The sequence below is a fragment of the Perissodus microlepis genome, chromosome 15 (assembly GCF_051167445.1).
Source record: "Perissodus microlepis isolate ML-2025 ecotype Zambia chromosome 15, ASM5116744v1, whole genome shotgun sequence".
In the NCBI taxonomy this organism is placed as follows: Eukaryota; Metazoa; Chordata; class Actinopteri; order Cichliformes; family Cichlidae; genus Perissodus; species Perissodus microlepis.
In genome coordinates, this window is record NC_140475.1 from 24,346,987 (window position 1) to 24,491,165 (window position 144,179).

At 41.0% G+C, this 144,179-nt stretch overlaps 4 protein-coding genes across 6 annotated transcripts; 3 read left to right on the top strand and 1 right to left on the bottom strand.

Moving 5' to 3' along the window:
• The first annotated feature begins 2,428 nt into the window (after positions 1-2,428).
• Positions 2,429-10,087, top strand: LOC146372227 (uncharacterized). The gene is made up of 4 exons (XM_084952693.1): positions 2,429-2,789; positions 5,242-5,408; positions 6,694-6,969; positions 7,127-10,087. The coding sequence occupies exons 1-4, from the start codon at positions 2,671-2,673 to the stop codon at positions 7,798-7,800; spliced, it is 1,236 nt and encodes a 411-aa protein (XP_084808819.1). The 5' UTR covers positions 2,429-2,670; the 3' UTR covers positions 7,801-10,087.
• Positions 10,088-10,204: 117 nt separating this feature from the next.
• On the top strand, positions 10,205-55,102 carry pex7 (peroxisomal biogenesis factor 7). Of its 2 annotated transcripts, none has more exons than XM_084952695.1 (11): positions 10,205-10,283; positions 10,934-11,067; positions 11,398-11,455; positions 12,227-12,377; positions 12,445-12,522; positions 12,599-12,707; positions 24,912-25,018; positions 25,258-25,371; positions 28,706-28,761; positions 40,655-40,754; positions 53,743-55,102. In XM_084952695.1, the coding sequence occupies exons 2-11, from the start codon at positions 10,953-10,955 to the stop codon at positions 53,824-53,826; spliced, it is 972 nt and encodes a 323-aa protein (XP_084808821.1). In that variant the 5' UTR covers positions 10,205-10,283; positions 10,934-10,952; the 3' UTR covers positions 53,827-55,102. The 2 variants fall into 2 exon arrangements, with proteins under 2 accessions (XP_084808821.1, XP_084808820.1); XM_084952694.1 differs by having other exon boundaries at positions 10,248-10,370.
• A 3,497-nt stretch (positions 55,103-58,599) lies between these two features.
• Positions 58,600-73,524, top strand: slc35d3 (solute carrier family 35 member D3). Its single transcript, XM_084953919.1, has 4 exons — positions 58,600-59,263; positions 61,949-62,159; positions 67,225-67,382; positions 67,463-73,524. Exons 1-4 carry the CDS (start codon positions 59,039-59,041, stop codon positions 68,192-68,194), a joined length of 1,326 nt encoding a protein of 441 aa, XP_084810045.1. The 5' UTR covers positions 58,600-59,038; the 3' UTR covers positions 68,195-73,524.
• Positions 73,525-86,843: 13,319 nt separating this feature from the next.
• On the bottom strand, positions 86,844-97,913 carry txlnba (taxilin beta a). Of its 2 annotated transcripts, none has more exons than XM_084953981.1 (11): positions 97,831-97,913; positions 95,198-95,426; positions 95,002-95,083; positions 94,233-94,318; positions 93,955-94,125; positions 93,491-93,685; positions 93,106-93,225; positions 92,286-92,360; positions 91,612-91,704; positions 91,237-91,332; positions 86,844-88,459 (listed from the first exon to the last, which is right to left on the bottom strand). In XM_084953981.1, exons 2-11 carry the CDS (start codon positions 95,408-95,410, stop codon positions 87,206-87,208), a joined length of 2,385 nt encoding a protein of 794 aa, XP_084810107.1. In that variant the 5' UTR covers positions 95,411-95,426; positions 97,831-97,913; the 3' UTR covers positions 86,844-87,205. The 2 variants fall into 2 exon arrangements, with proteins under 2 accessions (XP_084810107.1, XP_084810106.1); XM_084953980.1 differs by lacking the exon at positions 92,286-92,360 and adding an exon at positions 92,410-92,484.
• Positions 97,914-144,179: the final 46,266 nt, after the last annotated feature.

A 144,179-nucleotide genomic window follows, 5' to 3' on the forward strand; every position in this document is an offset into this window, starting at 1 on the left:
CCTTCTCTCACCCCAACCGGTCGCAGCAGATGGCCGCCCCTCCCTGAGCCTGGTTCTGCCGGAGGTTTCTTCCTGTTAAAAGGGAGTTTTTCCTTCCCACTGTCGCCAAAGTGCTTGCTCATAGGGGGTCATATGATTGTTGGGTTTTTCTCTGTATCTATGAAGCGCCTTGAGGCGACTTTTGTTGTGATTTGGCGCTATATAAATAAAATTGAATTGAATTGAATTGAATCTCCTGCTTGGGGTCGAGCTGCAGAAGGACTCAGAGCTCGCCTTTGCGTCCTGCTGCTTCTCGCAGCTCTGCGGCCGACTGTGCGAGCGGGAGACTCGTTTAAACGTACGCCACGACTCACGCAAACAACAAAAGAACAAAAGCCGTCAGGTTGTCAGTCAAAGCCTGACATGTAACTACAGAGATATAGACACACCCTGCCTCTCTGTATCTGCTGCGTCTTCAAAGGACTCGTTCATGTTTTATTCCCTGAGCAGCAGCACTCACATGCAAGTGCAGTCACACAGCTTTATTGTACAAATGACATTTACTTTCCAGTTCACATGATGCTTCAGGGTTATCTTTGAAAGTAGTAAAATTCAAGTTTAACATGACTTATCTTCAGCAGCTCACCGAAGAAACCAAAGGAGGACACATCAAGCTAGAAAGACTCTGGAAGGCGAAGCCGTGATGTTGACTCCGTGTACTGTAGCTCGAGGACTGAAGGCTTTGTTTCTCATTATTAACACCGACTTGACGTCACAGTGGAACTGTTCCTGATCAGCAGCCAAACATGTGACTCTCTCTTCCTTTAAGTCCAGAAAAATCACGACTGTAAGTTAAAATTATGAAGATACATAGACAGAAGACAGACTGTCACGTCATGTATATGATTATGTATGCGCAGATGAAATATATGTTTTCTTTCTCACACAGAGAACTGCTCTATGGTGTGTAGACCTGACTAAAGATGGCACTTTTGTGGCGACTGCCTGAAAATCACCTGTTAACTAATCATCTCAGGTTATATACCTGATTATCTGTTGCTGTCTACATACACAGATATTCACATTAACCACTTTCATTCAGAGTCCAGCCAGAAACTCATAGGCCTGAAACTGAAATTCCTCCACTGAAATTCCAATCGGTCCCCAAATGAGAAAAAACTCACTGTGCCGTCACTGGGCAACAATGTAACAATGTTTATATGTTTCCAATAGACTAATCAATAATATAAATCGAATTAATTTCAATTACATTTGGAGAAACAAGCAACATTATGTTAGGAAGAATGATATAGTGAAGTCATTTGAAGGAGGAGGTTCGAATGCGATTGATTTTGAAGCAATGGATGGTTCCATCAAACTCAAATGGTTGCAATCTTTCATAAATAATTCAAACGGTATTTGGTTTTATTTCCCCAAAGTAATTTTCGAGAAGCTGGGTGGCATTGAATTTTTTATAAAGTGCGACTTTGAAATTTCCAAATTAAATTATCCAATTTTCACAAACAGGTTCTCCAGTACTGGAAAATGATATACAAGCATATTTTTTCTCCACATACAAATTCGATTTGGAACAACAGATGTATACGATAAAAGAAAATCCATCTTTTATGAGGATTGGGTGGATCATGGAATTTGGACGGTTTTACACCTTTTAGACAATGACGGAAATGTGTTAACAAATAAACAATTCATATAATTATGGCATATCATTTACTCAAAGTAAATTCATTAAAGTTGTGAAAGACATTCCCCCTGCAATGATTCAGATGTCTTTCCCCGATTGAACAACAACCCGTCAACAACATGCTGAGCTGTGACTCTTCTTCCCTCTAAAGTCCTGGTGTTAACACTCACCCTGCATCAGCTTCACCTTTTTTTTAAATTGTTTTTACTTTTCAAACCGACAGATCATTTGAAGCCAACCATCCGAAAACTGATTCAGCTGTGTTTGATGTTTATGTCTACAGCCTGTTTACCAATATAATCAATATCAGATATCAGAGCAACAGAAACCTCGGTGATCAGGATGCTGGGACTGAGAACAGGAAGTGGCTGAAACGTCAGTTTCATAACGTCACCCTGAACTCCACTCACGGAGTTTCTGTCGCCATTGTAGTTTTTAAAAAGTCCCGTGATAACGGCGGGTCTTTCTGTGAATCCGCACGCTCATTGGTTAATAATTTGAGATTGACAAGTCATTATCCAATGAGCGTGCGGGAACTTCCGACATAAAGTTGTTTCCTTTGAAAAACCAAAGTCTGATTATTTTTGCCTCCACTGACGGAGACTGTTGTTCCCGCCACAGAGACACAGTAATGTCAGAGCGGTGTTAACACTCACCCTGCCTCAGCACAGCTCTCACTCTCCTCCTGCTCTCTCACACTAAACGGAAGCTCAGCTAAACTCACTTCCTCTCTACTTACAGGAAACCAGCGCTCAGAGGAGCCGACCGGCCTCACATTTCACCCACAGACACAAACAGCGTGGAATTATTTTATGTCATAAGAAGAAACATATTCATTAGTGATGTGTCGTTCGCGAACGAAATGGCTCTTAGAGCCGACTCTTTGAAGTGAACGACGCGAGCCGGCTCCTTATTGGGAGCCGTGAGTTTTTTTTTCTTTTCTTTCTCTCACCCTCTCTCTCACCCTTTTTTCCGCTAAACTCCGCATGGGCGGCCTGTACTTTGCGCTGGGAAGAGGGGGGAGGGGCGTTAGTTACACTGGCAGTAGCAGAGGAACAGAGCCAGAGAGAAAGAGAGCGAGGGACAACAACGTCACATTAGAAAGGTATAGTAATCATCCACTATTTTCAGTTGCAGATGATAAAGGATTCAGAAATAATGCAGGCCCATATGACAGAGAATGTGCATCTTCTTTTTGTTTTAATATTTTAATTTATATTTAATTGTGTTGTGGTTTGCAGTGTTTTGTGTTGTTTCAAGTATATTTATGGTGGCCCTTAGAGACAAAGCACGTACAAACTCCAAAACACGTAAAAACTCAGAAGCACGTACATACTCAGAATCACGTACAAAAGACAACAGAAGTGCTCCAGAATGCTAGGCGCAGTGTTGAGCTTTTGTTACCTAGTGGCTACACAAGCCAGGAAGTATCAACAACCGGATTTGGTGTGTGGTAGTAACAGGTAAATGAACTTTTTTTTTTTTTTAATTATTTGAATAAATATGAGTGCTTGTCTATAAATACACAAACAACACACACATGCTTTCAATTGTGTAATTTAAGTGATCTGGGTAGCTTTGTTTTGGAAGTTCAGTTAACGCTAGAAATGTGTTTTGGAGTTTGTACGTGCTTTTTGGAGTTTGTATATGCTTTAGAGTTTGTACGTGCTTTGTCTCTAGGGGCCATATATAAACATATATAAATAAAACCACTTTTTTTACATTAGTAATTCCTTTTCTGCATAATTTTATATTATTGCTAATGATAAATTAATTAAAGCAACAAAACAACCTGAAGAGCCGGTTTGGAGCCGAAAGAGCCGGCTCTTTTTAGTGAGCCGAGCCGAAAGAGCCGGATCTCTAAAAAGAGCCGGAAATCCCATCACTAATATTCATGTTAACACTCACCTGCCTCAGCTCCACCTTCCTCCTTCTGCTTTCACTTTCACTGCTCCTCCCTAAACACAGAGGATGCTGGGACTTGTAGTTTTTTTCTTCCGGTGCGGTCATCCTGTGTTTGTGTTTTAAGCTATTTCGATCATGTAAACATCAACAGAACACGTGAAGCCACACAGAGTTTTTATGTTGAGGTGGGTAGGAGGGTTTGGGGAGCGGGGTCAGAGGGAATAGGTCTCTCAGTCTGGACAATCCACATTGATGGCATTGCGAAACAGCCAGGTCGCTGGACTCGCTGCTCCTGTGTCAGCGCAGAGCAGACGCACTTTGCTCCCTCTTCCCCCTCTTGTGTTTACATGTTGCGCTGTCACATGACGTGACTTAGACGCGTTGGGGGTTGTTAAGTTGTTTACATATTATTTATATTTTTACCAGCTGTTATTGTTGTTGAGAATTTTGATTGTAAATTTTGTATTATAGTTTCTCAACAGTAGGTGTTTTGATTTGTTTACTGGTTTGCGCAATTTATTGTAAAATTTTTATTAAAAAATAAATAAATAAATAAAATAAGTAAACTGCCACGGCAGACCTGATGGCATTTTCATGCTTCACAGCATGATTTATTCTTACAATAATCACATGGCTGCTGTAACAGTATATTCTGCTGCAGCTTTCCTGCTGCCAGCTGTACACATCACAATCAACAACAACACAGAACACAGCACAGGTTTTAAGCCGGCGAGGCATGATTGTAGATGCCGTGCAGGTGAGTCCATCTCACCTGCAGCGCATGGCAGAACGTACCCCGCCACATACCCCCTCCGCGAGCAGGCGAGGGAATCGGCCCGGACCATCGGCGCCCCAGGTAGCCACCCATGTGGCAAACAGCGGCGGGGCAGCAGGCGTGGAAGTGAGCCGGGGCTCACAGGCAGCTGAGCAGGCGGTCGGCGCGCAGTACCACGCAGCGTGCCGGCCTCTGTTGGAAGAGAGGCTGGACCGGACAGCACGCTGCCCTCGGGTGTGGCAGGACCCCCGCGCACCTCCGTCTCCAGCTTGGCAGGTCCCGCTGACGCGCCAGCCTCCGGCTCACCCCGAACCGGTCCTTCCCGTGCGCTGTCCACCGTTACAATAATCACACGATTTCTCTTAACAGTACATTAGTACAACGGCTGCAGCTCGCCTGCTGTACACATCACTAACAACAACACAAGCAGAGCACAGGTTTTAAGCCAGCCAGGCGTGATTGTAGACGCGGTGCAGGTGAGTCCATCGCACCTGCAGTGGCATCGCAGAGCAGCCACAATAAGAAAGCATTTTCTATTTAATTATAAACTTTATCCTAATTATGTCCTGGGTTTTAACTATTTAATAATAAAAAAAAGGAAACATCACAAAAAACACTTAAGGTTATAAAAATTAATTGAGATTTAGCAATTCAATGACATATCCACCTTATTTATTGAAAAGCATCGGTATCTGTATTGATATCGGCGATACTGGCCCGCATTTACTTGATATCGGATCGATACCAAAATATGCAGTATCGCACACCACTAGTGAACAAAGGACTGAAATCTGGTCACTTTTTATACAAATGAGCTGTGACGCACCGGAAACGGAAGTAGTGTTTTCCCCCATTCGTTCTTTTATTTTCTTTCCAGTCCGGCTCCGCTCCGCCAGAGTTTTAAACACAGGAGAATGGAATACAAGCTGATCATGGCGGTCTCTGGCTTCCCGAGTCTCTACGACATGAACTCCCCGACCTATCGGGACCTGAACATGCGGAGCGACGCGTGGCGGCAGGTGGCGGAGATCGTCGGAGTCCCCGGTGAGTTTCAGAACAGCGCCGAGATCCCGGCGCGAACTTCAGCTCTCACACGGGAGCACTTTCGATGTGGGCGAGACGGAAAACTTTCAAAACATATCAAACATTCAGATTTTCATCAAAGAGAAAAGTTCAAAACAAATACGGTCCGACCCTTATTATGTTCCGACGCTCGTCGCCTCTCGGCTCCAGCACAATGGTTCCTCTTCAGAATAATCAGCACAGATTTTTGAAAGTTTTATAACACTGTAAGAAAATCTACGACAACTTTAATCAGCGGTTTTTACTCATATATTGTAATTACTGGGAATTAACTGGTCTTAGTGGATTTTTCTAGTAATCAGAACTGGGGAAAAAAGGTGATGACGACCAAATATGTATGTGTGTTTGTAACATATGTAGTTAAGGTTTTACTCATGTAGACAGTCTTTGTTAACTGAACTTAAATTTTTTCAAATACATTAAAATAATGGTTCGCTGAAGAAAAGAAAGGAAAATAAAATAAAATACAGAAAAAGGAGCTGTTAATACGCTTTTGTTATTTATGGGTTTATATGTTTTAACATTAAAAATTAATAATAACATGATAGAAATTACTGACTTTTTAAATTATGATATTTAAAAGCCTTTAAAATAAAATTCAACGGAATTTTTATTATTTGGATTTTTTTAAACAAACAGCCTAATATGTTTATTCATAAATGTATGGAAGGAAACATAATGTAAATTGTAAAAAATATCCCAAAAAATAGTTTGAATGTTTATAATTTATCTGGATTCTGCATTTCTTTTTTTTAAAAAAAATTGGTTGTTATTTTATTATTGCCTTTTTTTGTCCTTTTAATTAATACTATTTAGTTAATTGTTTGTATTATTTTTAATCATTTTTTTTAAATAACCGTTGGAAGCAAAAATTATGATTGAAATTCATATTTGGCTAAAAGTCACACAGGAGTTTGGAGCCGTGAGTATTTTCACATGTGAGTAATACTGTTTGTTATTTTCAGTCAAATTGCTTCAAATGTTGAATATTGTCCAAACACAAGTTTGCTGTGAAATATGACCAAGCAAACAAAAATAGTTCGGTTGTTTGGGAGTTTGTTTTAGTTTTTGCAGAATAAACTAAATTAGAGCAAAGATTAGTTTTAGTTTTTGTATGCAGGTGAAAATAAAGTGTTTAATGTGACTCTGTGTGTGTCTCTGGTTGTGGACACAGCAGGATGGTTTTACTGTTGGATTTGATGGTTTTATGGTTTAATTAAAGCAAACTTGTGGTTTTCCACATTAGAGTCGGAGTGCAGAAGGAAGTGGAAGACGCTGAGAGACCAGCACAGGAGGGAGAGGCAGCGTGAGAAGGAGCGGCGCGAGAGCGGCATCGGGCTCTTTAACTACCGGCCATGGAGATACTCGTCCATCCTGTCGTTCCTTAATCCGTTCATCGATGCCAGGGCAGCCGGCACCAACGGCTGGGCCCTGGACCCACAGCCCTCTCAGGTCCAGGTGGCCGAAATGGTCGGCTGCAGCACGACCACGGAGACGCGGAGCGACGACGATGAGAGCTACGGTTCGTACTGACACTTCCTTCTGATTGGCCAGCCTGCAGTACTTCCTCATCAGCTTTTCCATGTGCAGTCCGAGCACCTGGATCTCTGATGGCTTTTGATTAATATTTTCTCGTGATTCGACATCGATTTAGTTCTGATTGTTTTGTCTGTTTTCAGGGTTCGCTGTAGCTGACGCGACCACGACGACATCCTCGTCCTCATCCTCAGAGTTCCCGCAGAGGAAGCGGCCACCCTCCGTCGGCTTGGACTCGTCCAGACCCAAAGAAGCAAAGGTTGAGGTGAACTCAGGCGCCACAGCCACTGACGACGGCCTGCAGACGCAGCAGCACGCCAACATGAAGGAGCTGTTTGAGATGATGATGCACTCGGTGACATCTCTTGCTACGACCTTAGCTTCGTCACACTCTTCCTCGCAGACCCCTCTTCTGCAGCAGGATCCGCAGAGTCATCATCGCAGCCCGCTGCTGTCCTGGACCGTGGCGCGGCTGAACCAGCTGAAGACAGAGGAGCCGGAAGGTGACGTGGATGAGCTGCTCGTCCAAACGGACGATGAGGAGGAGGTGGAGGAAGAGCGCCGCCCCGCTTCTCCCAGGCCGCTCCGGCCAAAGAGGAAGAGTGTCGACGGCCTGCTGGAGGAATTCCTGATGAAGACAGAAGCCAGGGATGCGCAGAGGGAGCGTGACATGGAGCAGAGGGACGACGTGACGCTGTTCCTGCTGAGCCTGGCTCCGGCTATGAGGAGACTGACAGCAGAGAAACAGTCATGGGTCCGAACCAAGATGCAGCAGTTTCTGCACGAGGCCGAGTTTGGCGCCACAAAGTTCCAGTGAGCCCACGAACGTTTTGATGGAAGCTCATTCAAAGGGGAAGGACTGAATCCTCCCTGCAGACTCCACACGTGCCGACTCTTCTTACAGGTGATTCAGGTAGCTCCAGATTTGATGGTCGGTCCCTGACCGATGACTCCAGATCCTGGGTTTCTGTTTTCATCGATGACTAAACGGATGTCTGCACAAAGCAGGACTTCGGGCACATCGGGGTCACTGCAGGGTTAACGCCACGCTTCAGTGTTGATGTCTGATTACTTAATGGGAACTTAAACTTCTGCACAGAGGACTCTGTGCACGTGCACATCCGTGTTCAGCAGCAGGAGACTTTCTAAAGTTTAGATTTCTCACAAGAATCTGTCCAGAAACAGTTTTTCACGACCGACTTTATTCCTGTAAGATGACCGTCTGCAGATGTAAAACAGCTTCATCGCCTTGTAACTGTCAAAGTGGTGATTTGATGCTAAAGTGTCTAAAATTTGAACCTTTGTAGATGAAGCCTACATCTGAATACAGAGTATTTATTCTGTCGTCTTTCTCAGACGGTCAAACAGCGCAGCCGAGGACAGTAAGCAGACGCCTGTTCTCTGACGGTCTGCGTTTGTCCAGCTGTCAGTTGATCACAGAGCTAAGATGAGTCTGTGATTGAACACCGTCGGCGTTCATACTCACTAAAGCATTCAGAGCACACACTTTAATACTTCAGTACTGTACAGCACGCTGTTACACACACACACACACACACACACACACACAGACATGAACGGGTGCAGCTTGTATCATGTGTTTAATAAGCTGCAGGCTCCGCCTCCTTCATGTGTCCATGTAGCCTGAATCCTGATGCAAGCAGGTAAAGTGATAAAGATCTGTTGTTAAGATCTTTGTAGCAAATTAATTACTGTTGTTAAGTTTGTGGTCCAAAAGTGTCACACGCTACGTCAGGGCGGGTGGTGCACTCCAGCAGTGCACTCCAGCAGTGCAGACACACTTTTCCTCCTCTTCTCTGTCCCCGACCAAAATACTTCTTTATCTGACGTGAACAAGGATCTTTTATGACTTTTGAATGACGCGAAGCTCAAACAGAGACGTGTTGGTTCATGTTCCTCTGAGATCATCTCAGACTGTTAACACCACTCAATGTATTTTATGTACTTTTATTTTGAAAGGCCGGTCACACTGAGACCAAAGTGTGATCTTTGCTTTACTGATGCGACCTCTCCTCTGAATCAGGAATTCAGTAATGATCAGTGAAATTGTAAATAATATTTGTACCTGTTACCGGTAACCAGTTGCAGCTTTCTCCTGGTTTCCATGGTGACGCAGTATTTATGGAGCTGTGGTTGCAATCAAAGTTTCCTCCTGGCTGTGAGAGTGTGAGGCCACAGCGTCTTTGGTTATGTGTTCTGAGCGCAATGCTCCATGTGTGATGCAGAAAAGCACATTTTGTATTACAGAAAAGTTTCTGTCTGTATTTCTAAACAATCATAAGAGCGTGATTTTTCCCAGATAGCATTGAACGCTTCAGCAAAGGATTCCTTTCACTCTGGTTTGTGTTCACTACTCTCCCATGTTATTCAGTCCTGAGTTGGAACATTTTTTATGTTTCAGAATCCTGCAGCTGATTTTATTTTTCTTTGTTTGTGCTGTTTTTGTTTTTTGTTTAAAAAAAAAATCTTCTTGCAGTCATTTGTGTTTTTATTTCAAAGTGAATGCTCACAGCTGAGTGATGCTTAGAGTGAACTTCATATGCAAACATCTGAGCAGACTGCTGCAAATATTATTGCACCACTCATAAAGTGAGCTTCAGGAGGAGCCGATTAAAACCTGATTACTGACTGAAAAGAGCTCTTAGTGTGCTGCTGTGAATATTTCACCTTAATTTGAAGTTTTCATCCTTGTGCTGTAACACCGATTCAGCAGGAAACTGCTGCTGCAAGGATGTTTTCTCACATATACAAACTATCATTTTCTGTTCTCTGGAATAACACGTGGATTACTGAACGCGCACAGACTGAACACAGTTTGAAGTCAGTTTCCAAAAAATTGCTGTTTTAAAAATAAAAATAATCTTTGGTCATTTCTGAGGAAATGAAAACTAATATTTTAACTGCACGAAGCACAAAAGCAGTGACCATTACTCCTTCCGTGAACGTGCAGATGCTCCATCTCATAAGAAAAGAATCCAAAAATGTAATTTAATAGAAAATTATAATTAATAAAATATTAAGTTTTCCAGTTATTTATAAAGCTTTTCTTAAATTTAAAAATGAAAATAAATTTTTACAAATGTAAGTAACATTACCTGTCTAGCTTCATTTACCTGAATGTCGTGTTTTTAAAGAATTATAATTTCTAATAAGCGCACTTGTTGGTTTTAAGGTAAAGAAATGTCTCCACCTGGCGGCGAACTGTACAACTACAAGTATAAACACGTTCAATCCGGAGTCAGCTGATCAAAACACGGAAGTGGAGAAGCAGTGAGTGGGGTGAGAAGAGCAGCGGGAGCGTCTTCTGTGGGTCTCTGAAGTTTTGAAGCTTTTTTTCTCTCGATCCCACGAGACGACCTGGTTTCTGTGAGTCACGTGACAGCCATTTTCAATTTAAATGTGATCAGGGTCCGTGAAGTCACTCTGTCACCTGCAGACCACACGAGAGCAGGTGCTGATCGGACACGGTCTGAGTCATAACACGTTACTTTAGTCCCGCGTACTTCTTACGTGTGAACAGATTAACAGACTCAGAGCTTCACATCTCTGAACCCCACGGATTATTTGTAAAAACACAACAGGGCGGGTTCAGAGCGCAAACGTGGACCACGTTAACCTGAATCCCTGAGTATTAAGTTTTAATTAAGACCCTATCGCACCTGCTGGAGGACGAACGAGAGAAAGATTAATACATGTGTGACAAACGTGGTTAGAAAACCGGAAAACCGACCCCCCGCCCCACTGTGAATTTAAATACACTGAATGTTTGTTAGGAAATTTGGCGTCTTACAAGTTTTGTGCACATTAATTGTCATATTTTCTAAAATATTTCGCCTGAGAGTCATAAAAAAGCTTCAAAGTAACAGTACATGCTGTAGTAAATAGTCGGTGTTATCTTTCCAGACTTTTTAAACCTTTCTGTCCATCAGGGTTTCTTTGTAAGTGACGATGATGACGGTGAAGGTGTTTCGCAGTCCGGCCCGTCACGGTTACGCAGTGGAAGTGTCTCCGTATATCCCCAGCAGAGTGGCCTGTGCTGCCTCACAGTACTACGGGATAGCAGGTCAGTAAAGTTCAGTGGTCACAGTTTGGAGAACACACCTGGATGTGATAAAGAATGAATGCTCACTGCTGGAGCCTCGTGCGGACGTTAGAGGAACTCCAGTTTGTGGCTCTTCATCACTTCTGTTTCCTGACTTTTGATCCGTATAAATATTATGAAATAAAATAAGACGTGCTGTTTGTTTCTGGACGTCGACCTCAGCGAGCTGAACAGACCCCGATGACGACGAGCATCACGCGGTTTTCACAGCGAAACACAGATCTGTGCGTTTCAGCTGTTTTTAAAGAGTCAGCTTTCTCATTCCCATCCACTCTGTCTGTGTGTGTACAGGCTGTGGCACACTGCTGGTCCTGGATCAGACCGAGACCGGGCTCACCTTGGTGAGAAGGTAACATCTGTTTCCTCATCTCTCTCTCTCTAACATCTGTTTTTGTCCTTTATGCTTACAGATGATGATTATAAGAAGTTGCAGGAGGTTTAGGGCTCGGTTTCATCTAATTTCAGCACAGATCAGATTATTATCAGACTGCGAGGAAACCAGATAGAAACCCCTGGTTTTTTGTGACTTCCACTGACTTCCAGGACTTCCACTGAGCGAGTGACATGGTCTAAAAACTCAGAAAATAATAAAAATGCAGATGATATATACAACTCAGTAGGAGTCACATTCCTCCTCATCTGCATTCTGAATGATGACGCATGTGTGATTATTCAGTAGATATGAAATCTTTGTGTGAAGTGTGCCATGTCTGAGGTTGTTGACTCCACATCTGGGGAAGACTGAAACACAGAGAGGGGGCAAAAACAAAACCAGCATCGCTGGTCGTCCTGTGAGGCGTCAGTGATGATGGACCCAAAAATCATGTTTGTCTCCTTCTGTTCTATCAGTTAAAGTCACCGTTTCAGAAGAAAAGGCTTCAGGCCGATGTAGAGAACTCTGTGGCAAAATGAAAAGGAGTGAGAATAGTCTAGCTGTTTTTCAGGAAGTTTACTTTTCTGCTTGTTCGGTCGGAAGCTGCATAGCTCCGTGCTGGAGACGACTGCTTCACAACACCATTAAAAATCCCGGAAATAATCCTTAAGTCTAATAAAGGAAACAAGAATTCAGTCAAAGGTCAAAGATTAAGTTTTTTATGTCGTCCGCGTGTGTGTGTCTCAGCTGGGAGTGGGGTGACGGCCTGTTTGACGTGGCATGGAGTGAAGCTAATGAGCACGTTTTGGTGGCAGGCGGCGGCGATGGCAGCCTCCAGCTGTGGGATACAGCCAATCACAGTGCTCCACTGAGGGTGGCCAAAGAACACGCACAGGAGGTAACGCACACATGCTTACACACACACAGACACACATACAGGTGTTCTCACTGTGACGTGTGTGCAGGTGTACGCCGTGGACTGGAGTCAGACTCGAGGAGAAAGCCTGATAGTTTCTGGATCGTGGGATCAAACGGTGAAAGTGGTAAGATGAAAGTTTCTCCTTTCTTCCCCTCTCCGTCTGCGTTCTGTCTTCTTCATGTTAGTTTTATCTCCGTCAGTGGGACCCTGCTCTCAGTCCATCGCTGACCACCCTCAGAGGTCATGAAGGGGTCATCTATAGCACCATTTGGTCGCCTCACATCCCAGGATGCTTTGCGTCTGCCTCAGGTGAGTCGGCTGGACTGTCAGAGGGGTTTAAAGTGGCTGCTTTCACCATTAGATGGCGTTGTTGTGTTGGTTTTTGGAAGCAGGCCTGAACGTTTTTTGAACTTTGCTTCAGACCGCTCAGATTCAGCTTCACTTTGAATTCAAAGCTACAAAGGAGGAAATGTTTGATGTCATGAAGCTTTTTCTCTGTGTCTGAGCACGAGTGCACCTGAGCTCTGGAGGTTTTCGTGGTAATCACTCGTGTTGTTTGTTGGAGGTTTTCCTCATCGTGTGCAGTGTACGAAGTGAGGTGAGTCTGCATGATGCTAGTAAGTATACTACTGAAGGTTTTAGTCTTAGTAGAAATCCATAGTTACGAACGTAAAGCTGTAATTTAAACACGACGTGGAAAGAACTGTGCTTTAATAATGTAATTCTTAAAGCACAGTATATTCAATATTCTTGATATTTATAATTGAGTGATTTGCATATTAGTGCTATTTCTTAAATTTGCAAATTCTGCAACATATTGTATTATTTAATTAGTTTAGTCTGTTATTGTTGCTGCCTTGGAGCAACTGTAATAATAATAATAATAATAATAATAATGATAATGGATTGGATTTATATAGCGCTTTTCAAGGCACCCAAAGCGCTTTGGGGATCTCCTCCAAACCTTTGTCACAGTGATTTTTCTCTGTTGTTGTGCTTGATTGTTGAGTGGTGGGATCTTTAAAGCAGTCCTCCTGGCTCTGTTTGCTGCTTCTGCTGTAGCAGTGCGCTCCACAGTGACGTCAGACTGCTGCATGTCTCATTGGGTCATGCTGCAGACATCGCCATCCGCTGTGAGAGCAGGACTTGACAGATTCTCAGAGACTCTGCAACAGCTTGAAACTTAACTTCCTGCTCTCAGACCTACAGATGTTTGGGATGTAGACAGTAGCCTGAAGTCTATAAAACTTGTCCCACACGAGCATAAATCAAAGGCATCATCTTTGAATGATAAGTCGAAGGTGCTGCGGTGCAGGGCTTAAAGAGTTGGTTCCTGGTTGGGTGGAGACTGTGTGGAGCTTTCATGTGTCCTCCAGCAGATGTGCACTTTAGGTTAACTGGCCTCGAGTGTGGATGAAGAGTGGTCAGTAAGACCAGAGAAGCATGCGTGTGTCTGTCGAGAAAGTTTTCATCCACACAGCGATGTGAGTGAGTTTGTAGCCGGGGGGAGCATTTGGATGATCTCCTGGGAGTGTGTTTAAACTTCATACAGGGGCAGCAATGCATCATCCAATCTGCAGCAGCCGCCTTCAGCTCGAGCTCGGTTTGGGAGGTGCTGTCTGTCACGTGACTGGGCCGATGAGTTTGGGTTAATTGGTTTGTGAGCGAGCGGAGGTCTCTGATGAGATTCTCAAAGCAGGAAGATGTTAACCCCCCGCTGCTCACGGGGTAGTCCAGGTCCAACCATTTGACCTTAAGTGAGTCTTTATTTTTGATTGAGTGTATACAGAACACACAGCTGGGACAATCCGTGAGGGTCCTAACTGTTGAATCCTGTGTTTGTGTGCTATAAAAGGTCTGTTCAGGTTGGGTTCAGTTATTAGAAGTGTGCTGGAATGGACTCATGCATGCACCAGCAGTCCTCAGATGTGATTTTTAAGGAAGTTCTGGATGTTTTTCATTTGATTTTTGAACAAATTTCTGAGAATTTATTTTTCATGATGGCTGTGCTGAATTAAAACAAGTAAAATATCGTGTTTGTGTTCAGATCTGAGTTCTGAGTATGTGTCAGTGATCCCTGTGACAGATGTGTGATTAATGGCTCCTTGTTATTGGCACCATACGATGACCGGTGCCACAGATGAACTTGGAGGCTGTAATTCTGGGGTTTGCTGTTGTGGTTGATGCTTCATATTTGTTTTCATTCAGATCTCTCTGCTTTTTTATTGACCTGTTTCTCAACTCGGTGAACTCATTAAATTGTCTGGTCTGTAAAATATCAGGTTACGGCTTCAAGCTGCCCAGGACAGTGTCTCGCAGTCCTGAGTTACACTAACCGGCTTTAATAACAGCTCTGCAGCTAAATGCTTTACTGAGAGCACGTCTCCATACCGAGACCTTCAGAGTGTCCGTGTCCGCCGCTTAGAGCGGTTCAACTCCATGTTGGTCTCGTACATCGTACGCTCACAATTAGTAAAAACACACAGTGTTTCTCTTAATGTGGTCCTAAAACACATAAAAGCCTCGGCTTTTACCTACAAGACGTCCATTAGACAACAGATGGTTTGCATGTGTGACAGATTTTCCGTTATTGGTGTTGATATGTGAGAGAGCAGATTTATTCTGCTCTCACTTCTAATAGGTTCCTGTTATTAAGATCTCCGTGAGGTTCAGCAGTGCAGCAGCTCTGCTCTATAAAGACCAACACACAGAGCTGTAACATGACAGCAAACAAAACACAAATGATGCCCCTTGTCAGGATGATCTCCTCTTCACAGTTTTCTTTTATATCGTCTGATTCCTCAAAAGTTCCCTCACAGTTTTGGTAGATTTTTATCCTTAAGTAACTCTTTAAGGAGTGATGCCATGAAGTTCGAGGGTTTCCATTTTTCAGGATTTTTCCATAGTCCAAACACTCAGCTGTGGTTTTTCTGAACATTCTCTTTATACGTCTTTGACTTTTGGAGTAACTCTTCTGGTTTCTGAAGCATGTTTAGCTGACCCTCACAGCCAAAAACTAATCTTTAAAGAACCGTTTGAATCCTTATAGATACAAACGGTTATTCAAAAATAGCAAAGAACCAGCCATCACTGACTCCTACAGGGGGTCATAACATAGCTCCCTAAAACGTTCCAGCTCCTGCTTTAGGAAACAGTCTGTAATCCCTGCAGCAGCACTGTGGATTCAAGCTGCTGGAGCTGGAAGAGGAAACACTTTCTACGGCACAGGGATGAGGATGTAAAGCGCTTGTGTTATCGGTCCTCCTCTGCGGTGCTGAGTGGTGTCCTCTCACCAAGAGTTAAGCTCAGAGATTTGAATGAGGACGCTCAGGCTCTTTGAAAATGTGTCTTGATCCGAGCACATTGGCGCCAGGACCTCTCAGCCGCGCGTCTGCCGCTAAAAAGACAAAGCCGACGATACCGACTCAACCACAGAGCCGAACCCGAGGAGACTCGTTCACGTGCAGCTGTGCCCCCTATGGTAGAAACAGCTGTGAAGGCGCCACTGTGCTTCCTTGGTGGGCGATGCCTTTTGTCTTTACCTTTGAGCCGGAGGTCACCTGCTGATGTCAGGACTCTGAGCAAGGTGCATGGACTCCATTCACATTGAGACTTGCCTGTGAAACCCACGCTGAAAATCTGCAGCATTACTGAGCTGTGCTATCAGCACACAGCAGGCTACAGTAAAGGAGCCAGTGCAGTATTTATTTTGGCCTCAGGGTCTCATGAAGCTCTAAATGCTAAACACCTTGTCTGTACTTTTGTGTGTGCAGCTCTGCCTCCCAGAACCGAAGCAAGTATTTTAATGAAACATGTTGAACTTCAGTGCTTTTTTAGGCTTTTTAAAGCTAATTGTGTTGGAGGTGTTGCACGCAGGCACAAAAACTGGCAGAGAAATGTGAAGCCAAACCTAAAAGTGGTCTGAAAGCGAGAGGAGAGCAGCTTGTGTTAAAGCTTTATTTAATGCGTCCAGTTGCCAGTTTGTTTACGGCAGCAGCCGGAGGCGAAGCTCTGCTGTGCTCCGCTTTCTGACCTGCAGCAGGAGTGATAAAACTCGGCATCAAATTAGCCTTAGCGTTTATCTCTGTGTGCTCCTGCACCTGCTTCCAGCAGGCGCACTCACACTCGATCCGGTTTCTCGGCTTCTGCTCGTCCTTTTTTCTTTTCTTTAACTTATAGGCTTGGTCACAGCTTGCTTCTGCGATCAGGATCTGAGGTGGGCGGTCAGTTGTGGGTTTAATGAGGAAATAATGACCAGAGCTTTGCTGCAGTTATAAGCTTGGTTATGTAGTTATGTAAAATTTAAGTGATGAGCCGACATTCTGAATATTCGTTTAAATTAGAAATGTCAAAGTTTAGGTTGCTGTCAAGGGCTTCTGGAGGATGGTGGTCCACAGGAGACGGGCGATGATTGATGCTGGATGGGTGCGGTCTATACAACCTTTATTTCCCCCAAATAGTGTTGGCATCACCGTGAGCCTAGCGGGGTCCCTGTGGGGGCTCTTGAGCATTGTGCTGCTGCAGAATTTGCACAACTCGCTGATCATGAAACAGGCCAGAAGATTCTAATAGCTACAGTAGGTTAATAAAGAGACATCTGACAAGCACAGGCATCAAAGACCAAAAACAGCAAGGCTGTTAAGACTCCTGGGCCCTCCTGGGCCATGGCAGCATGTTACCTGAACAGTGTGAGTCCTTAAAGGTAAGACTGTGTATGATGTGAACCCTCAGAGGGGAGTTTTCGTCATGCATCCATGTTGCCCACTTCCTAAAAATTAATGTCCAGCTGAGGGATCAGCACACTCTTAGCAGAGGTTGGAGTCAGAATGGAAGCTCTAATAAAACCTGCAAGCTCACCGCAGTTTAGGAATCAAATATCAAATCTGACATCACATTTTGAGTTCTGTCACACACCTTCAATGTTGGAATAAAGGTTATTCAAAATGGCCGGTGAGAGGTGAAGGTGTTTAAACTCCAGGCCTCAAGGGCCGGTGTCCTGTAGGTTTTATTATAAATCACCTCCTCAACATATCTTGAAGTTCTCCAGAGGCCTGGTAATGAACTGATCATTTGATTCATGTGTTTTGACCCAGGGTGAGAGCAGGACACTGGTCTTTGAGGCCTGGAGTCCCCCCCCCCCCGCTTTAAAGCGTTAAAGCTGCTTCTGCTTCGAATAAATCTTTACACACATTATTTGTATCCACATTTTCATTTCTGCCTCACAATAACAGATTTATGAGAGTTTATGGTCAATTTCAGTGAGATTCATTTGTAATCACTGACGTGCTGCTGAGCCTCGGTGTTCTCCATCACTCCTCACAGCCTCACCACTGTGCTCTCGTGTTTTGTTCTCCAGCCAAATGATGTTTGATGCAGGACACTGAAACACACACACACACACACACACACACACACACACACACACACACACACACACACACACACACACGGTTTCGTACCGCTCAGTGTATGTGTGTGTGTTGGACTTTGTGAGCAGGTAGTGTCTGTTTAAATAACTGATAGCAGGTGTCCACCAGATACAGCAGGCTCTCTGCTATACACACACACACACACACACACACACACACGCACACACGTGCGCGCTGAGCGGTGTTTGGTAGGTCCTGGCCTCAGGGAAACTTTGGCCACACTCGTTCTCTGTATCTGCAAACCTACATTAGGACATTAGGTCATGAGCTGTGATAACAGACACACACAGACAGAGACACACACACACACACACACACACACACCGGCTGGTGTTGATGGAGGCGTTGCGTCTCGCTTCAGAGAGCGCTGCTGCAGGCCTGGTCACAGCTGTAATGAGACGATGGCAGCGATCAATGGTGAGAGAGGAGCGCTTGTTGTGATAACAGCATCGTTTTTTTTCTGAGTCAGTAAGCTGTGAAGAGTTCCTGTCGCACATGCTCAGTGTGTCCTCTCTCTATTTGGGTTTACTCAGGTGAGAAAAGAGACGAGGCGTTACCGAGGTTGGAAACCCAGAGGTCTGCTCACGGTGATATTTATGATGAGAGCAGAGGACAGATTATTCATTTCTTCATGTTTGTAACTGAACAGTGTTTGTCTGAGAGTTTCAGGCATCTCAGAAACATCTGAAGAGAAAAGGTTTGAATCATTTTGAAAAATGTGATGCCACTCTGGATTTTGGAGCTCAACACAATTTAATGATGGTGTGTGATGGTGTAATTTTCAGGCTGGTGGAGAACGGCTGAAGTGGGTCCCAGTGGTGTTTCTCAGTGGGTGATCTGACCTTTTACTAGTGTACCTGTGTTCCTGTGACGTCAGCTGTCTCAGTGGAGCTGGCCTGTACACACACACAGAGGCTGAGCGGCAGTTTGGAGTTTTTTGTTTTTTGCTGAAGTCAAAAAAATACTGTAGTTTTTATCATTATTTGAGACTTTACAGTGTTGAAGATCGGTGTTGGCGAAATATTTTAATGGTGCTCATGTTGAAGCCAGAGAAGACTCTGCTCGTGCTCCAGAGTGTTTAAACAGACTGGTGGATGTCAGCACCGTGCCTTCATGGTGAATCACTGGTGGAGCGCTGGATGCTCATAGATCAGTGACCTGTCAGTCAGAAGCTCTGCTGTTTTTTTTTTTTTGTTTTTTTTAATGACTTTAAACTCAACATTGAGACCATCCAACCTGCTGTTTGCAGGGATAACCAATCAGAAGACGGCTGCCTTAAAGGGGGGAGGAGCTAATATCACTTATTTGAGACAGAGGATGAACTGAGGAAAGGCAATATGAGATCCATATGGATTATTTTGACCTGTGAATCATGCAAAGCTACCCTACAACAGGTCGCCTTGGATCATGCTCTCTGTGTATTATTTTTATTATTATTATTATTATTATTATTATTATTATATAGTTATTATTATTATTATTATATAGTTATTATTACTTGTTATTAGGGGTTTAAATCAAAATTCATATTTTTGTATTTCCTGTTATGACTTATGAGTCGGATAATAACTGAGAGGGATGGCTGGATGGATGAGTTTTCAAGCACAGCTACCTATGATTAGTGTATGGTGGAGCTTTGCCACCTTATCTCTATCTTACGGCTTCCCCTCTGGTGGCACTTAGTGTTAGCTTGAGAGGCTACAGCCACTCATGACTTTGAAGAGAAAGGAAGTGACAAACCGGGAGAAGCAGAGATACGGGGAAGGCGTGGTGCAGATGGCGTCTCATTCCGATAAGCTTATCTGGGTTTCCATGCTCCTCACTGCTTCTCTCCCTTGCCTCCTCTTTTGTTCCTTGCCTCCTCCTCAGTCCTCTCGTTTCTCTTTCCGCTTAGCTCGATTCAGTGGCAGACAAAGATCCCCACCTCCAGCCTGAGAATCAGATGAGGGTCTGTGTCTGTTTGTTAGGCTTCGATCTGCCCTCCAGGTCTCCTCTGGAGTCTGCAGTGCTGGTTAGTCGCTCTGAGCTCTCAGTGAATCAAAGCTTCAGTAATCAGCAGTTAAACTCTGACCTTTCAATGAACTGTGTTTAACTCAGACTCCACCTACACGTGTCATTCCTGTTTCCTGTATTTAAAAAAAGGCCCAGAACGACTGAGGTTAAATAAACAATGGTCACTCACGTTCTGTCCATCATATTGACAGAAAGCCTGTAAAATTACAGGTGCGATCAAAAAGTTCAGCCCATAAAAATAGAAACTGGATTTAAACTTTGTCCGATCGCTCCTGCTGGTGCACGCTGGATCTATTCCAGTGTATCAAACCAGTGATCCTAGAATATGAACAATTAAGTTGTTGTTTTTTTTTTTTTTAAATGAATGAAATTGCAAATCAGTGTGCAAATGGATAATTATCTCAGAGATAAAGTAACCAATGGTTGATAACAACTTACCAATCAAGGCAATTCTTCCTTCAGTTTATTTCCTGGTCATTGCATTAAAGTTTTAAAGGTTCATCTCAGCACTGAGTGCTCATGCTCACATCTCTGCCACTTTTAAACTGGATGTGCATCCAGGGAGCAGCTACACGGACCCATTGTTACCAGAAAGGAGAGAAAATCCTGTTTTCAGTGCACGCTCTGGGTCATGTCCTTCAGATGCTTCAGGATGTTAAAGTAGACTCTGTGCTAACAGTCTGACCTGGGGAAGGAAGTCATGGTGCACAACCCTGCGAGTGTTCCTCACCTGATGATCCACCTTCAGGCAGCTGGCTGGATGTTTGATCTCTGCAAGTGTGAAGTCTGTGCTGAAATCCCAAAATGGATGAGTAATGGACCAAATTAAAAGCAGGTATGGTAGATTTTATGGACTCATTCCACAAACTTGTTGAACTCTGTTCAGCATCCTTCATTTTAATGAGCTGATTGCATTTCATGGTTTTTACTGGAGACAAAGCTGCTGAGATGCTTGGATTTGTGAGTCAGCGAAGCCCACATTTATTTGTGTATGTTGAAGGCTTTACATTCATCTACCAGCCACCTCTCTTCGTTGTCTCCTGCACACGAGCACAGCTGTGACGGAAAGTAATCTCAGAATATAAAGAAGCTGTTCGTCTGCGTGTAATTCCTCTGCTTGATTGCTGCTCTGCCAGCTCGCTCTGATCAAAGATGCGATGAAACTGCACGCGTGCTCGTTTGAACCAGTGGTCATGGTGCTTCAGATAAGCTCTGGAGGTGGTTGATCTCCGTCTGCCACTGAAAACAATCATGTAGATCTTTGTGTTTGCAGCTCCTCCTGCAGCTTCTTATTTGAACCCTCTTTGCTACAGTCTCCCACACACTCGCTGTGATCACATTTAGCCTGGACTCTGGAAATTCAAGTGAAATGAGAAAAAAGGTTTTAAAATGCAAATAGTAAGGCGTGAAGAGAGAGCAGTGCTCCCCCGTCCAGAGGAGGTTTAGCCAGCAGAGATGCCATCAGCAGCTGGAACCAGTTTGGAATCAGACTGCTCTTTTTGACCACCAACTTCTCTACAGACCTTTTTTAAGCGAGGTTTAGATGTGAGAGTTTTGGTCCCAAATCTTGTTTTAGTGTCGTTTGTTTAAGCATTTTAACCACCGATATATATTATGTGTATAATAATGCTTATATTAGTGTTGACAGGGGTGTATTCAGAAAACGGTACATGATGACTTTGTGTGTGTGGACCAGAATGATGTAACCACACTGTGGTCCACACACACACAGACGTTCTACACACACAGTTCAACACACACAGAAAAAGAAACTCCGGTGTTGAAACAAAGACTTTCCTGATGCACTGTAAAGTCTTTAAGTGAGATGAGTAGAGGAAATCACCCCCGCTTTGCTGAGTGTGGATGGACCAATCTCTTCAAGCTTTTATCAGCTGTTGGGCGTCTTGACTCCTTGTTTCTGATTTGCAGCCACAGCAGCGCTCTCTCTCTCTCTCTCTCTCTCTCACAGTTGAAGAGCTTGAATTTCATCCTTAAGTGAAGGTTTGCTGTGGTTGGAATCAAACACAGAAATCTGTTTCTCATTTATTTATTTGTGTAAATGATCCTCTGTGGCTCACAGCTAGTGTCCTTGTTTATTTGTGTGCTACGATCACTTTTGTTACATAATACGAGCTTAAAGCGCAGACTCTCTGCATTCGTGTCCAAACTGGAGGAAGGGTTTGGATTTGTGACTCTTATATAATTATACATAGCCCCCTCTTTACAAAGAGCGTAATTGGACAGTTGACAGTTAAGAGTTAATATCAATAAAAGCTGAGCAGGAGCTAAGAGCATGAACTATGAGAGGCTGAAAACAGAGCAGGAACTATGAACTAGGGGACTTGGAGCTAAGAGGGAAGTGGCAAATAACATGAACTGTGACACTATGAACTATGGCGCATTCCGGAATTCCGAACATTCCGATTCCGGAATTCCGAACATTCCGATTCCGGAATTCCGAACATTCCGGAACCTAGGCGCATTAATAGACATTAACAGTTGACTCAAAAAAAAAAGTGTTAGACGCTAAAACGTGGCTGCAGGTGTGTCTGTGTGTATTAGCTGAACCTGATTATAGGTGTAATAAACCGTGACCCTTTTACAGAAGTCAGCACTGCAGAACACACACACACACCTCAGAGTGTGAATGAGAAAAAGAACCAGAGAGGAAGAGGAGGATAAGGGTTAAAGGGTTAAAATGTTACTCAAAGAATCGATGAAGAGCCGTGTGGAGGGATGCTGGGGAGGGTGCAGAGCCATTGCTGGGATTAAAGAGGAGGTGCAAGGAGCGAAGAAGAGAAGGAGATTAATGTGCTGGTCAGCAAACAGGAGGTGAAGCCTGGGAGAAGCGGCTCCCCTCGGCCTGCTCTTTAATCTGTCCTGGAGCTGATTATTCAGCCCGTCGGCCTCCAACGGGCTTCAGGTGGCGTTGTTTCAGGAGAGCCGCTCACACAATCCCGTTAGCCACATTTATTCTGTTCCCAGATACGTGGCCCCAACTTTTATCCCCTATCCTTGTTCTTTGGCTCTTTGACATTATTACAAATTTAAATAAAGCTCTGCCAGAATAAATGTCAACACTGGGTTTATTCCCAAGCTTCTAAAGCTTGAAACCATCACAGCTGAGAGCCAAACCCTAACCCAACTCTGACTTCACGCCTCAGTCCTTCCATCATTACAGTGACTCAGGAACATGCAGACAACACGTTTGACTTCATCACTTGTGCTGTCTGATAAAGCTGCAGTCCTTCATCTCATTCTGGTCTGGTTGCACCTCTCAGTTCATCCTCTGTCTGAAACAAGCGTTAGGATGCAGCGTTCTTCTGTTTGGACGCTCCTCACAAACGGGTGGATGGCCATCATGACCAGGTTAAGGACGCCCACCCTCCTTGACATAACTCAGAGCCAACCCATATGGAAAACATATATATAAATCTTATAAAGTTTGTATCTGTCTTGTGTGAAACTTGTATGAAAAGCATACAAGAGTGAAAACAGATATAAGATCCCTTGAAAAATTATATAAATGAAACTTGTATGTTTTGGATACTTCTTAAAACAATATATGAAAATAATGAGAAAGTGGCCACTTTCATGAGTAAATCATATAAGCCTTATATGATTCACTATATGAAGCAAGCCAAATCTGATGCAAGTCTTTTATAAGATTTTTCTATTTCTTTTCCATATGGGAACAGTGGAACACACGGTGTGCAAACTGACTGAAACAGTAGATGTACTGTGCATGACAGAAATAAGGACACAAGCTTTCAGACTTGACTCACGGACCGTCAGCACAGGGAACCAGGATGTAGTCATAGAAGTAAAACTGGTATTTCAAGGGTGAAGCTTTCTGAATGGGAGTCGGTTGGAGGTTTTAGCTCCGTCAGTTTTATTTGGAGGTTTTTCTGCTGTGGCTTCAGCCTTAGTCTGTGACAGTCAACTTTTTTTAAGGCGGAAGTAAAAAAAACTGCTGCCAGGTCGACGTGAAGCACACCGAGGTCTTCACTGCAGTTTGAATAAACCTCTGAATGAAGAGGAGGAGTAGGAGGAAGAGTAGGAGGAGGGGTGTAAAAGTTCTGCTTGATGATTGTCGCAGTGTGTTGGCAAACCCTCAACCCCTGCCCAGAAACTCACACACACACTTTTCTGTGTGTGTGTTGACCAGTAGGAACATTCTGGTCAATCTGAGTTTATCACGTTGGGACAGAGGTTCAGATTTAAAATCAGTTTTTAATTTGGAATTCGCATTTCGTGGAATTTTGTCAGACTGACGCACGCACGCACGCACACACACACACACACACACACACACACACACACACACACACACACACAGAGTTGGGTGGATGCCATAATGAGTGGTCCCTGAAATGAGTCCCATAACTCATGAGAGACGATGAAATGAAGGAGCTCACGCGCTAAAATAAAAGCTGACGTCAGCAGGAACTCAAAACACTGGCAGCAGTGTTCCCCTCAATTAACCTCCTTTTACTTTCTGTCTCCACCTGACTTCTTTTACATTTCTCTTCACATCCTTTTCTTAAATTCTTCACCTCAGAAGTTTATTTCGCTTCATAGCTGATGGCGAGTGAGTTGGGATCAGCACATTGATAATGGGACAAATGTAAATCCAGTAGAAGGTCATATTATAAGCCCTCCATTTCCATAGTTTGTCTTCATCATTGAGTGTTTTTCAGTGGTACGTGAAGTTTCTGCCTAAATCTCAGCTGTCTGGACGCCTTTTCTTTCTTTTTCTGCAGGAAATGTGTTTTCAGTCATTTTCAGGCGTCCTGAATTGATTTTCCCCCCCCATGTCAGCAGATGTGATAAGAGAAGCTCTCAGAAACTCCTGCAGGTTGAGCTGCTCTAACCAAACACTTTTATTGCCGACTCTCAAACAAATAAAGATATATTGGATTGACTGTGTGTGAAATAAAATAGAACAAATACTGAGTGAAGTAAGGCGATAAAACTGAGGAAACAGAGAAAAACAAGGCATATTTACACAAAAACACCTGGATATATTATATAAACTCGAATACTCTTCTCTTTCTATTTGTACTCTCAGGTGACGGGACGCTCAGAATTTGGGATGTGAAGGGTGCGGCGTGCAGATTGGCCATCCCAGCGCACAAGGCAGAGATCCTCAGCTGTGATTGGTGCAAATATGACCAGGTACAGGCCCTCCAGTTGTTCAGTTGGTAAAAGGTTCCATATATTAAATGGCATATTTGGTTTAAAAGATACTTAAAAACAAACAAACAATACATTTAAAAACCTCTATGCCAGCCTTCATTATACAGAGAAGTGTGTTTGTTTAAATGCATTTTACTGTCTGCATCAAACACTAAAATTACATCTGATTTAGTGACCTTTAACCCGGTTAGCTTAGATTAGCTGGTGTCTGTCTGCAGAATGTTGTGGCCACAGGTTCAGTGGACTGTACTGTGTGTGTGTGGGACCTGAGGAACATCCGGCAGCCTGTCAATCAACTGCTGGGACACACCTACGCCATCCGCAGACTCAAGGTACACACACACACACACACACACACACACACACACACACACACACACACACACACACACACGTGTTGGGTTTTTATATCTTGTGGGGACATTTAATTGACATAAAGCTTTCCCTAGCCCCTTACCCCAACCCTAAACATGAAAAATGTTTTCGTGTCACACACAGTCCGCATAAACGGAGACTTTTGGAAACAATGACACATTTTAGTCCTATGATGCAGTCATGTGTCCAATGAAACTAAGATAGCAGAGGGCATTATAGGGCAGATGTTTTGTTTGCTCTCAATTTTGACGGCCCTATTAAAAATTAATATCAGTTTGTACTGATAGCTTTTCTTCAAATTCTTTAATTCTCAAATAACAGAGCTTGAATTGTCTTAAGTTTCATGAATGCGCAATGCAGGAACGTAAGAGTTTCATCCGTTTCAGTGTGGATGAACAACTGTTCTGAAACGACTGAAAATGATAGTGTGGACGCGGAGCATTTTTAGATGAAAACACCGTTTTCAAATTTATCCGGATTAGTGTAGACGTAGCCTAAGTGTGTGCCGCTGAAGCATATTCACTGTAATCTGCATCAGTGTAATGTCCTCCAAGTGTGTGTGTGTGTGTGTGTGTGTGTGTGTGTGTGTGTGCTGGTCGAGATGTAGTGTGAAGTCTGACAGCGTCAAAACACCCAACCAAATGGTGCTAATAAGACCTCACTCTCGTGCTAGACTGTGTGTGTGTGCAGTGACGTGTGCGCTGATTAATTTGAGTAACAGGGTTCACTTCTACAGCTATCCTCTCTCTCTCTCTCTCTCTCTCTCTCTCTCTCTCTCTCTCTCTCTCTCTCTCTCTCTCTCTCTCTCTCTCTCTCTCACACACACACTCTCTTGGAGGACAACACACTGATGCAGATTTCGTGCAGACTTATTGTGGCATCGTCGCTACGTCGTAACCACAGACCTCTCTAAAACACTGCACCGTACACTGACGTGCACTTCCCTGAAACATAACCACATGTCGTGCCTCTTCACTACTGTCGATTCTGCCACCTTTTCTCTGTGGTTTTTACATTTATCAGTGAGAGAACAACACTCCCTGTTTCAGTAAAAGGAAAAATAATTATAGCATCAAAATGAGGACTCACCGATGTCATCAGATTGGGTGGAATGGGCTTGAGGGAATGTACGAAGAAGTGGAAAAACTAGACGGACATATGGAGAGCCATTCTCCATAATAAAGCGTTCATAACACACACTGGGTCACCAGAACGGGATAAAAAGGAACATGCTGAGATAAAGTCTGAGAATTTCATATCTAACGGAGCACACAGAAGCTCTCCAGGTTACAGGTTAGCATGTTCACAGCATAATAACCATAAACATTCTGCATTTAATCACGCGGAGTCTGCTTAGACTCATTCATTCCCAGTAACTGTGATCCTCATTAGGGATACACTAATATATTGGCCAAACATGGATATCGGCTGATATCATTCCTGTTGACTGTTGGCAGATTCACTGACATTTAAATGTTCAAGAGTCAAGAAAAAAAACCCCAATGACCTGTTCAGATCAGCCAGGCTGTTATTTTAAAGGTTCAGCCCGTCGAGCTGCTGCTGTGGGCTTTTTCAGCACAGGTGTACCCCATCGATCGAGGAGACTTGCTCTGAAACTGCTTGTCACCGTTTGCAAATCTGTCAGCTTGTATCGATTCTCTGCAGGGAGCACAAACAAGGTGATCGGCAGCAGGAGCGTTACGAGATAAAAATAAAGCAATGAACAGAGGCGGACCGCAGCGCTTCTGTTCGGCTGTCACATCAAAAATTCACGGTGAGCGAGCGAGTTTCTTACAGACGAGTGATCAGCTCGTAATGAACCTCTGAGAAAAGAGGAATCCCTGTCTCTAAGTACACAAGTCAGAGCGTGCTCAGTCTGTTTTGCGTACTGCTCTGGCTTTACAGGTGGAAGGCTCCTCACTCAAACTCCAGCCAAACCAAACCTAGGGTAAACTATCAATGGATATTTCACTGTGACCTCACTCACTGGTTTGTTGAGTCCTCATTCAAAGCCTTGATTTTTTTATCGTTTTTCACTACATTGTCACAGTTGGGCGCATAAAGTGTAGTCTGAACGAGATGATGAGGGAATATAAACCCCACAGACACACACATCTGCTAACTGCTGCTAAATAACAGATCAGATGGTAGAATGTCACCAGACTTGTGGACAGTCTGTAAGCTACACCCACCTGTGTCGATTTCTACCTGTCAGGTAAAGCAGCCCCGCCTCGATCTTTAAGCCATGCTATGAGGACCGACTCACTGCTGCCGGCAGCCTTAAGTGGACGTCATAGGAAGTGTGGTTTTTGGTGCTTCTGTGGTGACTTTACTTTCCAGCCCTGCCAGCTGCTGCTTGGTTAGCGGTTTCTGAGCAGCTTACCTGCAAACCAAACATTTCTGCTGCATCGTCACAGCTGCCTGGGTTTTACTTTGGTAATAAATGTGTTTGCAAGTAAAGCAGCGTTAAATGAACGTGAAGTGCAGTAAAGAGAAGGATGTTAAACGAGGCCAGGACTCGATATGAAAGGTGAAACTGTCAGACGCAGAGAGGGGAACAAATGAGCGAATAAATTAATTTGGGAGTACTTCGTCGGTGAAATCGCTCTCTGTGGACTCCTCGCAGGCTCTCCGTGTCTCTGCACAAACTGCTGAGCAGAGAAATGCTGCAAACTCTGCTCAGCCTGCCGGAAGCTGTTTTTCTTTTATGATGGAGACGAAAATTTAGTTGTTTTTTTTTTGTTTGTTTGTTTGTTTTGATGATGGGGACAAACTGGAGCTCAGCATCAGAAACAGTGGAATGTGCATGAAGCACAAACTGAGCAGCGTCTTCTGTTGTTCTGCATGTTTTGAAAGGAAAACTGCAGTTATTACTGGCGTTTTTGTAAAACACAGAGTAATTTTTACTTTAAAAGCCTAAAACATTTCAGCACTTTTTCACGTTGTGGTTATTATCTTGTGTGTGCACAGCGGAGCTCGAAGTTCCAACGACACATTGTAAAATGTGTCATTTTTTTCAATTAAACCTTCAAACTGTCAAACATGCCCTACCTCCTTCACCTCGACGCTGATTTAAGATTAAAAGGTCTGCAGCATGTCCCTCTGGAGGGTTTTTGACTCCCCTTCACATTATTACATATTATTGTTTCTTTGTAATCAGATTATGAATATTCGAGGAAAGCAGCAGGTGTTCGTGATGGAGATTAAAGTTGATAACTTGATATTCTTCCTTTCTTCCTTTGGAAACACGATCTCAATAAACCGTTTTCCATTTTGTTCCTTTTCCTGCAGTTTTCTCCCTTTGATAAGACTGTGCTGGCGTCCTGCTCGTATGACTTCACTGTCAGGTAAGATCACCTGTGGCGTTTCTCTCTTTTCGACCTGTTCACAAAGTGGCAACTGAGCTTTGTTTGTTTAAGGACCTTTAAACAAGGTTCTCTGCAGCTCAGTGCTGGTAGAACGTTAGGAGCGCTAACAGGCGAGCAAGCATGTGGAACTCATTTTGTTCCACATCATTTTGTGAAAGCCGCTGTACAAGTTTAATGTGTTTGCACAGAGAAATGGAGAGAAAACATTAGAGAGCAAAGCAAAGCATGAACCCCACTGAGCTCATTTACACATTAAACAAAGAAAATAAAGATGTGAACAAATAGTTCAAGATGTTTAAAAATGATGGGCCTGACGTCGCTTTGCTCTTTAGTTATTCAGCTCCGGAGGTTAATGCAGAACATTATTCACAACAGGCGTATTTAGAAATGATTAACGTTGTGAGCTGCAGTGGATGCCAGAAATCAAAAGTTTAATCTGAAATTTGAAACATCTCAAATAAATCAGACTTAAATAAATGAAGAGATCACCTGAGTTCGACGTTTCCTGAAGCTTCGACTTCACTTGAGACAAAATGGACAAAAACACGAGCAAACTCCAACCATCTTCACAGCTCCTTGTGGTTTCCGCTCGTTTTTACCCCCCAGCTGAAAGCCCTGGGTACCAAAGGATGAGTGTGAACTTGCTGGATTGGTGTCTCCACACTAGCACAAATATTTTTGATTTCACATTTTCACAGAAAAAGTCCAAATTCCCAGTGAGCCAGTACATCATGTGGAAGAACGAGCATCTACTCTGGACAAATAAACTCCGAGGTCGGCTTTAAGTTACAAAGAGGAATCCAGGTGCCAGCGGTTATTTCAGGGCTGGGGCGTGCAGCATGTGCACGGTGTGGATGACCTACACCTGCAGAGTAATGTTAACATTTCTGCAGAAATAAGTCTCCTCTCTGGGTCTTTAAGATAACCTGTAAAGTTTCTGTCATGCAAATTTGATTCTTTGAAAGGAACTTTCTTTTGAGGTTAAAGGAGCGGCGATGTGATGTGGCCTGCACAGTATTTCTGCTCCTTTCCTTTCAGTTACTGCCAAATGGAATGGATGGTGTCATCATGGCAGAAGCAACGAGTCAGGACACTGAGGGATAATTTGCGGTAAAGTTAACCAGTGTGTGAGATGGAGGGACAGACACAGAGGAAGGATGAGCTGCTCCTTTATTGGGCCGCAGAGGATGAGTTAATAAAATGTGTAATTTCAAGGGAGACTGCCTCTGTGCTTCTCATGAGAATATATCTGATCCATCCTCTCTGTCGGCTTTGGAGTCCTCTCTGTCCGCTCGGCTCTTTAAAACCACAGAGGAATCGATGTTGTTCTGCGCGAATGTCAGGCTGTGCGGGCAGATGATGGATAAACAGATGCAGTTAGATGGATGAAGGGTGAGGTTGCCCTGTTGTCTGGCCTGGAGCAAGACGTTGTTTAACAGTGATTAATCAGTGAAAGGAAAACGAATGAGGAAGCAGTCTGGCAGTCGATGAGTCATTTAAGCCACTCAGTAGTTAAAAATGTGATCATTTTGGGCTTTTTTCTTCTCTAATGTGAGGAATGTGTTTGTTTTGGGGACTGTTGCTCTGACAAAATAACTCATTTGAAGATGTTGCTTCAAGTTCTGAGAAATTCTCAGAGGGGTTCCCAGAGCTGGCCGCAATGTCTTTGGAACCAGGCGGATCACTCTGCCCCGAGATGACCACTTTAGGGTTACGCCCTCTCTGTGACATCATACAGCTTAACGGGACAGAAACAACTGGTTGACTTGAGTGTTTGGAGCAACCGGAAGCTGAGGGAGTGTTTAGTTTGCAGGGATGATGTTTTAAGAAGATCCAAAGTTGTAACAGTGGATGTACGATGGAAAATGAGTGACAGCGGGTCTCTGCTCATGTTGCTCGATGCATCTCTGTGCTGCACACGCTTAAGAAACAAACAAAAAGCATTCAAACTCTAAGTTTATCTTTAATAAAGAGAGGATGTGAAGCTTATATGCTAATTATGCAGAGCTGCCGGATGGAAGAGGATCTAAAATAATTGATTTTTTAAGAGACGCAAGCTTCTTTCAGATGCTTTGCTAACAGCGTTAGCATTACGTAATGACAGCCAGTGGAGAAGGTGCTGACGTGAGATCCGGTATCTCCATCCGTCCAGCCGTCCCTGCAGAAGCGATGCTGCTGTGTGGCCTCCACTTATTTTCTCTTCCCTCTGTAGTTTGCGGACAACCTCAGATATGATTATAATAAATACAATGATGATGTTGAGAGGTACAGATGGGAAAGACTCTCATGCTAACATGATATGAAGACAGTTGAATGATTAAAGGTTGAAATGGGAACTAATTTTAATGCTTCGTTCATTAAATTTATTCTTTACTATACAGAAGATCAGCTTTGGTTGATATGAAGGGTCCTTGATTACAATTATCATGATGAGTGAAGTCTCAAGTTATAAATAAAACTTGGACATAATGACATCCGCCTTTAAAAGTCTAAACGATGTTTCAGATAACACATCTGTAACAAGGTCCATTATGTGGTAATAAGCAGCTGGAGGTAACTAAGAAACCACTATCTGTACCTACAGCGTTTTCATATGAAAAATAAATACCAGAATCAGTTCGGACCAAGTTTAGATCGCTTTCAGTCTGGTTTGCCGATTAATTTTGTCCTTGGCACAAACTTTTCCTCCATGTAGTCTCTCTCTGGTTCCTCTGCCCCTTCAGGTCTTTTAATTTTTTTCTAGTCAGAATCAGCTTTAACCAGAATAAATAAATGATGGATACGCGACCAAGGGAGCTTTTCCTTCCCACTCTTTCTCTGTATTATCATCTTTACAATATAAAGTACTGATGGAGAAACAACGGAGGCAATAGTAGTTGTGATTTGGTGGTATATAAATAAAACTTGTAAACACATTCTTTTGGATTCTTCTGTTTCTTCGTGTGATCCCAGCCCGAGTCCATTATGATTATCCAGTTGTGGAATTGGTTTTGTGCTCTTGGTCTTGTTTTAGATTGATTTTGTTCTTCTTGTGCTTCGCGTCGCCGCGATCAGGGCTCTGTTTGGGTCAGATCGTTGTTCTCGAGAATTTCTTTACGTCTCTGTCTGATTTTGAGTCTGAGTTTCTGCCTAATAGATAAAACATGAAAGTATTTAAAGTGCTTGTATTGCACGGTATAATTTGAGTGTTGAAGTGCTGCTGCCTGTTTGTATTCAGCAAACCTTCCTTGCATATACAAAGTGTTTTTCAGAATTTATTGTCCTAAATTATTTGTATTCGTCACTTTTATGCCAGAAATCTTTCTCTGCAGCCTCAGGGCTTCATTGTAAAGGACGGCAACAGTAAAAACCTTTGTTTGGTGCTTTCTTAGTGTTTCTGTGGATTATTACTGCAGATGCTGACGAGCTCACAGCCGCAAGCAAAAATCTGCTGGAATCTGGCAGGTGGTAATATCTGTGTGTGTGTGTGTGTGTGCGCGCGTGTGTGTGTGCGTGTGCGTGCGTGTGTCAGGGCAGCCCAGCAGTCTACATAGAGTATCTGAGCCAATTAAAGCTCGGATCAATAAAACAATTAAACACGGGGTCTGACACAGAGCCAGCTATCGGCACGTCCCGCTTTGAGCTGTCCGTCTTCCCTTTGGCGTTTTAGCTGTTTTCCCTCAGTTATGTTTGGCATCTTAAATGTCTGCTGTTTATTTCAGCGGGCTCCCTCTTTCAGCTCGCCACCAATCTCTCCTTTCATCCTTTGTTTGGTGTCTTGTCAGCTGCAGGAGGAATTGAGTCATGTAGAGAAACGTAATTCACCAAATCACGCAGAGCTTAAGATGAAAACACGGCGAAACCAGCAGAGCGGGTCCACTTTGAAACTGACTTAATACCTGCATGTAATAGGAAAGCAGCTGTTTGTAATCATAAACCCACAAAGAGTGATGAACAGCTCAGCAATATAGAGCTTAAAAGCTCTATGTTGCTCCTAGTTTTGGTATCAAGTCCTTTTTGTAACAGCAGCAGGAAGTAACTGATTGATATCACCCTAGAGGTGATTGATTGACCAAACAGGTGTGTGTGTGTGTGTGTCTGTGTATGTGTGTGAGCGTGCAATCACATCTTTGTGGGGACCAAAAATTGGAAGTTTACTATACTTGTGGGGACCAAAATCCTGGTCCCCACAAGTTTGAAGACAACTTTGAGACTCAAAATGTGGTTTTATTGACAGAGTTACATTTGGGTTATGGTTAGGTTTAGGCTGAGGGTTGGGCATTCATGTTTCATGGTTAGGGTTAGGAGAAGGGGCTAGGGAAAGCATTATGTCAATTAGATGTCCCCACAAGATATGAATACCCAATGTGTGCGTGTGTGTGTGTGTGTGCTTCTTCAATAGCAACGTGATGCATGTTTGTTTTGTGTTGAGTAATCCAAACACAGGATATGAAGACAATTATCACCCATTGTCAGCTGTGTGTGTGTGTGTGTGTGTGTGTGTGTGTGTGTGTGTGTGTGTGTGTGTGTGTGTGTGGTGTGTGTGTGTGAGCATCCCTCAGATGTGACAGTTGTGGGCTCTAATAACCCCAATAGGAGGAAACGTCCCTCTTCACATTCAGGTCCACAAGCTCTCACACACACATCAGTGAGTGATTTTCCTCACTTGTTGGTATTTGGGGTCACAGTAGAACATCTGTTAGCATTGTTGCTAATGCTCGCTGCGAGCGCTCTGACTGCCTCCATGTCCAAACATTCTGAATTCTGTGCAGGTGTGAATCTGAGCATGAGTTATTGTCTGTCTTTCTGCTGGCCCTCTGTCTCTGGGCAAGCCCTGCAAACTTAGATTAAATAAGCAGTTAAGGATGGATTATGGATGTATAGATTATTTATGTTTTGGGCACTCATTGTGAAATTTTAATTATTAACATGTTTCATTAATGTCGTAGTCACGGGGGGGAAAACAATGGTTTGAGACCACAGCATGGTCAAAGTCATTGTCTGAAGCAGTTGCTTTGTAGACGGGGAGCAGGTCTGCTGCTGTCTGCAAAGCAACTTTGTCAAGGCAATAAAATGCCAATAAGATGGATTCAGTTTCTCAGTTTGTGACTGAATGGGGTCAACTGAGTGGGTGAACTGGTTATTACATGCAGTCTGTTTGTGGTGATAAACTGGTGAAAATTGTAAATCTTCATGCACAGATATTCATGTTAATGCCTTTCCTTCAGAGTCCAGACAGAACCTCACAGATCTGAAAGAGAAATTCGAAAAGTCACCAAACTGTCCGAGTCGGACTGCAGTCACTCCGAGTCAGACTGGGATTGTTGGGAGACAGATTGCCTCCCGCCAGGCGACCTGTGGTTGACAGTGGGCGCAGAGCAACAGGTTCTCAGCGATTAATGATTTCAAAATCATTAATCGCTTTGGAAAACACTATCTAATACGATTAAGATTGTGGTTAAGGTTAGGGTTATGGTTAGGGTTAGGATAAAGGTTAGAGTTGGACACGGCTGGAATGCGTGTTACCACCGGGAGCGTCGTTCCATTGCATGCCATCCACAATCCGGCGCGTATCATAGGGAAAGGTGACCTTCCGCGTTCCTATGGGATGCCTCGAGACATGATAAATCGTCGGTATGTTACGCGTTGGGAATGAGAACGGTCTGCGCAAAGAGAGATTAAAGGTGAGGCATGTTCAAACTCAGTTTGTTACCGCAGCTACTTGTAATCGTTTTTTTCTAGTCATGGGGCGGTTGCCGTCCTGTCCTGAGCGAGCCATCATACACAAAATATTCACTGATTTGAACCAAAACCATTTTGCTTTCCTAAAGTTAATCAGGTGAATAACTGAAAACGTTTAAATGCTTGTGAATATTACCCTAAACACACCACCACCACTGCTGCAGCTAAAGTGAACTTTAGGCAGTTTCAGTGGTCAGTACTAAAAAAGGTGCTATGTTAGGTTTGAACTCCGACTCAGTAAATATCCCTGCTTCTGTGGGCCTTCCTTTGTGTTGAGACACGTGTGGAAGCAAACACTTACCTAATCCACCTGTACACTCACAGATATACATGCAAATATACCAACACACACACACACACACACACACACATATATATGCGTGCACAGATTTTCATCTTAGTGAAGCCATTTAATTGACAAAATGAATGCATAACCCTAATTGTAACCCTAAAACTAAAACCACATTTTGAGTCTCAAAAATGCCTTCAAATTCCAATTTTTGGTCCTCACAAAGATATGTAAACATGGTCAATGTCCATCCACACACACGCACGCACGCACACACACACACACACACACACACACACACACACACACACACACACACACACACAGTTGTTTTAATCACTTTCTGTCCTGTGCTTGAAGTTTGATTTAGGCTTCTGCGGGAAATCTACGTCCTAACTTACGATGTCACCAGAAAATCCTTTTAACCCTATGCTCCAACCTTCCACGCCATTCAAGTGTAATTACATTTCATGGGAGGTGCACATCAGGTCACGTGGAAGGTTACGGCGTAGATTTCAGGGATTTTTCTCATCATGAATGTATTAATGCAGTTTAAAATGCTCTGCACAAACACTTTTAGACTCTTTTAGGCCACAGTAAAGTGATGCCAGCCAGAAAACAAGTGTTCCAGTATGTGTTTTTTGTGTTTTCGTGTTTGTTTGTTTTTTTCTCTTCTTTGGTTCTTCAGTTGTATTTTAAAGATTCAGGGACAGGGGCAGGTTAGCTGAGAGTAAATGCTGTGCTACATTCATATCGCTCTACACATTAATGTCAAATAAATTAGATTAAGATTTGCAAGCTTAGCAAAATTAAGGCTATAAAAGATCCATAATGCAGCTCTGCATTTCAAACCTGTCAGAGAACAATCGCGGTACATTTAATACATGTAATTAATCGTCTTTTCCTTTCTGTTTTTAGGCTTGCTTTATATATTATACTTCATATTAAAGATTGACTTCAACACCACAATCCAAAATATATGACTTTTAATTAAGCCTCTCTTCTCTGTGGGCTCTTTTGAAACACACAGAGTTGGTGTTTAGTTTGAAACGGAGACTCTGAGATCATGTTTTCCTTTTATAATGTCTCGTGTTTGCTTTAGATAACACAATCTGCCGTGTGCGTGTGTTTGTGTGTGTGTGTGAGACCCTTAACATTAATTTCCTGTTTAAATTAAACGGATCAGAGTCATGAGCTTAATGGGCACGCTCTCTTTACATTTCTGTCTCGTTGTCATCTTATCTTTAATGTTGTTGTGTACACGTTCTGTTATTTTTACAGCCTTTGCCCTTTATTTTCGCCTTCCTGACCCCCCCCCCCCTCCGCTGTGAGTTAATGAGTTTTATAGTAATGCACAAAGCTGACAGGTGAATGGATAGTTCTATAGAATAAAACACAAAAGCGGCTAAATAATCACCTACCATGGAAAATGCAGACAAAAGATGGCCAAGCTTAATTTCTCCAAATAACATGTTGTGTTTGTCTAAGCGAGACAGTCACTGGGTGTCACGTACGTTCACACAAATACACAAACGCATGACCTGCTGTCATCTATAACATAATCTGAAGATCCCACTTCCTCTTCCTCACATTTAATCTGATGACTGCTGGTGTCTCGTTTTTGTTGCAGTGATGATCGATTGATGAGTAAGACTGTGCAACTTTATGATTGGATCCCAAAAAACTAGTCATCACATACAGTACTGTGTAAAAGTCTTGAGCCACCCATTATTCTTTATGTCTTGGCAGGTGTATGATTTATTGAAACATACATGGATATACATATACAGCATATACAGTAAAAACAGAGCTTGTACTATTCTAACGAGCTTCAGAGTGAATATTAAGTATGAGTGCCTTTATTCTTCAGCTCTAAGTCAGCTCTGTGAGGATCTTCAGGATCAGTTCTCCAGGGTTCATGAAGGATGTTCAAAGCTCTTCTTTGGATGTTTCTGCCTTTTGTTCTGTTCTCTGTCAGGATGATCTCACAGAGATCTGGCTCTGGGGAGGCCCATCCATGACTGATAGTGTTCCCCTATATGTTCTTCTATCCAGGTATGATTTAATTATTAGCAGATGCGTTCCAGATGGTGGATCAAACTGATTGTATTTTTCTTCCTTCATAATTCATCTGTTTATCAAAGATCTCCAACATCACAGACTGACCTGCAGCTGAGACCATGACAAAGCAATCTGTCTGAGAGACTGCAGTCAGTCCAAATTGGGCTGCAACTGTTTGGAGACGGGTTGCCTCCCACCAGACAATCTGTGCAGTTACTCTGCAGTCAAAAGACGCTGAGGGTGTTACATGATCAACATCTGGGCCCTTAGTTGGTTGCTGGAATTACTTGCAGTTCGTCATCAAACAAAGAAGAAAATTCAGTGTAATCACGGGACAACCACAGATTTATCTTTCCCTCGTCACAAGGAGTTTGTCATCCTATTTTTACTCTAATCCAGGGGTGGGGCACTCTAAATTGCGTCCTCAACATGTCTTGAAGTTCTCCAGAGGCCTGGTAATGAACTGATCATTTGATTCCAGTGTGTTGACCCAAGGTGAGATCTAAAACCTGCAGGAGATGGGGCCTTGAGGCTGGAGTTCCCCACCCCTGCTCTAGTCCAATATGATAAAAGCTAGCTTGGCTCGTACTAACTGCTAATGGAAGGAATCCGGTCTTTGGGTGATGACGTGATGAATCCTGCTTCCGGGCCCAAAGTACTCTGTGTTTAATAAGGCTTTTGTGTTTTATACGTGTTTTAATGCTTTGTGTCTTGTTCTATTTAATCTCAACAAGCCCTAAAAACAGTCAGTGATCACTGTCGGCCTCTCTCGGGTTTTATTACCACTAATCATTTTAAAGCTCAGTTTTCAAAACCTTATGATGTAACTGCAGCCCAGCCCATGCAGCAGTATATTAATAACTAACCTCGAATTGTGGATGGATTATCTCAGCTGTTCTCCCGACTGAAGTTCGGTCCGTTTACAACATCCTGCCATGCGATTGCGTTTGTCCTGAACCTTCGGGAACACTCACGTTAACTTTGAGTGGAAAAAGGTTAGCGTTCATCGTCTAGCTTCACTGTTTATATTATGCTAACATAGCTGTGTCGCTAGCGATCAAGTAGCACATCATTATATACCAGCTAACCCAATTTCAGTAACCCTACAAACGTCACTGCTATTTTGTTTTCCGTCTTTATTTATGTTGGAAGTGATAGCAGAGCTGTACGTTTTAATTTGTTTTGCAAATCTCTCAGTCAGAACATGGTATATTTTATATTTAGATGGAAACTAGCGAGCTAACTCCCTGCTAACTTCTAACTCAGTTACATTTCATAAATTTGGTTTTCATGGATGCCTGGATGTTAAACTTAATTGTTACACCTGGTAGAGCAACAACGCTGATCATTTTATTACAGATGAAAGGAGTTGGACAGTTTTAACTCTCAGTGACGCCGCAGTGATCGTGTGACTTAGGGACCTGCAGCGAGTTTAGGCCCAGGCACGACTAATGACGTAAAACTTAAAGATCGGATTGGTTGTGGTTCTTGTAAACACAAACCCCAAACATCTGGCATCAAAGCAACACAAATGTGTGACTCCTCCCTGACAGAGGTAACTCTGGGCAGTGTTCAACTTCCCCAAGACAGAGAAGAGCAAAGTTGTCTCTGATGTTCATTCATGCAACATAGTGTTTTTATGCTGTTTACCATTCAAAAATGAAGGATAAACAGTTATATTAATAGTTCGTCATAAAGTGAATGAAACATCAGTTAACTAATATCTGTATGTTTTCATTCATTTTTCATAACCGCAGTGAAGCTTGAGCTTTCTGTGCTCAAACAGATTTATTCCCCCACAGTGCTTCACAGGACAGTTCTGTCACAGAGGTCCCATTCAGTGCATTAAGAGGCAGAATAATTATCTAGCAGCTATGAGCTGACTGCAGTGGCTCATGCTTTTAGATATCGATACTGTGGAAAATGTAGAAATCAAGCTGATTTTGTTTTTATCCCAATATTTGAGCATTAAATCATTAGATAATAATAAGAAAAATCCCATTAAACTGAGACTTTTTATTTCAGAAAGTCTCAATTTTCCAAGAGGTCACACAATGTTTTCAAAGGACAACTGGCTCAGCACCAGTGTCCAGATGTTTCTGTTTTCAGGGTCCTGATGATGGATGAATGTTGGGATGTTGGTTTTTCTTTGGAAACAGGGTTAATAGGTTGAAGCAGCAGCAGTCCTCCTCTGCTTCATGCAGGAGTCTCTGGAAGAGATCGTGGATCCTTTATTTGAAATATAAAGGCACTGGGCCCGGTTCACTGATATATTTGTACAAATTGTTTTTACTTTCTGTACGAAATAATCAAGATCTCAAAATCTCGGGTGCCGGTGCCATATGGCAGAACAGCCAGCCCAGGTTCAAGTACGACCCGCGGCCCTTTGCCGCATGTCTTCCCCCTTCTCTCTCTGCCCCTGCTTTTCTGTCGTTTCTTCACTGATCTATCTAATAAAGCTGAAAAAGGCCAAAAATAAAAATAAAATCTCAAAATCTCTTGACTCATCACAAGTGTTGTAAATTTAAAAGCTTGTTTTGAAAATTGCTGTTGTGTTGTTTATTTCAGGTCCTCAGAAGAGTTTTTATCTTCATGAGTTTGAATTATCAAAAAAACTCTCGTTAAGCTCGTTAAGTAAATTAGTGTGTATGAGAGCAAACACACACACACACACACACACACACACACACACACACACACACACACACACACACACACACACACACACACAGAAACATGTACAAGTGCAAGAAATTGAGCATGAACAGTGATTTACACCAACACACTCAGCACATAATATCACTAAATGCTCCACTGTCCCCAGACACCTATCACTCTGTGTGTGTGTGTGTGTGTGTGTGTGTGTGGCCTCAGTATTAATATGGGCCTAATGGAGCCCAGTGAGAGCTGCAGTGTTCCCTCTGAAAATGATTTAATTACATTTGCAAAGTGGATGAGTCTGGAGGGAGTGTTTGCTGCGTCAGGGCTTAAACACACACACACACACACTTACAACCAGAAAGAGAAGTAGTCTTTCAATTAGAGTGATTGGCCGCAGTGCCGGGGTCTGGATACTGTGTTTTATTTGCACTTACCTCGCTCGCTCTGTCACGTCTTTATTTTTCATAACCTCATTTTGGCGATTGCTCTCTCACTCACATCTCCTCCTCTTTAAGCCTTTAAAGCATCAACGCTGGTTCTTCCTTTTCTTTTGCTCGTAGTATAATAGGATTTTAGAATCAGTGCACAGTAATGATAAAGTGAACTTTGAGTTGGTTTCTGGCATTCTGTCTCCACAGCGCATGCTGTTGGGATGCTGAGACCTGGCATTGCAAAAAAGCTTAAACTGCGACTGTGAGAGGATCCTCTGTGGTCATTAAGCACCTTTTTTATGCAATATTCATCTTACTGTTTTGTTTTGTTATGGATGTTATGGAAGGGAGGGTAGCCTCATAAATAAGAATTATTTTGAACTGTGAATCATGCAAAGCCTCTCTAGTCGCACCTGAATAATAAGCATAGGTGTGTAGTCTATGGCAGAAACATGAATGAATGAATGATGATGAAATAATGATGCACCATATCTTTAGCTATAAACAGCACAGAGAACACTTGGGGTCGTCGTTTTGGTCCCACTCTGTTACCGAAACTTCTGACATCTTTTTCTCTATGTCCCTCTCCTCCTCTCCTCCTCAGCAGTTTGTCATTGCATTGAATGGAAAAAAACCACTGAGCTCTTCGTTTGTCTTTGACATGCTGCAGCTTGAAAATGATCAAATATTTGTTTGTGTGTGTTTGTAGGTTTTGGGATTATAGCCGACAACAGCCTCTCCTGGATACCGTAGAGCATCATTCAGAGTTTGTCTGTGGATTAGACTTCAACCTGCACATCCCCAACCAGGTAACAAACACCCACCTGTGCTGTTTGTAATGAGCCAGCTGACTTACTGAGGTAACACTCAAAGGATGAAAGAACCAATGTTTTGTGTGTGTGGGTGTTCCTGTGTTTTCATGCAAATTTCTCCCAAACGTTGAGTAATCCAGCTAAAGACAAACCAAATGAATATTATAACCTTCCTGAGTGTACGTCAGCCTTCTCACCACCATATAAACATAACAGTGCTCCAAAATGTCTTTTAGCAGAGGTTCTGGGGACGATCTGTGTCCCCAGAACTTAGTTTAGCATTGTGACGCTCACTCAGGTTTAAACATTACCAGCGACGCTTGCTGAGAGTAATTAGATGCACAGAGCGTAAAACTGAGTCAGGTTGGCCTTTAGACTTCTGCCATGAAACTGTGACTCTGGAAAAATGAATTCACTGGATTTAACTTGATTAAAACGGCAAACAGTGAAATTTACTAACATTTTATTAATCAAGTTTGTGATTTCCATTATTCTCTGAATTTGGTATTTTTAATAGACGGAAATGTACCATTTAAAAAATCTGGATCATTCCTTATTCAGGTATTCCTACTGACTTCCATATTCAGGCATATTCCTTCTTCTGTTCTCGCCTCACTGTGCCCACTCCGTGTTTCAAGTAATTTTGAATTGGGGCCATAAATCAATCTGTCCACACAAGGCTAAGTTTTACCCACACACCGTAACGCTCAGCCCCGGTCGCCCGTCACCGTGTGGGGTGCTCTGATGTGTCGGGGTAAGAAAGCAGTGAATTGAAAAGGCCACCGGTGTCCAGTCCTGTTTTTGGACTAATTTTGACAGGAGCTGCACCGCGTGGCTCTCAAACTGAAGGAAACATGTGACATCCAGCAGATTCCAGCATAATGCTGCCGGATGAGTGCGTGGGGTATCCTGACTAAAGCTATATTGGGATTCTCATCAGCTGGGAAATTAGTGATGAAATCAGCTGCAGCTGCTTTAGGAAGGCGTGAGCTGAGGTTATCACTCCTACATCAGTGCGCCATGTTGAAAGTCTTCAAAAAAAAAAAGAAAAAAGTTTAGCTTAGTTAGCCAAAGTTCACCATAACCCTTAAAAACGCCTTCAGCCAGTTTCCCGTCTACTATTTGATGCAGCGATGCACCTTAACCAAGCAAGCTCTGCTTTACAGATTTAAACCTAGTGGGAGTACTCCCACTAGGTTTAAATCTGGGACTCCCCACCATTTGACCTTAGAACTGAAGAAGCTTCTCGGATGAGAGGTGAAACGTCTTCAAGCAACTTAAAGAAGTCCAGACGCTTTTCTTTGCAAGCTCCTTTGACTACAATGACCTGGATGACTGAGAACCTTCACAGACGACTCTAGATTGACTTAACTTCAGGTCACGACTTGGATCAGCTGCTGCAGACTGAAGCAGAGAAGCAGTTGAAAAGTAGCCTGATAACTTTAGGTCAAGAATCCTTGTTTAGCCACTGTTTTTAACAAGGAAGATAAAAAGTTCAATAGTTTTAGCCGATTTGATTGGATTTTATTCTTTGCCTGCACAACCATGACCAATCGAGAAGACTACCAACAAAAACCTGAAAAATTTCAGCTCCAAAAATCGGATCCCTTCTGATTCTCCATCATATGTACATATCTGTAAAAGTGAGCGGAGAAGGGATTTCTGTCGCACTCTTACCTATTTCCCCCAGGGTTACCACAGCAAATGGATCCACATGTTTGATTTAGCACAGATTTTTCCAGGACAGCAGCAGACTGGCTTGTGAGCCCTGAGGCAGATGTGTTATAACCACTACATTACAAGAAAGTACGAAACTCAGAAACAGACCCACGTTTTTTTTTTGTTTGTTTGTTTTGTGGAGGTTTGTGAAGGATGGAAATAATTCACCTCTCCGCCTTGAAAGCATACAAATTAATTTTGTCGGCGTGCACCATCGTCAGAGTTTTCGCTTGAAGCCAGAAATAGCTCAAGTGGAAAATCAGATTGAGCAGGATACAAACGGTGACGAGGTGGAAGTGCGTACGTGATAACGGCGTCGCGATCCACGGCGTGACCCCACAACGTGATGGTAAACAGTCAGTTACCCACAGCAACCAATCACTGAGGGCAGGCTGTCCCGAACGCCAGAGTTCACTGTGACAGTCAGCGAGCTGTGTGTATGTGTGTGTGAGAGAGAGGTGCAGTAATGAGCTGCAGAGTGTGTGTGTGTGGGTGGAAGCACCAACAGTAATGAGTTGTATTGTTAGCCGCGCTGTTATCAGTCGTGTCATTGTGGAGAAGCAGGCTGTGAAAATGCGAGCCACACTCAGTGACAGTGTGGAGGACACTTGCACTGACGTCAAGGATCAGATCGCCGCTCTTATTTTCCGTCTTCCTCTCGGGTCGAGTTTCTCTCCTTGGGACGTCTCTCTGCCCGAATCACATCAGATACTCAGGGAAAAAAACAAAAACTCTTTTCAGGGATAATTTAGAAGACTTTTGTGATGCATTTCTAAATAATTTGAATGAAGAACAAGAATCGACATTCATCTGTCCTGCTTTCAGAGAACGTTTCTGGCAAATAATCGATTAAGTAGAAAGATTAGATTCTAAAAAGTCAGAAAACCGTCTAATAGACGAGGTTAAACACTGCTGAGACAGATATTGCACATGCATTTAAAGGACATTTGAAATCACTAGTCAGTAATCAAGTCATATTTTAACTGCCAGTGAAACATTAGCTTGCTTACTGTGGTTAATTTTAGCAAAGCTAGCTAGCATTAGAAAATAAGACAGAAGAAGAATACGAATTTTTTTTTATTCACTTCGTATTTTAAAGTGTGAAAGTATTCAAATAAAGTGCTGACATCAGCCGAATTAAAGAGCAATAGTAATGACGCTGAGTAACTTAAATGGAGGTAAAAGAATACAATAACAGCTTCACCTTGTAAGTCTGCAGGAGCTGCACAACACCGTCACACAGAAAAACAACTACCTTTAGCTCTTCTGGTCATACAGACTGAGCGCTCCAGTGATTCTCACCAGCTGCTAGCATCCCCTCCTTTGTCGCTTTTGTTCTTTCTACCTCAAACAGTCTTCTGTAATATTCTACAAAGAGCTGAGCTTCGTTGAAGTAGCTTCTGTTTACGTACTAAAATCATCATCGGAGGCTTACGTTCGCCTGGCTTGTCTCGTTGTTGTACTCATGATACAGCTCTGTCCTCCACTTGATTTCCAAACCTGTTATTTGCCAGTTTCATATGTACTACTGTTATGAAGGAAAGGAAGGCTCAGGGTTGAGTAATCAGCATCATGGGCTCATCCGATTAGGATAAGAATAAGCAGTCATCTAATCATTCACAGGGTTCTCCTTTTATTCTCAAATCAATAAAGCAAAGAAGGAAGGAAAGAAAGACACACATGGACTGCCAATGCTGAAAGAAAACAGAGATTTAAGTTACTCATTACCTTAAACAATACATAAAATAAAAAACCCAAACAGAACCTCACCTCAGCTGCCGCCCCGTGTGGGAGTGAAGAAAGAGTGAGCCAAAAGTGAATGCAGTCCTTATATAATGTGTGACAGGTGAGTGCAATTGAGGACAAGCACCACACCCAATCAAAGGTGAGAGAACTAAACAAGGTGCATCTGGTGAAGTGAGTGGGTGTGCTGGGATGTGCTAAAAGGTGGGTCTTTACAACAACTACTGCAGCTGCGGTTCTCTTTTTGCACCTTCCCCTTTGACATAAAGTCTTAGACCACAGTGTCAAACAAATGGTTTGCACCAAAGGGTCCAGTCTGGCATATTTTATGAACTTCCAGCTGTTCTCTGCACCAGGAAAATAGTTTTCAGATAGTTCGGAAGTGGTCATACCATTATGTTGGCTCCAACAGGCCTCGGGCACGTCCTCTGTAAGGACTACACATCTCTTTGATTTTTCAACAGTTATAGGTTCTTCTCAGTGACGAGTGGATGTGGAAAAACTCTAGAAATGTGTGAAAGTGGAAGCATCATGAAATCTTAACCTTTTAATGGAAAGAAGGTCAAATAACTTTTGAAAAAGAATAAAAAGGACTTTAGTACAGGTTTCTATGTAATGGTTTTACTGGTCGAGCCAGTCGATACCATGTTGGACTTTATGACTCATAAACTAAACAGTCATAAAATTCACCGCCCCCATGTTTGACCCAGCAGCTGCTGCAAATTGATAAAACATGAATAATTAATATAACCGGCTAATATTTCAGGTGAAGTTTGTCTGCAGCTCGCGTGAGACACTGACAGCTGTGACCTGCTGCTTCCTCCACATCACGTGATTGGCTCATTCAGATTTTTGTTCTCTGCGTCTCTGTGGGTGGTCGTTGAACACGTGCCTTTCATTCTCAATAAGACACAAGTTGAATGTAAAAGCTATGGAAGACCTATTGACGGGGTCAAAAGGGGAATTCTCCAGAGGAAAACTGCCCGTGTTACTCAAACGTGATTAAAAACCAGTTCTTTGGTGTTCAGGCTTTTAAAAAATAGTGTGTGTGCAGAACTTATTTTCTGTTCTGTTGTTCGAGCTGAACAAATTGACCAAATATTTAGGTCAGTGGTCAGTCTCGCTGGTGTTGAGCGATAATGTCCACCTTTTGAGAGTTTGGAGGTATGGCAGTGGGATAAATACGACAGAACAGTGTTTTGGTCTGTTTTCACTTGCTGATTAGTTTGACTCCCACCGAGGGCACGGTTATGTTTAGGCACTACAAGCTGCTTGGTTAGGTTGAGAAAATGATGATGGTTTGGGTTAGAAATCCATCCGTCTGCTGCTGAAATGTGCTGCGTCACAGGACTGATACACTCTGTTTATCTGAGAGACTCCAGAGCTTTTAATGAAACAGCTAATAAATGTCTTCAAAGTCTCCTCGACCACCTTAGAGAAGCAGGGACTGACTAACCCAATCACTGATACACAGGTTGGTTTGTCTCCACGTGTGAGGCTGTGGATAGTTTATGTGGTTGTTGTTTTGGTTTTTTTTTTTTACTGATTAAGTGTGGACAGTCGAGTGTTCGGTGTGGCTGGTCTTGGCTTTTTGTTCCAGCTTGTCTCTGGGAGGTGAACCATCATCTTCAGGGTTTTTATCAAAGCTGCAGATTCCTCTGATTATCTGTGGCATGGACATTTTATAAACCTGCCTCATAACTGGCAAAAGCACAGTTTTGTTTTTTCCAGAGGCAGAAAGTGTGTCTGGCTCCATCCTTAAAGTATTTTCTTTCGATCATACTTCAGCTTCTGCAGTATACAGTATGGCTAAGCATTAGCATGAAATGGGATTCAACTGTCCTCAGAATGTGTGCGCATACAAAACATGTACAAGGGATCTCTAATCCAGGTAGGAAATGTTTGTGCTGTTAGATTTCTCCTTGCTTTCCCAGGTTTCTGTGTCTTCTATACTAATATCTGCTCTCTGTGACCAAACATGAAGACACGAGTAGAAAGAAACTGTCATAAACTGGATGTTCAGAGCAGTCTGAAGGCCGAGCTTGTGGCTTTCTCTGTGTTATCTACCCTTTCCTGCTGGAGGTTTCTTCCTTTTAAAAGGGAGTTTTTCCTTCCCACTGTCACCAAGTGCTTGCTAATAGGGGATTGTGTGATTGTTAGGATCTTTATTACAATTATCAATATCTATAACTAAAACTGAATTGAAGTGAATTACTTGTGCTTCTAGAAAATCTGAAGATAAAACGAAATCCTGAATATGTTTCATGTGAGTATGAACGCCACAGCAGGTCGTGTTCGATGGGGAATCTGTTGAAACAATCTAACATAAAGTCAGGAAACACAGTATTCTGAAGTACAGGTGCTTGTTGTGTGAAGTGGAGCACACATGCTGAGTCGTGTTCCACTGAGCGAACATGCAGACGGAGATTTGAGGGAAATGTTGTGCTGCGTTCGATTTTAGTTGTAAGCACTCAAACTGAACTCGCACATCATTTCCATAAACAAGCTGCCCACTCCGTTAATCCTCGCACGGGCTAATCTACCGGAAACCCGATAAGGCTACATTATCTGTCCAACTGTCCAACGCCATTCATCATCCTGAAGTCTGCTCTTCACCACAGCTTCCATATTTTTCTGGTCTGTTCATGTTTAACATATTTCAGCTCCTGTGTTTTAATTTCTTCCTCTGATAAATGTGCTAACTCATGCTCATCACTTTTGTCTAAATCACTTTCTCTTTTGCTTTGCTTTCTCCGTCCATCACACTGCCTTACCTCCCTCACTGGTGTGGTTTTATTCTGGCGTAGCCATGTGTGTCTGATGGATCACCCGCCTTTACCGCGCACACACAGGGACACACACTGCGCACTGTTTAAGTGGTTATCGTGTGTGTGTTAGAGACAGAGTAAGGCGATAGATCACACAGGACTGCAGGATGACATATGTTCACTGGTCTGTGGATTGTTTTTTTTTTTTTTAAACTCCTTCTAATAACAGCTCAAAGCTTGTACAACTGACCACTGTTATTTTCGTTTCCTTGGAAGAATTATTATTTTATTGCAAATGTTGTTATATTATGTCTCCCTGTTATGTGCATCGTTAAAGCACACAGTCCAATAAAGAAGCACAGACTGCTAACGCGTAGTTAGGTTTGATCAAACACTGAAGAAAATTTGCAGTAAACCGAGCGAAACGAAATCTCCCACACATGCAAACAGTATATGCACATGATGGACCATCATAATGTTTTGCCTCATCAGTATTTAATATATCAGTAAATAAGGCAAGTTTTGCTCTTAGTGTATGTTTGTCTTAATGCCATGCTGTCCTTTTGTGGTGTAGTACAGACTGAAACTAACTGTGGGGTTATTTCTAACTCAGGATCATGCTTTATACTAAGGATCTAGATCAGGGGTTGGGGAGCTCCAGGCCTCAAGGGCCGGTGTCCTGCAGGTTTTAGATGTGTCCTTCATCCAACACAGTTGATTAAATGGCTAAATGACCTCAACATGTCTCGAAGTTCTCCAGAGGACTGGTAATGAACTGATCATTTGATTCCGGTGTGTTGACCCAGGGTGATATCTAAAACCTGCCGGACACCAACCCTTAAGGCCTGGAGTTCCCCACCCCTGATCTAGATGTTGGATATATTCACCATGCTTGTGGCTCAGATCTGGGCTTACTTGTCCAAAGGAAAAAAGAAAAGGTAGCTCAGTAGCAAACAGTTCAACTCCTCCATTATGCATTTGTTTTATAGATTATAGGAAAACACAATCTTGTCCAAATCTTTCAGAGAATTGCAGTTCAAAGTCATGGAAACCAAAATTCCAGATCCATATACTTAAATAAGGAAATGTTAAATATATTAGCATAAAAAAATAAAAAACAAAGTGTTCTTTCTTTTTAATTTCAAGTTGGATAACAAGACAAATGAGCTTCAGGTTGTGTTTTTTAAGTTTCTTAGTTACTAAAGCTGAAAGTAAAAAGTCTGTTAGCGTTATTATTACCCTTCCGATCAGAAATGGACACATTTCTGTGGTTCTCGCTGTATTTACTCTTTGTCATCATAAAGGGGATGTCTTTGGTGGGGTGGACATTTGAGGACTTTGCTGCTTTGATATGTCACAGACAAAACAGTGAATGGATTTACTGAACAACTCTTTGTACATTCATAAAGAGTGAGTACCTTGAAGCACTGCTATTCAAAGATTAAATGTGTATATTCTGCTACATAAATGCTGCATGACTTTTGCCTGAGAGTGCCATTTTGCCACCAGCTTATTAGTCTTTTAATTACTCATTTCATTCATGTTTTTCTTATGTTAAATAAAAAATATTTGAGGAGACATGAAACGTTCTTCAGACTTTAAACTATTTCTTCCTGTGGCCTTTTTCTTCTCTTACCTCTCCTCATCACACATCTTTTATTATTCTTGCTTTCTTTGTACATTTTCCCTCTTTGTGCTTTGCTGCAGTCTTGGCAGCCTTTGCCTTCTTTGCCTTACGACCGGCTGTTAAAGTTGATTAAAGAAGGGCATTCCTCATCTCAGTGGCTGAGTCACTGCACGGCCACTTTGCTTACTCATTCCCTGAAAGGCCATCCAAGCTTGTTAAGTCTGATTCAGATATTCGATGGAGCAGGAGGAAAGCCCGATGGACAAAAGGATGCTGATAGTGTGGTTACTGCGTGTCAGCGATCACAGTCGAACACAAAAACAGAGTCTCAGTCAGGTTTCAGAGCTCATTGCAGTACAGAAAAAACAGCTTTAGTGAAGGTTACAAATGATCTTCTTACAGCCTCTGACAGTGGACTAGAACATGCTGTAGGTATTACAGGTACTGCAGTAGTTTGTATCATATCTATCTAATAGACCCCAATTTGTTCATGTAAATGGAGAGTCCTCTTCACATGCTGAGGTTAATTATGGGGTTCCACAGGGTTCAGTGCTAGGACCAATTCTGTTTACATTATACATGCTTCCCTTAGGCAGTATCATCAGAAGGCATAGCGTACATGACACCCAACTTTATCTATACATGAAGCCAGATAACACACACCAATTAGTTAAACTGCAGGAATGTCTTAAAGACATAAAGACCTGGATGACCTCTAATTTTCTGCTTCCAAATTCAGATAAATTTGAGCTTATTGTACTCAGCTGAAATCTGGATGAATGGATGGATGCCGTTACCTTGGCCTCCAGTAACACTGTGAGGAATCTTGGAGTCCTTTTTGACCAGGATATGTCCTTCAATGCAATTTGCAGGTATTCAAGTTCAAGAGTCCATCTATGTTTTGTTATTAAACCTGACCTCTTAAATCCAAATGCTGAACACCTCTTCAAGCCACTTTTTAACCAATCAGGAAAAAACCTCAACTTAGTGTTATTGGCGTTGGGTTGTCAGATGAGTCAGAGATGGCAGGTGAGTGTAAAAATCAGCAGTAGCTGAAACACGCTAAATTGATTAAGTTAAACAATAATATAATCTGAACATGTGTTAACATTTCTTTTGACCATACCCAGCTCATGGCTAATGGTGTGTATGGATTTTTATAACTCCAGGAAGCAAACACGACAGGTAAAAATAACCAGTTAGGGTGTTTAATTCGCCCTCCATCTCTGTGATGGATTATAACAAATCAAAGGATATGCAAGTTAAACCTGCAGCACATTTACAGAGCAGGATTTCTTCAATCAGTTCTGTTTTTACAACCTCAACAGCACCCAGCAGACTTCATCCCCCGTCTTCTTCACTGTTCAATCCAACACAAAGCTGCTTCTAACACCTGCAACAGCACAAATTGTTAAGATTCACAAAAGTGAAGCAGAACCAGGGTTGTACTTTGAAAGCTGAAATCATGAGCCACTCTGCAGCTGGGACAGATGACAGTGAGCCGGTGTGTCATTCAGCTGATAGCCTCGTCCATGCTGAGGCATGTCATTCAGATGATAGCCATGTCCCGGCTGATTATAGAGTAAAGAGAGGGAGGTGGAGCTGCAGCTGTATTTTCTCCTTCACTGGATCGTCTGAAAGCTCTGTCTGTGGAAAAAGACTTCAGCCGAATATATTCAGTCAGGATTTTTACCTCTTGAGTTTGTTACAAACAAAATGTTGAATTTTATTTTTTATTGATAAACTCACACTGAATATTTGTATGACATCGTGCAAATTAGGGATGGGTATCGTTTAGGTTTTATCCGATACCAGTACCAAACCGGTACTTTTGAAACGGTGCCAGTGCTTAAACAGTGCTCGAACCGGTGCTTAAAGAATGGAGAACACAAAATTGGTCCAAAAGCCTCTCATGTTCAGCTGTTTTTTTGTAAAAAGATAACAATGTTAGCCTTTTCTGCAGCTATGGGGGATTTATGGCATCACTCTTGGCTGGAAGCAGTGCTTATTCAATGGAAAAAACAAACTTTGTGCAAAAAACTCTCATGTTTAGCTGTTTTCCACTTTTTCTTTGGTCATTTTAGCCTTTTTGGCCAGGGTGAAGGGAGTATCTGCCATCAAACAAGAAGACAGCCACGTAACTACGACGGTGTTTGCTAGTTCACCTTACATGCATTAATTTAATAACGTGGTTAGCCTACTCAACGTAAATTACACACAAACAACATTAAGCTACTCACGCAGAGAAGAACGGCTGCTGCCGCCATCATCATCCGTCATCATTTCTGCTACACTGGCAGGGCTAGGGGCCAGGACTCTCCTCTTCGGGTTCTTGGGGGATGTTGCTCCGGGTCATATAACAGGCAACCCACGCGCAGTAGATGTGCTCGGTGTGAGGTCTCGCAGCAAGCTATCAAATACGGCGCATTTCTCGGCTTTTAATAAAATGCTATACGTCGCCAGGTGTTTCATCAGATTCAAGGTGTTACCTCCTTTGCACAGTATCACCTTAAAGCACTTGTTGCAGGCTGCTGAGTTTGCATATTTTGCTGTGAAGTACAGCCAGACTTTGACCGCTTTGCTTTGGGCATTTTTAATCTGTAGCTCAGCTCTAAAAGAACGTACGTACCTGGGCCCGCCTGCTACGCTCGCAAAGGTAAAATGATTGGCTGGAATCCAAAGTGTATGACATCTCAGGAAAAAAAAAAGCACCGAAATAAAGCACCGAAATGTGCGCTGCTTTTCGGTCTGGTTACTACCGTTTATGTCAGAACCGGTACCCATCCCTAGTGCAAATGCTCCAAATGAAAAAGCCTGACCCCTGACATGTGGACTTACCAAAGATTGTCAAAGAGTGCTAAAAGAGTGCTAAATAAATATAAATCTAATGTTCAAAAAGATGAATTTACGGTTTCTGTATACAGTGGCACTGTGGTGAAGAGGAAACATGATGGAAATGGCAGAGATTAGGGGAAACAGTATTCCTGCCTTATTGGGGGTAACTGTTTTTCCTTCTACTCTTGACGTATCAGGTGTCCTCAAATTGCTGTATTGTGTGACTTACAAACAATATCTGATTTTGTAAAAATGCACCAGCTAAACAACCAAAAAGTATAAAATGAAATTTAGGCTCCGAAATTTAAATGTGAAGGCTTTAAAATTACAAAATGTTTTATTAGTTGGCTTCATACAAACTGCAGTAAGAAAGAAATCAGATACAGATACCGTTTTTTTCAAAGTCTTCGGCAGGCAGGTCGTTTAAAATCATCCAGGAGGAATGGGGGAGGGGATGATGGCTCGGTCGTCTGCAGTGTTGGCACTTAGATGAATGAAGTGTGAGTTTTTGGTCTCTGATGTCAGAGTTCCTATATCTTTCTTCTTGAATGTGGTTCCATCACTGAGAATAAGAAGTGGGCTAAAGGCTGAAACAAAGTTATCGATACCCACGTACATACGAACAAGACCTCATAGTCTGCGATGCTAAGATCAGGACTCTTGTGGATGGTGGTTGTTCTTTAAGACTGTGACTGCATGTCAACACAATTAGATGTCTCATTGATGATGCTGTCTGAAAGACGAGAACAAGAAAAAGTTACATGAAAGTACAGGAAACATTTGGGTATGAAGAGTTTAACATGACTGACACTGACAAACTGTCCTGTTCTGATTCGAGTCAGTCTGAGTAAATATTCTGGTATCTGGATGGTTGAACTAAGAAGTACCTCGACTCCATCTGAGCCGACCGGCTCCAACTTCTTAAAGCGCTGTGGTCACTTTTAACCCAATGAATGAATAAGCTGATGTCGTGACTGATTTATGTGTTTGTGCTGTGAAAGTAAACCCAAATCAAATGTTATTTCTTAACAGACACTCTTTCCTCTTCATTCATACTGACGAGCTTCTGGGAAACACTCAGTATCTGTGGTTTGATGTAAAACCACCGCAGCTGAGATGAAACCTGGATGACGAAGAGAAAATACTGCAAATATAAAAGCATGTTTTTATTAATACACTCTCAGTCCTGCTCAACCTGCTGGTGAATCAGTGGAGACTGATGAAAGCAAGAGGATGAAGTGCAATAAATGGATTTATGTCGATGGACAGCTCTTAAACTAGCCTTCACAAACCTGAGAGGATGTTCTTTGGAGGCAAAACACAGGAAAGAAAAGAGTGTTTGTTGTGCAGACCTGGAGTCGGCGCGCTCTCTAAACTCCTTTGTGCCCGACCTGATAATGGAAGCTAATTCAGGTGGAACACTTTGATGTGTTTGTGAGAGGAGACAGAGACCACACTTAACCCGAACTCCTCTGTTGTCTCAGAGCTGCAGGTAATTTCAGCTAGAAGCTTGAGCGTGATTTAACTTTACCACAGAGAACCAGCTGTTACCTGCCCAGTCACATCTTCTTTTTTTTGCTGCAGAAAAGAACATTCAGTTTATTCCAGATTTTCTCTGGATACACACTTCACTTTACATCAAACTTCACAAGCTCTATCTTCTGATTTCTAGAAGTATATAAATTGTGAGAGTTTTGGTTCAGACATCATGTTTCTGTCGATGCTTGCTTTATAGTCCTGGATTAAATCTGTGTTTAACCTCGTGTGGTGGAAATGAGCCTCATTTTTCCATCTTTCAGGGACTTCAGTTTTCATTAATATGAATATAAAAATCCAGAAATTTCTATATAATGGGGTTTTCCCATCATTATGGAGTGAAAGCATCAGATTCTTCTCTCACTGTCAGTCATTCCTTACTTGAACCATCGAGGATTGTCAGTAAATGCCGACTCAGACTTGCAGAGCCTCAGGAATCATCTTGTTTGTTCAAGCACCAAAAAACATGATTTTACTGTGATTTTAAGCAATAAATCCTAAATCCATTAGAAGCTGGAAACAGAATGTGTGGCTTTGTGTTTAGTGTTTGTTTTTTTATGAGTGTCATTAAATAGAAATATTCCAGATGTTTCTTGCACCGTATTCTGTAAATCGTCAGCCTGACATGTTTAGTACGTCTGCAGACTGCAGGATGTTTTTTGTTCTATTGATTCGGTTCATTTGATGCTGCAGGTTCAAATCCCGATGTGAGTGTGAGGTGCTCTTGAACAACATGTGTGTGGTTGTGTGTATGCAGGTGGTGGACTGTTCCTGGGACGAGACGGTGAAGGTGTACACACCTGCGTGCCTGTCGGTGGGAGCGCACAGTGCAGCTCCTTAAAATGCCCACAGACCTCTGAGGACGATTTCACCTCGGCGCTGGTATTCGAGCACTTCTCCCCGATGAAGCCAGTGCCTCGTCCTGAACCATAATGACTGCTTCGCCGACGCACACCCGACTCTTCACTTCTTCCACAACGTTGTTCAAGATCCGAGCCTCAAACTTCAAACTGCGAATGGTTAAGACACGCCACTGAGACGTCATTGCGCTGACACTTTGGTACCAAATCGGAGCCAAAATTCTGAAAACACAAGTTTCACAGGTGGCTACTGGACCCTTGTTGCCATAGGAACTGGAAAACACCAGCCACCATGTTTGGGCAGATGAGCTGGACATTACTCGGTCCCACGACTGTGATCGACTCTGTCAGAATAAAGCATGTGTTGGCATGTGTTTGAAAAGCAGATATTTTACTGTGATGACTTTTGTTCTTGGTTTTGTTATTCTGGGCATTTCACATTATCAAACAGTGGCACCCCCGTATTCAACGCTGCCTAGCACAGTGGCATAGTGGTGCAGGGGTTGGGTTTGTTGCCTCACAGTGGGAAGGTTTATAGTTCAAACATTTTTGTGTGTGTACTCTGGCTTCCTCCCACTGTCCAGAGACAGGCATGTTGAGTTTTTCTAACTGACCATGGAAGTGTGGTAGATACATGCACACACATGCAAACACACACACACACGTCTGGTTTGCATTCCTCATGGGGACATCCCATTGACATAATGCTTTCCCTAGCCGCTAACCCTAAACCTAGCCTAGCCATAACCCATTTGTAACCTTGACACTAAAACCACATTTTGAGTGTGAAAAATGCCTTCAACCTGATGAGTACCTGGATTTTGGTCCCCACCAGTATAGTAAATTTCAGATTTTGGTCCCCACCAAGATCGCAAGAACCCGTACACACACACACACACAGCTATACTGTTTGCTCTCAGACCTGGGAACTTTGGAAATACTCCGGAGTTTAGGAGTGAAGCTAACACCTCACACTGGACTGAAACAGGTCTGCCCATCATCAGTGTGTTTAGTGTTTTTATTTTTGAATATTAATTGCTGCAAGTTAATTTATCATTTGTTTCTCAATCAGGGATATTTTTGTGTCTGAGTTGAACTTTGACCTTTGTACTCTCTAATCAGTTTATTTGAGTTTAAAACTGCAAATGTCCTTTATGTTTCACACGTCACTGAAAGGTTTACGGTGAGTTTATTTCACAGTCAGTGGAGACGGCTTCAGTGTTTGGCGATGTGCCTTGAATAAAGCTAATTTTAATAGTGTGGATCATTTTTTGTGAAACACGTACATCTGTATCACTGGAACATTTTCACACGGGGAAAATGAAAAGTTAAAGTCTGTCCCTCACTTTGGAAGAAAATGGGGATGATCACACTGATACTGATTCATGTTTGTTTACATGAAGGCGAATTCATGTCCAGGAAGATGAATTGTTTTACATCATCATTTTACATGCTGTGAGACTCTCTTCAGTGTTTTCTGGATAAATCTCAAATATCATTTGAGTCCTTTCAATTTTTGCAGGTTTCACTGACATAAAATATTGATTATATATATAAATTGTAATATTTTTAATATTGATATTTTCCGTCAGTGTTGAAAAAAACCTGCTCAGTTTAAGTTCAAAATGAAATGAGACATGAGACATTGTGTACGAGCCCACAGACGGGTGAAACTGTCGCTGGCTTCAGGCGACGTGGTTTCTCGTTCCTTCACCGTGATTGTGTGCTACACATTCATTTGGAAATCCATATTAAAAATGGATTCACGCCTGTTAAGTTCTGTGTTTGAAGTTAAATTACTCGGCCTAATCTATATTACCTATAGTTTCTAGAACAATGCATGCATGTATTTGCAGTTTCCCCTCCTCCCTCTCTCAGCGAGTTCCGGTCTAAATCCTCGGCCCGTTTTCCCAACGTTTGAAAGCGCCTCCGTCTTCTCCTTTCTCCGCGTGTTAATTGAAGCTAATGGTCTGAGCTCGATAAGGGCGGATCTCCCTCCCCTGTGGCCTGCAAACTGATTTTCTGATGAAATATTTCAATTAAAATATTGTCCAAGTCATTTCCACGCCTGTTACGACTGATGGGGTCTCTGTTTTTCGATAAGGAGGAGGTGGAGGAGGCTTACAGGAATGAAAAATAGAGATGTCTGTTTCTCCAGGATCATGGCAGACGTCCAAATATACATAGAGGGTTTTTGTTGTTGTTTGTTTTTAGCTCTATCGAATGGAAATCTTAATACTGCAGTAGATAAATCTTTCCATTAAGAAATGATTCTCTGTGTCTGATGCGGAAGAACACGAGTTCAGCCTCATCCAGGATCTTCGGGATGAGCTGGTGGCCAGAACACAGGGATGGAAATCCCCGCAGCAGCATCACTTTCTCAGTTCAAGGCTGGAAGCAGAGACGTCACAGAGTCCCCGCCCTGTTTTATACCGTTACACATGCGGCGATGTCCAGGTTTCATCGTCTGTGCATGCTGGGCAGGGGTTAAATTTGATGATCTGAATCCTCTCACACTCACATCCATTCATGAAGGGCTCAAATGCAAGAGGACACACACAAGGGTGATTAATGCTCTGTGAGTGAGAAATTATCCACCAGTTTAATGCTGATATCAGTTATGTAGATGGAATATTTTACAGTAGGTCGCACACCTGCAAACATCTGGCATGCGCTTCCAACAGCCGCTGCATTTATTCAGGTGACGTACCCTCCAAAATCCTCCACTCATTCAGCTTCCTGCAGATGCCACAGATGTGAGGTCAGGGGTGCTTTTCTCCAAAGAAGGGCTGAAGATGCGTTACACGAGTATAAATGCAGGTGTATCTTCACATTCTGGCTTGTCGTTGTCCCACGATTGATCAGGTGCCCAGTCTGCTGAGGTGAACCAAGAATGTGTCATTTCATTTCTCTACACACCTGGAGAACAGAGAACCTGAAACCTGCTCCACAGATCCGGGCCGATTCCATGAAACACGGAGTTAATAAAACTCGTTTAGTGCAAATAAATGAGCAGCTCATCTCCGAGGTCTTTAATCGAGTAAACCTCTGATTTCAGCGTCTTTAGTGTGAGGATTTTCTCTGTTTTTTTTTTCAGCTGCACTTTCAGATTTTTCTAGCATCTTTGTTTTTTTTTTTTATTTCTCATATTTTACAGATTAATTAATATATTTCAAAAGATAATACTTCCAGCCCACACTCAGACTCCGAGGCCCTGCACTGAACATGCTGAGCTGCTTCCTGTTAATATCTGTAAAATCTGTTGATTATTTCATCCTATATCCACGCTGTGCGGTTTTCAGCTTCAGCAGCGTATAAATCTATGATCTGTCACGGCAATAAATCTGATTAAGACTGAACTGCAGAAGAGGTAAACACGGCTACAGTCATCTGTACTCCTGCTGAGTCTTTACAGTCGTACTCGTCGGCAGTGGCGGCTGTGATCCGCAGCAGACGGAGTTTAGGAGATTATTACACCTCCAAATAAACGTTTTGCTCTCTGAATCAGAACAGTTCAGGTTTTAAGGTGGAAGAAATGACTGCTCAGATATGCCAGATACAGAGTGTACAGGTCTAGTCTTTATCAATCTACCTGGTAATGTTTCGTTGTTTCCTGCGTGTATGTAAAGGCTCCCTGCTTCAGACTGGAGACCCACGCTGAATCCCACACCTGAGACAGGTTGTGGCCCCGTCATGGCTCTGAGCAAAGGAACAAAGTGGATGGATGCTCATGTCAGCTTTAGCTCTACAACTGTAGAGTTTATCTGGAATCTGTAGCTCAATAATAAGGTCTTTTTCCACCTTTCCCATCAAATTATAGTAATTGGCCGTCACTAAAATCGTAATTCCTCTGTAATTTAATGAATTTCTATTATTATATTTTGAAATTACAATGTAATTATACTTATGTACAATTAGATAGCTACACTAGAGTAACAGTGACGGCAGATGGCTACCCCTCCCAGAGCCTGTGTCTGCTGGAGGTTTCGTCCTCTTAAAAGGACACCAAAGCGCTTGCTCATCTAATTGTCGGGCTTTTCACTTTTTTCTGTGTATTATTTAGGTCTTTAACTTAAAATATAAAGTACTTTGAGGCAACGATTGGTGTGATTTGGCACTGTATAAATAAAACTGAACAGACTAGAATAAGGAGGTAACAAGTTACATTTGTATAGAAAACAAGGAAATATCTATTTTTCTATTATTTAACTGTCCTTTTTTTAACTTATGCTTCACTTCAAATTTACTTACAGTATAACTTTTAAGTAATTGTACTTAAACATAATTACATTATCATGTCAAATAAATCCTGATTAATTACTCAGAAATGAAGCCCTTAGTCTCAAGCCAAATTATAAAGTGTTACCAAAGACACAGAGACATGTATGTATGGGGTCAAGTACTAACTCTGGGAAAAACGGGAAATAATCAGAAGCCACGAAAAACCCCCACAAAGAAACAAACTACAGAACGCACCAAAGCATGGATAAATAATCTAGTAAATTGTTGTTGACTCAAAAATCTGATGAATGCGCTCTCACTGGTCCGATCCCTGCACACAGAAATGTTTATCATAGCTGGAATTAATATTACAGAGTATTTAATATCTTCACCTTTTGGTTTTGGCTCGTGAGGGTTATTCTCTCTGATGAAGAGGAGGAGGTGCCGAATCAAAGTCATGAATATTTAAACTGCCTCTCAAAACAAAGATAAAGACATTTCCACGCAGACACTCGCGGTCATGTATCCTCCGTGACTTCATTGATGGAGCGGGTAAACACCGCCCCCTGCCCCCCACCCCCCACTCTCCACGGTTCTGAGCCAAGAGGCTCTGCGGCAAAATGTCATTACAGAGTGCGTGCTCCGAGGAGAGGCTGCTGCTGCGCTGTTTGCGCCGCGCTCCCACTTCTGCGGGACTTTTTCGTCTGATTTTATTTTCCGAGAAAGAAGCAGAGGAGAATGTCCACGGGTGATGATGATTCAGTGGAAACTAAAGTTTGTGTCACGTGCAGCACCGACTCCGAGCGCGAGCTCCTGCTACGTTTCTCAGTCTGAACGCTCCTGAACGCGGACCCGCACCGGTGACAGCGGGCTTTGTGCAGCCTCAAGTCCTTCCTCTCCCGCGCCTGGCAGCACCCAACCTGTCCACACCGCGCAGGGCTCCCCGACACCGACTCCTCTCTGGCCCCCGTCATGGATGTGTTCAAGAGCCGACTTTTGGGAATTTCCGTGGCCGTGGCGCACGGCGTGTTCTCGGGCTCCCTGAACATCCTGCTGAAGTTCCTCATCAGTAATTATCACTTCGGCTTCCTCACGCTTATACAGTTTCTGACCAGCAGCACCGCAATGCTCACCCTGGAGACCCTCAGGCGGCTGGGGAAGGTCGAGATCCCCCCGTTCAGCCTGCAGCTCGCCAAGGTAACCAGTGTGACAGGAAGTCTCCACAAAGTGTCTTTATTCACTTTATTCATTTAGAGGCTCGCAAAAAATTAATATTTCTGTTATTTAGATCAAAACTTCACTATTCAGAATGTATTCATTATATAATAAATACACAGATTCAAGTATTTATACTTAGTGAAGTAGTGAAATCAGTTTCTGGAGCATTTTAACGGATTTTTCTCTAAATCCACGGTCACTCATTTAAACTGCAGTTTGTGAAAGTTACGGTTTGAAATAGAGGAAACTGCTTAATCATCGGCTCAGGCCTGCCTCAATAAAACTAATGACTGAATGAAATTTGTTTTAGAGTTGAACATTTTGCTTTAATTACTGGCTGATTGACAAGATACATTAAAGAGAACGGAATCATAATCTGGAGGAAGAGCGTGAACCTGAATATGGTCCTTTTTCATTCATGTCCCCACTACAATAACTGTAATAACAGACTGTATATTCTGCATGGACTCATTCAGCTGTTATTCACACACACACACACACACACACACACACACACACACACACACACACACACACACACTGTATAACAAAGATGGTTTTCCTTTAAACCCTGTCAGGTTTAATTCAGCAGTCTCTGGGGACGGGCTCAGTTTTTACTACTTCATCATTAAAAACAATGTAATTAGAATAAATAAATGACACCTGCTCAAAGCTTGTGTTTGCCAAAGCTTTTAGGAATAGGAGCTTTTCAGAAATCAACGACTTTTTTGTTCACAAGATTCTTTTTATTCATTAAAAACGTCCAGATCTGAGAACTGAACTCATCATACTGGATGCTTATAGTCTATTTTTCTTTATTTTATTATTAATGTTCTTCTTCACTTCAGCTGCATCTTTGAGTTTAAACACTGTATTGGAGCTGCCATCCAAATCTCACCGTTTGCTCTTCTTACAATGACAACAAAGCTCATCATTCATAATTAATGTGAGTTTTTACATAGAACAGGCTTCCCATCTCTCACTCAGTGAAACAGGGTATAAACGAGGCATCAGAACAACACAGAGACACGACTGCAGTCATTCCACCTCTGCTTGCATTTGTACGATTCGCCTCCTCAACAGTGAAAAATGATGACAGTCGATGTACATTAAACAGAGGCTGTGGGTTAGAGTCCACTGAGACCCAAGGCCTGATCCATCGAACACAACGAGTGTTTCTGGATGAAAGTACAAATACTACACGTTCAGGCACAGCACATTAACTCCAGCTGCACTCACTGCTGCTTTAGGAGGCAGATTTAGCTGAGATTTCTGGACTTCAGTGTAAATCTGAGGCATTTCTGTTTTGCTACATTTCAGGGGAAATGCTGTACTTGTAGTGTAGTTCTGAAGTGTAGCGATTTACTGACACTACTACCATAAAAGTGGAGTTCTTTAGTGCAGTGCCCCCAGTGTTTTGGAGTGGTAAATACTGTGCCGCTCGAAGATTATCCAGGTATCTGAATACTGACCACACCGCAGAAGCAGTGTCCGGTATCGTAGCTGTGTCCAAATTCAGGAACCGCATCCTCCTGTGCCCGCATTTGTAGGCCAATTACGTTACAGCGACACGACAAAGACTATCCAAATTCGAAGACTCTGACAAATGTGCCCTTCATTTCCCCAGATTTGAAGGATGGGTTGGGTGTATACTTCGTGGCCCAACATATCCCAGAATTCATAGCGCGGCCCTGCTCAGGTTCCAACAATGGCGGCAGCTAGTTAGTTTTAATATTACTCATATTACTCTTTCTGGGTCACAAAATAAACGTTTAACATATTTTCAGGCGAGAATGTAGCTGTGTAAACTTCAAATATCTGCTCAGTTTATCAAGACACCACATATTTTCAAAAGCGCTCCGACGTTTTCGGAGACGTCTGTTACCCACTAGCTCGATAGTTAGCCGGGGTTCAAGGCTCATTAGAGCCGTGAGAACACCGGACTCCCGGCAAATCGTTTTCAAACCCACCACCGTATTTCGCTACTCAGGTTAAACATGTAATATAAGTCACTTAGATAACTTAAAAATGTTATTGTTTGGCTTTTCTTTGGTTTTCATTTGTTCCTGAGTAAATCTGTTTGGCTGAGATTAAAGTTATAGTTTACACACAGCTGAATAAACGTCAACTAGACAACTGATTATCAGAAGTGTGAGATGCTCGAGAATATACTCCGGTGTCCTGTTATATTTTAGATAGCAAGATTAGCAAGGAGCAGACGGCTGAGTTTATTAAACTCCACCGCAACAATCTGCAAATTTCATTAAAATTTAATAAACTATCATCTTGTCTTTATTTTTAGTTAGCACACACCTTAAACACTTAAAGCTGTAAGCTAATGATAGTTATATAAGAGCAGATGCATGCTGGTGCAATAAGCTGTACGTTCTACGTCCAATGGATGCATGATCTGATTAGTCGACTATCAAAATAATCGTTTGTGGCAGCCCTATGTAGATGCAAACAAGTTTCATTTTAGTCACAGAAACACTTCAAGTCTGTTTCAGACCTGAGAATGTGTGTTTGCATCAGCTTGAGCAGGAAGCTGATTTCTGTTATTGCTCCAGCACGTTCAAGATACTCGAGTAAAGTGGTCAGGTCCTCCGTGAAGTGAATGTGTGTTAATGTGTCACCATGGATGCTTGTCTCTTCCTGTCTGTGCAGGAGTTTGCCTCAGTGTGTATCCTCTCCACGCTGCAGTCCACGCTCACGCTGTGGTCTCTGCGCGGCCTCAGCCTTCCCATGTACGTCGTGTTCAAGCGCTGCCTGCCTCTCTTCACGCTCAGCATTGGCGTGTGCGTGCTCAGGAACGGCGTGCCGTCTGTCGGGGTGGTGACCGCTGTGCTCATCACCACCGGGGGAGCTGCGCTAGCTGGTGAGCACAAACAAACACACACACACTTGAGTGTTAATTAGTGACAAACCCGTGCACTGAGGCAGTTTAAGGTGCTCAGGGTTCTGTACCGCCCATAGTCCTGTTTATGTTTTTGTTACTAACATGCTAACAGGTTTTAGCCCAAGTCCAAGAATATTCCACATCCCATTAACGTGCTGACACACACTACCCCACCAGAGCTGCTTGTCCCATTGTCTATCATTGCATCAAAATGCTTTCCTTCTTTCTCCCCCTTACACCCTTACCTGGTTGCCTTGGACAGCTGCCCTTATTCAAGTCTGGTTCTGCCAGAGATCTCTTCCTTGTAAAAGGCATTTCTTCATTTCCACTGTCAGAGTGCTATTTGTAGTGGATTGTCTCAATTTTGGGGGGTTAACATTTTAAGGTCTTTACTTTGCAATATAAAGTGCCTTGAAATAGCTGTTGATTTGCAAAATAAAAAAAAATGAAAGAGTGGAGGAGACTCCAGTCATGTCTATTATTGGCAGACTGGTCCACATAGCCTCCGTCTGATTACTTTAACCACCTTCTTAAAAGACAGAGGTGTTAGGATTAGGGATGGGTATTGATAAGATTTTCACGATTCCGATCCAATTTCGATTCTGTTTAACGATTCGATTCTTTATCGATTCTCTTATCGATTCTTTTTAAAAAAGGAGAACACTAAGGTCGATTAGCTCAGAACTTTGTTTTATATCTTCTCTTTGAACAAGATAGAAATTTAGGAGTAACATGGCCTTACAAACCCAACAGTGAGATCTTAAGAGATCCACAGCCTACGGCTCTTCAATGGGGTGTCACAGGGTCCCCAGGAAAAAAAAATTGTAAATGTAAAATAATAAAATTAATATTCTTCTGTAGCAATAACAAAGTATAACATCAATTATTCAGTAGCAATTACACAAGAATATCCAGTAATGTCCCTGCCTACAATTAAACACATTCACTTACTGAAAATCGGGGGCGTCTGCTGTGGCAAATGGGTGCAAGCCTTTGACCACAAACTTAGTCACTGCTCGGTGACATTCGTCTATCCTGGCCTGAAAGGAGACGCTACCAGTAGACTGCAGCGAGAACTGCCAGCATCTGAGCCAGCCAGACTCTGTCTGTCTCTCTCATCATGGCCACCTAAATGCACAGTAATGGCAGGTTTTGTAATAAGGCAGATCGCGCTAACATAATATGCACTGTTAGTTGATTATTTACCTGCCGCATTAACGGGAGAGGACGTGCAAACGTTACCGCTGCTGCTGGGTTGAGATTCACGAGTCCGGAGCGGAATTAAAAACACGACATTCATTTAAGGTTATTGCGTGTTTTGTGAGCAAATGCTTTTGCATATTCGTAGTGTTTCCTCCCTTAAATGAAATATCTACTTTTCAAGTATTGCAAGTTGCCCTGTTGTCATCCGTTCTCGTAAAGTATAACCAAACTTTTGAGCGTTTGAGCCGCCATGTTTCCTGCCAGGTAAATGACGCTCCGCAACGTGGTGACGTCATTCGAGGTGACTGGAATCGATAAGGGAATCGTTTGCAAAAATGGAAAACAATTCCAAAGAATTGAAACAGTGGGAACCGGTTCTCAGCAAGAACCGGTTTTCGATGCCCATCCCTAGTTAGGATAGTTGCAAAAACATTTTGAATGCTTCTATATCAGTGTTTTTCAGAGTTTTAACATTTTTGGCTTTTCTTTAAGCACCTTGGAAGTTGGTGAAGTTGTGCCAGGAACCTGTTTTCTTCCATTTTTGAGCAGCTCCCACAGTCCTATAAGCTGTTGGCTGGTTGGCTTGTAACACCCACATAGCCAAAGCGATGTGCCGTAAACTGATTCTCAAACAGCTTTTAACTTGTGTTGTGTTTGTGGGAAACAATCCCTCACTCTCTTATTCCTAATTCAGAAAGCACAAGTGTTTCAGGTCAAATCCATCTGTCCGTGGTCTAATGTCAAAGGTGTAGCGTGTACTTTTTTAAAGAGCCTTCTCTTGCTGTTCATTCATCCCTCTGTTAACTTGTTTACTCTGCCTTTCCATCTTCTTTTAATGTATTTGTTTTTTTTCATAAAGGAGAAGAAAATATTGAAGCTGATCCTTAAAAACAACAACAGTTAAAGCTGTTTAAACATTAAGTTATCTGTCTTATACAGATCTTTTAATCATCATTCTCAGCAGTAAATGTTGCCCTTCCATTAGCGATAACGATCCTGAAGTCATAAACAAAAACCTCCACGCACAATTCATTTCCTGGATTAATCCAGTCTGCTGGATGGGGGGTTGCTGGAACATGGACTGTGAACGCTGCAGAATATGAATCTAATGGACAGATTCATCATCCTGGGATTTAATCTTCATGATAATTACCGCTTCTCGCAAAAAAATGTAAGATGTGCGTCTTCCATGCGTCCCTTGTGGATTAGCCAAATCTCTGCAATATTTGGATTGTTTGTCACGTCAACAGTTTGCGTATGAGGCACATCTTTCAGTCATGATTAATATTATGGGGGAGATAGCTTATGACCCCTTCCCCCAACCCAAGTTTAATAAGCCTTTGTGATGGTTGATGTTGTTGTGCAGCGAGTCTTTTGAGCCGAATGTTTTTCAGGGTCTACTTCCTGTTGTATGTTGGCACATACTGTACCTCAGAGCCTTTGTTCAGATTTTAAACTTTATTCTAAAAGTTGTAAAAAACATCAGCCATGCTTAACAAGGGACAGATGATCACACCAGGAGCACACCTGTGTTTAGTTTGCATGGGGCTTTTATTTTGAAAATTCACTCAAATCTCTCTGCTGAGCTTCTGTGAAAATTATACCTGACCCCATTTTGAATCATATGAACTCAGAAAAGTGCTGGTGAGAATTTGATGGATTTGTAAGTGCTTAGTGGGCACGAACGGCTTTGATGGCTGCCTGAGATGGAACAGGATACCCATCCAACTTTACCAGCCCCCCTCTCATCCTTTATCAGGGATGCTACACTCGATTGTAACACCTAGGGGAACAGCTACACCAATTACATTGAGTTGAAAGATAATAGACCAACTGTGGCGCCTTATACATGGTGAATTATTTTAGAAGTGGATAGTCATCTCTAAATTTGATTTTAAATAATAGAAAATGCAAATTATATATTCTCTCTGAGTTTAAAGGTGTTTTTATGATAACCCACTGAGCAATGTTTGCACATCCATGAACATATAAAGTAGCTTCTAATGGTTGTTTTATGTGCTTTTAGTGACATCAATTTAAGGAACAGCTAAACATTTTAATAAAAAAATGGATTTTATTAAAACAGCTGGTTTTTACAGCTGTTATAATATAACAATATAAAATGCCACAAAGCAACTCTTGTTGTGATTTGGTCCTGTTTAAATGAAACTGAATTGAATTTAAATGAATTGGAAAATTGGTCCCATTCACTCTATCCTGGATTAACATCACTGAGGTGAGGAGGTAGTATAAAAATCCTTCCGCCTACCTGCAGGAATAAATCGTGCATCTATGGAGCTTTAAAGGTGCAAATGCTACAAATGGTTGGTGTTCACTGCTGCTGATCAGAGCGCATTCTGCACCATCAGCAGTACTGAAGAATTTCTAAAAGGCTCACGTAGAAAAGGGGCTGTGTGGAAGAAGAGCAACATTGTATCGTTGCAGATGATGATGATGGGCCAACAGAAGCATGCGACTGCAACAGTGGAAGTCGTTATGAGTCAGCACCTGATTCACTAAAGTTTGTGTTTTTTAAAAATAATTTTAATACCATCTTTCTCAAGTTCCTAATGAGTTTCATTGTAGTTTTTAGTCTTTTCCTGATTTCTACCAACAAGAAACGTTTCTAAGTAACAACTTCTGACTTGCCAGCCCAAAGCCAATTACATTAAAAATATCCACAGTCACATGTATTATTGTGTGCTTTAAAAATCCAGCAGTTTTCTAAAAGCAATGAGCACCACTTTCTCAAACAGGAGGAACTTGTGCATTTGTGAGGGACAGTCAGCAGCAGTGGATGAATCCAAAGATGGAATATGTAAAAAAATGGAAGTGACTGCTGTGTGTTTGCCAAATCTGATGGGCAGGTTGACCAAGTGTATTGGTTGGTTTTTACTGACAACACGAGCACTGACATCACGCTGGCAGACGAGGCTTCAGTTAGTGTAGTTTGTTTTCAGTATGAGAAGCTTCCTTGTCAAGCTTCCAGCATACAGGCTCAGCACAGGATTAATTCCATCTTTCCTTCTTTATCATCTGTCCTCATTCCTCGGCTTTCCCACCTACAAACTCCCACAATCTCCCATCTTTTGATATCACAGATATGCTAAACCACAAGGAAACCTCTCAGACACAGAAGGAGAAGCTGTCTGAGAAATGCTGCTCAACATTTCACAGTAACGTTAAAGCTCTAGAACCCAATGCTGCAATGACACAGACAAAGTCCAGATCCCAACACGATCGAAATGCTGTGGAATGAATGAATGAATGCCTGCAAAATTCCTTCACAACCACATGAGAAAATAATGAATTCTTCGAGTATTTGTGCCCAAAGTTCTTTTTATAAGCAATTTAATTACAGGGTGTACTTAAGTTTTCCCCGGACAGTGTGTGGTTTCAGGTTACAATAGCAAATTACCCATCAAATAAACAGACGTCTTGATGAATAAAAAATCAATAAAAAATCATCCATTTAACAAAACACAAAGCTGCTGGGAATTGCTGTTGTGAAGGGACTGGACCCAGTCTACCATCTCTTCCTGACCGGAAGTTGTTTTGACTTCCTAAACTGATCCAACAAGCCCCGCCCTTCAATGTTGGAACGTAGACTTAGCGGGCATCTGAAGTAAGGTGCAATTGGCACTCGACAGGGTGCTATTGTTTGTTGCCCTGTTACGAAACGTTGTATTAATATTGATGTAGGCTGTGGATAAAACATACCATATCCCAGTTATACTGAACTTTAAGTTCAGAAAAATATCATGTAAATAAAATCGAGAGAAACTTCACAGATGTTGGAATAAAAAAATGTAAAAACTTGATTTAAATTCTTTCTCCGCAGGTGCCGGTGATCTCACAGGTGATCCCTTTGGTTACGTCACCGGTGTTTTAGCCGTCATCATCCATGCCTCCTACTTGGTTCTGATCCAGAAAACCAGTCTGGACAGCGAGTATGGACCGCTTACCGCACAGTACGCCATCGCCATCATGGCCTCACCGGTATGGAGTGGTGTATTTTCAAACTTTACTGCCATCGTTATTCTCGCTTCTCATTTTGTATTTTTATTGTCTTCTCTCAGGTGCTGCTGGTGTGCTCCTTCATTTCTATGGATGCCATCAACATTTGGTCATACAAGGGCTGGACGGACCCTCACATCACGGTCATCTTCATCTTCTGCATCTTCATTGGCTGTGCCATGAACTTCACCACGCTGCACTGCACCTACATCAACTCGGCTGTCACCACCAGCTTCGTTGGTGTGGTCAAGAGCATCGCCACCATCACCGTCGGTATGTTGGCCTTCAGTGACGTTGCACCCACCAGTCTTTTCATTGGCGGTGTGGTGGTGAACACCATCGGCTCCATCACCTACTGTGTGGTTAAATACTACGAGACAAAGAAGAAGAGCTCGTACGAGGACCTGGAGGAGGCGGGAAAGGACAACGGGCTGCCGGGCAAGCCTTACAGAGAGAAACCTCCGCTGGACGGGAGCGGTCCCACTACAGGATCTGATCCAGAGCAGCCAGAGGCAGAAGGAGTGCCGAGCAGTGACGACAAGGAGGAGGCAGCAGCCACGGCCCATTTGGCTAACGGACAGTTGTGGACGGGAGAAGGTGAGAAAGGTGTCAATTCTCATGTCATGACAGAAAAAGAGGCGCTGGAGATGCAGAGGGAGCACCTCCACAAAGAGAACACCACTGCTGCCACGTCACTCAGTGATAGCTATGTCGGAGTGTGGAGGTCCATCAGACATCTGCAGTTCCTAAAGAAAGACCCCTTGATCGAAAACATGGAGCAGCAAAGTCCGTGAGGGCGGGACTAAGAGCCGAACTAAAAAAAAAAAAAAAGGAAATTAATAAAACGTCAAGGAAACCAGAGAAGAAGAAAATGACTGAACCTCTACTGTATGTACGCCAGGAACCTCTTAGTGCTTACTGAATGCTCGTTGGTCGTGTTCACCGCTGTTGCTTCAATTACCTCGACGAGATCTTTTGTGCCAAAAACTCTGTTTCATCACACAGAAGTCTGAGTGCTTTATTTCTTTGTTGTTTATGAGTGAAAAGAGGTTTCTGGTGGAGAAAAGTGGATGAAGAGCTTTGGGCAGAGCTGCCCGTCAGTGATAAATCCTGCCTCTCGTGTCCCTCGGCTCAGCGGTGGGGTGGTTGGGGCTAGGCAGCGTGATGTGGATTGCTTCTCCAGCTTGCAGAACAAGAGCAAGCCTTGTAGAAAAACAGTGCATCTTGTGCAAACTTGAAAATCACACCCATCAGGGAGGAGCTGAACACAACTAAAGGTTTCTGTTTTGTGCTTTGATCTTTTTCTGATTGGCTGCGGGCATGCGAGCGACTCTATGGCTGTGATCACTCCGGGTTTCTTTGAGTTCGTCCAGCTCAAACTCTGCAGGTCTACGGTCACATTTTACTGCTGGTTTCCTGTTTCTGTGTTTACTTTAGCAACATTAAGTGAAATAATAATCCTGTCATTTCACGCTCCGCTTCTGTCTCATTTTCTTTTCTGTGTCTTTTCCTTAATTTTATATATGTGTTGTTCTACTGGTGGATGTTCACAGAAAACGGCCAAAGTTTCAGAACTAATGTTGGTGTATGTAAAGGTGATCTCTGTGAGAGGAGAGCTCAGACTTCAGACCTTTTTTTTCTATCCTTGGATCTTTATGATGTCAGTGAGTGCAGATATTCCTTGTATGGTCATCTCAGCCTTTCAGTTCAGGCTTTGAGCACAGAAGCCCAACTAGCTATGCTTATGCATTTAACGACAGGGACAGAGAGAGAGAACTAAAAACACTCCAACAGCTTCTTTAAACAGGATCAACTGAAAAACGACACCATGGCCCAAAAGGAAACACAAGAGCATAATGGCCGTTTTAAACACTTGTATTCATTTTTCATTTTATGTTTTTTTCTGTCAGCTAGGTACATTAAAAAAGGTTTCTTTTTGCTTTATATACTATAAAACAAGATGTTTTCAAATACAAGTACTTACAAGTATACACAGTATGAATACAATTAAATACAGCTGCAAAAAATGAGATATTATAATGTGAAGCCTTATAGTTCTGATTTCCACTTATCTCACTTTTGAGTCCTTCTTCAGTGACACAATGATTTTGAGTTCTGGTTGCACTAAACAAGCTTTGTGAAGTTCTCATTGTTTCCAGAATTTTTATTTGACGTTTCAAAGTCCACTGGAGAAATAATTAAAATGATTTTAATGTTGATTTCAGTTCATGTTGAGGCTTGATATGTAATTATGGACTGTGATTCAGGTAGCACGCACCACACAGCATAACGTGCTTAAGTGAAAGTACCTTTTCTTCACTTGTCATCACACCAGTGTTATTACAATGACTGGACCGAGCAAGGATGCTGTAGTAGTTCTTCTATCAAGCTAGCTTAAGAAGACTTGAAGCTAAGTTTCCCAGAGATGTATCTAAGACTATCTAAGACTTATTTATGAGGCTTTTTGTGCCATTTGACTATGACTGGGTGCAGGGCTGTAATACTGATGTCTCTCCTTCATCCATAAGGAAGTTTATTTACCAGCAGAGCAGAATGAAAATGAGCAGTTCAGTACATCTAACAATCTGAGATTGATCATCTTGACAGAACACCTGTAATTTGATGACAGCACTTAGTTTTACTGCAGCGCTTCCCCTAAAAAGCGTCTTGGCTCCACAGATCGCACTGTGAACACTTTTTTATTATTTCTACCTCCAGTAGAAATTCATGCCCACAGGGAGGTCTGTGCAGAGGCATCTGGCACAAAGAAGCCTCCAGTGGCTTTTGTGATATGCATATGAATCCCTTAACGCACACCTTGCTGGAGATTATGTCATTCTTCATGCCTTCCTAATATGTTATTTTGGGACGGGATTACAAATGGCTCGGGAAAAGATTTGTAGGAGGTGTAAGAAAACGTGGCTTCATGATTAACTGTTGTTCGCCAGATTGGCGTGATTGGATTTGAAGAGAATACTGGTTACAAAGAATTTAATATAATCTGCTTTAAAAACACAAACTGCTTCTCTGACAGCCTCAATAGCATCATGGGAGCTACAAAGAAACAGTGACATGTGCCCCACAGTGTCTGCGTGTGGGTTATGGATAATCAATGAAATAAAAACAGTGAAATCATTTGAAGAAAGCTCATTTTTGCAGTCAGTGACTGTTTGGTTGTGGTGTGATTAGCTCTGGCTTTGCAGAGTAAAACAACAAGCCCAACCTTTCACTGCTCAAAGGTTCAGAAAAGAAACTAAGGAAGCAAAACTATCTGGCCTTGGTGCACCAGAAAACTGGAGAGGCTCGCTGCTCTGCTCCAGGCAATTCACCGACAGTTTCTAATGAAATCGGTGAAAATCAGCCGCTCTGAGGGAGATGTGTGGGCCACTGAGCCGACCACACATCTCAAGGAATTATTCAAGCATCCTCCACATGTGGGCTGAGCCGTTGTGGGCAGACATTTTAAAGTAGGGCTTGGTGCTAATGATCACATCTGTTCCACTAAATATAACAGCAGATACCAAAGTTTAGTTAAATAACCTTACATAATCTTTTTTTTATAATTACTATTTTATGAAAACATGTAGAAATATTAACAGGAACTTAAAGAAATAGTTTTGGAAGCTCTGTGAATCTAGTCCAGTATCAGTCTCTGTCACGAGGTGCTCAGCATAGCTTATTATTAATATTGCAAGCAGATAGAAACAGCTAGCATCTGCTAAAGCACAGCTCACTGACATGTCGTTTGAGAGTGACTGTGCTCAACTTTTTAACATGAACGTGAAGAAACTTTGCCAAAGCAATTTAATTCCCTGTAAAAAATATAGCTTCTGTTTTATTTGTTTATGCTTGTGTAGTAATATAAAAGATAAGATGGTTGTAGGCTGTAACTAATATTGTTATTAATAGAAATCCAAAATCATAACTTCTGCTGACGTCTTGTTGTGTTGAAGATAAAAGAGGCAAATCTTTAAACAACGAGACACTAAAGGAAGAGAAAATCTGAATCTTTGTGTAAAAGGTTTATGATACAGTGAACTTTTTCAACACTTTTTGATTATTCTTCCACAAGTTGACTGATTAATCCTAATGTTTTTAAACCACTTGGTTCAAAGGCTGGAAGAATCTTATAAATCTACTAACAACATTTAGCTCGGCACCTGGAGGTGATCTCTTAAAACGACTGACGTCTTTAGAAAGGCACTAATCACAACATGTTTACTGTTGTGAAAGCTTCACAATCCTTTGGTAAATTCAGCTGCATTAAACACTAACCTGATACTTCTGGTTGAAAGTTTTGTGTTTCTCCTTATCTTCTCTTTTGAGCTTTCCTAGCCTGGATCTTTTCCTGCCTCTGTTGTTTCCCAACAGAGGCAGGAAAGGACTTATAGAAAATGTCTCTGTGACACCTCTAGAGCTGAAAAGCTGCAAAGGTTAGCTTTAACGGTGTCCCTGCAATCAAAGCTGAGCTACAACAGAGACACAAAGACTATTAACACAAACGGGGAGCATTTATCTGCTCTCGTCCAATCTTAGGCTCCTTCACAAAGGAGGAGCTTCAGGCATGGTGAATTGTGTGAAGAGAAGAAGCTGTCAACCTCTGGTATAGATCGATATTGATTTCCTCCTCACACTCTGCAAACTTCATTTAATGCTACATGAGATGTGATGTCCCCCGGAGCTGCAGAGAGCTGGGTGTGGGCTCTATGAAGGAGCCTCGCTGAGGTGCCTTGTCCAGATTTAACACTTCAGAAAAGATAAATATGGTTGAAAAAGCAGGACATGTGGATTATTTGTTGGTTTAAAGGTGTCTAGGGGTGATAATGACTCGAAAGCATGAACAATTAGAAGCCACAAAGTGCATGAACGTGTTTGCTATGTAGAGTTTTACAGTTCTTACATTTGAAAATAAAATCTGAAAAACAACCTGAGGCCAAATTAGCACAATAGGCTTATTATTGGTCTTAGCAGGTTAGTTGGTTGTACTATAGTATGTAAATTGTTACCTATGAAAGGTGAAACAGAGTTTGTTTGCTTCCCACTGATTTCTGTCTCAGCATGTAAATCAGGACAGAGCAGGTCAGCCGAACATGGGAAATCCTAAATTCTGGCCGAGTTTAATTTAATATGTGGAAAGTAAATCTTACAGTCATTAAAAGTCTCTTATGTTTCCTTTAGCTAGAGCTGGATCACTGAAAGCTTTTTAGTGAATCTGAACGGATGCAGTAAAATCCAGAACAGCTGAAACATCTGTATGGGTGGCTTTTTGTCACTGTTAATCTTGTATTGTTGTCTGTGAAAGTACTGTGTGCAACCCCTCACCATCACAGGTGGATGGAATACTGAGTAGGTCTCTTGTCTATCCCGGGTAAGAGCATTTATTAAAAAAGTAAACAACAGAACCATAAAGACACAAGTCAAAAAAACAGGAAGTCTGAACAGTGATGGAGACATTAAGACTGTAGTTCTGAGTCTTTGCACTTTATTCAGAATTTTCTGATTTATTTACAGTATCTTTCTACTAATGCTTTCACTTCCTGAGTAGGTTTAAGGCATTGCAGGCACATGAGAAGTCTGTAATGACAGATCCCTAACCTGTCTCTGGCATCAGATATGTGTTTCGCAATGTTTTTTTAACATCTGTCCTGAACCTTTCGCTCAACTGAAAGAATTCCAACGCGAAAAGAGTTACAATATTTTGAATGAAAAGTCTGACCTAAAACCAATCGGTTGTTGCCTTAATGCCTTAAGGCACAATGTTCCAGTCTGACTCTCCCAACACTGAAACGCCTCATAATACCATCTGTGTCTGGTTCCTGGAGGGTTGTGGGAGTTACCTTTCCTGAAGAGCCCGTTTCTTCATAATCCATCCAAGATCATGTCACATCTTTTAGTTTTAAACCACAGTGTGTTTCAGAAACAAACCATCAGGTGTGAAGTGGGACACAGCAGCATGTTGGAGTTATGACAAACAGCCCGATGTCATGAATATTGTGAAAAGAGCTGATGTATTTAAAAAAGAGATGTGATGTGTGTTGTGCATGAAAAGTGAGAAATATTTTCTGTCTTTCTATAAAAGAGCTGTCATGTTTTTCTGAAATAAAGCCAGTCTGATATTTCAAAAGATTGTCTCTGGTTCAGGAGGGGTTTGGCATCAGGGGCAGCTATAACTCTTTTCCTGCAGATGTGGTGTGGCTCTTAGTGCACCTACACAAGCCTTTGTCCACTCCTTGTGAACCTCCAGTTTTCTAGAAACTCCTCTCACATGTTTCCCTCCCACTCAACTTTCCTATAACAAGTGTCGATGATCATCGCCAATGATTCTGGTCACGTACACCAAACTAGACCCAAATATTCTGTTTTGGGAGATACTGGATTAAATAAAATGTTACAAATACAGAATTAACTAAAGTGTAGGAGAAAAAACTTCCTTATTATGTTGAATCTTTTGAGATGCACTGATATGTGTAATTGTAGTGGAGATATCATCTGAATTTCAGGAGCGGGACCACTCCTCCTTCACGCCCCCTCCGGCCTCAGGCTATAAAATCCCCCCTTCTCCAATACCTGCAGTTCTCATTTTCATGCGTGAAAATGGAGATAAAAGTTCCCAGTTCTAAACAAATATTCAATTAAAAAACTAAAATTAAGTCCTTGCAGATTTTAGGTAACTTATTTGACATTAGTGCGAAACTGGGAACATGTTTGTCTGTTGCATTAATTTCCTTCCACTCATGGAGAGACTCCATGATTAATTTACTTACAAATCCCTTGTTTAATTAATTTGAGTTATTGGAGTTTGCTGCTTAGGCTGACACTCTGGTTTTTAATTTAAACAGAGCGTAAAGGTGAAAACATAAGCAGCACACGCACAGGAGTTGGGAGTATATTAACGTCTCCTACAAGCTGGCAGATTCAGCTGAAATAATCCATTCAGAAGTAAAACGTCCAAATCACGTCAAACCAAGTTTAACCTGGAAGAGTTCCTGAAATGGTCCTCGTAAATATAGTCCAAGAGTCCACAAACACGGAGGCAATGCATGCTGGCATGGTCAGCCATGGTCAGATAGTAACACATGCAGAGGCACAGCTTTAGTTATACTGTGTTCATGTTTCCTTCTTTATTTGAACACGATTTTTATTTTTGTGTGCGATGAGGTGAAAGAACCATCAACGTTTCAATTTCAACGTTCACCCCAAAGAAAACTGAAAATCTTTTTTCTACACCAACAAATCTCCCCAGTGGGATGAAACCCTGTTCACAGAGGCATGTCCACAGTAGTGTTTTCATTAGGAGACCTTAGCTAGGAACGAGGACCACCACACAGGAAACTGATGCACAGATTCACATGGAAGCTCAGGGACAGGCTCATATGGTTTTATTATTTGGTGTGAACCATTATGTAGCTTGAGCTGCTGTATGTTTTGTATGTGCTATCAGTGGTCAAACCATGATGTTTGAATCATGTTAGAAAAACAAAACTTTCAGGGATCTTTGCTGGAATCTTGTGACTCGTTATCTGTTGACTGATCCTTTCCCCGAACTCCTCATTTAACTTCCAGTTCTCCAACCTCACCTGACTATTGAAGGGATGAATGAGGTAAAGCCATCCCTGGGTTGTGATGACTCATCCTTCACCTGTGTGCTCCGCCTTCCCACCTTTTCTCACGGGTTTGTGCAGGTGAATAGTGCTGGGTGTCAAACTGTTTTCCTGTTACTTGCCCTACATAAAAATGACCCAGCATTCCTTTTTTATGGGCAAAAATCACTTGATCTTATTTCACGAGGAAGACAGAATAGAAACGGCAGACTGAACTCCAAGTTTGTCGAAATAATTGTAATTTATTGAATGTCGGTACAAGAACATGGCAGAAAAGATCAAACTGTCCTGTCCAGAACCGATGATCTGTCACTGAAAACGCGACCTCCACCTACCTGGGAGCAACCCATTATCTACGTCAGTAGTGTGACAGTTGACCCCAACCAGTTGACCAAAGTTCAACTTTCAACAGGCAACAAAAGCAGAGATGACTGAGCCTGAGTCACTGTGCTGTCATCTTTATGCTAACGCTTAGACATCCAACACAAAGAAATACTACATTTGATTTAGTGTTACATTGTTAGCTAAAAATTATACAGACCATATTATTCAGTAACACAAAAAATAATGTAATAAGTAGCGGTTACTGTACTGGTCTGACGCTGATGTTGAACGGCTTGATCAGCGCAGTGTATGCAGTGACTAAAAAACCCTGACTGGGGCCAAAAAAAAAGTGCTTGGCGGCTGGACCAGCTGCATACGTGAAACTAAACACCGACTTCCACATGAATAAATGCTGCTGCCGTCGTCAAGCTGAGATGAAATGAATGCATGGATCACCTCCTCAGCATCAAATAAATGAAGGAAAGGCTTCAGCTTTGCAAGGACTACAAATCAGAAAGTGTTCTTAAAGTTGGAAGTGAGGGTAAAAAAATATTAAGCGAGCTAAATTAGATGGCATAGCAGTCCAAAAAAATACAACCAAAATGTAATGTGAGTTAGTGCTGCTGCTGCTAACGCAGGAGGAAGAGGAGGAGGGATGAAGAGATGGAAGACAAGTGAAGAATAAGGAGACAGTTGGCTAAGAGCTCCACTCAGCACTTTACTGCTGAAAAATCCATCTGAAAACTGTCCTTCAAACTTAAGTAGGACACACACACGAACACACACACGCCCATTCAGCTATCTTAGTGAGGACCTTTATTGACATAATGGTTTCCCTAGCCCCTTACCCTAACCCTAATCATTAAAAATGAATGCCTAACCCTTACCCTAAACTTAACCATAACCTAATTGTAACCCTGACACTAATACCACATTTTGAGCCTCAAAAATGCCTTCAAATTTGTGAGGACCGGTGTGTGTGTCCTCACAAGTGACTGTCGGTTCTCACAAGTATAGTAGAATGCAGATTTTGGTCCTCACAAAGATAGCTACACAGGAACACGCACACACATGCATGTAACTGTATAATTTGCAGGTTGTCTTTTGATAATGGGAGATTTGCAGTGACTGAACTTCTTTGTTTGAAGAGGAGGAAGACTTTGAATGAGAGTATGAAACCAGGTGTACATCACAGAAGGCTACATCACAGAGGAGGAGGAGGACGTTTTTGACAGCTTGTTTTTATCTTTTCGGTAAAACTGGACTGAATCTGGCTCACATTCAGGCAGAAACCAACAGGCAGTGATTTTACTTGTACAGTGGCTTCCAGACCCATTTTGGGATTAGTTTCTTGGCTCTGTGATCACTGCCCTGTGAACCGTTTTTTGTTGTTGTTGTTGTTGTTGTTTTTTTTTTTTTTTAAGTACTCTTCTTGAAAGGTTATTCATAATAAGCAGAAATAGCTCAAGCATAATACTGTATTACATGGCAGAAGAGTCAGGATACAAGTCTTTTTTGGATGTAATGTTCAAAGAAAACCGTCAAATCTGGAAGCTGAGAGTTTTTAATGTGACTTATTTAGAAATAAAATGCTGGAAACGAAAAATCTTTCAAAACAAAGCAGCCAAACGTCCCAGTTTAAACATAAGTTTAGTTGTCACACAGCAGCGGGACGAGGACCTTCAGCACTGTTTGCTGTTTATACATGAAGAATAATGAGGAAATTGATGTAATGTGGCTTTTAAGCTTTCCTGCTCAAATCCATGTGTTTGCGGAAAAAAATACTAAAATATGTAACGACGGAATAAAGAGCAACACACACACACACACACACACACACACACACACACACACACACACCACCTCGACTGGACTGGGTGACAAAATGAATAAAAGTTTGTTACATAAGTGATGTTTATTCAAATTCTTGACTCCACGAACATAAAAGGCTTCTGCATTTTACAGTGATCTTTGTAGCCAATGACCCTTAAATATATATTCTCATAAAAACAAACCAAAATTTTCTTAAATGTGTTTTAAAGATTAGAAACGCACAAACTTATAAAGAATTTGTCTAATATATATATATAAACTTTTTCAGGAAGTCAAAAACAAGAGTTGTTGTTAAAAAATTTGTTTCCTTCAACACATTTTTGAGAATGTAGTTTAGGACCTGGTTACGCAGGCCTAGAGGATGGTAGGTGACCATTGGTATCTAAGGAAAAATGTGTATTTCCTGACTGGTGAGGGGTTAGTGGCAGTCTTTTAATGACACTGATTTCAAAGTAGTACACAGTGCTGCACTAAAAACCTGCTTGTGATTGCTTTGATCATGGCCTCTGGACACTAGGTTGTTAAAAAAAATATCAAAACAAGACATCATGACTTCAACAACGGTAAACCTTGTAGAGATTCTGCGACCATGATTAAACATTATTGCACGGTACTGATGGACTCTTACAGTGTGCAGGTACCCTAACCAAATCAAATCCACCTGAGCTGTTATTTGGTCTTAAACAAATGTCATTTGAAATTTTTAGGTTTAATCTGAAGGTGACAGCATATTCTGAACGCCTGCCAGAAATGTAGCCAATCCATCCAATACTTCACGAGACATTAAATTCAACTGCGGACCCTCACCCTCCTTATCCTCTGGGAACGATGAATGCCTGTCCAAAAAGAATCGCATCTGAGTGATAACATTTATGCCGGAATAAATAATAAAATAAAAACAAGGAAGAATTTTCAAGTAAAGGTTCTGGCGTGAAAACCAAGATCAGTGGCAGGTAACTGTGAGCATCTCCTCTCCAGCAGCCTGCAGGTGAACTGAGGTAAAGTATTGATTAAGTGAAGAGCGTTCAACATCAGCAGTAATGTTTCGCAGCTGGCGAGCTGCAGCAGCACTATTCACGCTGAATGATTTCACACAGTTAGCAGCTCCAACACGAAGACATCGTCATTTAGCTGACTCGACTCCGAGTCGCAGTTTGTTCCAGACACTGAAGCCCAAAGAAAAAGCTTCACACTGCACAAGTTTAACATTCAGGGAGACACTTCAGAGGGATCTGCACCAAACACCGAGCAATATTAACAGGACTCCTCAGTGCTCGATTTAGAGGACTTCTTCTTCTTCTTCTTCTTTTTTTTTTAAATTTATGATGATGTTCCAGCTCTCATCCAAAAGGCTTCTTCGTTTCTAGAAGCTGTGGAAGTCTCAGGTATTTAACCTCTGGAGGATAAATATGCAACATTCCCTTTCGCATGTTTGCCATATAGAGAATCAATTAAGTGGAGCTTCAAGAAAGTTGCTGTTAGTGAGTTTGTCCCTATTCGAGGGATTATCCTGGCGAGTCAGTTAGTGGAATTATAATCCGATTCTGTCATTTCTCCCTTTTTTTCTTTTTATGCTTCAACTAAATTAATCAGGATAGTAATGATGGAGCAGGCCACACAGAGCAAACTGGTGTCCTGCTGCAGCTCGAGACAGTGGGCATGCTCCACGTATGCAAGTATTTCATTTAAGAAAGTTTGGGTGGATCTTCTCCTGTGGCCGTCTGTGCATGGGTGTACACGTGTCCACACATGAAACAGTCCGTAGACTAAAGGGACGGAGACACAGCTGAAGGGTCTGACAGCAGCGTGGAAAAACTCACGACTGAGCAGCATGTCCGACTGCCCTGAGCTGAAGGTCTGAAAGGCAGAATTACAGCCACAGTGAGCAGCTTGATCCGGTCACGACCACTTTAAAATAAAATCTTACATTATAAGAAAAAAAACCCTAAACAATGCCCACAGTGTGCTGCACAGCCCTGTGTGTAAAGCTTAGCTGTATTGTGTGTTCATCACAGGCAGCAGTAGCATCCAGCAGATAATGTCTCCATCAGTCCAGGCACACATCATCAGCAGCGCGCTGAGCTGTACAGAGCTCAATACAGCCAACACCATTACACACTGCATCAATAATGACAGGACACCGCAATACAGAGACACACATACACAGGAGGAACACAAAGATATGAACCCCACCCCCACACGGCCTTCAGAGAAACGAGACAACCGACCTGGACCAGAAAACATTACAACAAAGAAAGAAGTGTCGAAGCTTTGGGTGGTCATTTAGTGACTTCTTTACAGGCGCTCATATTAATTGGTTACATCCATCTGTACTCATTTAGCATTTACCTTGAATCAATGTGTTTCTTTTGTTCTTGGTTTTGCCTTTTTTGCATCTTTTAAGATCAGTTGTTACCATTTTTAATTTGCATTGTTTTGTGTCTTTGTTTTTCTTAACAGTCTTTTTTTAAGATGAGTTTCTCTCTTTGTTTTTTTGTGTTCCCATTTTTTTCATTTAGTCCAGTTATTTGAGTCTCCAGTTTTAATGGAGCTCTAATTCACTAAAAATGGTGCCATTTTAGCTTCTTTGGTAACTTGTTAGCTTCTGCCAACTTCTACTGATAGATGATGCGCTCTGCTTTCTTTACGTGGTTGGTTGACTGCAAATCTGGTTAGCTATAGTTTGACTCATAGTAAACTACCTGCTGTCAACCTTATTTATATTCTTTGATGGTTTTTGGAGGAATTTGTTTAACGGAAATTCCAAGTACTGATAAAGTAAATTAATGTATTCAATTCAATTTTATTTATACAGCGCCAAACACAACAACAGTTGCCTCAAGATGCTTTATATTGTAAGGAAGGCCCTACAATAATACATAGAGAGAAAAACCCAACAATCATATGACCCCCTATGAGCAAGTACTTTGGCAACAGTGGGAAGGAAAACCTGTACTCCAGGAAGTACAGGTCATGAAGGAGGACCTGCAGTCCTACTCAGACTATAAACACAAGAAATTGTCCAGGATCAGAAATCTTGTCTTTCTTTTAAAGACTCTGTGTATTCAATTACAGATTTTACTTTGGTTATAGGCTCAATAACCTCTAACAACTTTAAATAGAGACTTGATCCCCAATACCAAGTCTTAACCATCAAACAGCTGTTTGGAGAAGCAGAGATTAAAGTGCAATCCAGTTTTTTAGAAAGATAGAAAAATTAGACGAGGATACACTGATCTGTAGCTCACCTGCTGTGGTGAGGATTTCCTCTGAGAGCGGGAGCTGTCACACAGAAGCATGAGTCTGACAGAGGCGAACAGACACGTTAGCTCAAACTAATCTTCCGCTTTGAAGCACGCTTCAAAAGCAGTTATACCGTCATCTGTAGATGGAGGTGCTTTACTGTAACAAAGATTGATGTAAATCCCCAACAGATGAAACAGATTAATTTAGGATTTAAAGTAAGAAAAAAAAATCTGCCTGAAGTTTGGAGGATATTTGGACAGAATTTGACTTCTTTAAAGTGTTTTTTACTGGCCTGGGGTTCCATCAGATGACACAAAGACATGACCAAACAAAGGGAGCAGTCAGATAGAGAAACTGATCCCCTCGAGTCTCAGCTATGGTTAAACTGTGAGCTCTGAAGAAAGATCGCAGACTGAGAGTCACGCACAGGCTCGTGGTTCACTGCTGGAATATAGTTCACTAGCTCTCCTTAGATTAAAAAAAAAGAGGACACGATGGAAGGACAAACAATGGAGGAGTTACTGCTTTCTTATCAAAATGATGGTTCAGAGTTTGGAGCTTAAACAAGTTGTTTATTTGCACACCCATTTTACTAACTGAAAGTCTGGGCTGACACCACTATCAGACTTTTATACTCGAAGAAGAGTTTGAACTCTTTAGATTTTCATCATCTCTTCATCAGATGGTTAACCTTTAGATTAACGTGACACCAGATAAACATTAAGATAACTGTTCACAAATGTCATCTTAAAATGCCAATGGCGGTCAGCAAGGCTGATTTTGGCAGACATGTGCAGCACTACATTTCACAGAACAAAGAGCCAATTGAATGCCATTTGTATAACTACAAAATATGATTAACAGGCGTAAGTTTTTGTTGAAACACTTTTTTAAATACCGAATGATTTACTAATAAATTACTACATTAATAACAATAAATAATTTAATAATAATAAATTACTTTCATTACTACATATTCACTTAAGGAAATAAACCATTAATCATTACTAATAAACTAAAAGATAAAATAATTATCAAATATGTCTAATGTTTGTGTACATGTCATGTATGACAAATCCAGCAGGTCTTCCAAAAGATAGATTTACTTAAAACTGTTAAATAACTCTTATACCAATGTGTTGAAACACTGTAAACAATGCTTATTCAGTAAAATGTTGTTCTATAGTCATAATTATTTTAAATAAAGTTCTCTTTGATGATATCGTACCTAAGGTTTTCCAATAAAAATGAAAAGGGTCAGTAAATGCTCTTTGACAAACGACAAATTCATGGAATAATGCGACTGGGATTTGTTTCCAAAGCTTCTAAAGCCAAACTGCTGACACAACCTCAGTCCTACAGCAAAATACTCATCGGTGTTCTTATCAATAAATCACTATCTACTTGTTCCCCATGCTGGAAAAAATTAACTGAACTTTGTGAGATAAAAAGCAAGATATTTTTTAACGTTGCTCTCCTGCTGATCAGGTGATTTATGGTCAAATGTAGCCACTGATGCCGCATGCATGTCTGTGCCTTCAGGAGATTTGGCAAAGGAGCAGCTGATCCAATCACAACTTTTTAAAAGATCATATTTTTTGTCATTTTTCTTTTAATTGAGTGAAATTACAAGGAATAGCTCAAAGGACAATCTGTGCTGATGAAATGTCTGTTTAGGCTTTAAGACAAAGATCATTTTCAACCCTAAAATGGTATAAACCTTTTAGTAGTAACTAAATGTCCGATTGCATTTATTGGAAAATTATGTGTTTGAAAAATTGGGTACTGTCTTTTATTTTACATAAAATGCTGAATTTAGTATTAAAATCTGCACAAAACGCATATGAACCTTGGTCGTTCGTAGAATTAATCTTGGTTGTCTGTCAAACTTACAGTCAAAGTCCATTTACAGTCAGTCTTTCCAAAATGCTCTTATCCCGGTGCATTAAATACTTCCACTGACCTCCAACCCGGAGGAGATTCCCAGAGCTCCTGTAATGTATTTTGGTGCTACTGAGGAAATACATTTATAAAACCTGAAAACAAGTCAAAAACGTCAGGAGACTAAATCAAAGAATTAAAAGGCAGAGCGAAAAGCAACACATTATTGATACTGTCAGATTTATTCTGAGTTTCAGGAGACAGTGACAGATTTAGTAATAACCAACATTAGTGTGTTTCAGGCTTCAGTGATGAGGACTCCCTTCTCTTTATCTCAGCCAATCAAGTGCCAAAGTGTTTCCCATGCTTAAAAATATTTTTCTAAAGAAGTTTGTTAAGTTCCATAAAAGCTTTGTGTATAAACAGAAGTTGTTGTTGCTAAGCCCACTTCACCACCACTGATAAAAGCTGATTATGCAGACTTAATGGTGCCACTTTACCAATGGGGTCCAAATTGGAGCTTGCACCCCTTAATCATTTTGACGGATGTGCCAGACAATAGTGTGCTTACATCTTTATTTCAGCACTCAGGGGAAAGCCCCTTCCTGTTTAAGCATGGCGGTGACTCAGTTAACAAATCCAGGACCATCAAGGAAAAGGTGGATTTCCATTTGGTGTGGAAGAAACTGCTGTCCATCCAGCACCTTGGGAGGGAGCTGGCTCAGTGCTGGACCTCACTGTTACTCAAATGTATCTAATATGAACGAGGGTTGATCCCAGCAGCAGGTTCAACATCTGCTGGACAGACTCCAGATGAGTGGAGGTTAATGTTACACACTTGTGTTGGGTCCCAATTTTATGGGATGATTTATTAATGAAGGCCTCCGGCAGCAGGAGTCAGGAAGGCTTTCATTCATGGGGATTAAAAGGAGGTCAGCAGGTAAAACATTAATGTCTCCTTGTTCTCTTTCTGTCTGTCAGTGTAATTTCACACATCCATGTGTTTCAGGCTCATGACTCTGAAAAAGCAGCTCAGTTTGATTAGCCACACAGAAAAACCCCCATCCTGCATGTTTCCTGCAGATAGGCACGAGTGTGTGCTGCTTCACTTTTCCACCTGCAGTTTCTCATTGAGCATGGTCACAATTCGAAGCTTAAATCCTATCCAAGCATCCAAACACTCCCTCTTCATATGAAATGAAGATCTAAGTGCTGCAGAAACTGACCTTTAGTTTACCTCAATGATCACATTAAGGCAGTATATATGTACTGGAATACTTGAAATCAACTTACAGGAAAACAGCATCAGGACGACAAAAGTCAACTCGTCTGAATCTTTTCTTTCTGGGAATGTCAAGATTTTAACTAGATTGTAAATCAAATTTAAAGGTTAAGGCTGATAATAATATCCAAAGCTCTGTCTGACTCTCAGTTCTAGAAAATGGGAACATGAAACACTTCTATAATTTGTAAAATCTGTTTTTATATCAGTATCTGTCTAACGTGACAGCTATTGTTTGCAACTTCCTGTTGGCTCGATTAAAACACACACACACACACACACACACACACACACACACACACACACACACACACACACACACACACACACAAAACCACTCACTCACAATGTCACCAAAGACATCCTACAAACACTTAGGACCCTTAAACCTGAATGTCTCCAAAAGAGTCTTCAGTCTTCAAGTACAGAGAGGCTCTTCACAGCTACAGGAAACCTTTCAGTGCAAATACAAAGGTACAAATCAGCGGTCTCTGTTTACATCTGTGTGCACTGTCAATACCACAATATGCATTTAAATTAATGATCACTGCAGACAAACAAAGGACAGGTAACCCCGTCCAGCCTCTCTAACAGTCTAGCTTCTTCTTTGTTAAGCAGGTGAGATGATGAAGCTGGAGCAGGGAGCGGGACACTGGTCCAATCAGGCAGGAGATAGGTGGGAGGAATGAGGAATGACAAGTGAAAGCACCCATTCTGGATGCTCGCTGGCAAGTAGCATTCTGCACAGAAAGGATAAATCCCACAGAGAGCGAAAGGAAGAAAGTCTTTATGGGTCTAACCTTTTTCTGTGGACGGTTTCATGTGGAACAGGATATTCAGCAGCATTCTTTAGCAGCAAGATACCTTCCTATATGATTCATGTTGAACGCTGTTACTGGGAGCAAAGTAATTAACAAGATATTCAAAGACAGTTATAAGCAGACTATTTAATAAAATTTGCAGGCAAACAAAAACTTAAATGTCAAAATGGTTCAAATTCTTTCAGCTCCAATAAAATAATCAGTTTGTAACATCCAGGCATGAAAAACATGATTGTTGTCTGCAGTATTCAATGAAATGATGCTGGGGATACGGAGAGCCCGTGGGCTCGGTTTTTATAAGAAATGAGCTTAAAGACATGGAGCACATAAGGAGTCCTAATGAAAGCTGAGAATGATTCAATAGTTTTGGGAGCTTATATCTATTTAAAAACCAAACCTCAAAGAGTGTTAAAGCAGGGAGAACCTCATCAAATATGGAAATAAGTTAATTATATCATAATTTAAATAGACAGAGACTCTGAAGGCCCCCCTCCCAGCGGTTGGATAACGCCCACTGTGATGAACTATATTCAAGGACATGATTATTACTTAGCTAACTGCTAATGTAATGATGAGAATGTCTTTCGCACAGATGCGCATACTCCTTAATCCAGCTCTTATCTTCTGCCACAAGGTCGAAAATCTTCAAAAACACTTCACTTCTGGCAAGAATCAAATCCCTCTCTCCCTTATCTGCCCTCCTTTTAAGCTCTTAAATTAATTTTATAAAACCCTTTGTTCTCTAGTGTTTTTGCTTTTTAATTATCAATAATTCTTTTCATGCACAAAATATAGTAGGAATCTCTCCCTCTTATCTTGTAAGCCAACTTCCACATCACGAGGTTTCTGTGGTCTCTGATGTATTTCATTAGAGACACGACCCTGCATGCATTTATGTTTAAAGCATTTCAATTACTCCATTATCAAATTTGATTGAAGTCACTTTAGACCAAGTCAAAAGCTTTGCATGAACATTTGAACCACCTATTATTGAACTCATAGGATAAATAATGATTGTTCAGCCCACAGCACAGAATTTAACTCGTTTTGTAGAGAAAAGGACATATATCTGCAGGAAATGTCTCTTAATAAACATCTGTAGAAATGTATTTGGACCCTCAAGTAAATATCGAATAACTGGACTAATTTAAATGTATTCATAGTTACATAATCACACAGTTACTCTAAGTAAAGTAAAAACATCACCTGTAGTACTGATTTTCTTTTTTCAATATTCTTTTCTTGAATTAAGAATTTGAAGACCTCTGTCTCCATCTACTGGCTGTAACTCTGAACTGCATTCTGATTATATTAAGACATGTATAACCTTTCACATCTGAATATTTTTGAAGCACTGCAACTGTAGAAGTGTATTACTGAATGTTTCTCAGTGCAGGAAGCTGTACCTGCTAAAATGAGGACATAAAGGCTGATTTTATGGTTAAGTCTGGTGTTTTAGCCTGAACTATGCTTTTCCAGCTGCACAAGTGGACACATTTCTCTCAAAATTGCATTTTTGTTGCTGTGTTTTTTAAAATAAAGGACCATATTTGGAGCATGTGTGTGTGTTTTATTTAAAAACAAACCTCATGGGGCTGTTTGTATAATACTTTATTACTTCGAGCATTATTTTAATCAGCAACAGTTGCAGAGACAGTTTCACTGCAGGGTGGATGGGTGGGTCCAAACATACCACACTTTGACACAATAGTGAGCAGTTTGTTTCCCGTTTCAAACAGCACTCTGGCACTCCTGTGCTGAGAAGCAGTCATGCTTTGTGAGGACCTCTTAATATCACATCATCACACAGTGGTACCTATGTAGTGTAATTTTTTAGTGTGCACCTGACCAGGATTAGGGGTTTTCACCCATAAGATGGATTCTGCATCACACTGGGGTCCCTTAATTTTTGATGTTATTATTCAGGTTTTTATTTTATGTTCATTTTCAGATGCTCTTTGGTGAGATTTGGGAAAAGCTCCAGTTTTTTTGTAAAGCAAACGTTAGAAGGTAAAATTCTGCAACAACTTCTGCAATAACTTGGTTTTTGGTTATCAAGTCGATGCCTCCTGCCCCGGTCTATTGACATACCCTGTGGGGATCATTGTCAATGAGACAAAATGTGCCCTTTATTTGAGTTCAAATCCACTTATGACCCTCCACCATCCATAAATCTCAACAAACAAAGCTGTATATTTTAAGAAAGATGAAGAAAAAATACTCAGTATGAAGCAAAAAAGAAAAAAAAAGAAAAGAAAAAGGCAATTCTCCTAGATGGAAATTTAAATACTAACCCTGCAGTGGCCAAATAATGGACAAAATGCCTTCTCGCATGTACCATAGATTTACAGAGTCATAAGATGTACAATGTGGCTATAGAACAAGATATGACAGCTGATATTGAAGCTTTAAAAGGATAAAGACTTTCATAAAAGTAAATGAGACCAGAGAAATGTCAGATTATCATTTTTATTATTCGAGTCATTTTAGCACACAGTACTCTTTGGTTAGGAGAGAAATACTTTTTACTGTCCTCCAGCCAGCGGCTATACTTTCCTTGCCTTACATAAGGCACTTTTAGCTTTTCATTGCAGTTAGTTACCAGAAAATATTCCACTCATGAAGACCCATTGGTCAACATGTCAGGCCTAATTAAATCTTTATTCTAACGAACTGTAAAATACATTTGTTGATGTTTGGTGAGACTGAATAACAGTGAAGAGAACACTTTAGCTGATACTACCATTTAAATGAATTAATTGCAAAAGTACATATTAACACCAAATAACAGCACACACACACCTACACACTGTAACTTTAGCTGGCATTCTTGCCACTTTTCTTCTTCTTTTTCTTCAGGACCTCCTTCTTGGGGTCTGCGTCAGAGGATGGAGCTGATTTAGTGTTCACAGAAGACGAGGCTGACTCTGAGGGTTTTAAGACTGCTTCTGGTGCCTGAACGGGTTTGGCTATCTGCTGCTGATCCTTCTCGTCTTGTAGAAGCACCATTGGCTTGACCTCACTGGTCTCCTCCTTGAGCTCGGCCTTCATTTCTTCTGCATCCATTGCTGGAGAGGCCCTAGTTTTCTCAGTCTCTGGTGTTAGTAGAGATTCAGATGGCTGTTGCTGATCCTTATCATCTTGCGGAGCCACTTGTAGTTTGCCCTCACTGGACTCCTCCTGGATCTCAGCCTTTATTGCGTCTGTTTGTGGATCAAACTTGGCTTTCTCAGGGTCTGATGCTGATGTAGCTTCAATGGACTGCTGCTGGTCTTTCTCATCTTTCACTGGTGCCCCTGGTGTAATCTCACCGGTCTCCTCCAGGACCTCAGCCTTCATTGCCTCCATTCCTATTTCAGCTTTGGCTTGTTCTGGTTCTGGTTTTGGAATAGGTGCGACTGTATGCTGGATCTCTGCGTCTGGCTCCGCTTGGTGCGCCTCTTCAGCCTCAACTTGTGTCTGAACCTTTATCGCCTCTGTATTTGGATCTAATGCTGTTTCTAAAGTTGTCTTCTGAGTGATTGTGGCTTCTGCAGCAGGCACAACCTGATCTAGAACCTGCTCCACCTTCACTGGCTGTGGCAGCTCTGAATCTGATGCTTTTGACTTTACATCTTCCACCTGCTCAGGGACTGAATCCAGACCCTCTTTGACTTGAGGTTTTGCTTTGAAATGGAAAAATGCAGATGAAACCAGATCTTCTTCAAGGTCTAACTCATTATTTTCCTCTTCCTCAGTGTCAACAGTTGTCGTCAACAGGGAGGCAGCAAACTCTTGCAGCTTGGTCTGCTCCTCCTTCAGGCGGGACATGCCCTCTGTCAGAACCGGGTCCTCCTCCTCGATTTCCTGCATCTCATCAGGGGTCAGTAGTGCAGATTCGTCAGCACCCTCAGGCTTGTTATTGAGGTTGGAGATGCCAAAGACCTTTGTTTGAAGGTTGGCATTAGAGTAGCGAACATCCTTGATTTTGTCATAGAGCACTTTCCTTTCATCCTGGAGGGCACGGCAAAGCTTCTCCAGCTTCTGAATCTTCAGGACGAACAGATCGTACTCTCTACCTTTCTCTGTTCTCTGAAGAACAAGAAGGGATGAAGAAAATTAGACAAGATGACACCATAAAAAGACGATGCTGTTAGAGTAGTGTATTTATGAATCGCTAAAGATCTTTGGTTTGGTGATGCTTTGCTGTCATCATCTAAATTAGGTCACTGGTGCAACATGATCCAAGACCCCATTTGTACCAGGACCAATTGGAAAATGGATTAGCTTGTCTGCTGGATCAGTCAGTTTGATTGTATCTATCTTTTTTTTATCAGCTAATATGTTGGACCCATGAAAACAGTTCTCTAAATATTTACATTTATAGATGGGATTATTTCATGATCTCCAACTTTCTGCTTCTAAATTCAGATAAAATTGAGGTTATTGTACTCTGCCCTGAAAATCTTAGAAATGTGGTATCTAACCAGATTCAGTAGATGGGAGGCAGAGCCTTCAGTTTTCAGGCCCCTCTTCCGTGGAACCAGCTTCTAGTTTGGATTCAGGACACAGACGCTATCTCTACTGTTAGGGTTAGGCTTCAAACTTTCTCCAAAGCATATAGTTAGGGCGGGATCAGGTGACCCTGAATCCTCCCTTAGTTATGCCTGCAATAGGTGTGGGCTGTTGCGTGAGTCCCATGATGCACTGGGTGTTTCTTCTTCACTCATTATGTGTTAATAGACCTCTCTGCACTGAATCATAGTTGTTATTAATCTCTGGCTCTCTTTCACAGCATGTCTTTTATTGTAAAGGTCCAGTTTTGTTTATTGATCTAAGCCTGAACAGCTACGCGTAGTGTCCAGTAGAGGGCTCTGTTGCTTAGTTAGCGGCAAGCTGCACTTCCAGCTCAGACCGGTTTTTGTGGCGCACATGTCCCAGTAGGCAGCTCTCAATGAAGCGTGAAGCAGCGTGATACCGGACTCTAGCGAAATTAACAATTTGCAGCCCTTGGAATGCGGAGCGAGGTACAAGTTTTAAGTTGTATTTGATTGCTTAGTTGATATTTTGTTGTATTTTCTGCTTTATTTGAGTTCATATTTGTAATAAGCGTCTAAGAAAATGTATTTTGTGTTTCTGTTTAGTTTTCACAGTGCATTGGCGCACCTCAGCACTGTTAGATTCTGAATGAATCTCAAAGTAAAAATTACTGCACCCGTGGAGGCTCTCTCTATTTCTTCCTTGGTCCGGGGGACTGCTACATTTATCCTGTCTTCCTTCTCTCTCTGCAACCGGTTGTGGTAGATGGCCGCCCCTCCTTGAGCCTGGCTCTGCTGGAGGTTTCTTCCTGTTTAAAGATAATTTTTTTCTTCCCACTGTCGCCAGAGTTCTTGCTCATAGGGGGTCATATTATTGTTGGGTTTTCCTCTGTATGCATTATTGTAGGGTCTACCTTAAAATATAAAGCATCTTGATGCGACTGTTGTTGTGATTTGATGCTGTATAAATAAAATGGAATTTAATTCATGGATAGGGATGGGTACCGGTAGGTTCTGACATAAACGGTAGTAACCAGACCGAAAAGCAGCGCACATTTCGGTGCTTTATTTCGGTGCTTTTTTTTTCCAGAGCTGTGATACACTTTAGATTCTAGCCAATCATTTTACGTTTCCGAGGATAGTAGGCGGGTCCAGTTACGTACCTTCTTTTAGAGCAGAGCTACAGATTAAAAATGCCCAAGGCGAAGCGGTCAAAAGTCTGGCTGTACTTCACAGCAAAAGATGCAAACTCAGCAGCCTGCAACAAGTGCTTTTAAGCTGATACTGTGATACTGTCAAAGGAGGCAACACCTCAAATCCGATGAAACACCTGGCGACGCATAGCGTTTTTTTAAAAGCCGAGAAATGCACCGTATTTGATAGCTTGCTGCGAGACCTCATACATCTACTGCGGGTGTGGTGCCTGTTATCGGACCAGGAGTTAGCAACATCCCCCAAAAACCCGAAGAGGAGAGTCCTGGCCCCTAGCCCTGCCAGTGTAGCAGAAATGATGATGGATGATGATGGCAGCAGCAGCCGTTCTTCTCTGCGTGAGTAGCTTAATGTTGTTCGTGTAATTTACGTTGAGTAGGCTAACCACGTTATTACATTAATGCATGTAAGGTGAACTAGCAAACATCATCATGGCTACATGCATCTGTCTCCTTGTTTGATGGCAGATACTCCCTTCACCCTGGCCAAAAAGGCTAAAATGACCAAAGAAAAAGTGGAAAACAGTTAAACATGAGAGGTTTTTAGACAAAGTTTGTGTTTTTTCCATTGTTTAAGCACTGCTTCCAGCCAAGAGTGATGCCATAAATCCCCTATAGCTGCAGAAAAGACTAACATTGTTATCTTTTTACAAAAAAACAGCTGAACATGAGAGGCTTTTGGACCAATTTTGTGTTCTCCATTCTTTAAGCACCAGTTTGAGCACCGTTTAAGCACCGCCACTGTTTCAAAAGTACCGTTTGGTACCAGTATCGGATAAAACCTAAACGATACCCATCCCTATTCATGGATTTGCAGGCACCTCTACTGTGGCACTAAATCTGACAGCTTAGGAATTAGCTAATAAATTGGAGGAGTGTCTACTCATTGACCACTGTGTAAAAAAAGAGTAACGGAATCTAAGGAAATACTATACATGAATCCAGCAATTATTCGGTCCCGTGCTGGGGCCAAAAAATTTGTACAAATTTGAACAATCGTGTTTTGATGTCTTGATAAAGCACTGGCACCACATGGATTCAAAAAGGATTAACCAAGGCCTGTAGGTGTCTCTCTCCAATTGTGAGTAAATTCTCCAGCTAGTGCATCGTAAACATTTACCTCTTCAATCATATCAGTCAAAGCCTTGTTGCAGTTCTCAAACCTCGTCTTCCACAGATTGGACTCTTTCTCCACTTTCTTCATCTTGTCTGACATCTAAAAAAACAAAACAACAACAACCACGAAATAAAATAAAAGCTACGAATCAGACTTGTGTCAGATCCATCCAAAGTCAAGAAAATGTGTTAGAGCAACAACCATCCATTTACATCTCACACACACACAAAAATTCTGGTAAGAGGGGTTTTCTTTAATCGTCACAAATTCATTTCTGCACTCATTGTGTCTGACATAAAAGATGAGAGTGACTGTCCCCATTTACCTTACACACACACACACACACACACACACACACACACACAGGTCAAAACTCACATTTTCCATCTCCTTTTTGAAGCGGACGTAGATTTCATTGCTTTTGGCCAGAGTTGCCTGGAACTCATCAAACTTCTCACCATACAGGGTCAGCTGTGGTTAGAGAGGAAGGCTGATAAGTCAGAGTCATAGGACAGATACGTTTATATTAGCAGATCCCTCATAATTTCTATTTAAATAATATGACAACAAACTAAAATCAAGCTTTATTCGCTGCTCCTGCAAGAAAACCTCCAAAAAAACCTCAAACAGATCTTGGTTAGACAAATTTAGAACAAATTAAACTTAACTGTAGTCGTTTTTTCCTATGTATTGATTTTTGAGGCCCAGACTAAATCTCCACATTCAAGTAAGATGCAGTATTCGAAGTATACTCTAAGTATATTTGCACTAGACGGAAAGATGTTAATGAGACTTAGTATATGCATTTCTCTGTAAAAGTGTTTTTTTTTTTTCAAATGCATTTTAATAAATTCAGCTTTTCCAGATAGCTTATTCAATAATTATTTTTGTTTTATGTAATTAATAGAGAACAGCAGTTTTTTTATATTATTCCTCACAGCGTGGAGACGTTTTAAGCCGTCATGCACAAAATAAGTGCATTCAGCTCATTGTGGTCTTGTGTGACACCTGCAGTACTCTGCCTGACTCAGCCTCAGTCAGTGAATATTCACCTGCGCCTGCATGACAGTCCCCTGCTCTCTGAGTGTCTGAGCCTGCAGTTTCCATTCAGCAGCCTGAACCAGTAACTGGTTAGAAGAGAACAGACAGAGCCAGACGTTAAAGACGTTTCTTTACCTTCTTCTTCATGGCCAGCTCCTGCTCCTTCATAGCGAAGCATTTCTTTGTTTTGTCAATAGCCTCCCTAAGCAACTAAGGTGACAGAGACAGTATACAGTTAATCTGCATGGCCTTCAAAACAGATTTAGAGAAAATTCATCTTGATTATCAAGCTAACAGCAAGCAGCCCGTTCTCATCCCCTGACCGTCAAAGCCTTTATGCACAAAGTGTCGTGGTTATTGCATTAGTGAGATGGGTCTGTGACACCCAACTCATTACTTTCCAGCTTGTAGGGTTACTGGTAAAAAAAAAAAAGCACCATTTATTTCAAATCACCAGTTTTCCCAGAACCTTGAGAAAAATGAGATCATTAAAGTCTTGGTGGATAATTTTGCCAGTGTCAGTGCATCGCTTATGTAAAAGGAAACATCTGACCAAACTGGAGCAGCTGACACACGGAGATGAGAATATGTTGCAATAAGACTGCTGTACTGAAGTCACATTAAATATGTTTAAATGGAATTTTAAAAACAGACATATAATACCATTAATGATATTCATTGATATGACCTTTTAGAATTGACATGCCAAAGTTTGTTTACATGTAGATAAACTGACATAAGTGATATCTGGAGAGCTCTGGGTGAATTCTCAGAATGCTGGGACAAACGCGTATCCTTTATTTCTTCACTGGTTACAATGGAAGCACTCACGTATTCCTTCTCTCTTTTGTGTTTCTCCTCAGCTTCGGTCAGCAGAGCGTTGGCCTGCTGCAGTTTGGCTTCAATCAGTTTCTGCTGCAGGTCACGATGCTTGTTGATCTTCTCCAAACTCTGCAGGAAGGAGGAGAACAGGAAAGAATTTACCTTCATATCATTTTCTCAAGCATTTCATCCTATGAAAGCTGGGTAAAGGCTCCAGCCCCCCTGCGACCCTCAATTGGATAAGCTAAAGAGAATGGATGGGTGGATCAATGGATCAATTTACCAATGAATCAAAAAGAAAAAACTCATCTGAAGTAACTCTAAAGTTTTGTTTTTTATTCAATGATATCTGAAAATACATTTTAATGTGTAATGTTGACCTGTGACCTCTCACCTCCTCCCTCCGTTCACACTGGGTCATGAGGTTCTCCAACTTGTCGGTCAGGTTGACGTTTTCACGGCACAGCTTCTCATTTCGTGCGCTGTGCAGCTCAATCTGGCTCTGGATCTCACCGAGCATGCTCTGGAAGTGGGTGGTGATCTCTGTTCTCTTCTCCTCGTCCTCTTTGCAGCGCTGCAGAGTCTCCTCCTGGAGGAGGTAGCGGTGGCAGTCGGGGAGAAGTGAATGGAAGAAGGGGAAGGTGAAAGAAACAGAGTTCTGTCAGGCTTCAACTTTCCTTCTTCCTGTACAAGTGAATCAGTTCTTGCAGATAATAACCACCATCTAACTAACTACAAAACACTGAGATGTTTAAATCGTGTTTTTATACTGTTTGTGCTTATCGTGAAAGTGGATTAAAAATTATGTCTCAATAGTTTCTCCTGCTGTGCCAAAGTAAATGCAAACATCCTCCACACCCTCAGAACATTGTAGAATGACTGCTGCTCTCTGCACAGACTCTCCAGTTTGCTGCGAGCTGCGATGCTGCTGCGATACTCTGCCTGCAGCTGCTGCCGCTCCTCCAGCACGACGGACAACTTTTGCTGCAGAGCACTCAACCTCTGCACATCGCAGCGCCGCATGGCTGCCTGTGAACACAAGGAGAGGCACTTACTATGAATTTTAAAGACGCAGTGCCAGAAACAGTATAAATACTTCCAGCAAGCAACACTAAAAACTTTAGCTGCTTCCTTACCAGCTCAGCATACTTCCTGACCAGAGCTTCCAGTTTCTCCTCTGGAGAAGAGAGTTCGTTCAGGGCCTGCATGATGAGAGAGGCCTCTGCAGAGAGGAATACAGTTTCTACCATTTTGATAATACACACAGGATATAGTGTTCATTATTTAAGCTTTCATTTGCTATGACAAAAACAATTTCGCTTTGTTTTTTTTTATTAATTATACTTTGTATTAATAATGAGATGGTTCACCCTCTCATGTTTCTGGCTTTTTAAATTTTATTTTTCTAAAGAAAAGTTGTTGCTGCTCTCATCAAAGGCGCTATAAGCTAAATAAAAAAAGAAGTATTAAAAGTGCAAGATAAAAAAGAAGATAAAAGCTCAAGTAACTTGCATATAAACTAGGCTAAGAGCTACTAGAGTAAATAATAAATAAGTAAATGCAGTTCATCCTCAGCATGAGCAGGATAATATTGCAACAATAGACAACATAAGTTTCATTTTAGAGTTCAGTTCTTTTAAGGTGCATTGGTTAAAAATTGTTTCTATTTTGGGGCTAATACGACTGTATCTGACACCTGTCAGTGCGATCAGCTCAAAAGCACCAAAAATTTGTTGAATCAGAAACAAAACTTCAGCATTAAAACTTTACTTTACTAAAGTCCACATGCAGATACATTTCAGATTCATTTGGGTTTTTGTGGGGTTGACTGATGTTTGGATGGTTGCAGTATTTATTGGGAATTGGGTAAAGGAATAAAACCATCCTGCTCTCTGGCTGCCTCACCTGTGTCACCTGTGTCCATGGCGCTTGTGATGTCATCTTTTGCCTCCTCCTTCACCTTTTCCACCTCTGCCTCCACCCCACTCTACATCCAAAACAGTATAAAACATTGCTTTTTTTTGCTTTGTTTTTTACATTTGTTCGGCACACATCACCAGCAGCCAGACATCAAGGAGCAGGTGTTGTTAACTTTTAAAACCTGTTTGTCGAGGACGCCGGCTGCGGAGCTATACATGTGGATGATGTCATCCAGCCGTCGACTGAACTGCTCCACAGAGTCCGGATTGTCAGGAGAGGAGGCGGAGCAAGCCGCACCTGCCGTCTCACCCTCATTGCTCTCAGGCTCCAGGGAAGACTCCTTGTCAGATGTGGGAGGCACCAACACCTCAGCTGCTTCCACCGACGTCTCCATTGTCAGTTTTCTGGAACTAATGCACATGGATTTTTTTTTTTTTTTTTTTACAGCAGGCAGATACAGAGATTTACAGAGAACCTAACAAGACGAAGTAAAACTTAACTGTTAGACGTCACTCATTCAAACTGCAGCATGAAAAAAAACTTTGATTTCACTCTATTCATATACCCTTTAATATTTAATTGAGCTATATGACAAAATCAGATGGTCTAGCAATTGTTTCTGAAAGCTGAGCATTTAGATTTGGGAGGTATGTTCTGATTCAAGTGTAACAGAAGGATTACTCTGTGGTTCTATTCTTTAAAAATGTACAAGTTTAAGTTTGGAGGTCAGTGAGTTTGAAAAATCTACTGAAAAACCTTAACAATTATACAGCTCATAAACATCTCACACCAACTACAAACATGCTTTCCATTGTTTAGCACATGCTAATCCAATGTAAAGTATCTGGCAGCTGTCACTTTAAATTTAGCTCACTGATAGCTGTGACAGATCACAGCAGCGTCACAACTACTTTTTATTAGACTCAGGAGGAAAATGTTTGCAGAGATCAAATCAAAAAGCTTTTTCTGAACAGTCTTCTGTAGACCGAAAGTGTTTTTGCAACCACAGCTATATCCAATCTCACTTTAAGCACATCAGCACTGGCTTCTTTTTTCTGACCAGGAAGATACATCCATGTCTTGTACTGTCTCCGGTCTCCGGTAAGCTTCAGTGTAGGGTACAAGTCAAAAGACAAAGTACAACTATTAAAGGAAACAAGCTCACACTCCAAAAGTCTTTCTTGGAACAGATGTTCCAAGAACCAGGAGTCTATAAGTTATAAGGTTGTGTTGTGTTTCATTACATTTCTTTAATTTTCCATCATCCATTCACTTTTATCTCTAAAATGTATCCAGAAAATGATTTGAAAACCCCCCCCAAAACTGACAATGTGAATATGGTTCCATGAAAAAACCCAACATATTAAAACCCAGAATCTATAAAATGCAAAGATTTACAGTTTGTCTAATCAATAAATCGACCGGTGACTTCACGGTAGGTTTATTGATGTCTTTGAAACTAATAAACCTGCCATGTACAGTGAGGGGAAGGAACCTTTAAGCAGCGACCAACATTACTTTTATTTTCCCATCAGGCGTCATCGAGCTCACCGCCTCTTCCTCTGTGTGTGTGTCCACATAGCTCTGTTGCAACATGACGGCTGCCACCGTTATTATATCTGTCAAGTTAAAATTAGCCATCACAGTGAGATAGCCAACTCTGCCCTCCCCCCCATCCACTCATACACTCACACACACACTGCAGGCTACAGCTGTTGTAGTCTCATCTATTCTGAGAGCATCCAAATATGGTTCCAGGCATACAGTCACAGATTTTAAGGCTAAACATTATAAACTTGTTTTTTTGTTTTTTTGTTTGGCTTGTCTGCTTCATGTTTCCACTGTTTTGCCGCCCCACTGCAAAAATACACTAAGCTCCTCCCCTCTATATTACACAACTAATCACAGCCCCTCCCCCTGAATCACAAACTGTCGACCACGACTAAATAAACTGCTCATGGTAATGTTTTTACTTGATGACTGTGCTCGAGCTGGATGATGGAAAAACCACATGAACATAATCTGGAATAACTGCATTCTTTGTTCTTGATCATCAGCTAAATCTTAAAATATCAATGTTACGCTTGTTTCTTGTTTGTGTTTTTTAAGGACATTCTTAGTTTTTGGACAAATGATCCTACACCTGACCTCACTTTATGCCTCGAAAATAAAATGATCCATTTGCAAAACTAAAAGAAAGACATTACTGTCAGAATGAGCCAGAACAGCCAAACAGAAAACCTTTGGAAAAACCAGGTAACTGCAGAAAGATGTAGACAACCAAAAACAGCACAAGCAAGGCCAAAACATTAATAATTGTTTACATGTGACAAAGTGAACAGTCCACCAACTAAGGCACAAGGCACCTTTAAAATGATCACATATATCACATTTTTCACTGTACTGAATTATCAAAATGATCCTTAAAGAACAAGACACTGCTTTCTTCAAATGCAGGTATTTTTTATATTCCAGTCATGTTGTGTGTGAAAGTGCTGAAGGGCTGAATGTAGACACGCTGACAGTGACACAGCCCTTTATTGTGTCATGGCTGCCATTACAAAGCTCTTCATGTCTTTTCCATGTTGTACGTTAAAGTTATTTATTAAAATGAAAACATAGCAGCAATAACATTTTTTCCATCTTTAAAAATGACCATCAGGCCCAATTTATGCCTGAAACAGGAGGAAAAATACATTTCTAGTTTGTTCCACAAAGTAGTCCACTTGTGGAAGTGTACCCAAATGCAGCAGTAAGAACGGTGAACACAAGTAAGTAAGATTTCTGAGGAAGGGAGGAATGAAAAAGTCTTACCAGGATCAGCAGAGTGAAGGAGGTGAAGAAGAGACAGCAACAGACGGAAGAAGAACGGGAGGAGGAGGAGGAGGAGGGTCCTGTTCACGGGACAGCTGACCCCCAAAATAACATGAGAGGATCAGCTCAGGGACACGCCGGTGACTGCACCAGAGTGTGCTGCGACTGTGGATAAGGGGACACATTCTGCTGGGGGTGGGTGGGTTCCCGAGAGTCTTTTGTGATTTTAGAAATAACTTCATCACCAATATTCACAGGTCACCTAAAAACTCCTGGGTCTTAAAAGTTTTTAGGCTAAATGTGTTTTTAAAAAAGCGGAAGTGAATTTGAAATGGATCAGAAAAGAAACTAACAGTAATGATGACGTTGGGTCAAAGGTATCATCAGACTCAGACTCAGTCTTTAACACAGTCAGCACAGTAACAAGTGGTGTTTAGGACATTTCAGCTACAACAGCAGAAGACAATTCAATACAATCACACACACAAAACACTGTTACTGGAGACTATGAATGAGTATTGTCTTGGTGTTTCTAATCTCCAACCTTCCTTTAATCTCAAAACTTCTTGAAAGAGTTGTCAGACACCTAACGGATTATCTTATTCTAATAGTTTCAGTCAGGTTTCAGAGCTCATTGCAGTACAGGTACAGTGCAGCTTTAGTGAGGGTTACAAATGATCTTCTTATGGCCTCTGACAGTGGACTCATCTCTGTGCTTGTCCTGCTAGACCTCAGTGCAGCGTTCGATACTGTTTAAACTTCTGCAGTCAGGCAGAAGGTTCCATTGTCACGACTAATAGCAGGGACTCAAGTGCAGAGCAGGTTGACGTCTCCAAACACAGTTTATTTACAACACTAGTGCACAATATATACAGTGAAGGGGGGAAAATCTGCGGGCTCCAAAGGTCCAAGGGGAAACTCTCTCACTCTCGCTCTCGTCTTCACGCCCAAACTCACACACGATCACACTGCAGGAAGGTCACAGGTCCGGGGAGGAAAACTATTACACAGGAGAAAGAAGTTACTCGCAAGTCACGAAACACTTACGCACAAATTCACGGAAGCTGAGAGGACCACTAACGAGAAGATCTGTGTCCCATCCTCAAATAGTGGACAGGTAATGACAGCTAATCGTGTACAGGTGTGTGGGCCAAGGGCGGGAGCCCGCAGTGAGCTCCGCCCAGGCAGAGAGAAGAGAGAGAGAGAGAGAATACAAACACATGTAGCCTTGTGGGGCCGGCTGGGCAGGCACGGAGACCATGACATCCACACTAGCAGGTTAAAAACAGAGAGATTAAAGAGGAGCTTCAATCCTCATGCTGTCCGAGTCCTAAATCAGAATGTGCCCCCCACTCCCCACATAGCATCACCATAAGTGACTGAAACAGGACCTTATATCATGTTCTTGTCACATTCCAGAACTTTCCCAGTCTTATTTCACATCTGATTTATTATTACATCACATATTGCTACACTGATCATGCTGCTTCACTACTGTTTATATTACTGTGGTCACTCTGGTCACTCTGTTTGTCTCTTGGATTGCTCTGTCAATACATTGCTGTGCTATGTGGCACGAAGCCCTTTATCATTCCATTCACACAATGTACAAAATCTTGAATCTTGTTGACCATAATATCCTATTAGAATGATTAGAGCGCGCTGTAGGTATTACAGGTACTGCGCTGCAGTGGTTTGTATCATATCTAGCTAATAGACTCCAATTTGTTAAAGTAAATGGAGAGTCCTTGTCACACACTAAGCTTAATTATGGAGTTCCACGGGGTTCAGTGCTAGGACCAATTCTGTTTACACTAGTGTTAGATCCAGCAATGACAAAAGTCATTTTTAATGAAAGACAAGATGATTTATAATAAAGAGGATGACTACTGGATTAAGTTTACATTACGTAAGTTAAAGCTTACATCTTTCCATTTAGTATTTTGTTTTCTTTACATGCAAAGTAATTTTTTTTTTTTTTATGTACTTAATCATAAATCTTTCCATTTTTTGGCTTATGGTATTTGAAAACTGTAAATAAAAACCAAAGAGAAATCAATAACAACATTATTTAACAGAAAAAGGAAACTAATTACCACACTGGAAAAAGAAGTTTAAATACAGAAGACGAGTGACAGACGCTTCGAGTAATGCCACCAAGCCGAAAATATGACAAGATATATAGAAATATACTGTATATAAGTAAATATTACAGTAATATATACAGTAAATATTAGTAAGTATATACAGTAAATATTAGTAAGTATATACAATAAATATTACAGTAAGTGAGTATTCTGTAGTTGACCAGCTGATGGCAGCAATGAGCCACCAGGCTGCTTCAGGGAACTCCATTAAACAGCACCGTGTGTGTGTTTGTTTGTGTGTTTGTATTACATGTTGTGGGGACATAAATCTGTTTTCACATGGACATTATGGCCCTCTGTGGGTACAGTGTGGACCTGCTTTCCTTGCGAAGACATAAAGTACTCACAAGTCCTTAGAAAATTCTGGTAAGAGAGGTTTTCTTTAATCGTCACACATCCATTTCTGCACTCATTGTGTCTGACATAAAAGATGAGTGACTGTCCCCATTTACCTTACACACACACACACACACACACACACACACACACACACACACACACACACACAGATGAGACTGGGATCTTAAAGTCAGCCGACCAACAGGGCTACAAATGCATTAATAAGAAATATGTCACGCGGCCTGAATCATTCTTTGAAGCTGCCCTGCTAAATCTGTCCTTTCATTATCCAACACCTTGAACACAACCTTCCTTTGTTTTTAAATCAATAATTTATTACAGTTGATACCTAAATGCACTGAACTGTTTCCTGTTTCTCTACACCACACAGTGCATCACTGCAGAGCATCTCTTGGGCACACAGTGGCTGCTGACTGATAAACCTTTGAAGCTTTGTCTGATTTTTACTTTTTGCTGTCAGAACTCAACGTTTTTACTAATTGTGGCCTATTTCAAGGTGCACAGATGGAGAAAGCCCATCTGAACTACAGCGAGAGATTCTCCAAAAAAGGAAGACCCAAGACATGAAATGGTTCCAACTTTTACTTTGAAGAGAAAATGAGTTTTACTTCCTGCGTAAAACATGTCTGGCACCGAGCATGCAGGTATTAACCCATCAGCGACTCTCTGACAGGCTTTTGGCTCTGATCTTGTCTCAAAGTAAAAGTCCCTCTGAACCCTCTGTGATTTTATTTCCAAATAAATGAATGATGCTTCCCTGGCGTAAGCAGCAGTTAAAGGATGTCCGACACTCTAAAATAAAGCTCTCCTGACTGACTGCATGTTTTTCCTCCATCAAAGAGCTAGCTCAATGTTTCACTTAATTCCATTTTTCACTTATTTTGAATGTCTACATCATTTTTCCCTTCATTTTCTCATTTAACAGACATTCTCACATTGGAGTCTCATTGTAAGTGATTTAATAAGTGAGAAAATAACAAATAATGGATCTATAATTGAAGGCACCATTTAGTTACCTAACCTCAGATACTACAAACCAAACAGAGCAAACTTTCACATTCAGGTTTTTAAAGATTCATTTTATATAACATTTTAAATACTATAACACTTGAAATAGCAAAGTGACCACCTCACTAGCTCAGTACTTCACAGAATCGCATTCCTCAGTATCCTGCCAACCCTGGAAATGTGGGTGGATGGGAGGCCAATAAAAGACGAATGAACATAGGAAAATAAATTAACCAAAAAGTTAAAGACAGAAGTCTATGTGAGATTTTTTGAGAAATGTGTGAATGTTTGACAACTGTGTGAACTTATCCTTCCCAAAATGGAAAACAGCTTAATAATACTTAAAAATTTAAAATGAATGTAAAGTTTATCAGCAGCAGTATCAAACAAACAGGAAAAAATGTCTCTCTTTTAAAAAAGAAAAGCAAAACATAACACATTTAACAGGGATAGCACCTTTCAATAAACAACAATATACCAAACATGTAAAGTGTAAACATGCCAAATTATAGGAAAACTGCTTATTTACACCTGTAGTCCCAGGTGAGGTCACTCAAAACGTTATAATTAATAAAACCATACATATATACAACAAAAAACAAACATAAACATCACACAGTAATGATCCAAGTGTGATTACAGACCAGTCGCTGTTTAAGATGTGCCATTAACACCTGGTATGTGGACGTTCCTGTCCTGGAGAGCAACCCAATGATGTGATGTCAGTCACAGAAGTGATATCCACGAAATTAATGTTTACCTATTACAAGTTTGACCTATAATGCATGGAGTTCAATAAAACAATTGTCAACTGGTTCTCAAGGTCTGAAGGATGTGTTGTGTGATTTTGACCTCACCTCGTTCACCAGAGCGGAGTTGGACCAAGCTCCCCAACTCTGAACCTACCTTCTACGCGCACTTGTTGCTCATCCACGTAATCATACACTGGCTTCTCATCGCGAAAATTCAGACTCCTCAGACTACTTAAGATGGCAGGAGGCTCTGCTTCTTCGCTGGATCGTTGTGCTAACAAGTGTCAGTGTAGCTCCGGCTTCTTTCCTTGTGATTTTTTAGTGTTCTCCGCTAACAACCTTCGTACAGACTTCCTGGACCCCCAGCCTGTCTTCCCTGCCTTTGGACCCCAGTGGATATGAGTGAAGGTGAGTGAGCATATTGGATTGGACTGCTTGAGTTTTTGAGAAACTTATTTTAATATATAAGTTATCTGTAGGAAGAGGATGGATATTTGCTATCTATAGCCAACTATTTTGTTTATTTGTTGTAAAAGTGAAATTACCACATATCTCACCCCAACCGGTCGCAGCTTGCAGATGGCCGCCCCTCCCTGAGCCTGGTTCTGCCAGAGGTTTCTTCCTGTTAAAAGAGAGGTTTTCCTTCTCACTGTTGTCGAAGTGCTTGCTCAGAGGGGGTCATTTGATTTCTATGGTTTTTCTGTATAATTGTAGGATCTACCTTGCAATATAAAGCGCCTTGAGGCGACTATTGTTGTGATTTGGCGCTGTATAAATAAAATTGAAATATATGAGGAATTTGTACTATGATATTTTGCAAACATTTTACATGTTCAACAGTGATTAAAAACAAATAACAATGAAGCTAGTTAAAACAGTAAAAGTAAAACTGACATTGTGCAGGAGAGTAGTGCAAATTATTTTAATAAATAAATGTAATACATAAAATGTACACTATAAATCAAAGAAGTGCAAGCAGATCTAATAAATATGTACACATTTAATAAATAATAATACTACATTTTATTTATAGGCACCTTTAAAGACCCTCAAGGGTCTTTAAAGGTGCTTAAAGGAACTTACATTAGTTCAACAACCAAAAAAAAAAAAAAAAAAAAAAAAAGAAAAGAAAATAAAAACAAGAATTACAGTATAAAAGCTAAACAAGGTAAAACTAAACTTAGAATCATGATGAAGGGTTTGCAATTCTGAATAGATGGGTTTTAAGACACAATTTAAAAGTACAGTGTCATGGCTGTGTGAAGGCAGGCAGGACATGGCGGACCCAAGAGCTGGACTCACGGAGGCAAAGTGAACTCAAAACACACTGCTTTATTGCAGGATTGCAGACAGAACAGAAAACTAGCTAAACTGCGAAAGCAAAAACTAACAGACAAGTTTGCAAACGGAACAGTAGTATGAGGGACGACATGACATGGAACTAAGGAAGCACACGACAGACACAGAGATCCAGACTAGACACTGAACTTTACAGACACTATGACATCACGGATAGACAGAGGTAACCCAGAGAAGTGGGACCAGGAGAGGCACAGAACAGAAACATAACAAATAGCAAATCTTAACGAAAGACATAACCAGAATAAACAAGAACATAAAATATTATAAAGAAACAAAAAACACTGAGTTGTCAGACTCAGGACCATGACATACAGAGAGAGTTTGTAGTCCCGAGATCTGGTGGAAGTGCTTTCCAAAGTCTCGGGGCAGAACAACTAAGATCGGGTATATATGGGGGAGCGAGGTTATGAAGAGCTCTGAAAGAAAGGAGGAGGATCTTGAAATTAACACATAGGCGAACTGGAAGCCAATGGAGCTGTTTAAGAACAGGTGTTACATGTTCAGTGGATCCAATTCTGAATATAATACGAGCAGCTGTATTTTGAACTAACTGCAACAATGCACTAATTTATATAAATTTCAGATTTTTGTTTTTCTACATGTTGTTAGGTAATATTTAAATTTGTCATACACACACACACACACACACACACTCTTTTTTTTTTAAAAAAAGAATCTTCTTCGATTTCTTTACAGTGACTTTCTATTCCAATTTTGCTTTTATTCATCTTTAACCTTTTCTTCTCTTCTTCCATTCTCAGTCATTCTATTTCTGTTTTGCAAATATTTCTCTATCAAGCTTATTCACACAGAAACTAAGAGGATCTGTTATCAGTTCGCAGCACAAATGTGTTTGTGTGTGGAATGTGAATGACTCAGTTTGCACATAGAACAGAGGTTGTTTGATTATTAAATACATGCTGTGAAGCAGAATGTAAAATACCACCAGACATCTTGTAGATGATTAAGATTAAGACGCAGACACAGAAGACATAGACAGAACTGAAAATCAAAAAAGTGGATTTTAGGAAAGTAAAATGGCAAACTGATAAACAGCAGAGTGGAGTAGTGGTTAGCACTGTGGCCTCCCAGCAGTGGGGGTCCTAGCCCCCCCCCCCCCCCCCCACACACAGACAAAACATATTAAGGATTTTACATTAACATAAAGCTGTTGTACACACACACACACACACACACACACACACACACACGAAGAGAGAGAGAGTATGCAAACAGCCATCATAATTCATCATATGAGAACAGGACAAAAAAAACAACTGACAATGACTACTTAATATTCAAATCTGTAACATAATGTATCGTTTGGAGTTTAGTCTGTTACTGTTACTATTTTTTTACCATTTCTTCTTGGAGCAACTGTAACGCACATAATTTCCTTAGGGATTAATAAAGTATTCTGATTCTGATTGTTTCAGGATGACCTGCCATTATCCAATGACACATCTGCTTACCTGTATCTTTTGCTCGTTTCTCCTCCTCTTCTTTTCTCTTTTTCTAAACTGAGGACCTGATGGCTTTGAACTTTTCTTGTCCATCTTCCATTGGTTTTAATTTCGCACTCCAGTATGAACACAAATCCCCCAACCCGAGGATCACCACAACATGATCTAACACACCTACACCTTGGTTCACAGATTCACTTTGTCTAGGGTGCATTTCTGAGATTTCACACAACCCGGGATTCATATCATGAATACATAATGGGCTTGGATTTACAACATTATAAATGAAATGTGCTCTATTTGGAAGCAGCCGGCCCCCCTCCCCTTTCGACGGGTTGTGTGTGAGACTTTAAATCAAACTAAATTTTAAATTATTGATCCCTTTATCCCTGGTCCTAAAGTGTATATTTATTTTTCTTACTCTTCACACACACACACACACACAGTTTGTTTACTTGCACTGCTGTAACTGGAGCCTCGTCGTCTCATCTCTATATACTGGACTGTATATTGCGAAGATGACAATAAAGTTTTACTTTGACTTCAGCAGCAAGCAGGAACACCGAGGGCTCTCGCGCTCACTTTTCGTGTATAGAATTTCGAAAAAACATCGGTGCAAATTATAAGTCTTCGTGTTTGTTGGTTTGTTTTTATTTTGCGAGTTGGTTATTAGATGCTGCTCCAGCCGGTCAGAGAATCCCCCGCCGCCCCGCCCTCTCCTCTCTGCGCCGCAAGCAGCAGGCGCATCTCGCAAACGAAGGGCGCCCTTACTCCCAGGAAATGGGCGATAGAAAGCCGATCGGTGCCTATGCCATTCCCAATATGCGCTGGCTGACGTCGGGCAGCATGAGTAAGAGCATTTTTTTTGCCAATGCCCGTGATGCCACCCCCCACCACGATGCAGCCCGCATCTAAAACCGCTACTGCCTCCCAGCAAGACGGTCCAAAATTCAATTCCATCATGAGACCGGGGCCTTTCTCCATCGCATATTCTCCCTGTTTTTGCATGGTTACTCTGGCTTCCTCACCCACTGTGGCCCTAAATTGGATAAGCAGAAAAGAATAGACGACAAATTGATTATTTTTCACATGAAGAAGAGATGTAAAGTACATTAAATACACCATTTTCTTTACTTTCAGGCATTAAAAAGGCTGCTATCCGGTCATTAAGTCTGACGTCATTAGCCATGTCTGGGACCAGTCAGGAGAACCACCAAGATAATCCCCCCACAATACGAGGTTAGCCATTAATATACTGCTGCATGGGCTGAGCTGTAGTTACATCGTAAGGGTTTAAAAACTGAGCTTTAAAGTGATTAGCGGTAATAAAAACAGAAGCCGACAGTGATCACTGACTGTTTCTTGGGGCTTGTTGAGATTAAATAGAACAAGATACAAAGCACTAAAACATGTTAAAAATACAACAGCATTATTAAATGCAGACTACTTTGGGCCGGGAGGGCAGGATTCATCACATCATCACTTAAAGACCGGGTAGAATGTCCAAGGATGCAATTCAATCATAAAATAAAGCTCAGTTTTGCTCCAACTGCCGCCGCTCAAGGCTCAGTTCTCTGTCACACAGGAATCTCAACATGCTTTGGTGTACTGGCAGGAAAAAAATTTGCATCTCTTTATCTGTTTGATTGCCTTGCTTCATCTCCCAGCTAAAGTCTCATTATTAATCACACTTTGGGTGTGAAATCATGCTGCATGGTGACACTGACTGAATGACACATTCTGGTCAAACAAGCTGATGTGAATTAGAAACCACTTGAATGAATCAATACAGACCAGCTTCTCAAAAGATGGTCTGTATTTATTTGTTGCATAAATTGCAAATTAGCAAGTAAGAATACAACGATCTGTCTATTCTGTATTTACTGAACAAATTAAAAAAAAATGTAAAAAAGAAAAACCTGCATTCTTATTTTGATGCCAGCAAAAGGTTTTTAAAAAAAAAAAAAAAAAAAAAGTTGGGGCAGAGGGATGTGTCCTCCTGTACTACACCTTCAACTCTCCGTAACGGTCTCAGTTGCTGTAGCTTTGAAAGCCAACTTTTTTTTAATTTTTATTTATTTTTTATTGTTGCAATAATTCAATTTATACAACACCAAATCACAACAACAGTCACCTCAAGGTCCTTTATATTGTAAGGTAGACCCTGCAATAACATTCCGAGAAAAACTCAACAACCCCCCTATGAGCAAGCACTTTGGCGACAGTGGGAAGGAGAAATACCCTTTAAACAGGAAAAAACCTCCGGCAGAACCAGGCTCAGGGAGGGGCGGCCATCTACCGCGAACAGTTGGGGCGAGAGTTCAGATTCTCCTTTGTTGCATTTTTCATTTCTTTAAGCCATAAACGCTTTTTAGTAGGTGACAAGATTACATTTCTTTTTCATTAAGGACCTATCATCTTTCAATATATGCACAATGACATTTCACCATAATGCTTAAATTACTCCATTGCAGATGACACCACCATCATAGGACTGATTGAGTACAACAATGATTCAGCCTGCAGAGAGGATGATCAGCATCTGAAGCGATGGCGTGACAACTACCTCTATTTAAAAACTGTATTTATTATAACAGCAACCAACATTCCTACCTCTTACTCAATGTGCACTACCACCGATCACATTGCACCTTATATTGCATGCTGAGGTGGCAACCCCTAACCATACTCAAGTAACTTTAAATTAAAGTAAGTGTTTGGAAAACTCTCAAAGTAATTTTCTTGCGCTATGTTCATTCACTCACCTGCTGCTGTAACATGAATAAAATGGCTAAATTGCCACCCCAGTATGCAGTCTGTTGAGTCTTGCTAATGACCTGCTAATTTTTCAGGTGTGTTGCAGAAGGGAGACATGCAAAAGTTTCAGGACACCGGCCCTCGAGGACTTGAGTTTGACACCTCTGGCCTAGCGTTATCAATGGGGACTCGCTGTTGATGGTTTTCTTGGATCGGTCAGCACAAATGTTGTGTAGATGTGACATTTGGTGCCACCTAGACTTCTCAGATCCAGAACTCATGAACCGATCTTCTGAAATTCTTTGGAAGACAACTGTTACCAAATGACTTTATATTACCTCACAGCAGAGAGGCCTGAGTCTGAGCCAGCGTGAGCCCCGTCTCCATGCTTCTTTCTGACATTAAAGACATGCACGGAAGAACTTACTTACAGCACATGTTATCCTTGGGCACTAGACAATCCCCCCGCTGTCAGGTGAGGGCTGTGTGCAGGCAGGACTGGTGGTAAGGAGGACCCAAAGTGCAGACTCACAGAGATGGAAGGTAAACTCAAACGTAGATTTATTGTAAACCAAAAACTAAACTGAAAACTACAAATCCAAACGGGCTGACAGGCAGAATACACAGCATAGTAGACAGTAGATCACGACACGGACACAGAGAAACACAGGGCTTAAATACACAGAGGGAGCAATCAGGGAATGGGTAACAGGAGGGAAACACAGCTGGGGCAAATCAGGCCTATCGAGACAAGGGGAAGCGAAACCAGATACATAAACATCAGACATGGACCTTCAAAATAAAACAGGAAACATAACACAGACTGAACTAAAGACACAGACTCACACGCAGGCACTGCAACAGAGGGAACAGAGATGTGGGACCAGGACAGACACAGACACTGACTGGACACGGGGATATCGCAGACATGGGAGACAGCAACTAAGGATGCACAGAGACATAAACCATAAAAGAGAACTCTAACAAAGAAACCCAAGATTAGAAATGATAAATAGTATAATAAATTCAAAACCCTGGGTCAACGACCCAGGCATCCTAACACCCGCTCCCAAAACTCAGGATCTGAGAAATACAGAGATTGAACTACATAACTTTTCTCTCTTGTTTCTTCCTGTTGGTTCCACCTTTAACTGTAGTCTGTTCTTATTCCAAGGATCTTAAATTCTCTCGCTTCGTCACAGCCACTTACAGATATGCCTGTTCTCAACCTGCTGGCATGTCTTTGGCAAGGTCTCCTTTGGAAGGTATTGGTGAGATGGAGCCACCTACGTCATACTCTTTCAGTATCCTTGGTCAGTGTTGTGGTGTATTTTAAGCCAAACACTGATCTTTCCCAAAACCTAACCATTACTTTTTTGTGCCCAAACCTAACCAGCAACTAAACCTCTCCAACATCATACCTCAGAGTTTGTCAGTCTGTAAAATACTGCCAGTGTGTAAAGGCACTAAAGATAAAAGAAGTTGTACCTAACAATGAGGTATGTACAACATCTGACAAATCTGCATCCGCTGACAGTCTTGGATGGAAAATATGGTAGTAGTGAAAAACTTTTTTGGTATTACATTTGATCAGACTGGGTGTGTTTTATTCTTCAGAATGCAGAGTTGGTGATGTAAAATTGTGATTTAGGCCAACATGCACTACCTTTTGTTTTAAATGAGCCAGGCTGGAAAAGGAAATGGAAAAAAAAGTGAAAGAAAAGGGAGAATTTTTGCTTGGTGGCGCTGTCACTTGGTGTTCGCTCGCTCTGCGGTAGAGTATCACTTCCTGTTCCTGCTCAAACACAGTGGTGTTTCTGAGTAGCTTATTTGCTTAGCAATTTAATTAACAACTTTTAAATACATTCTTCTTTCATAGTATAATCTTCACGTGCTTCATCCGAAGCACACTTTCTGTGTACTCACTACCTAATTTATAGCCAAAGTATTCACTCACTGTCTCTGTACTGTTTCGCTAGCTTAGCTTAGCTCGTAGCCGACTCGTTAGCACCATGGCTACTTCACCTGTCCCTCCTGCACTTTCTTGCTCATTGTGTCAGATGTTTAGTTACTCCTCGGCCTCCTTTAGCAGTAATGATATCTGTAACAAATGTAGCATATTTGCAGCTCTGGAGGCCAGGATTACTGAATTGGAGACTCGGCTTCGCACCCTTCATTCACCCGTAGCTAGCCAGGCCCCTGTAGCTGGTGCAGCCGAAGATAGCGTAGGCCCCGCTAGCTGTTCCCTGGCAGACCCCAAGCAGCTGGGGAAAGAGGGCGGCTGGGTCACGGTGAGGAGGAAGCATAGTCCTAAACAGAAGCCCCAGGTACACCACCAACCCGTTCATGTGTCTAACCGTTTTTCCCCACTCGGTGACACACCCGCCGGGGGTCAAACTCTGGTAATTGGTGATTCTGTTCTCAGACATGTGAAGCTAGAGACACCGGCAACCATAGTCAATTGTCTTCCAGGGGCCAGAGCAGGCGACATTGAAGGAAATTTAAAACTGCTGGCTAAGGGTAAACGTAAATTCAGTAAAATCATAATTCACGTCGGCAGTAATGACACCCGGTTACGCCAATCGGAGGTCACTAAAATCAATATTGAATCGATGTGCAACTTTGCTAAAACAATGTCGGACTCTGTAGTTTTCTCTGGTCCCCTCCCCAATCAGACCAGGAGTGACATGTTTAGCCGCATGTTCTCCTTAAATTGCTGGCTGTCTGAGTGGTGTCCCAGAAACGATGTGGGCTTCATAGATAATTGGCAAACCTTCTGGAGGAAACCTGGTCTTGTTAGGAGAGACGGCATCCATCCCACTTTGGATGGAGCAGCTCTCATTTCTAGAAATATGAACAAATTTATTAAACCCCCCAAAATATGACTATCCAGAGTTGGGACCAGGAAGCAGAGTTGCAGTCTTACACGCCTCTCTGCAGCTTCTCTCCTCCTGCTACCCCCCCAAAAACCCATCTCCATAGAGACTGTGTCAGCTTCCAAAAAGACAAAAAACAAACTAAAAACCAGCAACAAACAACTTAAACATAAACAATCAAAAAGAAAGAACAATACAGTATCCACATCTGAACCAAAGAGTAAAACAGTGAAATGTGGATTATTAAATATTAGGTCTCTCTCCTCCAAGTCTCTGTTAGTACATGACTTAATAATTGATCAACAAATTGATTTACTCTGCCTTACAGAAACCTGGTTTCAGCAGGATGATTATGTTAGTTTAAATGAATCAACACCCCCGAGTCATTCTAACTACCAGAAACCTCGAAGCACAGGCCGAGGGGGCGGTGTGGCAGCAATTTTTCACACCAGCCTATTAATTAATGAAAGACCAAGACAGACTTTTAATTCATTTGAAAGCCTGATGCTTAACATTGTCCACCCCAGCTGTGAAACTCAGAAACCAGTCTTACTTGTTATCATCTATCGTCCACCTGGGCCTTACACAGAGTTTCTGTCTGATTTCTCAGACTTTATATCTAATTTAGTTCTGAGCTCAAATAAAATAATTATTGTGGGTGATTTTAACATCCATGTAGATGCTAAAAATGACAGCCTCAACATGGCATTTAGTCTGTTATTAGACTCAATTGGCTTCTCTCAAAATGTAAAAGAACCCACCCACCACTTTAATCACACTCTAGATCTTGTTTTAACATATGGCGTAGAAACTGAACATTTAACAGTGTTTCCTGAAAACCCTCTCCTGTCTGATCATTTCCTGATAACATTTACATTTACAATAATTGATTACACAGCGGTGGAGAGTAGATTTTATCAAAGTAGATGTCTTTCTGAAAGCGCTGTAACTAAGTTTAAGAATATAATCCACCCACTGTTATCATCTTCAATGCCCTGTACCAACACAGAGCAGAGCAGCTATCTGAACGCTACCCCAACAGAGGTCGATTATCTTGTTAATAATTTCACCTCCTCACTACGTATGACTCTGGATACTGTAGCTCCAGTGAAAACTAAGGTCTCTAATCAGAAGTACCTGACTCCATGGTATAATTCTCAAACACGTACCCTAAAGCAGATGACTCGTAATCTGGAGAGGAAATGGCGTGTCACAAATTTAGAGGATCATCATTTAGCCTGGAGAAATAGTTTGCTGCTTTATAAGAAAGCCCTCCGCAAAGCCAGAACATCTTACTATTCATCACTGATTGAAGAAAATAAGAACAACCCCAGGTTTCTCTTCAGCACTGTAGCCAGGCTGACAAAGAGTCAGAGCTCTGTTGAGCCAACCATCCCTTTAACGTTAACTAGTAATGACTTCATGAACTTCTTCACAAATAAAATTTTTATCATTAGAGAAAAAATTACCAGTAATCATCCCACAGATGTAATATTATCTACAGCTACTCTTAGTACCATTGATGTTAAGTTAGACTCTTTTTCTCCAATTGATCTTTCTGAGTTAACTTCAATAATTACTTCCTCCAAACCATCAACGTGTCTTTTAGACCCCATTCCTACAAAACTGCTCAAAGAAGTCCTGCCATTAATTAATTCTTCGATCTTAAATATGATCAACCTATCTCTAATAATCGGCTATGTACCACAGGCCTTCAAGCTGGCTGTGGTTAAACCTTTACTCAAAAAGCCATCTCTAGACCCAGCAGTCTTAGCTAATTATAGGCCAATCTCCAACCTTCCTTTCATATCAAAAATCCTTGAAAGAGTAGTTGTCAAACAGCTAACAGATCATCTGCAGAGGAATGGTTTATTTGAAGAGTTTCAGTCAGGTTTCAGAGCTCATCACAGCACAGAAACAGCTTTAGTGAAGGTTACAAATGATCTTCTTATGGCCTCTGACAGTGGACTCATCTCTGTGCTTGTCCTGCTAGACCTCAGTGCAGCGTTCGATACTGTTGACCATAATATCCTATTAGAGCGATTAGAACATGCTGTAGGTATTACAGGTACTGCACTGCAGTGGTTTGTATCATATCTATCTAATAGACTCCAATTTGTGCATGTAAATGGAGAGTCCTCTTCACACACTGAGGTTAATTATGGAGTTCCACAGGGTTCAGTGCTAGGACTAATTCTGTTTACATTATACATGCTTCCCTTAGGCAGCATCATTAGAAGACATAGCATACATTTTCACTGCTATGCAGATGACACCCAGCTCTATCTGTCCATGAAGCCAGATAACACACACCAATTAGTTAAACTGCAGGAATGTCTTAAAGACATAAAGACCTGGATGGCCGCTAACTTTCTGCTTCTTAATTCAGATAAAACTGAGGTTATTGTACTCGGCCCTGAAAATCTTAGAAATATGGTATCTAACCAGATTCATACTCTGGATGGCATTACCTTGGCCTCCAGTAACGCTGTGAGGAACCTTGGAGTCATTTTTGACCAGGACATGTCCTTCAAAGCACATATTAAACAAATATGTAAGACTGCTTTCTTCCATTTGCGCAACATCTCTAAAATTAGAAATATCCTGTCTCAGAGTGACGCTGAAAAACTAGTTCATGCATTTATTACTTCCAGGCTGGACTACTGTAATTCATTATTATCAGGATGTCCAAAAAACTCACTGAAAAGCCTTCAGCTAATCCAAAATGCTGCAGCAAGAGTACTGACAGGGACTAGAAGGAGAGAGCATATTTCTCCTGTTTTGGCTTCCCTTCATTGGCTTCCTGTTAAGTCCAGAATTGAATTCAAAATCCTGCTCCTCACATACAAGGTCTTAAATAATCAGGCCCCATCTTATCTTAATGACCTTGTAGTACCATATCACCCTATTAGAGCACTTCGCTCTCGCTCTGCAGGCCTACTTGTTGTTCCTAGAGTATTTAAAGTAGAATGGGAGGCAGAGCCTTCAGTTTTCAGGCCCCTCTTCTGTGGAACCAGCTTCCAGTTTGGATTCGGGAGACAGACACTATCTCTACTTTTAAGATTAGGCTTAAAACTTTCCTTTTTGCTAAAGCATATAGTTAGGGCTGGACCAGGTGACCCTGAATCCTCCCTTAGTTATGCTGCAATAGACGTAGGCTGCCGGGGGATTCCCAAGATGCATTGAGTTTTTCCTTTCCAGTCACCTTTCTCACTCACTATGTATTAATAGACCTCTCTGCATTGAATCATATCTGTTATTAACCTCTGTCTCTCTTCCACAGCATGTCTTTTATCCTGTCTTCCTTCTCTCACCCCAACCGGTCGCAGCAGATGGCCGCCCCTCCCTGAGCCTGGTTCTGCCGGAGGTTTCTTCCTGTTAAAAGGGAGTTTTTCCTTCCCACTGTCGCCAAAGTGCTTGCTCATAGGGGGTCATATGATTGTTGGGTTTTTCTCTGTATCTATGAAGCGCCTTGAGGCGACTTTTGTTGTGATTTGGCGCTATATAAATAAAATTGAATTGAATTGAATTGAATTGAATTGAGAAAAAGAAGCACAAAATGTACAAATGGGCTACAGGTACTCTCTCCTGGACAATAAGCCTGTGACTATATGTGCCGTCAACTCTTATTTGAAAATCTTTCCTGTGAGAGAAAGAAAAGAGTGCAGCAGAAAGTACTATAATTGACAACTCCCTCGATAACAGCTTCACCTATAACACAAAATAGTAATATTTTAAAAAAATGGTCAAAGGCCTCTTTCTGTATGTCAGTGTAAGAAAGCACAAAGTAATGATTTTCATCTAAATGAGTTTCCTCTTGCAGGCAGAAGACTGATATTTAAAGCCCTGCATACAGTGCAAATAACAGAGCCCCATCTGCCACAGGGAAGGAAGGTTTGACAAACTGCACATACGGCAATAATGGTGCGCACTATTTAAAGTGATCATGAAGTAACGTCAATCATCTCTTGAAGCCACACACATTGCCAACCAGTCCCTGATGAATCTCTGATTATTTCTTCAAGCAACTATGAAAGAAGAGGGGGTTGGGAAGCAGTAACAAAAGGCACTCATTGGCTTTCATTATATAAAGTGAGTTTGTTTAAAACCCATTTTAAACTGACATCACTGAAAGTCAGAAATGTTTCTCAATCTCAAGTTAAATGAAGGTAAAACAAAAATGTAATGGAAGTTATATGACTCAGAAGAACAAATGAAACAACGAGGAGAAAAACTGGAATGGGAGAGTAGGAAAGGAACAGGAAATAAAGAAACCAAAAGAAGGACATGCGGGGCAATGATGAGCAATAAAACAAAGGTAAAAATGAATGATGGGTCTTGGGGCATACACAGTCTTCAGTAGGCCAAGGCAGGGCCATCTCATCAGCAGTAATACCACTGACCCATTCAGAGGTTTGATTAAGGAGCCATTTGCAGAAGCAATCAAAGAAATGCAACATTGTGGATGTTCCCTCATAACTCTACTGACTTCACTTCAGAAATGGATTATTTCCAACGCTGCTCATTTATCTGTGCTTCTGGAAATGACTTTTGATGAAAATATCATTTAGAATAAAGCTGTGATGTCAGCACTGACCCCAGAACAGAGTGTCCTAGTCTTCATGTTGTCTGTGTTTAAAAAGAAGAGAATCAACCACAAACTCAATCTTATGTGTTTTTATGTGATTTGTTGTGTTTCCATGGCTCTTGAGTCTAGAATAAAGATTGATTCATTTATCCAATGAATCCACTTTGATGCCAAGTACAGTGCACTCACATGCTCATTTTGGTTTGTATCTTCAAAGAAAAATTTTCCCCGTCTCACAGGTGTTTATATTCGGCTCTAAATTTGAACATCTTTGCCAAAGGCAAAAGTCAATATTTAAATCCAGGATTTTCACAGACTGCAGCCTACAGAACCAAGAATGCAGCAGTGTTTGCTGAAAGGTTTGTTTTCCAGCCTTAATTCTTTATCCAGGTCTATGAGAGAAAATAGAAACAGTCAGCTGTGATCACTAGTTGGGATTAGAAGAGCAACACGCACCTTGTTTATTCTCCCTTTCATGTTATGTCTCGGTGTCTTGTATGTTCCAATAATCGTTTGATGTTCTAATGTTTTAAATAGGTTTCAGCATAGGTTTCACATTTTTTCAATTTAATTTAAGAGAAAAAACAGAATATCAAAATAATTACAGGACAACAGGGTTAGTGTGACAGAAGAGGATGCTTAGAACAGGCTGAGATGGAGGAAAAAGAAGAATAAGAGATTAATTTGTATTTTTGTCAAGTGGCTACAGTGACGATTTAGTGGTAAAGGCCAGGATTTCAAGTTTACACTGTGAGATTTTTGGTGTTGCCACTGCAGATTTGCACTTTATGAAATATGGAAAACACTGGTGTTCAAAGAAGTGCATGCTGTCTGAAAAACAGCAACAGTAAACTCAAAACTGGGAGACAGAATTCAACATTTTTAAACATTAGGTAATTAACACTTCTGGCTTTATAAATTTGTATTTTATTATCCTGACATGTGTCTGCAACCCTGTGCTCCAGGTCAGCTGCCACATTCAAAGCAAATTTGGTGCACAAAGAGTGCAACAAAACAGCAATCAGTCCGCAGTTTATGTGTAAACTGTTTAATTACCTGATAAAATCCACAAAAATGGCAAATATATTGCTGTATACATACACAAAATTCACATGGATGCCACACATTCAGAGTCCAGTTCAGTCACAATCTCAGATTTGAAGACGAAACAACTCCACAATTGTGTAAGAAAAGCAACAGGTGCTTGGCAACCTTGCTGTTGTATAGACATGTAAGCAGAATACAATGAGTTGCCAACTACTGCAAAGATCCTACTACAAAGACATCAGTGAAGACTGACTCATATTGATTGTTATGTTGGTAATTTGTCTGGATTGAAAAACTGTGATTATTTGCAAGTCTTGTATCCCTGCTCCTCTCACAAAGGATGGGAAACAACTTTCTTAATTGTGAAAAGCATAAAATCCAGCTAACCAAGAAAGGATTTGTCGCATTACAAATTATGCCCAGAACTGTGAGAAAAAAAAAAAGTCTTTCAGTATGAATATTATCACTATTTAGATCATCCATGTGATCTGAGCAAAACATTAGACACACGCAGTGCATGTCCATCTATCGAGCTATCTAGTTTAAACATGATGCAGTCAGTTAAACGGAAAGGGGTGTATGACAAAAATATGGCCTTAGTTAGAGTAGAGGCAGAGCAGAATGGGGGGATAAAGTGAAAGTGAAGTGCTTCTTTCCCCTGCTCCCTTGCGGACCTGAGGCTTTTAATTTTCCTCTTAACACCTGCTTCACAGCTTTAATGCAGATTGTAGATCTGGGGCATTGGTTATGTCATGAAGGGAATTAATTTTCTCATTCTTCTTCCCCCACCTCAGAGGCCTTCTCTCTAGGCTCTTTCAGCATGACTTTATTTTCTCCACTAAGCTGAAGTGTTAAATAAATTAGGAGCTGTTGTCCCTTGACAGCAGCTCCTGCCTCTGGCTGGTGAACTGCAGTAAACCAACCTGTGCTTTGTCCATGCTCTCACAGTAACACCTTACCTGTTGACTGGGATAGATTTAGTTCAATCATTTACTGATTATCCACATTAAGGTTGCTATGATCTCTAAATTAGCTTGTGTTTTGCTTTTGCAACAGGAGAAGATAATGAGGAGCCTGACAGATTTGTGAATGATGAAGAAGGATGATTTTGATACGCCAACTAAACAGCTTACCTGCTAAACAAAGACAATGACAAAAGACAGGTGGACAAAGAGTGGCCAACACGGAGATGCAACTATTCGCAATCACAATCACACCAACAGCTAATTTAGAATTTGCCAATTAACCTAACCCCATGTATATATATATGGTATTGCTAATATATTGCTAATATATTGCTATATTATTGCTAATATATATTGTAATATATCTATATCATGGCTAAAGCACTTCTGGATGGATGCAAACTGCATTTCGTTGCCCTGTACCTGTGCATGTGCAATGACAATAAAGTTGAATTCTATTCTATTCTATTCTATTCTATTCTATTCTATTCTATTCTATTCTATTCTATTCTATTCTATGTCTTTGAACTGTGGGAGAACATGTAAACCCCACACAGAAAGACAAATGTAGTTCTCTTAAGGTTAAACCAGATTCCAAGAATATGAGAAGCAAACACAGAAAGCACTGTTAACAGAAAACAAAAAACAAATACAAACCACTTTGTTTTATTGCCTTGTGCCTAAACTGTTCACTGACAGACTCTGACACTGAAAAAGACAAAGATTGCTCTTTACTTAAGTCGAGGAGTAAAGCATGGATGATATGTGAGCCATTATGTTGTCTTGCAGAAAACTAAGGTGATTAAACTAAAAGCAAACAGCTATTGTAAAAGATACAAGTGATTTCAAGTTATTAAAAGGCCGGCGCAACTACAAATAAATCAGAACTAACTGATCAGAATCTGATTTCAAGCATCATTCCAAATACTGCAGGGTAGTAAAAAGAGTATTATCATAACAAGGTGTGGCAAATTTGCTCTGACAGCTGATTGTAAAAAAATATCTGCTAATAAAAATGTATCACCTAAATGTACGGATGCCATTCAACGAATATGTCCAGTCAGCATTAAGTTTATTTGGGTTGTTGTTGTTTTTTAGCTCTTTTAAAATTATTAATTTAGTTGTTTGTAAGAAGGCATCGATGAGTCCACTATTCTCTCACACTGATGAAAACACTCACCAGGTAATTGAGGTGCATAGAAGGCCACCAGTGAGTAGACACTGCAGTGTTGCATCCTTTGCAGGTGCAGATTGGAGGTTTATAGAAAGGTACGAGCACTTGCTGTTAATTCCATTGTGCACAGTCTTTTAGATTAGGCGAAAACAAAAAAAGTGTCCAGACCGACAGGCGGACAGCTTCTTAATTAAACACAATCACATCCAATCATTCAGGTCTGTCTTGTAATCCAGACAAACATCAGCCCCAAAGGCACATTTCTTCCAGCCACCAACCTCATTGTGACGTCCCATCTGAAATGAAAGTTTTCCCATCAGTCAAACAGCTTTGTTCTATTTGGGGTCAGAGTCCAGGGCTTACATATTAGTGGAGAATCGTACTGAAACTCCAGACAAAATGCTTTTCTTTGGTGATCTGGACGGATGATGATTAGAGGCCGAACCAGAAATGGTGGGAGCTTTGCTAAGGGGGTGGATGAATGAAAGATAGAACAGGAACAGCTGGTTGATGGTGACTTGGGAAAAGGGAAAGGGTGTAGGATTGGGTTGGACTCCCTTTAAGTAGGAGAAGACCTCTCTACAAAGATCAACAATGTGACATGCATTTAAAACATATAAATATACATAATATACATATAAAAACATGGCATGAAAACGGAGAATTTGAGTTTTTAGCACATCAATTAGCTTAGAGGCTGGAGAAATGTGGCTGAGGAGGGTACTCTGTGGTAATGGGATGATGAAATACCCAAAATGTAAAGAGGGAGAGAGACGTGCTCATTGCTTGATGAGCACTACTGTGATGAAACTCATACTTTGTCATTAATTGTGCATAGCAATAGTTCTGGCAAGCCACAAAGTCAGGCTCTGCCAACAGTCCCAGTGAGCTGATCTCAGTGCCAGCCCACATCAGATTTTGGCTGAGCATATCATTTATGATGCACCTGCACCCAGCTCTTCTATTTCATGTCAGTTATTCATCATTAATAGAGCAGCATGGTGGTTAACACTGTTGCCTCACAGCAAGAAGGTCCTGAATTTACATCCATCCCCTGGCCAGAGCCTTTCTGTGGGGAGTTTGTACGTTCTCCCTGTATCTGTGTGGGCTCTTTCTGGGTACTCTGGCTTCCCCCAAAGTCCAAAGACATTCGGTTAGTGGGCCTTGGTTAATTGGTAATTCTAAATAGGTGTGAATATGACTGTGAATGAATAGCTATCTCTCGTTTAGCCCTGTGGCCTGTCCAGGATGAACCGTTCCTGTGGATGGATTTTCCCAGCTGTGATATTGGAAGAGATGGGGGACTGAACCCATGTGGAAGAGCCAACATTACTGTGATCCCATTTTGAGTGAAAATGACCGAAAAGTATGACAAATCTAGTTTTAATCATCTGATTTTAATATTTACCATTGGAATACAAAAACAAGATTAAAAGGACAAGGAGTAGTGCTGCTTGAGTTTATCAGAACAGCCCTCAACCACTTTTCCACCAAATGGGGAAATATATTCACAGTTTGCATGTTGCCCCCCTATTTTTTTCAGATAATATTTGAATAAATAATGGATCTGTATAAAGTCCCATCCTATACAAAGATTTAATCCTGATGAGAACATTTTAACAAGGACTTAGAATTATGCCATTTTATAAGAATTTCTAAGATAAATTCTTGTAATGATGAAAGTTAATTATAGAGCATTTTAACTGTTCAGGGGCATTTCCAAGGTGAAAAACTTTCAGGAGTATGAAAGAGGACCATAAAAGATGTTTAAGAGTTTAAGGAGAGGAAAAAAATGTCAAAACAACAGAGTTGCTTCTAGAATCAGTTAGAAACATGAATTTTTCCTCCAAATAAGAAAATTATTTTAGAGTTTGAACAATCAGGTTTATTTCATTTTTTATTGTAAGCCAGATGATTTATTTATTTAAATATTATTCAGATTCACTTAGAGATGTTCATCACATGAAATGGTACTCATACTGATTATCCTCATGCCTTAATAGAGACTAAATACCATGATTAGGTCCATCACTGGAAATTTCAGTTTAATGGAAATTACTGCTATTTTTGATTCACTCATTTCAGTCACACATTTTTTAAATGTTTTTTTAACGAACGTGTCATAACCACACCCAAAATGAGACTCAGTCCTTTCCTAGTTTAGCACAATCTAATTTCCCAAATGAGCAAAAAATGAAAAGCCAACCCAAATTCAAAGCAACAGCAGAGCTGGTTTCATTTCCACCTGTTAACAACATTCTCACTCTGGCCTGTGAAAGTTATGGCACAACACTTCTGTTTCATGGTCTTGAAAAGAAATGAGGATCTTTCTAAACACATGACACAGTCTTGACTTCCTGGACTTACCAGGTGAGTCTGTTAGCAGCTTCTGGCCTAATGACGTGCTGCATCCACAGTGCACACAGGAGCGTTATCACATGTCCTTCCTCCCAGCAGCTCTTAGACTTTATAACAATTTAAAAAAAAAAAACTACTCAGTTTCAAATTTTTTGAATCTGAGTATGCTATTTTTAATAACTGTACAGCACTTTTTTATGTTGTAAATTTGCCCTGTACAGTCACTTATTTCTTGCTTCTTTTTTTTTTTAACATTTTCCCAGTGAGGGACAATAAAGAATATTTCTATTCTATTCTATTCTATTCTATTCTGAGTCCAAAATACTGTGCCAACCTTTCCTGCTTATTTAACTTTTCTGTCTCTAACTACATAAAATCTCTCTCTCGCTTCTCAGAGTTTTTGTTTTCTGTCTGAGTCTTCATAGCTGCATGTAAACTAGTGGAGGTTATAGCAGCAGACCAGCTGACACAGTTCAGGATGTCTTCAAGGTCTGCTGCATGAATAAAAGATGGAGCGAGGTAAACACAGACTTATTTAAATTGGAACTTGGAAACGGCTGACAAGAGAGGAAGTGGCATAAACCTTGAGAAGTCATATGGCTGAAAACATCCTTCCCCCACAGCACCAAGGGTGCTGACAGCAGCTTTTTGTGCCAATATTTAATAAAATGTTAAATGGATGGACTTTCTGAGTCTCATAAACCTATGAGACAAAATAGCAGTTTATTTATTTTTCCATTGAAAACAGGAGATGGAGCTGAAACTAGTTCACAGCCAGCTGTTCAAATCCCTGAAAGCATTGAGCTTACTCTGACTTTTCCATTGTGGTGTTGGAATTTCAGGTCTCCTTTTTGGAGCCAAGTCAGTTTCCATTTAGCAAGATTTAAACGAGCACTGAGGTTGTTTGTAGGCTGATTTTATTTGCATCTGTTAAATCATTACCTTTCCCCAGTATTAGTTCAATTCAGTTTTATTTATACAGTGCCAAACACAACATCAGTCAGCTCAAGGCTCTTTATATTGTAAGGTAGACCCTACAATAATACATACAGAGAAAAACCCAACAATCATATGACCCCCTATGAGCAAGCACTTTGGCGACAGTGGGAAGCAAAAACTCCCTTTTAACAGGAAGAAACCTCCGGCAGAACCAGGCTCAAGGAGGAGCGGTAATCTGCTGCGACCAGTTGGGGTGAGAGAAGGAAGACAGAATAAAAGACATGCTGTGGAAGAGAGACAGAGATGAATAACAACTATGATTCAGTGCAGAGAGGTCTATTAATAGTTAAAAATATAACATTTACATTAGTGTTGTCACATATCTGGTTCTTAGATAAATCTTCACTCAGCACAGGATTACATAATGTTTCATAAAAGCACTTCAGCTCCCCAAATGCACTTTGTTATTGTAAACTTCAAAGAACATAGATGCTTATACATTTGCTGTTTGAACTCTAGTCCAAATAATTATAAAGAGATTCCTACTTACTGTACCTCTCAATTCTTTAAATCCTACTTTAAATAAAGTACAAAGTATAAAGTCTTACAGATCATTTTAAACATCATCCTAAAAATTTAGCCCGACATATCTGGCATCTTTGAACAAACTTTGGAGATTTCAAGTAAAGTTTTGAATGTAAATAAAGTCTGAATTGCAAACAGCTCACATCTCTACAGTGAAGTTTTTCAGGGCGAAAAACACAGCAATGGTCTCAGTAACAAAGACAAATGTGATCTTCATTAACAACCCATAAAACTTTACATCTGACACATCTGACTTCAGAATTTATCGCCAGTCAGACATCTCACAAGTAAAGGCCACCTCTACAGCACAAGTGGGGTGTCAAGTCTCTTTTTACCTCACTGTAGCTGGTCATATTTCAGTTATTTGCTGTTCTCCATCTAAGACGTTGACATCTAAAATTACGATGATATACTTCAGTTATGTGCTATGCTTTTTTGTACTTTTTCTGCACATGCTACTCCTTCCTAGATAATACCTTCCTAGACTTTATAGTATAAACTCAGGACACAGTTCATCCTGTGGCAGTCAGCATTTTGCAGCATACGAGCTGTGTGTGGTTCTTCTAGTAAACTGAACTCTGAAGACTTTGTTTTGCTTTGGTTATTATTTAATAATTTATTATTTTTAAGCATAGTAAGAGTTTATTTTAAATGTGGTGTGTCAGGAGCAATTTTAGCTTTAAATAAATTCTAAATAATTGTATATTCCCAGTTACTTTTACATGGGAAACTTTATCTCCTTACTGATTTTTGGGACCATATAATGTTTTTTTTTTGTTTTTTTTTAATATATACTTTAAGAAAAGACTAGAACTTTCCCCCATATTTGAGTTGTCCTCTTGACTAACTCAATCTCCACTCCACCTGGCTTGGTTTGATTCCACAACCAAGCTGTTCAGTCATGAACAGCTGAGGTGAAAGCAGTTGTTAGGAATTGATTACACTTCAGTTGTTTCATGTCAAAAAAATTGCTACTTTTTTTTTAAAGCTCAAGGGCACATCTTCAAATAGACAATGATAGGAATTTAATCTCAAGATTAAATATTTTCCATAGATACAAGGTGCCTTAGGCATTTGACAATTGGCATATGTCTACCACCGACTGTTTCTAGTCATTTTTTTAGTCATTTTTCCAGCAAGAGAACAAATTTAATGGGAGTAAAGGGTTTTGTAGAAGGTGTTAACAATAATGGAAAAAAGAAAATATAGTGAATTAAGGGGAAGGATAAATCAAAACAGGAAAAAATTGTGGCCACTATGGCTGGTTGAGCCACAAGGATGATGAGAAGATGTACAGTAACCATCAGTGTTGGTCAAGTTACTTGAAAAAAGTAATCAGTAACTAATTACCGATTACTTCCTCCAAAAAGTAATCCCGTTACTTTACTGATTACTTATTTTCAAAAGTAATTACTTAGTTACTTAGTCACTTTTTAAAAACACGATTTACAACCTGAATAGGTGATAAAGCGATAGATCTTTCAGCCCAATTCTACTTTTTCTACATAATCCATCATACAAAATGTAATCAAATGGAAAAGTCTCTTTTTTAAAACTTGTTTTATTAGTTTTAACATTTAACTTTATGCATCAAGCAAAAATTTAATTATATGCAACATTCTCTGACTGGAAGAAATTTGTTTAACATTTAAACTTATTTTCTGCACATTCCAGCACATACATTTTATTTTTTTTTTGTGTGTGTGTTTACACTCAGTCTTTCAAATAGATGCAAGTAAAACACAGCAGAAAATAAATAACATCAAAGACTAGCGGTCCTTTTGCTCTATTTTCACCTGTAAAGCAGGAGTAGGGTAGGCGGAGGTTTACCCTGGTGCAGGTGTGCCGCACCGGTCAGTTGAAGAATCTGCGAGTTTCTCTGTGAGTTTCCCATTACGTCGTAGCGCACTACAGTACTTCCACGCTTTAAACGCTGCACGCTCATACTCTCTCCCGCACTCGATATATGATCCACTGTTGATCTGCACACAGCTGTTGTCACGAACGTCGGACTCGCTTACGTCACTGTCATGAGACATTCTCGCAAAAAAAATCACGGTTTTAGTAACGCAGTAACGCAGCGTTCCTACGGGAAAGTAACGGTAATCTAATTACCGTTTTTGCAATAGTAATCCCTTACTTTACTCGTTACCTGAAAAAAGTAATCAGATTACAGTAACGTGTTACAAGTAATGCATTACTGCCCATCTCTGGTAACCATGTGATTATGATAGAAATAGGAAACACCACATATATATATATACATATATATAAAATAGGCTGCTGTAGGGTTAATGGCTCCCACTCAGGCAGCAAGATAGTGGGCTGAATGAATTTGTGCCTTTTTTTAAACCCAACCTCTCCAGGCTGATAGCCTACTCTGCTCTGCTGACCACTGACCAGCAGCACAAGGGAAAGAATTACATTAAAAATACACAAAAGGTGTAAATACATAGCTGTGAAAGGTTTAAGGAAAAGTCATTTACTCCTGCTCCCATAAACTTTATAATAATGGCAAAAATAATTCAATGACAATTATTGACAGACACTGACCATAACCTGTATCTACGGCTCCTGCTACACAGATTTTAATACCAAATTATAATAATTGGTATTATAATAATACCAAGGGAGTGCATATTTCTAGAGCTGATGTCATGAACCAACATGCAGAGTAACAGAATAGCCACAACACTGATTGTAAGAGTTGCAATCAGATAATCCGACTATCTCATTTCACTTTATTTGTTTAATATATGAACTTTCCTCAGTATGTGAATAAAGCAGGTTGAACTCTTCTTAGACTCACTGTCTTTTCACTGCCAACTGTCACAACTGCTGAATATTTACTACAAGACAAAATCCACTTCAGCCAGCAGAGCTTGTTTGACAACAGATCACAGATGTATTTATATTGCGGCGAAGTCAAACAAACAACTCCAAGCTGCTTCACACTAAAACTCAACAGCCCTGAAGTCTCATCTTCTCATCAGTCTAAAGGATTTCCTATGTTGACTCTCAATCAGCTTTATGACACAAAGCTGTGTGCCTTCTGTTACACCAGCTGGAGGCACTTAGATCTTTTTTACTCAGTTTTATCAAGGTGTGCTTGATCAGTCTCTTAGACTGGTTTTTGACACATTTTCAGCTTCAATTGGAGTCATGTGCTACAGAATCTCTCTGCACAGAACAGATTATTTTATTGGACTATCAATAAGTTCTCACATGTCCCAGGGGAGACTGTTGTTGCAACAAAAACCACCTTAGACCATCAAAGATAAACTTTGGTTTATGGTTTACAATGCGAAACAGTGCAATAGAGGAAAAAAGATCATATTTGATTTTGAAAGAGGAAGAAGATGAAGAACCAATGAGAGGTTGGAAAAACAGTCAAGCTAAAGAAAAATCAGCAGATCTGACATCTTTACTTAGTTATCTATCAGCCTGTTATTTCCATTGGGCCTGGTCTTTTTCATTTTCTTGAAATGAATAATTTTTTAAAAATAGGAAAAAAGGATTCCTTTCAGAAAAGGAGAAAAAAAAGAGCTTGCAATGCACAGTAGACCTGAAAAATAAAGCAGGTGGGGTTTTTTGTTTTGTTTTTTCAGCATTTAGCCTCTGCTGCAGGGACTGTCTGAGCTGATATCTTATAAGACTTAACTGAATAAGTTATATTCAGTTAAGTCAATTAAGTTACAAGTTATACTTATAAACCTTTTTTGTTTCATTTTATGCCTTTTTCTCAGTAACGTATTGCTGTTTTTATTTCTTACAGTAATAAAAGTGCATTACACATGCTTAGCAGTAACCCTGAACCTTGTTTTTTTTACAGCAGAGTAACTGAGTGTTGCAATAAATTATTAAAGTTAAAATGTTCCACACATTTGCACTTATACAGGAGCTCAAGATTCAGTTGTAGATGTAGTTTAAGTAAACTCTAGCTCAAATGCCTTAGAAAAGATGGGTCTGCTGTAATTTCACCTGTCAAAAATAAAATCATCGTGGACTACAGGAGGAATGCTGACCCACATCCACCCATCCACATTAAGGGGACGGCTGTGGAGCGTGTGAGCAGCTTCAAGTTCCTGGGAGTCCACATCTCCGAGGATCTCACCTGGACGACCAACTGCTCCAAGCTGGTCAAGAAGGCTCACCAGCGCCTCTTCTTCTTGAGGACTCTGAGGAAGAACCACCTGTCCTCAGACATCCTGGTGAACTTCTATCGTTGCACCATCGAGAGCATCCTGACCAACTGTATAATAGTCTGGTACGGGAACTGCTCTGCCTCGGACCGGAAGGCGTTGCAGAGGGTCGTGAAAACTGCCCAGCGCATCGCCGGAGCACCACTTCCTGCCATAAAAGACATCTACAGGAAGCGGTGTCTGAAAAGGGCTGGGAAAATCATCAGAGACCCCAGTCACCCATCACATGGACTCTTCACCCTCCTGCCCTCTGGGAGGCGCTACAGGAGCCTCCGGACTAAGACCACCAGGTACCGGAACAGCTTCTTCCCCACAGCTGTCAGACTCCTGAACTCTGCCTCCTGACATCTGACCCACGTTAACACATGGACTGAACATACACACACCCACAATGGACAACTGTACCCTCAAACACACAATAATAACATGGACTGAACCACCACTCACAACCACTAGCACTTTATATAGCCTCCGTAGAAATTATCCACATATCTCACTTATCTTAACTGCACTACTGTATAGCTCTGTAAATAATCATTCTGTACATACGATAATTTTTAACCCTACAACTGTTTACAACTTGCATAGTTCCCATTTCTGTATAACTGTATATCTCAGATTTCTGTAAAGTTATTTATTTCATATTCTGTATAGTTTTTCATATTGATATCCTGTTCATATCCTGTACATAGCTTGTACTCACTACAGCCTGTACATACCTATAGTTATAGAATATTCAAAACATACTTCATACCGTGTACATTATAACATACCATAATAGACCCATTTCTGTAATATACTTACATATCTATATTATTGCTAATATATATTGTAATATATCTATATCATGGCTAAAGCACTTCTGGATGGATGCAAACTGCATTTCGTTGCCCTGTACCTGTGCATGTGCAATGACAATAAAGTTGAATTCTATTCTATTCTATTCTATTCTAAAAGCAAGTACACACTGTTTTTGTATTTAAAGAAAAGCCTGACGGTCTGTCTCCCACATTGCTTTTTTCCCCTAAAGCAGACAAACTTGTCATGGTCTGCGGTGGGTGGCTGGAATTTCCGTAAGGCTCCTGAACTTACCTGGGATCCGCCCCTGGGCAGGGCCAACTCCTCCAGCTCGTGCAAGCCTGGAGCCTATTGCAGGCGATCAAGTCAGAGGGATTTAAGCCACACGTTGATGTTCATTCACTGCCAGTTCATCATCAACACATGTTGGTAACGGGCGCTTATGCTTCAAGTTCTTGCTGTGATTTATCTTGTTAACGAGACTCTCTTGTGCTGCAGTTGCTGGATTCACCTTGGCTCACGCTTCATCTCTGGACTCAGGATACCAAGCAGTCATTTTGAAAATCTCTCTGTGCCTCACCTGCCTGCCCTCCTGCCATCACACTTCATCTGAAGCCTTTCCACGCCACTCAGCCTCCCCTGGATTCTCATCAGCCCCCTCTCAACACTCCATGTCCCCTACTGCAAGTAAGAATTGCTACTCTTACAACTTGCCACTTCAGAACTGCCTCCACTACTTCCCTAACTCCACTATCTTCTCTCTTCAGTGTGACTGTTCCCTGCTCAGTTCCACTCTGCATCTCAGGCCCCGTTCCCTCGCCCTAGCCACGTTTCCCAGGCCACGTCGTGTGTGTGTGTGTGTGTGTGTGTGTGTGTGTGTGTGTGTGTTCGTTTCTTGCACTTCAGCCTAATAAATAAATATTACATCATCTGCTGTCTGGGTTTCTGCACCTGAGTCCTGTTCAGTACAGGCCACTCGGCCCCGTGACAAAACTGTCTGATATTTTAATGATCTCAGAGGGAAACCATTGTTTCCACTGCAACTCAAAAACAGATCTACCTATGATTTTCTGTTAAGACCTCAAATAAAAACCAGGTGGGGGGGAGAAAAAACAAAACAACAGATGGTCTTCACTGGCTGTCAAATCAAACAATAGAAGACAATAGAAGAATAATACTACAGACTTTACATAAGTGGCACAAAAGGTGCTGTACTGATTATTACGGAGGGGATAAAAGTATGCCTAAATGTGTCCATTTTCTTTTTATACGTGGTGCAAAAGCATCATTTTTTTTTTTTTTTTTTTTTTTTGAGCAAAACTGTTGGTAAAATGCAAACTGGCTCAAGACTTGTATCCTGGCTTTTCTGATCTATACCAAAGTTTAGTGTTGTAGCTTAAATCTAACTATTTTAATTATAGGCGTATATTCATTCACATGCTCAGACGTCATTAACAAATCACCAGACACCCCTGCTCCGTGTCACATTCATTGGTAGTGCTATACCCACATACACATTTGCCTGACAGCTTTACTTTCATGACAGATTTATGTGCAAGTAGGAGAATCTATTGGGGAACAAGGGAATCATTATGTCCAAACCGGAAACAAGTAAAAACAGTGAAAGAACAATTAAAAACAACTGGCATTGACAAAGAAGACAAAATAAAACTGGGGATGGGAGAGGTCGGCATTAAGAACAATGGAGGGAAGTACCGCAACATGTGTGTTGATATATGATAAACCAAATACTGATACATAATCCCAAGACAGACATTCACTCCGAGTTGTGACTTTGGAGATTAATTAATACTGTGATCAAAATATTTCTCCAACTCATTTAAGATAAAATAAGATTTTACTTCTCAGAATTAATGCTACATCATACAATAATGATTCACCCAGCTCTTTTACCTTCACGTCTCTATTTGATCATTTTGAGCCTGCTTCACTTTCTGCCCTAATATTGTTGACATGTTAAAGCCTGCGATGTGTAAATCAGACATCATTCCCTCTAGTCTGTTTAAATAAGTTTTTTTTTTATCATTGGGATATCACTTCTAACAATTATATCATTGCTTATTTAGTCTCACGGTATTTACCAGTGGCTCTTACTGGTGCTTCAGCTTTCATCTTGAGCACTGTATTGGTAGTTGTGACACTGCCTTCAAGAGCTTTATTTGAGTAAGAGGTCCCTTTCCATTATTAGAAATTGGACTTATTATTCCAACACTGGCACCTTAACGTGTAGTGTTAGGGTTAGGCTCCATAGTGCACAGTACCACTTGGGTCTATATTCAAATAACACATTGCTTACCACTTTTTTGAAGATAACACCCAGATTAACCTCTCTCAAATTCTTTAAGGTGCCGTCTAGCCGGAAATTTTGGCTATTGTTTATTCAATTAGGGGGTTAGGGGTAGCGCTTGTCTTTTGTTTGGTTTTTGTTTCACACAGGGTTTAGGTAGCACCTGCCTTCTTGGAATAGCTTATTTTGTTTGTTATTTTGGCCTTTGTTCACCCCGGAGTTAAAGCTTTCAGTTTGGTAACAATAAAATCACCTTAATTTGTTAATTGGCTTCTTGGTATGGCTTTGGGGACCAGGCCGGGGTTACCTTCCTTTTAAACCCCTATGTTGTGCTCCTGTACCCCTAGACCGGTATGTAACACTAGCTATAGCTTACTGAGTTATTTTCCGCAGTGCTTGACTTTTGCTTTTATTATTGTATTTTTTAATATTCACTGTTATCATTTTATATTTTTTACTCTTTTTAACAATTTAATTATTATTGTTATCCCTTTGTGTTTGTTGTTCAATAACTTGTATTGTTTTTTAATTACTTTATTGTTGTTCAGCACTTTGGTAAAAGTTGTGTTTAAATGTACTATATAAATATAATGACTTTACTGTGGTATGCTGGAGTTGCTGCTTCTACTAAAATTAGCTCATTAAAATCAGTAGAAAATCAAGTTCTTTAGTCTACAGACATGTGTGTAAATCTGAACAGCTATGCATCTAATACCAGGGATCACAGACATTCACAAACAGTATTATTGGATATAAGTTGGATTTTGCAGGAACAGATATGACGGGTTATTACCTGATCCAGGTGTGGCAGTGGAAAAAGGGGACTGAGCTGAGTAACCAGAGATGAAGCAGACTGTCTTTTCAGACCCATCTTTATTACATTGTTAGTCACATACTTATTAGGAAACATCAAAAGCGGCCTTCTCCATCTCGCCCTCTTCTGTTGTTTTTCTGCTTTGTGCCTTTCATCAACACAATCGCTGTCTGATCCACACCTGGATGAGATTCTTTCCAGCCTTTTTTCTGTTAATTTTTTTTTTTTTTTTTAAACACAAAACTCTTTTCACTTTCTTTCTCTAGTGCCCAGAATAAATACTTCATGCTATAAGTTTAAATGCATTTTCTAACATTGAATCAAGGTAGGTGTGATGTAACATCTGACACTGATATCATAAAGTTTCTCCTTCATTACTGGAAGTGGAAAAAATAAGTCATCACCTTTTTGCCTGTATGGAGTCTGTAAGGTTTACAGTTGACTGCGGTGCAAAATGCTGGTTTAAGTCAGTGTTGTGAATGTCTACAGAAACACTTCTGACACAATTACTATTTTATAATTGTATTTTTAATCAGCTCTAAGATGCTTAACCTACTTTTATGCAACGCTATAAAAGAACAAAAGCTAAAAAGAATCGAAAGAAGGAGAATAATTTTTGTGATGAATCGAAACTATTGACAGAAGCATTCACTTTTCTACTGATGTGCACCGTTTCTGACTTTCAGTACTTTTTCTTCATTCTTGTTTACAGTGATTTGCTATGGTCGCTAACGCATGTTAATATCTTTAAAATAAAACAACTTTTATGCCTCTTAGCTGAGCCTCTGTTGCTGGATTTAAAGTATATAGGTCAGAGCGGATTTGTACTAACTGGCTGTACTAATTTTATAAAGACAATTAATTCTTGGGGGAATAACACCCAAATTCATTACAAATCACTACTTATGTAACCTCTAAAGTGCTTTAGCGTCTGTTTTTGGAATCAATTTCTCCACTAATTTTCCCTGTGCATACATTAAGTGGCATAATTAAAGCTCTGTGCTTTATTTAGCATCCTTTCTGCACACCCTGCTGCCTCTGTCAGTCTGAGATAAAAGACATGGGCACCATGTTGCATGCAGGAGGCCGCCAGCCTGCGGAGACTGTATCCGTAAGTGTGAGAGTAAGTTAATCTGTGGTAATGCCGGATCTAACCACTGCTCAGAGCTTTTAATTTGTATAAATTGGAGGGGGGAAAGGAAGCGTGAATGGTGATGCGGGAGGTTCAGAGTTAGCAGGCAGAGGCACTAGTTAAAGAGAGGTGTGCTTTAATTTTATTTTATTTCTCAGAGGTCTTGTTCAGTTCTTAGAGAGTTGGTAGCCTTTAGGTATAACTCAGCCTGTTAGCTGTTTGACAGAAGTTATAGAGTGTTTGACCCTCAAAGTGTTTGGAAGTACTTTTTGTTCACATTATGAAAATGGATTCTGCTCGCTCGTCTGCCGAGACGCTGAGGTGATTTATTTTCATTTCATTCCCTGAGTCAGGATATTATAAATGTTACTGAGCAAAGAATGTATATTTAATGGTAAGATGGATGAGCTGCTCCCTCAAGCTCATCTTTTATTACCGAGCTATATTTTGGTAACACAGAAAATGACGCCTGTATAGATCAAGACTTGAGAGAATTTGAATTTAGCTCTGAAAATTAAATAAGCTTGTCCTTTGTTTTTGTTTTTTTTTAGTCCTGAAATAGAGAAAATGTTTTTTTTGATTAATGCATGGCAGCATAAATAAATACGTTATGTATGTATTTCCCAAGGATTTTGACCTACATCGTGTAACAGTCTGTCCAGTACGAGATCTGTAGTTTGAATCAGTTACTGTGAAGCTCTCTGCACCTAAAAATCTTTCTGTAAATGATATCATACCATTTGTATCTTACAGAAATCTAACAGTGCAGCCAGTACGAGTATGCATATATCAGCGCTGCAAAAAGTGGCACAACAAAGCTTAACAGCAATGAATAAGATTAATAGGCTGTCAAGGGCTCAAAGATGCATTATAAATAAAAACGAGTGAACAAAATGAAATGAACAGCAAGCCAGTGTTTTTAGAAGAAAAGGTGTGTCCAATATGGATTCTCCAGTCATGAATCTCAACACTAAGTAATATATTGCCTCTAGAGATTTGAGAGTGGCACTCTCCACCCACCCATAAAAACCATCAATGTAGTTTAGTACAGAAAGCAAAACTTGTGCAACAATTCTCTTCTTTGAAAGGTTTGGAAAACAACCTACACTGGGATAAACTAAAATTAACTATGAAAACTGTGACAAGAAACATGAGCATAATTCTGGAGTGGTGTACGTGAAACAGTGATGTGAAAAACCAAACCAAACCAAAAACCAAACAAACCAAAACCAAATAAAAAACATCCGACCGAAGGTTGTCAGCACAAGAGTCCGTAATAAAACAGTTCGGGAGGCCAACCAGCAGAGGTGACAGTGATGAAGAAGGTTTGGAGGCCGACCACGTGGAAAGTGGCAGTGGCTTGGTGGGTGGACGGCACGCTGGATGTGGCTTGGCAGGCGCGCTGGATGTGGCTTGGCAGGCAACGGTGTGCTGGACGTGGGGGACAAGGCGAGGCAAGGCGAGGCAAGACGAGACCAGACGATGTGTCGTCCTCTGGCCGTAACGTGGCAGGACCAGACAAGACGTCGACCTCTGGCTGAGGCGAAAAATAAAACTCAACTGAATCCTAACTAACAATAACAACACAAGAACTTAACATATTTCTGATATAACATAAGGAATAAAAAATACAAAATAAACTCAAAATGCTGGTTCAGAGACCCAACCCCTCACACTTCTATGTTTTTTTCGACCAAAGACATGGAAGAAACTCAGTGCATTATGGATGTGATTAAAAGGCTCTAGTATGGCCGACAGGTAGTTTGCGTTTAAGAAACTGTGGGCATACTGGGAACATTGCTCTGGTTTAGAAAGAATACTCTGCTGACAGCAAAGGTCTGAGGAACACGGAGAATGGTTTTAGCTTATAGCAGGGTACGAATAACTCAACAACAACTTGGTGTTCTCTGATCAGATAACACATTGAACATTCACTGGTCACAGCTGCATGAGGGCACATGGTGTGCACCTTCAGTTAGCTAAGAACAGGAAACAGGCTAAAATTAGACAAATGATTGGAAAACGATTTATTGGTCTAATGAGTTTTGATTTGTACTGTGACATTCAGTTGGCAGGTTCTGAATTTAGAATAAAAAAAAATCCCCCATCCAGCCGTGATCCACAGTTCAGACTGCTACTGTGGGGTAATCATGTAAGGAATGTTTTGTGGACACACTTTAAGCCATGTACTATTTAATTAAGTGTCATGTAGACCTTGCACACTTGATGTTCACACCTGTTATGACCTGTTATGACATTTTGCCCATTAGCATGAAACCATATAACCTTTTCTGTTTTTTAGGCTTTTTCTGACATTGTTTAGGTTTCTAGTTTAATAATTTGCATTTCTAGTTCTCTTCATTATTTTCTGCTCAGGTTATATTTATAGTTTCAAGTCCCTAGGTTTCTGTTAATGTGCATTCCCCATGGTGACCCTTGTCTTCATGTTCGTTTATGTCCTATGTTCGTTTTCTGAGTTTCCTTTTTATCTCCCCGGTCCCAGTGTCAATCCTGTGTCTTAGTGTGTATCTCATGTTTCCTGTTTTATTTGGATAGTTCCTTGCCCTGTGTTCATTTTTGCTTCTGCCCTGTCTCATCATGTCTAATTAGTTCCCTCCTGTTTCCCCATCCCCTCATTATCTTCTGGGAATTTAGTCCTATGACTTCATATTGCTGTGTGTTCTCCTGTGCTCCTCGTGTCCCAGACCTCTCCCAGTTTTCTCCCAGTTCCTGGTTCCTAGTTTTCAGTTTCCACTTTGTAGTTCAGGTTTTGTTTTTGTGAGTTTAGTTTTTGAATGTTTTTGTCACAGCAAATAAAAGCTGCCTCTTTTTGTTACCCCGTTATGTTCGAGTCCTGAGTTTGGGTCCAACTCCTGCCTGCCTCACAGTGACACATGACTGAAGAACTAGAACTAGAGAATTAGGGTTGTTATGTATTTGTGCCTCATCAAATAAGCCATACAAAACAATGACCAGTTGTATTTCACTGTTTGTTATATGTTGCTTTTGTATTCCAGGTAATGTTGGCAAAGGCTTAGCCTTCCAAGGGAATATGAGAAATAAATGTATGTACGTATGTATTAATGATATGTGATTGCACAACATTGAGATGAGCACAGACTCTTTAGCTCATCCTGTGTGACGTGCCATAATAAGGGCAGTTTTTTTGTTCCCAAGCATGACACCCCTGTAAATTGTCCATTTTGTGTGTGACTTGGAGACAGCTGAAGGGGTGCATTTATCTAATGGCCTCTTAAATGTGTCACTGCATAATGGCAGTGTGAATCCTCCAGATGTTGCCCTTAGTAACGGGTGTCTGCAGTCTCAAGTGCAGATTCACTAAACACACTGGCAGGGAATCCGAGAAGCCTGTACACAAAGGAAAATGGCGTTAGGAGGAAACTCTGGGAAATCACAAAAGATACTCAAGAGGCTAGGCTACACTGACTCTAGGTAGTGTGATAACCAGCGAGGAAGCAGCATCTCCTGCCGTCCTGGTGGGAGAGGCAAAGACAAAAACAATCCACACCCTTTCCAGATCCTGAGAACCATGACATTGATGATACTTCAGTAGCATAAAATATGTGTCATAGCTACACTCAAATGAACTTTATCAATTTATTTAAGTTCTTTATCATTTTGTGCAAGCAAAATGTATCACTATTGGAAAAACTCATGTTTTAGTGTGTTTTTAACACACACAGTTGAAGGTGCAGTTTTGGTTTGGTGTTTTTATCTTGTCATACCCACAGTGGCGGATCATCTTGGTTTGGTATGGTTGGTTTGATATTTTTGTGTGGTTTTTTTGGTTTGCCCCCCCCACACATGCACTATTGCGGGTGGGGTTTTTTTTTGTGTGGTCGCTTTGGTGTTTTAGTGTGTTTTTATTATTTACCCCCCACACTCACTGTTGCAGGTGGTTTTGGTTTGGTGTTTTTACCCATTTGACATTTGGTATTTCATTAATTTATTATCTTGCAAAAAATAACAAGAGTGAAAAGAAATGTAGTCAAAGAGATTTTAAAATGAATACATTAGTTTTACACATTTCCGCCTTATAAAACAAGCACAAAAATATAGAAATCCAGTTTCCCCTCGGCATTTAAATTGTTATTACTCAGGGGCCATGTGAAAATTATTGTGTTATTGATGGATTATCTGCCTCCATTTCCTCCTATTGCTAGCATACTTTTTCAACAGGAGTTCAGTTTTTACTAACACTCAGCACTGGAGGCTGTTGTTGTTTAACTGAGCAGCAATAAATCTGACCTGAAGTCTCACTGATTCTTTATCCATTTATCCAGGTTTGGGATTTATACACTGAACAAAAATATAAACACAACACTTTTGTTTTTGCTCCCATTTTTCACGAGTTGAACTTAAAGATCTGAAACATTTTCTACATACACAAACGACCCATTACTATCAAATATTGTTCACAAATCTGTCTAAATCTGTGTTAGTGAGAACTTCTCGTTTGCTGAGATAATCCATGCCACCTCATAGGTGTGGCATGTCAAGGTGCATATTAGACAGCATGAATATTGCACAGGTGTGCCTTAGACTGCCCACAATAAAAGGCCACTCTGAAATATGCAGTTTGATCACACAGCACAATGCTACAGATGTTGCAGCTTTTGAGGGAGCGTGCAATTGGCATGCTCACTGCAGGAATGTCTACCAGAACTGTTACCTGTGAAATGAATGTTCATTTCTCTGCCATAAGCCATCTTCAAAGGCATTTCAGAGAATCTGGCAGTATATCCAACCGGCCTCACAATCGCACACCACATGTAACCACACCAGCCCAGGACCTCCACATCCAGCATGTTCACCTCCAGGATGGTCGACCAGGTGGAGACCAGCCACCCAGACAGCTGCAGCAACAATCGGTTTGCATAACCAAAGAATTTCTGCAAAAACTGTCAGAAGTGCTAGGAGCATGAGGTCGTACCAGCAACCCATTCAGGCTGACACAGGCAATCCAGCTCCTCCAGCAAGATACATTTATAAGTGCCATGAAAAGGTTTGTTGTTTTTACTACCACAGCCAACGGTGTGGAGGAGATACAAGGAGCAGGACAGGGCCCCGAAAAGGTGTCAACCCAGCAGCAGGGCTGAGGAGGAATCTTTCCGCTTGATAGTTTGGCAGTGGGTTCGTAGTGGTCAGGGAAGGCATATTCCTTGAGAGTTGCAGAGTCTTCCACATGCTAGCCAACAATATCCTGACTGCTATTGGGTGCCAGGATGAAATACTCACACCCATGTCAGATCTTATAGTGGTGAGGTGGAGCCTGGGTTCTTCCTGGTGTAGGATAATGCTTGGCCGTGAATGGTGAGAAGCAGTCCCAGAATGACAGAGGCATTGATCCCACTGGGTGACCCTCATATTGTATGGGCCTAAATCCAGAGAATCTCTGGGATATTAATGCCACATGCTGCCCAGCTCATCGATGTCCTGATACAGGTCTAGGAAGAGATCCCCAGGACACATCCACTGTCTCATCTGGAGAATGTGTCCTTGTCACGAATAGCAGAGGTTGACTCGCACTATTCATGAAAAGGACACTAGGAAAAGGCAATAATGAGAATAAATAAATAAATAAATAATCTGTGACCATCACCTGCTCAACATTTTCTTAATATAATACTTGCAGCATTATAATAAATTTTTGGATTGTATCCTGTTATTGCCACTCCAGTGCACCTACTGTCACTCTCATTTGCACCAAAGCAGGTGAAATAGATTCAAGATTATTTAAGCTTCCTAAATAAACAAATTAATATCCTTGAAGTTTGACTGTGTTATACTGTGATGACTTTATATTCTGATCAGAGTGAGAGAAATGTATCGCAACCAAGTTTTTTCTACAACTTGGAACATAATCCCACATCACACATTTTTTTTCCTCCTTCAATTGACAAGCCATGTTTAAAATAAACACCCTTGCAAAACGATCTTGAATATTCAGTAACTTAAAAGATTTTATCATTTTAATATCATACCAGAAGTACAGAAGAGAGAAAATATATGGGTGATAGAGCCTCAGGCACAGCGGGAAACAAGTGACACTTTCTGTTAGGTTTTGTATTGTTGATTGTCATTTATGCTTAGAAATTAGGGCTGCCACAAACGATTATTTTGATAGTCGACTAGTCACCGATTATTTTTGTGATTAGTCGACTAATCAGATCATGCATCCATTGGACGTAAAACGTACAGCTTATTGCACCAGCATGCATCTGCTCTTATATAACTATCATTAGCTTATAGCTTTAAGTGTTTAAGGTATGTGCTAACTAAAAATAAAGACAAGATGATAGTTTGTTAAATTTTAATGAAATTTGCAGATTGTTTCGGTGAAGTTTAATAAACTCCTTGCTATCTAAAATATAACGGGACACCGGAGTATATTCTCGAGCATCTCATGCTTCTGATAATCAGTTGTCTGCTTGACATTTATTCAGCTGTGTAAAAACTATAACTTTAATCTCAGCCAAACCGATTTACTCAGGAACAAATAAAATACTAAAAAAAAAGCCAAACAATAACATTTTTAAGTTATCTAAGTGACTTATATATCATGTTTAACCTGAGTAGCGAAAGACGGCGGTGGGTTTGAAAACGATTTGCCGGAAGTCCGGTGTGCTCACCGGCTCTAGTGAGTCTTGCCCCCGGCTCGCTATCGAGCTAGTGGGTAACAGACGTCTCCGAAAACGTCGGAGCACTTTTGAAAGTATGTGGTGTCTTGATAAATTGAGCAGATATTTGAGGTTTACGCAGTTACATTCTCGCCTGAAAATATGTTAAACGTTTATTTTGTGACCCAGAAAGAATAATAAGAGTAATATTAAAACTAACTAGCTGCCGCCATTGTTGGAAAATGAGCTGGGCTGCGCTGGGCCGCGCTATGAATTCTGGGACAGAGCTACTTCTTCTTCTTCGGGATTTAACGGCAGCTGGCATCCTTGTACATGCAGTGCTGCCATCTTCTGTTTCAGTCCGTTATTACACTCTTAAATCCTACTACTTATTCCTGCGTCTTTTGGGATCTTACAAAGCTTCAAATGACGCGTCGACTATTAAATCAGTCGTCGACGATTTTGATAGTCGACGTAATCGTGACTAGTCGACTAATCGTGGCAGCCCTATTAGAAATATCTACTTATATAGGCTTAGAGTTTTATAATTAGTTGTAGATTGGTAGAGGTTTGATCCTTGATAGTCTGCAAACTTTGTGTGCATTAGAGAGCACTCTGGGAGCATGGGAGAGGTCGTACCTTCTCTTATTGTTTTATGGTAGGATAAACGTATCTATATCTGTTTTAGTCTAAGTGCCTTTTGTTTAGATGAACTGCTGGACTTCCAGACCAGCAGGTTTAGGGAAGTCATTTATGGGGTCACACTCTGACCCCACACACACACACACACACACACACACACACACTTACACAACGCACAGGCAAGGTACTCTTTGTGTGTATGTATACGTCGTATGTTAATGAACCTATGCATATTCATGTAACCTCAATAAAAGAGCAGTGTTACGGGGGAGCGGACGAGAGCAACTGGGGTCAAGCGAAGGAACGGCGTTTGTCCAGTTCTCTCCCATGCACGAGAAACATGAAGAACTTTGCCTACTTCGTGTCTTGCTTGCTGTGTAATTATATTGTCTTCAACGTTCCAGTGAATAGGTTTAAGCTACAAACCTATCATTTTCCTTTTTTTTTTTTTACATCAATTTAATTCAGCTAAACTGATTCAAGCCAAAGAAGACAAGTGGCACGGCGGCCATTTTCCAAAGACGGCAAACAAGCCAGATGAGAGCAAACTCAAACAATGAAACTGATATGTCATCCAGTCATCTTGCCCTCTCAAACAAAACAGACAACCCATCTGATCTGAGAATAGATAAAGTCAGATGTAGACAGATAGGAACAGAGGTCAGACAGAGACGGGACAGCCAAATAGACAGATGTTACACTTTCCTCAGCTTTCAGTGTGGCACAGCAGCCACAGTAAAGGCTGTTCAAATGCAAACAAGGAGATATTCATACACACAGAACAAGAAAGAAAAATGGTCCAAATATCTGAGCGGGAGCATGAAACAGAGCTCCATTGAGAGAGCGCGCAAAAGTCAAAGTGCATCGGCTGTGATGGAGAGAAAGATCAGCAGGGCAGCAGAGACGAGGCACGGTGGCCAAAACAAACCCAGCACAGCAAAGAAAATAAAATACAGCACTTACTTTTTTGTAGATCTGGAATAATATCTTCTCCAAAACTGAGCAGCAGCCACATAGGACGGTCAGCTGTAGGGGGTAGATGTTAGACAAGCATGGTGGCCACACAATAAAACCCACATTTAAAGAATAAAAACATCACTTACCTCTATTTGATGTAACCAAAATAAAATTGGGCCCTTTTTTTTTAAGAAAGTTGGAAGGCTGTACATTTAATTCAATTCAATTCATTTCAATTTTATTTATATAGCGCCAAATCACAACAAAAGTTGCCTCAAGGCGCTTTATATTCTACAGTTGATACAGAGAAAAGCCCAACAATCATATGACCCCCTATGAGCAAGCACTCAGTGGGAAGGAAAAACTCCCTTTTAACAGGAAGAAACCTCCGGCAGAACCAGGCTCAGGGAGGGGCGGCCATCTGCTGCGACCGGTTGGGGTGAGAGAAGGAAGACAGGATAAAGACATACTGTGGAAGAGAGACAGAGATTGAGATTGTTGTTTATACACATATAATGCTGAGTTAACCAATCACTGAAAACTTACACTCCATTTAAAATAACAATTTTCAATGTGTTGAGTTTTTCTCCAGAAATATGCAAATTTTAGTGACAGGAAATACCTCAACCCAACTTTCCTGGAAAGATGGAGGGAAAGTGCGTCGGCGAGAAATCACAGAACTAATTCATAAAACATTTTAAAAGTTGAGCTTACTTTTTGTAGGCTGTCATACCTTAATGGCGCAGTGGCCTTGTTGGAAGGAAGAAAAGGAGGGAAAAAGGAATGAAAAAAGAAGACTGGTGCAGCGTGCAACAGGAAGCAGTCATGGCACAGTGGCCATGATAAAACCACATGCTCTTCTCGTTTGTTTGCTTTTCGGATTTGCCAGAAGTATTTTTAAAAGGAAACAGATGACTCATAGAAGGAATTAAGTAAGGGGATGGTTTTATTTTTATGTGGTTTCAACTGTTTGTGTGATGGATGTCACAAGTCACCCTAAGTTTTCTGATTTAACAGATGAAGCAGACTGCAGCAGAGAACAGCAATCATGTTTAACCAGCACAACAGCTGCTACTGCATTTCCCTCTTCGTGTAAAGCACAGTAAGGATTAATGTCGGGGACTTTGTTTCAGCCGTTTCCTTCACCTTTATGTCTCTGGCTGGAGCGCCTGAAGCCAATGAGTGACTTCAGGGCTTAATGCCAATTTTATTTCCCGTCAGAGCACTGTGTGCTTTTTAGAGCTCTCTCCATTAAGTTATGCTATTGTTTTTGTTCAATTCCATTATAGCTTCTTGTTTGTTAGTCTTAATTACTTCACTGTTTTCTGCTAATCTTGTCTGAGCCATTTTTTTTGACAACCAATTATTTCTCCTTTTTTCCTTTGAGTTACTAGGAGTTTACTTCTAGGTTTATAATATTTCTTTTGTCTTTTTAAGTGAGTTTATTGTGCGCTTTTGTTTTAATTTAGGAATGTTTTGTTTTGGCCTTGGCTTTCTTTGATGTCACAAAAGTACCACAAGATTTTGATCCACCATATGATACCATTCAGAAATGTCTGAGGCCTGGCTGATGTCAGCCTGACCACCTACTACCTTTCACTCCTGGGGTCTCATGTGACATTATGACGTAATGGATTTGTGTTGGGTGTCTCTGTATTTTCCTACACACCAAGTATCATGCCTCAAATCCTAACCAGTGGGTGAACATGTCAAAACAAAATGAATCACAGAACGAAGAGTTGCTGCCAACCAGTTTGCTGAAAAACACACACTTGTGTGGGAAACAATGTGATATGACTCCATCCCAATCTAATTGTGTCCCATATACAGTTACACTTTGTATGATGTTCCATTTTACTCCCAGATGTAAACAAACCCCACAGATGCCACTTCAGCTTTTCTGTCTGCTCCCATGAATATCCTGTAGAGGCAGATCCCTTCAGACCTTTTTCATATTTATGCATTGGTATATAATGCTGAGGTTTTCATAATGCTATGAGTTTCTGAATTTTTAAAGCTTTGGTTGGTGTTATTTGGATGCCTTGGGTAGTTTGCTCAGTCTGTAGTGACGTTTCACTGTTTCGCATTTGCTCTCCATAAAGACCTCAGGCCTCCAGGTGATTTAAGGAAATGTGCCATTGCTGATGTTTAAGACAGGAAGAGGAGCTTTTTCAGACAATCACACAGTGTTTAAAAAAAGATACTTCAGAATCTTATTTTCTTTGTCAAATTTTGTTGTCAGTAAATATTTTATTCCAGTTAGTCTGTCTTTCACATGCTACATACCAGAATCTTGTTTTAATACCTTCATTTCTTCACATTTTGCAAGAAAACTGGGAAAACAGTGCAGCAACTCATTGAAACGTGGAAATGTCTGTGGAAAACTTTATATACAGCAAAAACTGAATTTGTACAAATTAATTCAAGACAACATTTGGCAATTATTATCCAACACAGTCTGAACTCTTGGGCGCTGTTCTCTGTCGAATGATCGCACACTGCTTCAGTAACACTAAGGTCCGGCTCTGGGGAGGCCCATCCATGACTGATCCCCTTTGTGTTTCTATCCAGATGTGCTTTCACTGCAATGCCAGTGTGTTTGGACCATTGTCAGGCTGAAAAATTAATCTACTGCCAATCAGATGCTTTCCAAATTGTATGACTGATGGTTACACCACTGTCGGAAATGCAGCCCAAACCATAACAGAACTTCTGACATTAGACCTTCACCAAAAACTTAATAATTTGGCATACCCCAGCCTATTCTCCCTGATTCCCTTCCTTAAGAATGGCTTCTTGTTATCTTTGTCATTTTTCATTGTTTAAATGAAATAAATGAAAATAAATGGTGTGTTTTGTGAGAAGCTGCTAGCAACAAAACCTAAAGATACAATTTCAAATGGGATGTTTGCTAAGTGGTCTGCTATGTGTAGACACAACACAGGTTCATCTCTTGAGTTAGGAGCCTTTTTATGCTTGAATGATTCATAGGTGACTGTGAAGTCATATTTAGTCAGGATTTAGGAAATATTCCTGCAGTGGACCCTTGATAAATAAACAGCTTTATAAAAACTGTTGCATGATAACCGAATGAGAATGCATTATAATCATTAACTCCATAAACAATAACAAACAAACACAACAACAAACAAAAAACAATCTACATTTCTTGAGTGTAATAATGCCATATAACAAACACTACTTGGTAACTGCTCATGAAGGTTTTTGTTTTAATGCCTCCACACAGGTGACTTCATTCATTTTAGACGTTTGCTCTTCAGGAGCATGTAAACAGAACTTTCATTGCCCCTGTTCAGTGAGAGAGCTATCCACAAAAACTTACACTTTCTGCAGTTTCCAAGCCAGTTCCCTTTAGAACAATCATGTTTTTACAACAACGTAATGATAAGAAGTGTTTACCTGCAGAAATCCCAGCCGACTCTGCGTGTTTCTGAACATTAGCATCTTCTTCTTTACATTATTTAAGTGGCGCTCAAAAGTCCTCGTTTGTCTAAACCAGGGGTCGGCAACCTGCGGCTCTTTTGTCCTTATACTGCGGCTCCGGGTGGTTTGGGAAAATAAATTAGAAGTATTTAGCTGAAGTGTATTTTATTTGTGTTTAGTTCTTTTTTTAACTTGTAGTTCTAAATTGGAAGATTATTGTGATTTTGAAATATAAAAATAAAATTGTATTATATTATTTTTTCACAGCTGAAAATAAGCGTCACACTCGCGGAAGCCGGTATACCCGCCGAAACGCCGTGCATTTATCGAGACTTTCGACCCCAGGTAGGCCAGTTATGGATCTTCGGATCCACATTATGTCAGCAGCTCCACCATGAACTATGTTAAAACAAACACCGCTCACGCCTCACAGATGACAGCTTACAGTCCTGCGTAAAGATGAAAGCCCCGATTTGCAGATGCTGTGCGCAGAGGTTCGGGACCATAAGTCCCATTGTAAACATATCACGGCAGACCCGACGATGTTTGCATGAACTCGCTTTTCAGCATCTCTTTACTGACCACATTTCACACACGGTTGCTGTACGCACACAGCTTTTCAGCTCACAGCCCGACAACACAACAGCAGAGAGAGCACAGACTTTAAGGCGGCGAGGCGTGATTGCAGGTGCCGCTCAGGTGCATCCGCCTCCCCTGCAGCGGCGCTGCAGACCACGACCCGCCACACACATTAACCAGGTAAAATACATATTTAGGCAGAATTTTGCAAATATCTATTTTTCCTTTTTTAGCAGCATAGTGCTTTTTTTCCAATTACTTTTTAAAAGTCAGGTCAAGGCTCAAAAAGCCCAAAGGTGATATGAGGGTGGCGGCTCACAACAGGTTTTGTTTGCTGGATCATTTTAGTTCAGCTGGGTGTCTTTCCTTTTGTTATATTTCTTTAAGAGTTAAAAATGTGTGAAAAGCGCTTAATAAATAAACTTTACTTACTTACTTTAGTTGTTCACAC

Excerpts from the sequence above, each read along its gene's own strand:
- slc35d3 (XM_084953919.1), top strand. The coding sequence starts at position 59,039 with ATGGATGTGTTCAAGAGCCGACTTTTGGGAATTTCCGTGGCCGTGGCG. Across the intron at positions 62,160-67,224 it reads CGGGGGAGCTGCGCTAGCTG|GTGCCGGTGATCTCACAGGT; the intron begins GTGAGCACAAAC and ends CTTTCTCCGCAG. Across the intron at positions 67,383-67,462 it reads TCGCCATCATGGCCTCACCG|GTGCTGCTGGTGTGCTCCTT; the intron begins GTATGGAGTGGT and ends GTCTTCTCTCAG.
- txlnba (XM_084953981.1), bottom strand. The coding sequence starts at position 95,410 with ATGGAGACGTCGGTGGAAGCAGCTGAGGTGTTGGTGCCTCCCACATCT. Across the intron at positions 92,361-93,105 it reads ACAAAAGAGAGAAGGAATAC|TTACTGGTTCAGGCTGCTGA; the intron begins GTGAGTGCTTCC and ends TCTTCTAACCAG. Across the intron at positions 91,333-91,611 it reads TCAAAAAGGAGATGGAAAAT|ATGTCAGACAAGATGAAGAA; the intron begins GTGAGTTTTGAC and ends TTGTTTTTTTAG.
- pex7 (XM_084952695.1), top strand. The coding sequence starts at position 10,953 with ATGATGACGGTGAAGGTGTTTCGCAGTCCGGCCCGTCACGGTTACGCA. Across the intron at positions 12,378-12,444 it reads CCAAAGAACACGCACAGGAG|GTGTACGCCGTGGACTGGAG; the intron begins GTAACGCACACA and ends ACGTGTGTGCAG. Across the intron at positions 25,372-28,705 it reads ACGCCATCCGCAGACTCAAG|TTTTCTCCCTTTGATAAGAC; the intron begins GTACACACACAC and ends CTTTTCCTGCAG.
- LOC146372227 (XM_084952693.1), top strand. The coding sequence starts at position 2,671 with ATGGGCGGCCTGTACTTTGCGCTGGGAAGAGGGGGGAGGGGCGTTAGT. Across the intron at positions 2,790-5,241 it reads AACAACGTCACATTAGAAAG|TCCGGCTCCGCTCCGCCAGA; the intron begins GTATAGTAATCA and ends TTTTCTTTCCAG. Across the intron at positions 6,970-7,126 it reads CGACGACGATGAGAGCTACG|GGTTCGCTGTAGCTGACGCG; the intron begins GTTCGTACTGAC and ends GTCTGTTTTCAG.